The following is a 139187-nucleotide window of genomic DNA, read 5'->3' as shown; positions in this document are numbered from 1 at the left end:
AAATATGAAACCAAGCCTGTGTCACCGACAAATATGACAACCTGCTTACACAGCATGAATTGTCAATATTTAAAGTAGTTAAAAGCTTAAATTAACTATTAGTCTGAGAGTCTGTCTGAGAGTAATATTTATCCCCAGGAGAACATGAATATCTGTAGCTACTCCATGCAATAGATTAAGATATCTCAGTCTAGACTAATGTGGAGGATTGATTGACAGATTGACAGATTGACAGACTGACAGACGGACGTTAGCATCCCTTGAGACGTAATGCTAACATGGCTAGCTAAACGATACCAACACAGTTTACACATTCTAGTTTACGATTCAATGGTTCCAGTTTACTTTTCTGTTATATTTTGTATTTTGTGTTTGTTTGTCTGTTACTTTAGGATGATGGAGGTGGAAGTAGGACATCACAGCGTGCTGTTGACACGCAGCGAGGGCAAATACAGTGCTATTGGTAACCAGTGTACGCACTATGGAGCTCCTCTCAGTAAAGGTAAAAGAGGCACAAGATTGTGAACAGAGCAACAGAGCCCACCTTTATTCAATTTAATCATATTTAGTATCAAGCATATAAAGTTTACTCGCCGTATTGATACATTTCATCTGTACAGATTTTGTGTTTCAGTATTGTGTCTTGATTGGCCATTAACACTTCATGCAACATTTGGGCAAACACACTGAGAATCCTTTTTTAGGGAGATAAAACAGCTTTAATGTATAACTCTAGTACACCCACAGTTAGCGTTTCATGGTAATACATTATTTTCAATGTGTTCTGCAGTTTAACAGTTTGTCCTAAATTATTGCTTTTCTTAACACTAGCACAGAGTATGTAAATGATGTGCTTGATGTGTGTGTGTGTGTGTGTGTGTGTGTGTGTGTGTGTGTGTGTGTGTGTGTGTGTGTGTGTGTTCAGGGGTTATTTCAGGCAACACGGTGCGCTGCCCGTGGCATGGTGCCTGTTTCAACATCCAGACTGGAGATCTGGAGGAGTACCCCGGCATGGACTGTTTACCCTGCCACAAGGTAGAAACCAGACAGACAGACGTAGCTCATTAATACGTTTGCTCTCATCGTACTGTCACTTTAATTACTCTTTTTCTCCTTTAAAGGTCAACATTCGAAACAACAAAGTGTATGTGTCTGTAAACAAAAAGGTAAGTGTACAGTTCACTTCTCTGTTTCAGCTGTTTCATGTCATGGTGCTTCCTGTTTCATCAGATCATTGTGAATTTACTTTGTTCGGTGTTAGAATGAGAACACATTAAATGAGTCTGTATGTACTAATTACATAATGTTGACAGTTTGCACTTAAAGTGGATCAAGTCCTCCCTTTTAAAACCCAAATGTATTTAGTTGGATTGAAATCTTTAACATAAATATAAATGACTCATGCAAATATAGAAATTATAAGCTACTGCTGATTAGCTCTCTGCTAAAGTTGAGCTTTGTGCATCTAAGCTGGGAATGAAGCCAGCTGTGCTTTCCAGTACCCATACTATTTTACTTTTTAGTATGCCAGATTTGCTATATCACAAAACACATGGCAAATGCAGTATGGTAAAAATATAAGAGCAAGAGGGTCAAAGTTTAAGGTGCAATGTTACGACGAAGTAGTATGACCCAATTGAATGCATACTGCATGCAGCAGTACGTACTTCGTAATGGAAGCTGCATCATGTAAAAGTAAAATATATATATATATATATATATATATATATATATATATATATATATATATATATATATATATATATATATATATATATATATATATACATATATATATATATATATATATATATATATATATGTGTGTGTGTGTGTGTGTGTGTGTGTGTGTGTGTGTGTGTGTGTGTGTGTGTGTGCGTGTTTTAAAATTCATCGGAGCATTTAAGTAGATTTGAATTTATTTGCTAACTGGAACAAATGTGAAGACAAGAAGGTTCAAACAGCAGCAAATGTAAAGAAACAGAGTTTCTACTTTGTAATGATATATATTCCCTTATCAACATTCATTGTGTGAGTACTATATTTGGAATCTATTGTAGGTGACCAACAACACATATTTCACATTTTAAACCATTTTCATATGTAACTTATTATTTCTGTTGTTGTTTTCTACATGATTCAGACTCTTAAGCAGGAAAAAAGAGTAAAGCATATGGGAGCTGCTGTAGCAGGAGTTTCTCACACTGTTCTGCTGCTGGGAGGAGGTGAGGACCACACTGTATGCCTCTGTGTGTGTGTGTGTGTGTGTGTGTGTGTGTGTGTGTGTGTGTGTGTGTGTGTGTGTGTGTGTGTGTGTAATCAGTTAATTGTCAGTGATGAAAACATTTGTTGCAGCCTGTTATCAGTTATGATGCATTTACTAAGCAGAACTACTATATTAATAACATATCCTATAACATGCTGACCAGCATGTTTTTCAATTTTATTTGTATTTTTATTTCTTTATTAACTTTTCATAAGCATGAAGAACTAGAACATTGAATAAAACTGGAAAAAAAAAAAATTCAATAATATTTGTATAATGTACATGGTGAGTGCAAGTCTGGTAGATATTGTACATTGTCTATTGATATAGTGAGGTGCTTCATTGAAACTGCATCGATGAGTATGTTACTATGTATGGTGAATCTACATAAGCATGCAGTTATGTACAGGAATGTAATAAACTACTAGTTGTGCAATACGATATTAATTACTAGAAGAATAGTCATGTTTATCATTTTAATTTGTGAGTGGCCAGGAAACATAACTGGATGAACTGAAGAATAGAGATTACAAATAATATAATGAATCTCAGAGTGTGTGACAGTGTGTTAACTCTCCGTAAGCGCAGGAGCTGCGTCGCTGATCTGCGCTGAGACGCTGCGGCAGGAAAACTTTGGCGGCAGAATCCTCATGGTCACAAGAGACAACCTTTTACCTTACGACAAAACACGACTCAGCAAGGTGCTGCGGAGGAAATGAGATGATGCGTACAGCAACATTTCAGTGATGAATACGTGTGTGTTTTGTATTGACTACCATCCTCATCCTCATCGTACAGGTAATGAATGTGGAGGACGACAGCATCCTGCTCAGGAGGACGGAGTTTTTCCATCAGCACGACATCGAGGTGTGGCTCCGCAAAGAAGTGAGTTCCTTCTCCATCTCCCGACGTACAGCTGAAGTTTTGTAACATAATTCCTTCATAACTTTCTTGTGACTACAGTCTACACTTGATACTTTTGGTAATTTGAACTGTACCACACAGGCCCTGTCGGTGGACACAGACATGAAGACGGTCACATTTGACGACGGTTCAGTTCAGAGCTATGACCAGCTTCTCATCTCAACAGGCTGCAGGTACACACACACACACACACACACACACACACACACACACACACACACACACACACACACACACACAATGCAGGTGTGCATGTGTTTTATTTGAAACCAGGCTAGCCTGAGCCCCCCGGCAAATTAATCCCCAATAAATGGGTCCACTTGTTTTCTTATGGAAAATGGAACAAATACATAAAATATAGTATAATATGAGCTCAAAATATACTTCCCAGTTTTGTTGTAGTTGCCTCAAATCGCAAATATTTGTTTAGATTAGATATGATTGTATTGTATATCATTGATAGATGGATGTCAATAGATTTTTTGTTGAAACTGGTTGGTACAAACTTACTGGTTGGTACAAACTTATATCAAGGCTCATAACGGTGTGCACTCTCTCTTCACTGTGGGCTTTTCTTGAAACGCTCTTAGAAAATCCTGCTGACTGGACTCAGAAACAAAATATGTCTCTCAATCAACAATGACCAACAGCAGATGTGGGTGCAGATGTGTACCTTAAAAGAGAAGGTGGTTGTTGTTGGAGCGGCACTACGGTGCACTGCGTTGCTTATAAACAGTCATGGCCTGTCCTTCAGAGCGAAGGGTCTGGATGTCCCCGGCATGAAGCTGGACAACGTCAGGATGTTGGAGACTCCAGAGGACGCCCGGCAAATCCACACAGCCTGTCTGGGCTGCAACGTCGTCCTCGTGGGAACCTCTTTTGTCGGTACTGTGTTTGCAGTGCACAAAACACTTTTTTTTTTGTGTCGTCTGGTGATGTGTCGGTAATAGAGACAGAGTGTAACAGAGTGTAGAAAAATCCTTTTTTTCCCCAATTGACTTTCCTATTTATCACTTTCATAGATGTCCAAAACCTACAAAAGTCTGTAAAAGGTTATTGAGCCAACAATATGAAAATATACTTTTCCTTTAAATTACTTTCATTAAATCCTTAGTGTTTCTATTTTTGCATTTGAGCACACATCTCATTTCCTGTTTTCCTTGTATATGCCGATGAGATGGGTGTGTTCATGTTTTACTCAGCCAATAAATATATATATATATATATATATATATATATATATATATATATATATATATATATATATATATATATATATATATATATATATATATATATATATATATATATATATTTGTACTCCCTTGTTATAATTGAATTCAAACCACATTATTGAATGATGTATTTAGTTTTTGGGGCTCCATACACTTTGTTTCTCTACTGCACCTTCATTAACACAGAATTGTTTCAGGTATGGAAGTCGCATCTTACTTGATAGACAAAGCCTCCAGTGTCACAGTGATTGGCAGCAGTGAGCTGCCGTACCAGAACACACTGGGTCGTGAAATTGGAAAAGTCACCATGAAGGTGAGACAGAGGAAGTCCTGTATTACATCCTCAGATTCTTTTGTTCAGCTACTTGTAGTTTGAACTCTATTGTCACTGCAGATGCTGTCAGAAAATAATGTGAAATTCTACATGAATGATAACGTCACAGAGATCAAAGGCGTGGATGGCAAGGTAAAGCGGGAAGACACACATTGTGCTAATTTGTTTTATCTCTTTAAATTCAGACTCCAACATCAGCAAAAACAAAATGAAAAAAGAAAATATAAATCTCCTCGTTGTCCTTTCTTCCTCAAGGTGAAGGAGGTTGTGCTTAAAAGTGGGAAAGTTATCCCTGCAGATGTTTTGATTGTTGGTATTGGTGAGTGCAATGCAGACATTTATACACATCTCCATAGAATTTATGCATTCATGTTATGCTTTGTTGCTTTATTACTCTTGAACAGCTTTACATTCAACATTTCTGTAATGCACAATCACTTCATACAAAAAAGTGAAATGTCTTACAACCTAGAATGCCTATTATACATTGTATTAGCAGGATTTGTTAATTCAGTAACTATATTTGAGACACTGGTAAGCTTATTTTGTTACCTCTGGGCAGAGATGTCGAGCCGCTTCACCCTGTTTCAGTCTTTGTGCTGAGCTAAGACAACATATTATTTAATTTATTGGACAGATATGCAGATGTATCTGTCTTTTTTTCTGTGTATTTCTCAAAATGTTCAACTTTCACGTAAGAGTATTTTGTACTTCTCTGATGAATTTGGTGTTTCACAGCAATAAACAGCTCAACAATATTCCTACAGAACATGCCCGGTCACTTTTGTCATCTTTCTTTATTCCTCCAGGCATCAAACCAAATTCGGAGTTCCTGCGGGGCAGCAAAATACAGATGGACTCCAAAAACTTTGTGACGGTCGACAAGGTGAGCCAACAACCAGCTGTTCACCTGATTATCCAGATCTCATTCTCTGCCTTCATGCACCACACATAACACACTTACAGGACCCCAAACATAACAGTAGTGTCAACAAACATGTGCTTTCTCATGTGCACAGTATGTTGTGCACCATTAATCAGCGGCCGGTATTTACAGACACAGGAAGTCAGTCCAGAACAAATAAAAGGTGTCAAAGAAAACACTACACGAGATCTGAGTCAAAGTGATGAGGATTGGTCAGAAAAACATTGAGGTTTATAGGAACACAAAGGCTGGACCACTAAAGGAGCGCACAGACTAAAAGGAGGGTGATAACAGACATTCACACACACACACACACACACACACACACACACACACACACACACACACACACACACACACACACACACACACACACACACACACACACACACGCACACACACACACACACACGCACAAGGGCAGGAAGTAAAGTATCTGAAACAAGAGACAAACGTTATTGTATCGAAATAAAAGATTTCTAAAATGAGTGAAAACTGTAAACCCACATGACATGAGAGCAGAGTAAGACACATCTCTCTCTTGCAGTACATGCGCACCAACACCTCCAACGTGTACTGTGGGGGCGACCTGGCCAGCTTCCCCCTGACGATGGCCAAGAACCGACTGGTCAACATCGGACACTGGCAGATGGCACAAGCACATGGTAATGTCGTAACAACGTCAATGTGGTCACAACCTCCGAGACAGGTTGAGATTTAAAAGGCAATATGTTGTCTAGCTTTATTTTGAGCTCAATGTAAAAAACTTTACTTAATTGTTTTTAAGGGAGGATAGCGGCTCTGAACATGTTGGATAAGCTAACTGAACTCAGCTCAGTTCCTTTCTACTGGACCGTCCTACTGGGTAAAACCATCCGATATGCAGGTAGGCGCACACACACACACACACACACACACACACGCCAAATTGTGCCTTTTTGTTAATAAGTATGTACAGTATCATTTGAAGTTATTGATGTTTTTGTTTGTATTTTCAGATTTAAGTAAACAATTAACTCTCTAACTGCACTTTCATAGAAGAGGAACAGTGACACACTTAATGCAGAAACTATAGTCACTAAATGATGATGAATTATAGATTTGTTTACTTGTCTCCATTAAATGTAACTCATGTTTTCATGCTGCTGGTGTGCAGGCTATGGGGAGGGATACACTGACATTGTAATGAAAGGAGCATTTGAGGACAGGAAGTTCTTGGCATTGTACATCAAGTAAGTGGAGTTAAAAACAGCTGCTGTTGTTGACAAATACACATGTCATTCCAGAATGAATACATGTTCAAATATGTCATTTTGATTATGTAAAAAATGTCACCTGTAGGAATGATGAGGTCATAGCGGCCGCGAGCCTAAACTACGACCCAGCAGTGTCTGCAGTGGCTGAGAGGTTCGTAGCAGGAAAAGTCATCACGAAGAAAGAGGCTGAGTATGCAAAACCTGCTCTTCCTTATTTCCATCTTTGGATCATAACATTGTCTGATGTCTGAATTGAATCCACTTCTAGGAAATTATCATCATGTAGAGTTAAATACATCATCATAGAGCTAAATGTGAACACGCAATAGAATAAAAAATACTCTTAATTATTAAGTCTGAGGCAAGAGTAGATTTACTTGTTGACCCAATGTAATATTTTACTCTCTTTTTTAATTTGAGTACAATTTAATTTAAGACATTTACTGTGTTTAAGTGTGAATATAATATATATATATATATATATATATATATATATATATATATATATATATATATACATACACACACACACACACACACACACACACACACACACACACACATATATACATATAAAATTTGTTTTATTTATATTGAATTAATTATCTGATTTAATTGATAATGATTTAGGATAGGAATATACAAGCATTATACTTCTACCCATACCTTTTCCGTCTTTCAGGTTTTGTGTATCAAATTGTGGCTTTACTTACTTGTATTGTAATGGTTGACAGAAAAAAACACAACCAACAAACAACAAACTGTACCGTTGCCCCCAAAACAATCCGGTCTGTGACTCGAATGCAAATGTCGGCGATACATGTGAGGAATGAACTGGGGCTGATCATTGCATTAAATGATATAAATCCACGTCAAGGCATGTTCTCTCTTTTTCTTCTCCGTGACAGATCAGATGACCTGAGCTGGCTGCAAATGTCCCAGTCTAGACTTTCCTCTCATCTTCTGCTCAACACATCTTCTATACGATGTTGACATGCAGCAGAATGCCATTTGTCTGTCTCCTCGTCCCCACCTCTCTCACTGAGGACAGAGAGTTTGGAGAGGATTAAAGTGTTTGATTCAGAAGAGATGGACCTCACACAGCGAAATGTATATTTACACGGTTAAAGTATTAGATTCAAACTGTGCGTCATACACTCAGTGTTCATGCTCGGGGGACTCCACCACGCAAACAACAGATACCTCAGACAGATGCAGCTTTTGGGACTTCTTTTATAATGTTGATCTTTTTTTCTTCTTTCTATTATTTCTTCAGAATCATTGATTTAATTTCATGGCTTTTTGTCTTAAGGGATAGTTCAGTGACAGTTCAGAGACATCACAGTTAAGATGCTTCAGATGTTCTCTGCTGTTCATCTTTAAAAGGCGGTGTACAATGCCTCGGGATGCTGGAAAAACACAAGTGGCCTTAATGCCCACTGTGGCCATGTCCGTGGTCTGATCGGTGAGTCGGAGGGGGGATTATGAGAACAGAGGGGAGTGCTCAGCTCTTTGAAGCAGAGATGCTGAAATAGGCAATGGTAACAAAACACACCAACAGGGCACAATAGGCCTTCGACAAACAGCACACAAATGCAGTGTGACAAAACCTTCACAAAAGAAATGCTGCGTTTTTCTCTCTTACGCCCCTCTGTCTCTGTGCCGGTCTGTCACTGTCTTTACTTCACACCTCCATATTTACTGTGAGCTTCACTGTCCCTTCCTGTCCACAGCATACAAGGTGTATCCAGGATGCAGACTTTTCAAGGCCAGTACCGGTCATCATTTTGTACGATTTTGTATTCTGGATAATGAATTCAGAAGTTAGTAAGGGGAAAATATGTTTTCCCCAACTGAACAAATTCATTACTTAACAGACTAAGGTTATTCAGCAAATTCATGCAGAAAATAATATTAAACAACATTGATAAATGTACATTGTCACTGGTATAAATTGTCATACATATTGCTTTACGCTCTTGAAGCTAAATGTAAAATCATTGTTATCTCTCCGCTCATGTCCCTCGCAGTAGAGCACACTGACTGCCCTAGTATTCCTACAACCTCGTCTCTTGGAGTATTGTATTTACAGCAACATACTGTTAATAGCTTAAAGTATTAATGTATCCAATCAACATCTTTAAGTCTTACTTTGCACCCATACATATTGTTACAATAAGTCATATAGCATATTTTGTGTATCAGCTTTATTCTCCAAAGGATTCAAAGTGAAAGATGTTCTTTGCCTCTCGGTCTCTGTGCTCTCAGTCTTCTGGCTTTGTTATCAATGCAAAGTGAACCTTGATGCCCAGGGAGAAATAACAGGGATGTAATTGTCATTTCAACATTTTTGTATTTTGTTTGAATGTGTTCATGCATAAAAAAATCTCAGGGCACAATACTACCGTCTCTTTTTGCATTCATTAACTTATCAGTGTTGGAGCATATTTACTCAAGCGGGACGGGTGATGTTTCTGCCATCTCACACCCAGCTTTCTAAGATTTATTTGACAGGCTTTTCAAAGATTTTCCCTTTTAAAGTGTCTTTTTACGTTTTGTCAACAGTATGGAGCAACAAGACACAAATAGAATGAGAGAGGGGTAACGCCATGGCTGGATTTATGACTTTGCACCTCAGATCGCTGGTGCAGCAGGTCAACCAATGTGCTTATTTGAGCTTTAAACACATTTTATGAGATAGTGTGACAGCATGGCAGCAGTCCCATTTCAATCAGAATACACTCCACAGCCTCTCTGCTGGATAAATTGCTTTCCTACATTTTGTAGTTCTTACATTATAGGGGTGAGAAATATATCATGCCACCCTCATCCATTTCACCCTCCTCTACCTCACAGACGCAGATGTAAGGAGGGTTTAGTGATCCTGATGGGGTTTCAGACCTGAAAGATCTACTTTGAAGTGGAGTACTTTTCTGGAAGTGTTGCATGATTTAGAATCAGATGATAAACATGCAAACCCTCTATTGTCCATTGACCAGAAGCCAGGAGACCATCAGCACAAGGCTCTCACTCACTTCTTTAATTCAGTCTGTGCAGTGACGACTCCTGCTGGTCAGATTCAGTCAGAGCCGTTTCCTCTTTGCTCTCTTGAGGAACAGTCTGTCTCAAGGCAGCCTGGGTTTCCTTTAACAGAGCGTCTCTGTGTGCATTGTAACGCTGCCGCCTGTTGGCCCTGTACAGCTCCAGCCTCTTCTCCTCAGCCTGGGGGTCCTCCAGCACTCCCTCCCACCTCAGGGTCTCCCTGGCCTGGACTGTGAGCAGACCGATGTTGTTGGTTGTGTTTGTAGCTGTCAGCAGGGCTGGTGAATCCTTAGGGTGTTTTTTACTCCTCCGGCCGCTGCCAGCAAGTCGTTCCCTGTTCTTTTGACTGGATGCTCGGAGCTCGGGCAGCTGCCCTCGAGGCGGATCTGGACTCCGTGGGGGCAGCAGGGACACAGACAAGGTCTCAGGGGGCAAAGATACAGCCTGGGGTTTCTCTGTTGGGGGGGAATATAAACATGGAGGCTCATGCTCACTGCCAAACAAAGCGGAGGGTTTTACTAATGACTTCCTCTGGAGCTGGAAGGCTGATGGCTTGGTTTACACTGTGATGAGCTGTAATAAGACAGTATGGGGAAGCGACATTGGGGGCCATTTCTCTATGCTCTTATAGTTTTGTAAAATCGCAGATTTTTTCATAAGATAACACGTAAACACGTAACACGTAACATGTAAATGAAGTGCTATTTAGGATAGCAACTATAAGAGGATCATTATTTTCATTGTTGATACATCTTTTGTTTATTTGTTAATCAATCAATGAACCTCTCAGTTTGTTTAAATGTCAGAGAATAATGTAGAATGCCAAATACAGCAAACATTGTGCTTCTTTCTCTACTTCATCTGTTTGACAGCTGTAGTTTCTGGTTTTATTAAATGGAACATCGGTTATAAAATATGATGCTTCGTTACAGGTAAACTACCCAACTGTGACGAAAGTAGAATTAGCTCCACCTCCACAAAATACAACATCCATGAGCAGTAATGCGTTAACAATGTTAACGCTGTAATACAATGTCATATTGAGTGTGCCCATTTTCCTAGACAATGAGTACTTTTACTTTTGAAGGTATATATAATATCATTTGGTTGAAAATGCTTTTTATATTTCATTTTGAATGCAGGACTTTTACTTGCAATGAGAGACTCTCTCTCTCTCTCTCTCTCTCTCTCTCTCTCTCTCTCTCTCTCTCTCTCTCTCTCTCTCTGTATGTATGTATGTATATATATATATATATATATATATATATATATATATATATATATATATATACACACACACACACACACACACACACACACACACACACACACACACACACACACACAGCAGGTGAAGTACTTGTATTGAATCAATGGATTTAAATAAATGTTTACCTGTATCTCCTGTGATGGAAGCAGTTACTTTCTTCCTTTTCTTCTTCTTGTTCTTCTTTGTGTTGCCAGAGCTCCTGAGTTGTTTATCTTCCGGCATGATGGAGTCTGGACATAGAGCTGAGGATGTGAGGCTCAGCAAGTTCACCCAGTCTGAGAACGATTGTGCCGAAAGATAAACGACTACTTAGATAAATGAAAAAAAAAAAACATTAACGTGGGATATATACGCGGTAACAGTCTTTAAGAAGAGTGGGAACTTCAAAAAACAAATGTAACGCGAAGCCAATGCTGAGCACGAAGAGCTGGAAATCTTCCTTGACGCACAAGTGAAGCAGCTTTAGTCCCGCCGTATGAAATACGGTTGTAAGTTGCGCAGCAAGACTGAAGAAAGTGGACAAAAGCCGGGATGCTGTATTGCTAACTACAGCTGGTATTTCGATGTTGTTCCGGGATCTCCACGATCACGTGTCGCTGCTGGCGACGCGTCTCCATGTCAACAGGACACACCTTCTGAAAAAGGACACGCGTGTCGTGGTTGATTTTTCATTCATTTAAGATTTAGTGTTGAGAAACGGATAAAAGACAGAAAATAAAAAACACCTTAAATAACCGGATACGGCTTTACAAACTATCACAGAGGTGAACCTGACGAATTACAAAACAGGCCGATGTTTGAATATCATAGCTGCAGCTTTCTTTGAGATTTATATTATCTTAATCCAAATCGATCACTCCGTGGTGAAGCAAATGAATGATCCCGACGTGATTTGAACACGCAACCTTCTGATCTGGAGTCAGACGCGCTACCGTTGCGCCACGAGATCTTCAATTATTTGCTACGTCACACCAATCTGACAACTACTGAAAAACCAATATGGTTCATATGGTTCATATGGCACAGTTCTATGGTTCATAATGTAACTCGAAATAGCCTATATAACATTTAGCAAATGTGTAAGTTTTCCAAGTGATCACAGGGCATCACTGAGCTGCAGTAAGTCGTTGTAATAAAGTAAATATTTTCATTAATCACATGCTTAAATTAGTTGTGAACTTACATTTCTACAAAATGGTGTCCATTATGTCTTTGCCTTTTTGTAATTTGGAGTCTAAAACGTATGGCTGTGAGTTCCCCTCCCTTCTCATCCTTTGTCTCTACTATACATGTTTTTTATGTGTACTGTTTGGTGGTCTAGTTAGTGAGCTTGACCTTGGTTAGTCATCAGTAACTGGGAATACAAAAAAAGGATATTTAGGTCGTCCTCTTCTGAGACAACTCAACAGACACTGAAGCCCTCTAGTGGGCACCAATCAAACTCCATCCATCTCATCTGAACATTTCCACTGCATGCTTCCTGACGTCACAGTGACACGATATCTCGATACAAGCAAGCACACATGATCTCAGATTAAACCAGAGAAGTGTTAGAGGAGAGCTGTTGGTCTAAAACTATTTTAAGGCCTTAGATAAATGTTGGCAGTGGTCCTCCAGTCATTGATGAGTTATTTGAGTGACCTTGAACGCCACAATAATAAAGAACAAGGAAGAGCCGAGGTAATGTGGCTAATGTTAGCTATCGTTTAAAACTTATTGTTAAACTGACATTACAAAGTCAGTTCCCTGTTTACTGGTTTTACATTCCATAGTCTCACTTAATTCATATGTAAAACTGTAATAATTGATTTGATGGCCACATGGGTGCAGTAGAAACTGGCTTTAAATACAACATCGACTTAGTTGCCATCACATCCAGCAACTATATGGAGCAACTTCAGCATACATTTGGAGATATTCTTCTGGATTTATCACTACAAATTACCTTTTTTTTTGCATAGTATACTCATGTGATTTATAACATAAACATATTGATTATTGCAGTTTAAAAGAAAATGTCATGTCAAATATACCACCCTCATTTTAGAAAGTGTTGCTTAATATTGTGCTTATAATCGCCAGATATTTTTTAAAATAATATCTGTATAAAAACGTCCTCTGAAACTAATCAGTATTTGTTTAAGTGAAAGAACAGCTGAGTGCTAATGTGTGTTATGTTCAAGGAACTTAATGCTATTTGTGAAAACATGTCCGTTTAAATCACTACATGGGGTTTTCATATGTCGGCTCCAACATCCACAGCACGCACGCAGCCTGCTATTTCCCAGGGAGTTTCCATCCTATTCCTGTCCCATAGAATCCAGTCCTATCCCCCCACTAGTTCCTCAGTACAAAGTCACATGCTGCACAGCTAAGTTCATGAAGTAAAAAAATCTAAGCATTTGACGCACAATCCCTTTTAAAGTATACACAACGTAACCTTTTTAATAATTCAAAAAACTAAACTTGGTTGCTGTGTTCAGTCTGCTATTAAAACATGCACCCACCAGTGTTATGAATAGTCTCAACCTCTGAGCTCAAACAAGTCTGTCCTGCTTTTGCATTTCCACCCCTCATATCCGAGCTCTTCCAGTAAGAATTACAGGAAGAAGAAAATAAATAATGGTGCTGAGTCAGAGAGGACGCATACCATTTATCTATGCAGTAATGACAAAGTTCACAGTGATCTGCATTTAGACATAATACATGTGTTTTGTTAAAGGCCTCTTACTATACAAGTCACAGAACATCGCAAAAATGAATGTCACATGTTTCTACAAGTAAAACACATTTACACTCATTCTCACTCTTCACACAACCTTTGACCCACAATTCAATTCCCATATGTTTTGAACTATGCCCTTTGAGAGCCCCTGATGGTGGCTCCTCCATCTGGTGCAAACATTATGACACACACAGATCTTGAGTTGCAGTAGGTGCACTGGCATCAGCTTCCAAGACTGTTTTCACCAACAGCTTCTGCAAATACATTACATTACAGTTTGTTCAGAGGGAACTTTTAAAGCCTTCGAAATTGTTAATCAATCAGGGTGAATGTTGTACAGGAAGCTGGTATATGTATTTCTTATATGTTTATTACTGATCCTACATAATGCCTGTTATTATTGTGATGATAATCAATGATTCAGAATGATTTCCACCTCCACAAATGCCCGAAGAGGACATTGTGGCTGAATCAGATGGCAATGAAGGTTAAATGGAGTGAAAATGGAAGGATCGACAGTATCCACATCAGTCAGACTGACAGAAAATCAGTTGTTATAAAACAGGAAGGGGAATGAGACAGCAGGTTAGGTTTGGTCTTCTCAAGATTTGCTGCGTGAGCTCAGTGTGTCAGGTGACAGTAGAGAAGCAGCTTCTCAAACTGCAGCAACCTTAAAGCTACAGAGTGACAAGCGCAGCTTGACATGACACAGAAAAAACGGGGTTGGCCTGCCGGCCCGTGTGCGAGTGTCAACACGTCAATCTCGACCTGCTGACCGGCTGTCTTAACACAGCACTTTTTCAAACTGAAAACTTAACAGGTGTTTTGTCAGAAAACTTATCCTCAATCTATCAAATGTTGTTCTACTCAAGACCTTTTAAACACAGTTTAGTCAGAAGCAAAGTAGTATTTTTAGCTGCCCATGTAATGTCGACATCATCCAGGTTTCTGAACATGGCCAGATTCATTGGTTTCGGCACACTTGTAAAATTAATTAAACACATCAATTCATAAATATGCAACACATTGCTGACTCAGAGGGCCTCAACATAAATGAAACAGGACTCACTTTGGCTACAAAACCTTTAAAAGACTAACTACAATCTCTCTTTTACAAATGAGACATTTAGTTAATAAGTTAACAGGGATTTTGAGACTATACAGCCTTCCTTGCTCTGGTATGACCAGTAACTAAAGTGGTTAGTAAACTTAGTAGTAAAGCTAGTTAATTTGGTTGATCAGACTTAACATAAACTATGAACCATTTCTCACATTTAACCCTGAACACTGAGCTGCTAATAGTCATATTTGCATAGACCTACATGAATACTACTACAATTATAATTATTATTACTATTATTATTATCATATGAATTGGTATTATTAACAGGTTGATCTGCTGCCTACTGTGGGCTGCACGCAGCGTGGACACGTCAGATCGGTGCAGATTCTGACGCACGCTTCTCGTGGCCTCTACGTCATTACGTTGCCAGCTGATCGGAGTGGGAAGCCGGTGTGCGTCTGAGTTGGGAGTGCATGTGTGTGTGTGTGTGTGTGTGTGTGTGTGTGTGTGTGTGTGTGTGTGTGTGTGTGTGTGTGAGAGAGAGAAAGAGAGAGAGAGAGAGAGAGAGAGAGAGAGAGAGAGAGAGAGAGAGAGAGAGAGAGAGAGAGAGAGAGAGAGAGAGAGAGAGAGAGAGGAATGGGGCAGGAGTTGTGTAAAAGGGGCTGAAGTCCTGCGCTGCGTCCTCCACTGCTGCTGCGCTGCTCAGAAAGTAGGCTCTCTACCGGAGCCTTGACACGATTTAAGGTTTTATATTCGTAAAAATCCAACATCCACGTTTTCCACGACACGCCCTGGTGAAGGTCCCGGACTCCTCCGGAGCGGTGGCCGGGCAGTCTGAACTCCGCTGGACCGTCCAGATGGGTTGGCCGAGCAGGAGCGACCCAGCCGGCGGTCAAGGTGGGGCGCGTTTACTGCTGCGAGGCTGTCTGCGTGTTTCTGCTGGCTAAACGCTTCTTCCTGTCAGTCTGATTTCGCCTGTAGCGGCTTGATGACCCAGTTTGCGTTGAAACGGCAACTGGGAAACCAGTCGTTAACATTATTCAAGTAAATTTCACCACCTCAGGTCTGATTTCTGCTTCACAGCTGCAGCTTTCTGTGTGTATTTGCGTCGTCAGATCGTGGAGGATATTCAATTGGTGTTGTACGAGTTCTGGCTTAAGGCCTGTCTATGTGTCATGCCTCATATCGTCCAGGCCCACTGACACTAGTATGCATTATGGGCACCTTAGAAATGTGACCACAGCCTCCCAGCTCAATATTTAATCAACATTTAAATGATTGACCCAGTAAGGCTTTGGTAATATGCTGCATGGAGTGTCTGCACATGCTGATAACAGCTAAAAAAATGCTTCAAATGTGCTAAAAAGTCAGACATTATGTTATCAGTGCTTAAATATGTACAGATGTCTTATTACATTGTCCTCCACATAATTAATGTAGTCATATGTGAGCATGTAACAGGGAAAGGTTGTATGACAGGCTGAAGGGTGAAGTCTGCGTTCATATCGCCTAAACGTGTCAGAAAGTGTCAGCGATCAAAGCCCTTTCAAATTTGCTGAGTTCATTATAGGCCGTGGAAAAAGCCTGTGCTAAAGTAGGGGATAGGTGAAAATCAGGAAGATAACTAGTGCCGTGGCGTTCTTCAGAAATGCAGTGACACCAGCTGGTAGCTCTTTCTTCAAATGAAACAGACATACATATACAAGTATATTATGTTAGTAAGGACCAGTGAAACAGACTTTAAGCAGGTGATGTAACGAAGTATGTTGGCTGTCTTGTCCCCTGAACTCCTTTTATATAAAATGTATTTATAGCATTTTACACTTCTTTAAATCCTTTTAAAAGCGACGTGCAGTAATCTCTCTCTGAGATAATGGTCAGGAGGGGAAAGCTTACTGTCGTGTACGATGGAGCCTGTCTTACATAATTGTACAGCCAGAGTTCAGTGTGCTGATCGGAATGCGCAATAGGCTGTGTCACGAGCTGCATTTGTGCCATTGCAACCCGGAGTGTGACATAAGCCACCCTGTCGATGAGGATCACATGGCAATTACAGGGTGTCGGTTAAAAAGCGGCTCATCTTCCCTACACGTGTTGTTTGCCCCGCATCCAGGCACAAATATGCAACCTTCCCTGTGTCGTTTTATTGCCTACATTTGCAGAAGTGTAGCCGTCTTAGCCGTCTTGCTCAACTTGGGTTACACCCTTCATTCCTATTGCGTGCCTTGTCAGGGGAGGATGGGGCAAGAAGGTATGTGTTATTTAGTATTTATTTAGGGGGGGGAAGCAAGTTCTTTCAAACAAAATGGCACAGACTGCCCGAGGACAGGCTCACAGGCCTCATAGCGCACGCTACCATCTTCCAGGATGTCCTGAATTCAGAATGGCATTCAGCTGTTACTCCTAGCAAGTAACACCACCCACACCCTTTATTTGTACTAATCTCAGGGTTAAAGTCAGATAGACCTGCAAACAGCCAGCAGCGGAGCACAAGAAGAGGCTCCCCTGCACTATGATCAGTGTGTTGCCAAAGCCACCGCCCTTTCCCTGTCTTTGTCCCGATTCCCAGTCTAAAATGATCAGTCTATATTGCAGACTCCAATCTAGGGCAGTAAACGCTCTCCAACCTCCAACCACACCCACGGCAGAGGAATTTACCTGGAGTAATACATGAAAAACGTTTATTTATCAAGTTTCCATTTTCAGGGCCGGAGCAGCAGAATGCAAATCTGCAACTCTTGCCATTTCCCGTGACACTTCAGCAATTCTTCACATAATTTCTTGCGCAGTTTCAGTGCCGAAGGTCAGACAATTGATGTACCGTGTCTTGTCGCCTTATTTATGATTCCCCCCACAACAGCATGACCCTAAATATGAAAAGGTAGTCTGAGTGGGCTCGAAGCGTGGACAGAAGTTTGACTCACTCTCCATTATAACGGCCATCTTTGTTTCTATTCCAGTCTACCTGTTTGCATCTCATCTGTCTTTTATTATTCCTCTTTTTCCGTAATATTCGAGCTCTCTAGATGAATAAATCTGCTCTTGCAATTGCCACTCAGGCTCCGTGAGGTCGATAATTCCCTTGATGCATTGTGCATGGTTTGTTCACACCCTCTTCTGTGCACGCCATCATACCTGTTTCTCTCTGACATGCACATCCTGCCCGCCCTACTCCAGTGTGTCTTTCCTCTTTCTTATTCTCCCTGAAAATGCACGTCCCAGATAAGCTCAGTCTTTTGTGTATCAGACTGTGTGTTATCTCCTCTTACACCGTAGCCCCGTGTATAAAAGCCTGTCTCAAGGCCGTCCACACTGGCTGTCAATGGGCTCCGTCTGACTCCCTCGCTCGGAGAAGGCCAGAGAAAGGAAGAGAAGGAGAGAGGGAGGTAGAAAAGGCAGAAGGGAGGTGAGGTTGACGGTGGAGCCATGCCTGCCTCGTCCGGTGCAGACCAGATGTAGTCAAGTTGGTAGAGGAGACGGAGGAAGGATAGCGGGATGGAAAAGGAGTGGAAAAAGACTGTTTCAGCCCACAGCAGCCGGGTGGAATTTTTAACATACGCAGCTGGAATGTCAGGAATGCAGGACAGTCTGATCTGACCAAGAGAGAGAGAGAGAGAGAGAGAAAAGAAGAGGAAGAAGAACAGATATGGGAAAGAGTGGCATAGCAAAAGAGTCAGAGGCTCAACACTGCCCGTCATTGTGAACATAAAGATACAGAGTCACTGTTTGTGTAAGAAGGGGCACGCTATGGAACAAATAACTTATTCAGTTTGAGGTTGTGGCAGCCGTAGTCGTTAGTTATGACCGTCAGTGGTCCCGTGTGTAGCCCGAGGACTTGTACTGTATGTCCTCCTCCCTGAATTCATTCAGACCAACACATGCGGGAGTGGGTTTGCAGGGCAGGCCTGTGAGGGGAGTAGTCAGCTTTATAGTACTGATGGCTTTTTTTTTTCTTTTCTTTTTTACAATTTACAGGACATGACGTTCTATCGGTCGACATATAATGTCTCAACTTTTGGATGAATTGCCACAAAGTGTGGTTCACACAATAATATCTCCCTCAGGATGAATTGTAACAACTTTGATGATCTTTTTTAAGGTTTTTTTAAGTGTTGCCCAACACTGTACTTTGGTTTACAAGCCAATAACTACAGAACTACTGTCTTGCATTGTCATGGTGAGCATGGTAGCATGTTGACAATAGCATTGTGTAGTCTGAAGAAATGTTACACAGCAATAAAAACCCTTCCAACGGTGTGCAGATTTATCTGTATTTATTCACCCCTTTGATCCAGCACACATCCAACACTGTACATGTGTGTCTTTCTCATAACAACTTGTATGACATTAGCATTTAACTCATATCACACTGTCTAAACAGCCTCACTTTGTTTCCTTGTGGCCAACCACGGTACTCCAGAGATCTTGTTTCTTTCATTGACCAACATTGCAAATGTCTGTTTTGCAATGTTTTTAAAAGTGAGAACCGGACTCTTTGAGTGGCACTAACAGTCAAATTATTACTCTTTGATTAATTCATTGTAATATTTGTAAGACTCTTCAAACTCTTACCCTCAGCGTTAAATCGTGGGATGAGGCACCAACACGTGTGCAGTAGGTCACAAAAAGAGGAAGCAAACCAGGAAAAGACTGGACTTTACCATAATAGTGCCTTATGACCTAGTGAGCAACTGCCACAGAGCGGCTCAAAGTGTGTGGCACCGGCCAAGTTTGAGTACCGATAAACGTTGCTTGTAATTAAACAAACTTAACTATTTACAAAAGATAAGCATGAAGTGTGGAGGTCGGCTGCATCAGTATTGTAAAGAAGCAAAAATGTCAAACTAACCAAACTCTGGGGAGAGAGCAGGCCGGCTAAACACTTGATAGTAAAAGATTAATGAGCTCTTGCTTTAAAAAAAAAAAGGATGGAAAGCATGGAAGAAAAGAAGAAAGGAGTTGTAGATTTGATTGGATACGTTTGTCACTGAGTCACAAGTCAGAACAGGCCTCTGCACACTGACTCACACCGACATTTGTCATGTTATGAGGAAGATGTTGTCAGTGTTCTTTATATTGATCCCATGTATATGCCTCAATAGAAATTACTCTGGTTTTCTCAGAATGATTCCGAAGTCGAATCCAAACAAGACAAACTTCAGCAGTGTCTGTAAAATGTATATAAGTATTGTTGTCCCCCCTTACTGTGCCCAGGCTGCTGGCCGTGGGACACTCAAATACCTGAGATTATTCTGGTTCTCCTTACTGCAGGAATGTACAGCATGTGTTACTCATCGTCAACCAGATGAAGTGGAGCGTGTCTTCAATATCACAAGATTACATTCTTTGAAGGCAAGAAAAGCACAGACCTGCTTTAGCTTTTGGTGTGGTCAGATGTGTGTTTTAGCAAACGATATGAGGAAAAGTGAAGAAACAACAGGGCCATTGTAGCCCGAAATCAGTTTAAAAATACCCTCGAGGCCCTCTAAACACAACTGTAGTGTAGCACCAAGTATAGCTGATGGGATGTCATTAGTTTAACAAGTATTTGGTTTTAAACTGGCTATTTAATTATCTTTTTATATGTGAACATTTTTCACACGTTTTTCAGTCATTTTTCAGTCATTTCCAGACTAAGCAGCTAACTAGCTACTTTATCTTTATAGCGACGTGTAGCTGTTTTTCTTTTTTTCACACGTAAACTTGACTCAAACAAAGTGTGTTTTGAAGCACTTACCGGCTTCAACATGCAGAAAACAGGTGTCACGACAGGTTTTCACTTTGGGAAACACCAGAACGTTCACTCGATTAATTAGAGAGGACTCCATGAGCACCGCTTTCATGTGGAGGCCATCCACTTCTCTTCATCGCCGTCTCACTCATGCTTTTGTAACCACGGTAACTGGGATGGAGAGGGGGGGGGGGGGATATTGTGCATCATAAGAAGAGAATATCTAAGATTTTTCTCACTGCCACTGTGCAACGTGCAGAGCAGCTGATGCGTGTATCCCTTCTGGTAATCTGAGGCGTGATCTTGTGTGCATCTCTCCAGTGCTTCTTACATATCAGCTCAGTGCACCCACTTACTCACAGCTGATCGCACACTCGACCGTGGTTCGACTGCACCCACTTACTGTACGTGTGTGTGGCTGGCTGCAGGCCACCTCATACCCACGCTATACCGGAGCTGGGAGTTTAGAGGGAAAGTTAAAACAATCTCTTCTTCTCATTCTGCAGGAATACGCAAACCTGAAGCAGACAGAGGAAGGAGAAGGAGTCGCCGGTTGGGCCTTTTTAAAGCCGGCTGTCCGTCACTCCGGCCTGGTTCCAACTCTCACGCTCTCTGGCTGGCTCCCAGGGCTCCCTCACTCTTGGCCTCAAACGGCTGACACAGAGCAGTTCTTCACTGGCAAGCTTTATGTTCCCGTACACATGCTAAAGCTGCCAGCTGAAGAACTGCTCTAGTCAGCTCTGCCCCGGATGACTCGAAGAGGAAACGGATGGGGGTTGCTGAGAAGAAGACTGAGGAGGAAGTGTTTCTCACGCTCAGTCAGACCGGCCAATGTTTATCATACTGTTTGAAACAAATGTAAGGTGTAATTCATTTTAAGCAATACAGCATGTTTATTTTGTGGTCTTTTCCCTCACAACAACCTGCTTACATTTTGTTGTGATGTTTTGGTTTCTTGCAGTGAAGAACAAATCATTTTCTCGGACAATTTTGTTTTTTTGTTGTGGAAAAAGCTGCACACTATGAACAATAAAACTCATACCAGCTCTGAAGGCTCTCTTTTCCAAAGATAACAACACACACACACACACGCACACAATATATTTATGCAAAGATGTGTCACACACATCTCCTTCACCTTTAAAGTCTCTGGCGATCTCATTAAAGGTCAGCAGTAAATATAAATGTTCCTTAAATGTAAAACGTGTCCTCAGATGTGCAATAACTTCTGAAAGTGGTGTTTGTTCTCACATTAACAAGTCAGCAAGTTGACATTTAGTCCAGACTGAATGAATCATTTAGATTGTTGTTGCATTAAAGAAGTGAAACCAGAGGGAGCATGTTTCTACAGGGGGTAAATATATCACCGGCTGCTTCAATGGATTCCTTCACAAACTACCATCTGCACTCATTGGATGTGAAATAGTCTTAACTGAGTAATATCCACTGCAATGCTTCTTCTACTTGATTTATTTGGCATCAGCATCAGGTTAATTGATTAACTACATTACTGTAATATGAATTTGTGTAATAAAGGAAGCATTTTTGTTGTGATGAAAAACCAGTGCAAAGCATTTTTGGTTGAAAATAAAGATGTAATATACATCACTGCCATCAGTGTCTGATAGAGAATACATACACTGAACTTACGCTTATTCTATTAAATATATATTAAATTACAATTTGGAAAGGATTTTTGAATGGATGCTAATTTTTAAATATATATATTTTGTAATCTCACATCCCCCCATTTGAGAACGGAGTGTGTGTAGCCCTGCTTGAGCTTTGTTGGTTTGCACCGCCAAGAATGAACACCAGAAACATCAGGAAACTGAATAGATAATAGTTTGGGTATTTTGTTTACACTGACTATCAGGAAATTGTATGAACACATTTGGGAAATAATCTGAAATTTGAGTGTTGCTGTAATTTTTAAGATACATTTTCACGGTCTTGGTGTACAGAAATCACCACTAGGTGGCGTGATCATCTGTGCAAAACTAAAGGTGAGGACGCCATGGAGCAAGAACAGTGACGGAAATTAAATCAGATTATGTCCATGTGGATTAACATATTAAATATAAAGTGAGATAATTTCACTAAAATTATATTTCACTATCGCATGTATTATTGTCTGTGATTGGAAGTGGTTGAATAAGTATTAATATTCATAATAAAAGTACATCAAGTATTATCAGAAAAATTAACCATCAAAAGAATGTCCTATTGAGTTCTATATTGTATTGCATTATTTTGATTTACACACTTAACATATTTTATTGGAATATTATTACTGATGCATTAACCTGTAGCTGCTTTTTATACTGATGGGTTGTTAATCTGCAATATTGCATCAGATTTTCCAGTCGTGCAACTGCATGTTTATGTAATCGCTAGTTTGAGATATACTTTGAGGTATAATAACAATAATAATAATAATAATTTATATAGCCCTTTTCAAGATACTCAAAGACGCTTTACACTGGGGACAAGAGACAGAGACAAACAAAATACAATATTATATTATCAGTACTTATATGTATTTGAGTGTATCCTTTTATGAAACTGTATATTTCCACAACATTTAAGATAGCAATATATTATATTTGTTTTTTCATGTATTCATATTTAACACAACATATGATGGTCTGATGTTGTATTTTAAACCCAATATTTTGCCTTGACCCCAGCCTGACCAACAATCAAATGTTTGTTATATTAATGCATAAGTGATAACAATAGTAATATAATACTGTAACAGTTACTTGCATTATGAACATTTTTACTCAAGTACATTTGGAAAATATATACTTTTACTTAAGATGATGATCTAAATCCTTTCTTCACTAGTGATATTTTTCAAAAAGGTAATATGTTTGTTATTTAAAATGTTAATCTGCAAGAGATGACAAATAATATAGTGGTAAAGTAGTACACAATAGTGACGTAAAGTACAGCCTGAATTGACTCAGGTAGTTAACCAAATATCTGTGGACAAAGAAACGTTAAAGGGGCGAGATTGATTTATTGGGACACCTTCACGTTTGGATATCTTGGACAAATAACTGTAGAATCTCAGAATCAAACTTTATTTTTTAGGAGACAGGGTTGCACATGTGGACCTCGGTCGGCGTCCATGTTTTGAGAGACTTGTGGTTCATGGGGTTTACTTTATGCACTCTCCATCTCTCTCTTTCCCCGTCACACACCCTGTGCGGTGTCTTAGATGCTGATCCAGCGGATGCCCCCGCGCGCGCAAATGGAAAGCTTTTACGCACCGCGCGTGTTCACTTCAAAAGAGGTTTAATTGCAGTTTTTGCATTGTCACACGCCTCGCCTGGTGCATAAGTAGGGAACACTGGGAATGAGCTGTGGAGATGTAAGGGATGCGGTAATACCTCACTACATAATAGAGAAAGGAGGGAGAGGAGGGAGGGGGAGGGGGGGTAAAAGGCAAAGGAGTACGTCCGGACGCTGAATGCCAACTAGACGCGAGAGGGACTCAGACATCAATAACATCTCACTCATCAATACGACATTTTGATGGAGTTAGACTACTTAATTAAATAGGTTGCCGTGAAGGTATTGGGCTCTCTGAATTTATAATATTTAATCTAATGACCCCCAATGGAGAACATCTGAAGGACGACTCTTCAGCATCTCCATCCACAGGGAAGCGGCTCGGTCAGACAGACACTCGCAGACTTGGAGAGGACCTATCTTCCAGTGATGGCTATCAACACAGATGCTGCCTTTGGGAAAAGCGCGCTTGGCGAGAGGGAAGTTTCCAACCCCACCGACTTCCAGGACACCGAGAAGCTGCTGAGCACCACCACCACCGAGCCCACCGGGCAGAGCAACCTCAAACCGTCCGACTCCTTCTCCCTCAACATCAGAGGGAGCGTCCGGTCCCTGGATGCGGACCAGAATGGACACAGATCACCGATGAAGTCGGGCTCCATCGGGCAGCTGGCGACCCCACCCAAATCCTTGTCGCGTCTCAGCCTGGGCCCGCTGGCCTCCTCCGTGCCGCCCGGGTGCGTCCCGCCGAGTTACCTCTGGCTCGCCGTACTGTCCTGCTTCTGCCCCGCCGTGCCGCTCAACATCTGCGCCCTGTGGTACGCGAACGTGGTGAGTGTTACATTTATTTACAGCTTTGACCGTGTTGTTAACAACACAATGCAGACTGCTGTCATCCGCCTGTGCTTGAGTACATTCGAAATACAGTTGTGGGCTTTTCAAACACTACAGGTGTTTTGCTTCTGTTGCGTTTAAATGTGTAATTGTTGATCCCCTTCCTTTTCCTTTCCCGTTAGTCGAGGTCTGTTCTCCATACAGGAGATATTGAAGGAGCAAGGAAGTATGGGCGTTTGTCTATGCTGCTCAGCTGTCTGGCGATGATGCTGGGTGTGGCTGTCATCATCTTCATAGTGTTTACAATAGGTATGAAAGAAAGACGTCAATCAAACACACTCAAGGTGTAAATATGTGTATCTTAATGTCTCTTTTCTCTGCTTCTCAGAGACTCAGAAGTGAACTTTGCACGGAAGAGTGGTGGAGGAATGTCGTTTTGAGGATGAAAAAGCACAAAAGCGAAGAGACTCTAGTGTACAACGTATTGCTTTTTCTGCTATGGACCAAAGAAAGAAGAAAGGGAAGAAGGCGCACTCACGTCCAGTAACCACACAAACTCAGGAACAAAGGAAGGAAAATGAAGCCTGCAAACAGTTGTCGTGTTGGATCATCAGACAGCACACGCTGAGGAGAAAGTGTAACTATAGTCCAAACTAGTGGTGCCTGACACACAGACAACTGGATCGCAGTCATTTGCTTATTATTATAAAAATACATTATTAGATTAGAGGATTTCCTCTAAAGTCAGTAAAAGGAAACAACAATCAATTAAAAAAAAAACACACACACACACATAGTAAGATTTGTACGTGATGTGAGGATAAATCAATAAAGGCATCAGTGCGCCTCTAGTCTGGAATGCCGCCCCGTTTCTCTTCAAATTTGCATCAAAGTACGAACTGTATATACTTATTTCATACACCGTTTACATCAAGTTTAAAACCCCTGTACGTTTATCTGAACAACGCCCTGCTGCAGTCATAGTGTGATGTCTTGCTTTGCGTGCTACTATGATAAACTGATCGGACTCTACTGAACTGCCTGGATCTCTAAAACCTCTTTATGTTTACAATATACTGCAAGATATGAATGGGGCTGTTCTCCCTGTATGCACTGTTCTTGGCACTCTGATGTTGATGTTTATACATTTATACTGTATGACTGGTTTACTGTGCCATAGTTCTGCATGTCGGAAATAAACTTGAATGAGCATGACAAACTGGACCGTGAGCTAATCACCTTTATTGTATTGGGCACCTCCGATAAATATTAAGTATGAACGAACACATTTTATAAAGATTTTATAAAGAGTTAACATTACAAAAGGATACAACCAGCAATATACAACTCCAAAGATGAAAATGTTATCATCAATCAGAAAATATATTAAAACTCTCCATGCAAATAATTTCAATTAAGAGTTTTTGTGTGTGATATATTTTTCTTTTCAAAATAAAATCCTTTCTTAAATCTTAAAAAAAAAGAAATGTAAGGAGAGCAAATTAGAACATTAACACATTTTTTGAAGTCTTGAGATACAGTGAATATATTCTGTTCTGTTTTGAGGAAAGGATTGGTCCGTCAGCTGACCCGCGGATCAGTGGAACGTGTAGAGCAACAGGAGTATGGTGCAGACACCTATCACCCCGCCGAGGATTAAAGAGTCACGCCTCTTGCGCAAATTGATTTTCTGGATGAGACTGTTGATGGCGGGGAACCGATCTGAGGGGAGGGGAAGTGTGGTTAAGGAAAATAATTAAGATCCAAGTCGTCCTTCCCTCCATACCGTCAGCAAGAGACAGAAAGAAGCAGGGAAAATACATCAGCTGAGCTCCGAACACAACCAGAAAGAGGATTAAAAAGAGACTAATTTAGGTTTGATGTCTGCTGTCGTACTTAATGTCATGCCAGCTTCAGAGAAAAAAACTATACAAACAAAGTGATGTGAAGCGAAACGGTGGACAGATGATTAAAGGATACTGGCCAAAGTTGTCACCCGGGTTTGAATGGACTTCAACATCCCACGCTGAAATGTGACGTTCTCTTTGGTAGCTATGGCGATACTAAAGGAAGAAGAAACCACCAGGGATTAGTTGGTAGGAAAGGAGGCACAGCACTGTCTTCACAGCAGCACATTACGTTTAATGTTTCAGCTGATGAGCCGAAAGTAGGCTTGTACGACGTTGTGTTTTAATAGAGCTGAATGTGCTGCATTTGCTTGTGGTGTGTGTGTGTGTGTGTGTGTGTGTGTGTGTGTGTGTGTGTGTGTGTGTCTTTACTCTCCCCCTTGAGTGAGAGAGAGTAAAAGGAGAGAGCAGGAGAGTAAACCGGAACATAAAGCTTACCTTATTGCATGATCAATAAGACTGTCGGAGCTGTCGACGTGAAAAACAAAAGAAAAATGGAGAGAAAAGACAAAAAATGTCAGATCTTAATTAATAGAGCTGTTTACACAAAATTACATATAATTAAAATCCTTTAAAAAGTACCATAATCTAACAATCATCACTAGTCACAAATAACCTTGTCATATAATGTCAAACATACATATACATACATATATACATACATATACACATATATGTACATATATACACATACATATATGTACATATATACACATACATATATACACATACATATATATACATATATACACATACATATATATACATATATACACATACATATATATACATATATACACATGCATATATATACATATATACACATGCATATATATACATATATACACATACATATATATACATATATACACATGCATATATATACATATATACACATACATATATATACATGTATACACATGCATATATATATACATGTATACACATGCATATATATACATATATACACATGCATATATATACATATATACACATGCATATATATACATATATATATATATACATGCATATATATACATATATACACATGCATATATATATATATATATATATATATATATATATATATATACATATATATATATATATATATATATATATATATATATATATATATATATATATATATATATATATAAATAATTGTACAACAGAACACAAGGAAAGCAGCGCTTCCAGTGAAAGTGAGAATGCGATTGGTCAAATCAAACCCTCATTGAAGGAGAACCAGTTGGTCTCTGTAATACAACTGCTCTCAGACATAGAAATCTCTCGATGGCAACCCGATCCCTGTGTTATTTGTTCTCGATGCACCCAAGCAGAGCAGACACACAGAACATGCAGGGCATTTACATCAGCCGCCATTAGCTGCCGAGATAAGTGACGGACAGAAAAATGAAGTGTTCGGTCCATAGCCGAGCAGCCCATATCAGGTCAGCAACGTGCATCCTGGCCGACTCCACTGGAGACCAAAAATCAATACTGCGCTTTATACTTCCTCCTCATCTCTTCGTCCACCTCTCCCACTCTCCATCTACTGCTCCTCGGCCCTTTCTCTCTAATCTTCACAGGCGAGATGGCTTCTTGCTTTGTACCTTTTGTTCCTCTCCATTCTTCATTAAGTTACTACCTTCATATCTGAAACTACTTTCCTACTGATTAAACTTCACCAAGTGTCCTGATCCCCGGTTTTTAAACCTGGTTTATATCGGCCGACTTGACGTGACGTGGAAAGTTGCAACATTTCAAAGTTCGGTGATGCAACCGGTGACGCCTTTCATGTCACAAGCATTGTGCTTGATGTGTGCACATGTTTGTGTACTCTTCAAATTAAACACTTTGAAATTCAGTAAGTGAGGCAGAAGCACCGCGACCAGACTTCTGCTCAGCCGGCTTTGAAAACAGAAAGAGATGCATGCTGGTCCGGGAGCAACACGACGGTCTGTGCCATAGACGGATCCTTTTAAGGGGAAACACTTCTGATTTGTTGCGGCTAAGAGGCTGAACAATGAGTGATGTCATAGAGCTAGTGCTTCACTGTGCAACACATCAGGTCTGCCACTACACTCAGACGTTTGTGCTTGTGAACTTCTGACTGTTACAAAGAGAGGGTGCGTCTGGCCACCAGCAACAGAAAAGAGAACATGGTTACAATAAATGACTTTTTCTACCGCAATGCTACTGACAAAAGTATCTAATATCCATGAAGCTGAACCGCAGAACTGAATCCCACATTAAAATAAGTTGGGCCCGAGAACAAATATTCACACTTCCTGTGAATAATCTTTTCAATTAAAGGAACTTGAACTTTTAGATTGTTAACTATAAAAATTTAAGAAAAAAAAACTGAGGTGTTCTCTCCGTTACAAAATGTATCCTTCGCAAAAACACATAAACGACATATTTACTCTCCAGTTTAGACAATAGCAAAGTTCTTCTGATTTGTGATTAAATGTACAACACACACATGCATGACAATAATAAAAGCAAAGTGTTCCCTCCTTTAATCAACAAGCTCCCCTCAAAGGACCGGACACACATCTGACACCAGCGCTGAGGTAAATGTGTCAACTGCTCTCAAATCTACGATTATGTATTTTATTTTACATTTTATATTGAGGCTTTTAGACTTTGAGCTAAAAAAATAAATAAAAATCCAAGAGAAAAAAACATTTTCACTTGATTAATTTTCATGATAATTGCTGTTTTCCGTCATTTTCAGCAGGAACAATGTCGAAAGCGGCAAACACCAAGGACGTTTACATCCGCTTAAACGCCGGGAAAGTTGGTGCTGATAATGAAGTTGACATTAAGGATAAATCCTAATGTGACTACACAAGTATGTCAGGTTGTCTTGACAGATTTATTAAATCTCTTTTTCTCACATGACTATACATATATATTATAGTTTGGATGTTAAAGTACATGTTTCATGTTTGTCCTTGTGCTTCTAAAAGCATTGTTTTTTTAACTGTTTCTTCATCTCTCAGGAAGTCCAGAGTTCAAAAGACCAAGGACCACAAACAAACAAAAAACTAAAACTAAAATCCAAGATGAAGAAAATGACAAATAAAAAGCCTTCTGCTTGCCTTCAATTGTTTCACAATAAACAGTGCTGGAAAATACCATCTTTATTGGATTATTTTTGGTCAGTTTAATCGCTGATAAAAAAACGTCATAGGATCTAATAAATTATTAGGTAATATTGTGTAAAAATGTTTTTTTTAAGTATAATAATTTTAATGATGGTAAATACAGCTGTAAACATCTATGTAAGTTTATAAGAACACCTCTGGTATTTCTTAAAATGCCACCGTATTTCCACCACATTTGATTATGGTTAAGAACTCAGTATAGAGTTGAATAGGAAACCCTTATTTATCAAAGTTAGTACATATGATGCATGTAGCAATGGGGTCGGCCTGCGCCTATTTTAATGGATCAGACTTAGCTAAAATAAAGCCAATCAGAATCTAATCCGTCCTTTCCTGCTCTCCACTGCGTTTTCTCCATCTCAGCCTGCTCATGTTGCAGAGCCGTTATCTTTTAGGCAATTGAATTCTGACACTTAGGTTTGCAAAATGCTTTCTGAACGTTGACCATAATTAACATAGTTTGATGCTATCAAAGCAAATTAAAGTGGATTCTTTATGTAAACTTCTGCCAATCAAATCATGTTGTATGCAACAACAATAAAGTGTCGCATCAACCTAATGACAAAATAAAAATACAGTTTAGTCAGGCGTCACTGATTGTCACATGAAACTCATTCATTGTTATCATCCGCAGTTTAAGCTCATGAATGTAATGTTTTTGAATCCAATAGTTCGTGTTAAATAAGGAATGTCCGATTTGGTAGGTTGGACAGCTTTCAGATATATTTAATAAACATTCAAGTCAATATAAGTCAGACTCTGTATCAACATGTTAAGGACTTGGCCCAAAAAACTTAATCAGGAGATCCCTTCTCAGTTATGAGAAAGTGCTTGAGAAGTATATTATCAGCCACAAGGTAACGTGATTAACACCATGTCAAGTAAACGATAAACATAAATATATGCATGTACACAAGACTAAACACAAACACTATCGCACATTTAGTAAGACCACACTGCCCCGCAACTCTCACATGCTAGTTTGAGAACAAATGCTACACTGGTTAAAACCAAATTCAATCTAATCTGATGGTGGACAGTACATGGCGTGCACGAAGTATTCAATAAGAGGAGATTTGGGCTGTTTTTAAGTGATATGTTGTGAATAAATTGCTTACTTTCTGAGATGTTCATGTTCCTTCAGGATGAGCTCAGTCCTTCTGTTATTCACTCCAGCGCCGCTCTTGTAGGACCTGAGGAGGAAAACAGAAGAGAGAGAAACATTAAACGATGGAGAATGGATTGATAACTAGAATCCTGTCCCTGCCTTTATTTGACCGAGAGAGTAGAGCGTAGAGGGTACGACATGCACCAAGGATCCGGCTGGATTTGAACTGGGTTCACCTCCGGACATGAAAATAAATGTCTCCAACGTGACTAAGAGTCTCCAGCTATGCTAGTGGGTATGTGAGGCCGTGTTCAGGTATGGCAATGTTAACATAAAGATGTGATACAGGTACATTTACCATGTTTACCATCTTAGATTAGCATGCTAACATGTGCTGATCAGCATTTACAGCTGAGGCTGATGGGAATTTGACCAAACAATAACAATTCATCCTCAAAAAAAAATGTGTCCAGTAGTAATTGTGGCAAAATGCATTTGTTATATAAAAAAAGACCTGGCTCGATTTGGTGGAGCTTCCTAAAAACCTAAAGCAACAAATTACACTTTAAGCAGCTTTGCAATTGGGGAAGAGAAGAAATCGGCACCAAAAACAAATTTCTCGCCGGTCTTTAGTCTGAAAGGGTAATTCACTCCCTCCTATTAACTGATGCCTGGATGCTGATTATGTACTTCCTGCGTTAAGGCTTTTAAGTGATTAGCTCTGCTTAACCCACGACTCTGTCCTCCATCTCTTATTTACACCACCCCCTCCCTATTCGCACTGATCATCAATTCATCATCCATTATCTCTTCTGGCCCCTCCCTTCCTTCACTGTTCCTCCATACCTCTCATTACACTGCCAATTAAAATGACTGTAATCAATTAGTCTCTCTCTCTCTCTCCCTCTCTCTCTCTCTCTCTCCCTCTCTCCCTCTCCGTCTCCCCCTCTCTCTCTCCCTCTCTCTCTCTCTCCTTCTCTCTCTCCCTCTCTCTCTCCCTCTGTCCCTCTCTCTCTGCTGAATGAAAGCCTTGTGGTTTGATTTACTGTAGAAGGCACTTAGATATCCCCAGAGGACGAGAGATACATACACAGATAGAGAGATACAGGAGAGATAGACAAAGAGAGAGAGAGATATGGAGAGAGAGGTCGGCTAATAAGAGGAGGTGCCTCTTATTAGCCGATGAAACATGATAGAAGGAATGGAGATTATCAAAGGGTGGGGGAATTCAATAACAAACTGGACATTTCTGCCTCCTCCTGGTTCAGCATAACATAACAAAAATCCACAGAGGAGAGGAGAAGGGAAAGGGAAGGAATTGCTTCCCGTTGCTGTGTCCACGGTGGATAGACAATGTAAGTCGCTTTGGATAAAAGCGTCAGTTAAAATGACATGTAATGTAATGGAAGAAAGAAAGAAGAAAGGAATAAATGAAAGGAGATTAAAGGAAGTACTCCACCCAGTGATTTAATGTACTTTAATAAAGTGTGGAGACTTAAGAGTCAGATGAATTTAATGACTCAAAATAATTTTAAACAACTAAATTGCTTGTTACAGACCTGATTGCATTTAACTCGACAATCACTCGATATCACTGAATATCTCTGAGTGACATTCTCTGATAATAAGAGCATAGAAGCATGCAGGTTATAATGTTTATATACAAATTAAATTGAGGTTAGATGTATTAAGGCACTTACTCAATGTCTCTGTGAACAGAGCCCAGTAGATCCTCTCGCTCTCGCAGGCTGAAGAAGTTACTTTTGGTTTTGTGGAACTCGAGAGTATAGTCCTATGAGAAAAACAAAAGCCAAAAAAGGCAAAATGTATGACAATTTCACACATTTCTTCTTAAAAATAAAGAAATAACTTAAAACAACATACAGGTGGAGCGGAAACACTTTTCAGGATGAGAAAGTACTTTAAGGAATGAAGTAATTGTTTGCACCTGTAAGATGTCTCTGTGTCTCTGTAAGGTGTGCATCAATGCCGCGTTACGTGATGACGCCCCCGGAGAGTTTGTGTATTCTGCCATCTTGTCATTGACTGCAGTGAGCTGCAAAAAAAAAGATCAAATGCCAACAAGTGGCAATAAAAAGTGATATTGAAAACACTTAGTTGAATCACTTCAAAGTAAACATGAATGTATTATAATTAGTATAAACTGCAATTCTAATCTAGCTTATAAACATGTGTTTTAAGTGTTTAAGGCCGCAACAGCTGTTTGTCAAGAGAACTCTAAAACACCTGAAACTATGACTGTTAGTGACTTTTATATATATATATATATATATATATATATATATATATATATATATATATATATATACACATGTGTGTGTGTGTGTGTGTGTGTGTGTGTGTGTGTGTTGCGATATATAACTTACATTAGCCAGTAGCTGCTCCAGCTCAGTAGTCATGGCCGCAAGCATGTTGTCTTGAGACGAGCCGACAGAATCAGACCTGATTTAAGAACGAAAAGGAAAGAATGCTCAATTTATTTTGTCATTCATAATCTTTTTTTTTTTAAAAAACAGTTGTAAAGTGTACAGACTAGAGAAGCACAATAAAACAGTAAAACATGTAATTTAACAATTAATTTAATAGAAGATGATCAGTTACCGACGAACTAATCAATTGCTAATAGTAAACATAAAACTACTTAAGCATTGTGTCCCATCAGTTATTTTTTTTAAATGTCAAAACAGTGCTTTGTTAAAGACAAAACCATTTGTTTTGTAGTCAAATAGGTTCTAAATTCAACATCCGAGGTCATAAAAAGTAAGAGTTGTTGAAATGAAGAGTGGCCCGCAGACCTGATGTCTCTTGTCCGCTGGTCCCGGCTGCTGCTGCTGCTGTAGCTGGTGCAGAGCTTACTGAAGGACACCAGCTTGAGCTCAAGCTCATTTTCCAGCTGTCTGGCCTGTTTACGCAAATCTGGATGAAGATGAACATTTCAACAGAAGAACAAGCAATTAAAAGGACATAAGATAGAAGGAATTCTCTCAACACCATCAAAAACATGAGTATGAACACACACACACACACACACACACACACACACACACACACACACACACACACACACACACACACACACATTTAGATGGCAAACAGTACATGGGCTTAAATATTGTACACAGAAATAAAATTACACCATTTGGGCCAAAATGCTGGTCACTCTCACGTTGAAGTAAAAGTGTTGCATTGACTATTCTAGAAGCTACAATACAAAGGATTGAATCAGCACGTATCAGTACATTGCAGGAGGATTAACAGTTTCCCCCAATTAGAGCATGAAAGTAGAGGTCAGCAATGCTTTGTTCATGAGTTAATTGTTTGAATAATTAAAATTCAAAACAAAAAAAGACAACAGATGTAAACATCTCTGCTGGGTTAAGGATTAAGAAGTAACAACAAAACAGCGACTTGAAAGTTCACATTCAGTTAGTTTGTTTACTGTTCACACTGCTTGATGTTAGTGTGTGTACCTCCATGTAAACAGGGAGCAGAGGGACTGGACTGCCAACTGAAGTTAAACAAGCTCGGAGGAGTCGCCACACTTAAGACAGCTGTACGACTGTTAGTTACAGACAAGGAATAATAACGTTAACTCCACAAGTTCGACGTCAAACCGGCTAACACGTTAGCTGATGACGTTAATCAGCCACGAGAGCCTTTACGTTGTATCAGCGCGGATATAAAGACGGTGCCCGTCACGTGTCACGGAACATTATGAATGCTTTTAGTCTAAGTCGTTGAAGAACAACACAATATGTACACATACGGACAGTTGTTTGAAATTAGATGCTTAAACAATAAGTTACCTTCCCAATAGTTGCTGATGTTCGCCATGTTTGTTGTTGACATGTCAGCAACGGTCGTGAAGAAGAAACAACTGTCGCAAATTTTCATTTGAGCCACAGCGTCTCATGGACGTGTGAAGAAAACAGCGCCCTCTGGTGGTTTCCGACCGCAAGCGCAGTACTGAAGGAGTCAAATCGATGACTCCCTTTGATGATACCCACTCGTTATTATCCCGAGGGTTACAATGTGAAACACGATAGCAGAGGCCTAATGGGCTCATTGCTTATGATTGAAATACTCTCATTGCTGAGCGAATGGTTGTGAGTTGTTTTCCCAGAGGTAACTCCATGATTGTGATTATTCCTTTACTTGCGAAGCAGATATACCAAAATAAAACACCCCATCACAAATGTCACAGTTGTGAGAGAACATAAGTATTGTCAGTATACTCTAGTGAGACTGCGCCTGCTCTGGTGTAATGTACTGAGCAAGGATTCTCACCAAAGTGGCTTTTTACAAATATTGTGTCAATCCCATGACAGCAAGTTTTTTTTGTAATTGTTTTTTTTTGGCTCCACCATTTATTTAAATGGAAATATTGCAGATGTATTTATTGCAGATGTATTGTGCGCTCTTTCATTCTAATTTCCCCCAAATCCAGCCTGCCATATTTGATACTTTTGGAAACTTTTAGAGGTGAACTAATTAAAATCAAGTTCTGTGGATTTGGACAACCCTGACAGGTCTGTGTGGTTCAAAGAGATTTAATCTTACTCATACCTTGACTTTTTGTCCATTAGATCACCTTGTAAGTTTTTATTTCATGGGTTGATTATTCTCAATTTGAATTTTGCTGCTCAGCAGCGGTGTCAAAGTGTCAGTATATATAGAGACAAGACACAGATGTGATTGAGGTACATGTCACGCGTATTGTGAATCTCTCTTTGCTCGTTCTCTTTATTCATCATCACAGGCAGTCATGGAAATCACAGTATCAGCAAGACTTGCGATCATATTGATGTGGAAGACAATGATGATGATGACAATAATGATGATGATGCCATCAATGATGGAGATGAAAAAGAGCAACTTTTCACCGTTCTGCAGCCAACCCCAGCAGACGAGGCCTCTCTTTCACACTGATTCAGCTTTTTCTCTCATTTCATTCCTTTTTTCTGTCTTTCTTACATCATTCCTTTCCTTTGGGATGTTTCTTTAAAAAATGCAAAAGTGCTGTGAACAACTGACACCAGTATGCACCTGAAGTCCAGCCCGGGATACTGCTTTGATTAGCCAGACCGGGAGATGGAGGTTGGGAGGAGAGGATGAAGAGAAGGAGGAAATGAAGTGTAGGAGGAGGGAGAGGAGGAGATAAGAAAGTGTGATGGAAGCGTTCCCCTCTCAGTGCTGGATCCTCCTGATGGACTGAATCTGGGGAGTCTGGGAGTGGGAGCCAAACTCACGGTAACACTTGTACTCTCCTCCGCGACAGTCACACTCCATGATGTACTGGTAGCCACGGTAGCCAGGGTACTGGTAGCACACAAAGCTGTAGAAATAAGCAAGAACATGGTCATTAAACACATACATCTACATATACATCGCTAAATTAGTTATATAAGTAGGTGCTCAAAGCAGATGTGTGTGAAGCTTCACACTAAACATTGTGACGATGGACTTACGCTCCGCTCTGAATGTGCATGGATCCAACCTCGTTGTTCATCCAGCCCATGGCCTGCAGAGAGGGGTAGTCATCGCACAGCTCGAACTGACGACCGGTCATGTTCTCTTTCTCAAAGATGGTCATGCGGGACTCCTTGTGGTTCTGTATAAAGAAGGAGAAAGGAGTTTTAGCACAACTTGAGATAAGGCTTAGTCTAAAGGGAACTAAGGGCGGCCACTGGGCTGTATGTTAAACCTACAGCACAGCAGATGGGCCTGAAGGAAATCATCCTCTCAATGCGGTAGGAGTTGCTGCCACTGTAGGCCTCGAAGCGAGGGTAGTCTCCCTTCTCCAGGACAAACTGCTGGCCGCAGAAGCTAGAGTGCTCATAGCCCACCCAGCTGCGAGCAGAGAGAAAATAGGAATGTCAGAAACCAAGGAAATATAAAATCAGCATACTTTCAGAATCTGAAAATAGTTGCTCCATTTTTTTTTTTTATCAACTACGTACGCGCCACACTCGATCTTCAGGGAGCGGATGTTCTCCATGCCACACTCCATGATGTTCTGGCAGCAGGCGGTGAACTCCATACGCCTGCCCTGGAAGCACTCCTGGTCGTACACGGTGATCTGTAAAACACGAAAAGACAACAAATTAGCCCCCCAAAAAGTACATGACAATTGAAACTAGTCGTAATCATGCATTGGAATTGCTGTGCTCATGGTTAATGTAGTGTTAAACATGTATCCCAAACGCTTACCTTCCAAGGGCCCATGGGCATGGGGTTTGTCAGAGCCATTTTGTCTGTTTTTTCTGTAGTACCTGTGGGGGAAAATACAGATCGTCAGGCCTGCGGATGGAAGACAATGTAAAAAAGCAAACATAATTTACCGTCTATTACTCATCCTGGCTGCTACTTGTACTTTGCGGTTTACTGTCTCGCACATTTAACTCCCAGGTGTCTCACATGAAACTACAGTATGAGCTTACAACATCAAGCCGCCTATTTTCTTTCCTCCACTTGTTTTAAAAATGATTCCTTTTTTTGCAGTAAAGGTAATAAACAAGCTACTATGTCTTCCTAAGACTCCCTCTTATTATTAGTTGATCAAGTGCATAAGAGACCCTGACTACATCATGTCCATGGATTGGGAAACTGTATTGTATTCCTAACTGGTTTGACCTACCCAAACTGGTGAACTGTGTGTCGCAGGGTGTCACTGAACGGTCTGCCGAGATGGTGTGTGTGGGGGTATTTATACACCCATGGGTGACAACAGGGGCCGGGGGGGAGGCACGGCTGGACTCAGTCAGCACTTTGCTTTGGACTCAATTGTTGTACCCCTCTGTGTGAGCCACAGAGGGGTTAACACACAGACACACAGGGATTCATGCAAACACAAAGAGGTATACGTATACACTGCTATGTGGTAAATATGAAAGGGTGGGGAGGTTCTCCGTCAGTACGTATATATACATGTGTTTTAAGTTGTTTTTTTTGTATTCAATTGCAGTCAAAATCAAATGAAAAAAATACACTGATGTTAATGCAACAACAGTTGTCGTAAAAACTCCAAATAAGAGCATGTATTCCATTCTCATCAATCCTTAGTCAGTTAGTTAAAGTCAAGTTTTTAAATGATTAGTTATAATTACATGGATTCAACTAATCACATGCTTGATTCCATCAGGAATTTAAAAGTGTTCCGTCTTTCATGAAATACTCAAACTCGTATCTTATTTCCTCAACCTTTAGTACATCAGTGTTTGTCAATGTTTAGTTTTTGATTCTGTTTTTTATTCTATGATGTAAGCGAGTTTTTCTCAGCACCAACGACTCCGAATTAATGACTTCCAGTGTCCCTCCTCATTATTTCATGTGCAGTGTATCATCATTTTTTTGTCAAGACTCAGATCAATTGTTTGTCTCCCCCCGTTTGTTGACTAGTTCGAAAATGCTTTTCAACAGAATAGATAATCTAATTTCCTGAAACGTGAATATCAAGTTTCATGACTGCTTGAAAAAATGGATCAATGACATTAACACAGGATTTGAAACAGGAAGATGGTGGCTGTTAGGAATCTAATCAAGCTCTTTTAGGGATAATAACAAAGCAATCCATGTTGGGGGGGAAATAGGCCCAAGTTAGTTGGCAACAAAGCCAAAACTGAGTAGAGTTTGAACTAAAATGGCAGTTGTCTAAAAACCTACCTAAAACCCAAATTGATACACCCTCCCAGTGGACAGCAGCAGATGATGACATGCTGTTTGTGTCCTGTTTTCACTTTGTGGTTTAAATGTGACTTATGAATGAAAGTACTTGTTGCTGGTTTTGGAAAACCTGCCCAAAGGAAAAAAAACAACAACAATTAGCAAGGGCCACATCTCATTGGCAGGAGAGGCAGCGGGAACAAAAGGAAGATGTTGAGGTAGTTGTAATGTATGAAAGAAGTCAAACTGTTCGTAACTTGTTCTACTGCTGATTGATGCAATCCTCCCATCAAGCCAATCACACGAGCATCTCCTATCTCACTTTTGTGGGAGCTTTTTGAGAGTATGCATTACTGATTATTGCATTTATATAAACATCTGAAGTAAAAGCTGTGATTTACAGTATTTTTATTTCATCCTTTATTGTGTCATTAAAGCATAGAGCGCACAAAACAGAAGCCGGTGTACACCCTCCTCTCTCTTCTAGCTGGACAATAAACATTTAGGAGTGGCTTACTGAGGTCAGCACATTGCCCAGACTTTCTGTCTGTGTGTGTGTGTGTGTGTGTGTGTGTGTGTGTGTGTCTGTGTGTGTCTGTGTGTGTCCATATAAATATCTGATTGTGTCGACACCACAAAGGGAGAGATACATGAGGACATGTAATAATATCACAATAAGAATACCTTTGTGAACACATTCCTAATCAAAGTGGATCTGTTCAGATCAGAATGTGTCAGGATATTACGAATGTGTGCGTGTGTGCGTGTGTGTGTGTGTGTGTGTGTGTGTGTGTGTCAAATCAGTTTAACAGTCACAGTGTTGGACCATTCTTAACAGGGACAAAATCCCCATAATGTAAATCATTACATTTTAGGATCAGGACTTAGTTCAAGGTTAGGTATTAGGATAAGGTAATGATAAGAGTTACGATTAGGCTGCTGGTTATGGTAAGTCCACTGAAATTGTATCAATTTAATGTTCTCAAAAGTCATGAAAACAAGAGTGTGCGTGCGCGCGTGCGTGCGTATTTCTGCTGATGATAGCAGCAGCAGCTCAGACGTGACAAAGGGACACGCAAACTCAGCAGGCTGATGTGAAGAGCCCACAGTGACCACTGCCGACTCCCAGTGCACACAGACATCCACATAACAAAACCACAGTTTCTTCGATACATGTTTAACAGACTCTCTCTATTTCTCTGACAAACACACACACACCATTTATATTAGTAATTACAAAGAAACAAGCAAAAACGTGATAGCTGTTTGGCTTTCTCTAGCTAGCATTGGCTTTTTTCCCAGCAGGGTTTTTGTTAACTGTAGAATTGAGTGTTAAAGTTTTGGTCAGCGTATGAACGATAGCAACAATCACTTCCTGTCTTCCTTGCTCTTGGTCAAAGACACCCATCAAACTCGATACAGTGAGAAAACTCAATGTCATTTATCCTTCAGCCACACAGAGAAGGATAACAGTAAATGCACACTGCCTCTAGGGGGGAACATTTCCACGTAAACCCGGTCAATCAGTGCAGAGCCATGTAAAACATTAATGTAGCTGACTTTATTTCTTCCTGGACATAAAAATCTGCATACACTAATCATTTAGGCCAGTCTTTGGCTTAACATGGATTTTGTTGTTGCGACCGCTGTTGACTGCAGGTGCGGTGGGTTTGGCCCTGTGTGTGATGGATAGTCATGTGTGACTAGTGAGTCACGCAGAGACCTGACATGTATCAGTGAAAGAGACACAGAAATATGATTAATACCTCACACAGTTGTTTCCATTTTGCTCTCAAAAGCCAAAATACCAACATATGCCTATATGACTCTTTGTCACAGTGCAGTTCTATATTCGGTGAATGAGGCTGCAGATCTTAACACATGTTTGGGTAAACATCAGAGAGCTGGTTGCAACACAAGCAGTGATGGATAATTGACTGTTACGTTCATGAAGTAAATACAGCAATAACACACTATGAAAAACATTTACATTATTAGTACATGTCTGCCATTTGAGTGTCTCATGTCTGTGGGTGTTGCTCCTCCCCTCACTCTCCCAGTGTCTGACTCCCTGATTGCAGCCAATTTGATTCACCTGTTGCAAGCTGCACAGCTGCAACCCATCGACTTATTAATGCTGCAGTATAAACCAGCTCATCCCTCCCATTTCATAACATCGTTATCTCAACTACTGTGATCTGTGAATGACTTTTCTTGTGTTATTGTAAGCTGTACAACCTCTGTGCCTTGTGTTTGGGTCCCATCTGTACAACACAGTCCAGCATTATATTTTTAAGTTTAAAAAGATGTACACAGTAGTATTAACTGAGGCAAAATGTTTTGTTATTGGAGTAATATTATAGTCATAATAAGTAACAGTATGTACCATTTGTAATGTAATTTAATATTATTGAATATGTTTTCCTCAGAAACTTTTTATTGCCACGTGAGTTAGTACAAACGAGGAAGGTGCATCACAACACAACAACAACAACAACAACAACAACAACAACAAACAACAGCAGCAACAACAACAACAGAGAACATTTAACTATACAAGAGAAAGTATAAAATAAAATTTGGATAAACAAGTAATAAGTAAGTACAAAGTAAGTAAATAAATAAGGTGCAGTAAATATGCAGTAAATAATTAGCGATGCAATTAAAAAATGAAAAATAAAGGTAGCGATCAATAGTAATAACAATAATAAGAGTAAAGATAAAGTAAAGTGCACGGATTGAGGTTATGATTGTTGAAAGTGACAGGAGATGGGTAAAGTGGCGAGTGGCTATGAATGTGTGGAGGGATGTGCAGGGGAGAGAGGGAGAGAAGGGAGAGAAGCGAAGGTCCTGGGGGAGACAGAGTCAGTCAGTGGGGGACCCGGGCTCTGTTGATGAGCCCGACTGCTGCTGGGTAAAAACTGTTTGTGTGGCGGGAGGTCTCGGTCCTGATGGACCTTAGCCTCCTGCCAGAGGGAAGGGACTCAAAGAGTTTATGTCCGGGGTGAGAGGGGTCGGCCGCAATCTTTTCCTGCCCGCTTCAAAGTCTTGGAAGCGAACAAGTCCTGGAGGGACGGCAGATTGCAGCCAATCACCCTCTCGGCAGAGCGGATGATGCACTGCAGCCTGGCCTTGTCCTTGGCAGTGGCTGCAGCGTGCCAGACGGTGATGGAGCAGCAGAGGATGGACTCAACGATGGCGGTGTAGAAGTGCACCATCATTGTCTTTGGCAGGTTGAATTTCTTCAGCTGCCGCAGGAAGAACATCCTCTGCTGGGCCTTCTTAGTGATGGAGCTGATGTTCAGCTCCCACTTGAGGTCCTGGGTGATGAATCAACTTTCCTTGGTGTAGAATCAACTTAAAATAATTAATAATTGTTCTCTTCACTGTGCCAACAAGTGTTTTCGCGTTTTGGCGTCAGCCTTCTCCTGTTTTGGCGCACAAGAACCATTTCAGCTGGTTGCAATATACAACCTCGCCGTTGTGTGTTGCCAAATCCCCCACTGCACCTTCCACAGCAGGCATCCATGTGTTGTCAGTGGTGGTACAGATAAGTACGCCAGTTAAGTGCATCGACCCTCAACGTTTCACCTTAAACAGTTGTCTGTCCTGAACTGAGCTGCTGACTGGACGATGCGCGGACAAGGCTGTTTAAAAAATGAGTTATAGTGACTTTACCACTATTCCCTACAAACTATAATCGAAAACAGTCCGTATTCAAGTCGAATGGTAACTGAGTTTCGGAGGGACCTTAACAGAAAAAGAACCCACATTGCATACAATATAAAGCTTGCTAATCAGAGGGTTTGTCATCTGGATTGCGTGCGTTTGACGGTTGCTGGACAGATTGCGCGCAGAAGCACCAGGCGCGGAGACGCCCCCTCCCTCCTTGACAGCAACTGCCATCTGCCGCTTCTTTTTTTCCAGTTTCAAACCCAGCTGATTATTTCCCACCCACTATAGCTTCACTTGACACGGCTGAAATAGCGTCTCAGAAAACCGCTGCGCAGATAAAGAAGAAAAAAAGCAGTGGGAATCAGTCCGCTTTCCGCACATTGCGCTCAGCCAACGAGAGCCGCGGCCGCTTGCATTCGAGCAAGTCGGCGGAGGCAGACTGCAGGCTCATAAAGACGAAGCGGATTTGAATTAAGCACCGGATAACATACAGCGACTCTGCATCCTTCGGTGAAGGAGGGAGGGGAAGAGGGAGGCAACTGTGTTGTATCTTGGAAGCCCTGGGTTAGGAGAGGGGGAGGAGGAGCGGAGAATGAGCTATTCCTGTACCAGCATAGGCAGCGGCCAGGACCCATCAACCGCTAAGAAGCCTGCCGGTAATAATCCGGGCAGAGACACCGGAGGCACAGACAGCAGCAGCCCGAAGCAAACGGCGGCGATGAAAGTGAAGAAAGGCTGCAACTCGACCGACGTGGGGGTCCCGGTGACCACGGAGGAGGACCTGCTCGGCAGCACCGCGATCACTCCAGAGGATGTGCTGGGCTTGCAGAAGATCACAGAGAGTAAGTTCACTTTCGGTTATTGAGTGACACACAGAGGGACAAATGTGTTTAAATGTTCCAGCTCCTACATGAGTCATGTACCACGTCATTACCGTGTCCCCTTGTTTATGTAATCCACTTAGGCCCTATTCAAGCACATGGTAATGCATCACTGAGCCCCCTCTCTGGTAAACGTTAACCTGGCTGCAGATGCGCTTTGGAGCTCCTCTGCTGGCATCTCGGTTGCCCTGTGACCGGTCAGCGTTGCTGGAGGTTAAGTTTAGCACACGGTGGGTGAGTGGTGCTATAATACACCATGTGCAGTTGAGTACATGTGATGGAGCGGTGAAAGACTCCTCAAATGCAGAGGTCAGTTAATTTGACTCTCATTGTATGCTTTTCATTAAACAGGATGATTGTATCTAACTAGAAGGATGCACAATGGGGTGACTGAGGAGGCATCCTTCAAAGCAGCATGCATGTTTCCTTTGCATTAGTTCACTAAAGTCTGTTTTCACCTGCGAATTAAAACACACTCAGGTCTGGGTGTGTTTAGTAAACAACGTTTTATTGTTAACAAATATGCAATAACACAACACTTAATTACAGTCAAAATATAAGTTAAATTACAAAAGTATTATTATTATTTTCAGCACTAAAGTATTTGTTGTAGACAAACTGACCCATATCTGCCTATATGATTACATATCACAGGAGCTGATCGTGTGTGTTATAAAATCTGAAAAGTAGCAACTAGGAAAGTAAAGTTTAGGCTCAGTGAAACAGTCTTTACACACAACAAGAGCATCACATTGAATGATAAACAAACCAATTTTATGTACGTATATATTTTTTTCCATGTTAAAGAACTTAAAAATGACATTCATCATGTTAAAATGATAACGCTTCATGCAGTTTTTTTTATTTGTCACACGTTTAAATCTTGAACAAGCCTCTTAGAAAACACATAGTTAGCTAATAGGTGGCCAGCAGGGCATTTGACTATTTAAAGACCAGTATAATACCTTACACAACACGGTTAGATTGGCTGTAACAGCCGGAGTGTGATAATATGGATTTTTTTCAAGGCATTTAAAGTCACTTTGTACTGAGGCTTATGTAGCTTCACATAAGATACACAATACAACCACGTCTCTCTAAAAACTTCGACAGTGATGATAACGAACTCGGTTAATATTTGTCATCATTTTATCCTTTTTTTTATGTTGTGACCAGGAATGAGACCTCTGGGAACATTCTTTGGCTCAGCTTGTTCCTTGCTGAACGCCACCGTAACGTTTCTTAAATGCCCTTTAACTGCAGCTGTGTTTGATGCATGTTACACACACTGTTTTGTCTTTGTGTTTTTATCTGTCTCTCTTTGGTGATTTACATGAGTGAGTCTGTGTGTGGGGTCCAGCTACACATTGACGGCAACACCGTAACATCTCCCACACTGAACTTACTGGTCTTGCAAACTCTCACTTCTCTATCTCGCAGCATCATCGCTGGAGGCAATAAGGAGGCATGTGTGAGTCACCACAGCAACGTGAACACACGCTTGAATCACTAGGGCAACATGAAGCATCTTGCCGTGGTTGCAGCCACTGGAGCGTGCGTTTCTGTTCTCCTACACATTTCCTCCTCTACGCACCTCCTCTTCTTTCTTCTCTTCTGCTACGCTATTTAACATAGTCCTGCTGTCACTTGATGGATTGTGCAGACAAACCGCACATATGTGCACACACGCACTTGCTTGTGGCGGTTAAACAAAGCAGGAAGCAGCCTGCAGAACGCCACAGCAGCCCTTCTGTTGTTTTGGGACTCGTCTGTCTCGTTTTTTTCTTCTTCTGCTGCACATTCTCAAGTGGCTGAAATTGATTCCCTCCCGAAAGTGGGATGACACACAATTGACAACTCCGCGGAGCTCAGTTATACTTGACAACAAAACTTTGTTGTTTGGAGCACAGACATTTCACTTTGTGTCAGATACATTCTCAGAAACCGCATAAAGACTAATCATTTTCTGCTCCATCTGTCTGGTAATTAAAGCAAGCTGCTGAGATTGATGAAGGTTTTGCATAGAAGTAACCGGCTTTCTGCTCAGTTGACTGAACTGATCCAAACGTATGTTCTAAACTAAATCTTAATCTGTCGCGTCAGTGGAGCGATGCAAGAAAGACTCCCCTGCAGACACTTGTTTCTTTTAGGGAAGCGACTAACTATTTTCAGTATTCTTTTTAGATTAATAAAAAAAAATTTAAGCTGAAACAATTTATAGATTCAGTTCTCTGATGCAGCTTTTTGTGGGAATTAGATTTTTCATTCTCATGAAAGAAGCACTTTTTTAAAATGTATGATTTGCAAAGGTATTAGTTAGTTTTTGAGTTTAACTTACTGAGTATAACGCGTTATCTTTGTTGCTATGGTTATTAAGTCACGGTATATATGTTTTAACAGGTGTTATCATTACTTTTTTAGAAATGTGCTCGGTCGGTGACAACATTCACACAAACACAACTGTGTGAACTGGCCTGTGGACCTGCAGGGTCTTTGGTTGGGAAGCAAAACAGCAGAGTGCTTATCGTTGAGGATAAATTCAGTTTTACAACCAACGAGGTCGGATCTCAAATGACTCACTGAGGCCTGCAGTCCTGTCGGCGTGTACTCTGTTAGCAGTGAGCTGGAGCAGATCTGATGGAGTTAAACTCTCCGTGCCGTCAAGTTAAATGGGGTAGCAGGTAAGGAAATTGGGTCAAATTGATTTGCTTTGCAAAATAATTACGAAATATTCCAGATGGGTCATAAAATTAGAGAAGGCCCAACACACATATTGTCTACAACAGAGAATTTCAGAGACTCTGACAGGGATGAGATGTGTCGCCTCTCTAAACCTGCACCCTCTCAACCTAAGTGCAAGATGTTTTGCCAATGAAAGCTGTGGCACTTTAACCTTCTTCTTATGCAAACTAATTGAAAAGTTGTTAAGTGATTACGCTGTAGCATGTTGGACTTTTACAGTCCTTTTTGTAATTTGGCATGTTTCATTGAATAATTTTAATCTTCTTTCCCCCCAATGTTTCATTCGCTTCTCCTTACTGCTTTACGCCTGCCCCCTCCCTCCAGTGACTAGTTGGATTTGCCCTCATACAAGAAACTAAACAGGATCAGTCCATTCAAGCTGTGTTGGACCTAAGTGCCTTCCACCTCCCACTTAACTGCTCAGGCTCTTCTCATACACTGTTATACGTATACCTACGAAATATTGCACTATAAGTTGTCTTTAACCCAGTAGTAATCTTGAACCGTCGTGTCAGGAGTTGTCAGTCAGTAAAAAGTTAGATAAAATCAACTAAAACAAAATTATACTTTAACTAACTTCCATATAGCCATATAAACATTGTAAAACTTAGTTAGTGAGATCAAATATACATAAAATGCAGCCAATAAAACATGTATGTCCTGACAAAATATAGGCCAGTACTGATATAGTTCTGTTAAGCCAACGTCATTACTCCTGTGTGTGTGTGTGTGTGTGTGTGTGTGTGTGTGTGTGTGTGTGTGTGTGTGTGTGTGTGTGTTCGCACGCGCATATTGAGGCAAAATGAGAGAAAATAAGCTGCATGTGATACTCTTGAATCTGACTTGTTACTTACAGCCACTGTGAGATTATCAAGAGGGCAGGAGACAACGTGTGTGTGTGTGTGTGTGTGTGTGTGTGTGTGTGTGTGTGGTGGAGAAGCCCTAACTGAGCGTAAGGGAAGCTTATGTCTCATGTGGGATAAGAAACCTGAGAGTGGTGGATGTTAATTACTGTAATGAAGCACTTGCACGCAATGGATTTCATGCAAGGACACTAACCTCTAACTTGCTTTTTTCCCGCGAGGCTTGCTGGTACGAGGGTTCAAAACCCTGTTAAACTTGTCTAAAATTTCTCTTTTAATTATTGCCACCAGTTCGCGTAGATTGTATTTTGAAGGAGAAACAAAAACTGAGCTCTTATCAATTTCGATTGATGGACAACTGCATTTATTTATTAGACTCAAAACCCGCATCATATAAATAAAAACTGTTGTTAAAATGTGCATCCTACTTAAAGTGGAATGTTTAGTGAGACAGACTGAACTAGATCCCATTATCAGTGTCAGCTGTAATTATCACAGACACATGCATGTTTATACCATGTTGCCATATTAAAGCATGTTGCTTTTAATATGGCAACATGTACCCGCAATGTTAAACCTTCATACTGAAAGGTTTCTAAGATCTGTCCTGTCCCAGCGTTATCTGGGTGAACTGCTAAAACAAGCTTGGAAGCGTTTATTTTGGCTGAATCTAGGTCATGTGTTACAGTGTGTGTTGAACTGTGGACCTGACGAGTTTAGCCAGTGAACTGCTGAGGTCTGCCACGTCGACAGTGACGGGACAGGACTCAGCCGAGAGACAACGAAAGGAAACATGACAGAAAACATAAAAACATCCCTTGTTCAAAAAACAACAACTGTAAAAGTCACAAAGAAACATCGTTGTGTTGGTTTTCGACACCAAAAAAATCACCAGGAAACATTTTACGACAGGACATGCTCATATAAGATGTCAAAGTGAAGGCTGTAAAATATTGGAAATGGAGGTCGATGCATTCGTCTTGTGATGAGGTCACATGATGTCTGAAGTCCCTGTTGTTAAAAAAAAAAAACGTTAAAGTTTGAAGAAGTGGTTTGCTGACAAGCTTCCTGTTTTCCAGCACAGTTCAGAGTTTCTGCAACACTCACAGCTTCGACTGTTTATTCATATTTGTGTGTGAAATGAGGGCACTAGCTGTGCTAGGCTACAGTGTATATAACCTACACAAGTACATACAAACTGCTATCAGTGCCCAGCTCCTTACATATGTCGTATGTTATTTTATTTAGAATGATGTGGCTGCTGTTTGTTTGTGTGGCGGCTGTAAGAATCTTCAGGTGTTGCACTGTGGTGTATTCAGTGCCGTACTCAGAGCTGATGTGTTCAGAAGAGCCAACCTCAGCGTTCAGACAGACAGGAGCAAAGGCATCAGAGCGTCACAACGAATCAGGTCAGCTCTGTCAGGAAGGAACACTCTTTAAACTGAGTCGACAACACGCTGTGACGTTGGGTTATGTTTCTCTGCTCTACCATGATCATTGTAAATAATCCTTCAATCTAGGGGGAATTGATGTATATAATAGACAGTAATGAAGAAGCAAAAAAGTTCCAGCTTATTGGTAACAATATAAGTGAACTGTGAACACTTTCTTCCTTCAAAGTGCTGACCTACTTATCTCATTTACTTTTCACATTTAGTAATGCTGGTTAGCAGACCATTCAAGGTGCACATTATGGAAATAACTTTCCTCAACAGTGGTCTTTACACATCACATTATGTTTTTTAGAGGGAACAGCGGTTTGGTTGATTCGACAGTCGGAGCTCCTATCAGTAGTGAATGAATGATCCAGTTGTGTACATGATAGATGTACATGTCTCCACTGTTGTTGTTCTTTGTCTTTGAGCAGACACGTGTGGTCAGCAGACACAGATGTGCTCAACAGACACTGCGGACATTGTGTGTCTTTGGGACAACTGCAGATTTCCTGACTTGTTGTCACACATTCACTGACTCGGAACTGCAGTGCTCTCCTCTAAAACAACGTTATCCCAAATGTATTTATTTTCTACAATGTGAGCTGTGTGAATACTGTAGCGAGGCGAGGGAGAGGGTGATCTTCCGTGGAAATTATGGAGAGTTGTTGAAATTACACACATGCCGGCTTGCAGTGCCGTCGCATCAGGCAGGAAGCAGGAAGTGTCTGCGCTGCTGGGTAACGCTAATAAGCAGTGACACTGCCCGGTGAGGGCAGGAAGGATTAGAAGAATGAAAATAACTTGTGTGTGTGTGTTTGCCTGCATAGTCCCATTTGTGAGGAAATGGCTCCTCTAAGACAATTTTGTATTAAGATTCATGTCAATTATTTTCAGAATAATTGTTTGTTATCCTATATCTTTAAAAAAAATAAAGAAAACAAACATTTGATCGCATTCAAATTAGGTCATTTTACCATAATAGGAAATTGATTTACAATTCTGCCATTTGTGCCACTAATTCAGTCTTTGTATTGGTGTCTAATCTTTATTTATTTTTTCTTTTTCAGATTATCTTTGCAACCCGGACGAGAACATTTACAACATAGACTTCACCAGGTTCAGGATCAGAGACATGGAGTCTGCCACGGTGCTGTTTGAAATCACCAAACCTCCATCCACAGGCGAGTCACTGAGGGATTTATTTCACCTAGCCTTTCATTTCAATGACAATACTTCAGCAGTAAATGAGCAATATGAAGCAGCCTCATACATGTAGTTAGTTGTAGGCAACACACTGGTGCTTATTTCACCTCAAGAAATGCATAGCTTTTAATAGCGGACATGAACTGGAATATAGAACTGGCACTTATTCTAGTTTTCCATGTTGTTTCATGTTTTGTAAGGCAATAAAATGTCCATAACTATAAATATTTAATTAAATTATGTTTCTATTCCACGCAAACTGCTACTTAACTTAGACAAAGCAGGGGAGAAGAGGGACGTTGACCCAAACGCCGGCCGATTTGTCCGTTACCAGTTCACCCCCGCTTTTCTACGACTGCGGCAAGTTGGAGCCACGTAAGTGAGAACGTTTGTGACTCTTTATTTATAATGACGTGTCTTCCTTTGTCTGTGATTTCTCTGCCCCGCTCACCTTTTTCTGTCTGTCTTTGTCCTCTGTCTTTGTCCCTGCAGTGTTGAGTTCACGGTCGGAGACAGGCCGATAGAAAACTTCAGAATGATTGAGAGACATTATTTCAGAGAGAAGTTGCTCAAGAGTTTCGACTTTGAGTTTGGCTTCTGCATGCCCAGCAGCAAAAACACCTGTGAACATATCTATGAATTTCCACCTCTGTCTGAAGACATCAGTAAGTACACTTTGTTGATTTGAAGCATTTTTTGAGACCTAAAGATGTGATGTGAAAGTATATTTCACAAGCAACAAGAACTTAGTGGCAGCGGTGCAACAAGCTGAATGCTATCATCAGCATGCTAACAATAACTGGTAACTTGCCGATGATAAGCAGGTTCACCATGGTCACGTTTTCAATATATTGTTAGAGTGCAAACATTTGCTAATTAGCACCAATGCAAAATACGTTAAAGTATGTTTTGCATGTATTTGGTCATGAACCAGAGTACCAGACAAAGTGACACTTTAACCTGATCTGATGCTCGCGCTAAATGAAATGTGCAAGTCTTTACCCAATTTCAAGACAATAAATCACACATTTCATCCAAAACCACAAATGACAACCTCATGGTGATACTAGAGGGAAAGTCAGGGGATCAACAAGGTCAGTAGGATTGTCTGGGGATCATGAATGCCTTTACCAAACTACATGGATCCAATGAATGCTTCGGAGGATATTTCAGGCTGGAATATTTTAAAGTGGAGGACCGAGGATGGAGCTGCCACCCCTGTAGAGCTGTGCTGCTGCTAGTATAGCTTTAAAAATACAAACAAATGTTATTCTTTCTTCTCCGTTTACTCATCTCGGGACCTCCTCAAAAGTGTCTTACTGCTCTAACAGCAGTGTTGTTTTTGTGTCTGTCCTCAGTCAGAGAGATGGTGCTGCACCCGTATGAGACGCAGTCCGACAGCTTCTACTTTGTGGACAATAAGCTGGTGATGCACAACAAGGCGGACTACTCGTACAACGGCGGGACGTAAAGACAGCGCGCTGACACGAGAGACAGGTGTACGGACTGACCTAGGGGACGATTAGAGTACACTGGTGTACCAGTAGTCTCTCTCTCTTTATCTCTCTCTCTTTCTCTATCTCTTTCTCCCACTGAGAGAACGCCATCCAGAAAACGGCCACACAGATGTGACAGTTGCAAACTCTGTGTGTGTGTGTGTGTGTGTGTGTGTGTGTGTGTGTGTGTGTGTGTGTGTGTGTGTGTGTGTGTGTGTGTGTGTGTGTGTGTGTGTGTGTGTGTGTGTGTTGGCATGTATAAGTTTGGCAAAGCGTAAAAGCTACAAACACACGGTTCACAGCACAGCGGGGGGTCACTGTCACAAAGGGGTTTTGTAACAAAATAAACCAGCAGGCAAGCAACATTTTAGGAAACATCCGATGGTTTTTCGCTCTCTAGCCACGTCGTGTGAAAACTCTGTATCTTCAAATATTGATTTATTTATTTATTTTTTCAATGTACGTCAGAGTTGTTTGGAGGACTTCAGTTGTTTTTTTTCAGTTTCAGTGAGTGAGCTTTTTGGAGTGTGTGCGTTTGTGTACTTTGTATGACTGTCAGTGTGAAGCATGATTAATGGTCTGGTAAGAATATAATAACCTAAAATATCAATAATGTGGTCATTTGGTTTCTCAAGGTAAAATACATTTTTGAAGCCTGTTAGTTCATCAGACCTGTTTCCTTTGTTCTTAATTTATTTCTCGAGTTGTGTTACGTGTGTTATTCGTAGGGCGTATGTGTTTATTGTCTTTGCTCAAAGCACAACATATCTACAGAGCCAGCAAAGGGGAAACTTTTAAAGATGAGCTAATCTGAAATGACTGTAAATGTTCTTTGTCATGCGTGTGCTAGTTGTGCTTTTCAAGCCTCATGTTGCTTTGTTTAGGTCATAAAGAAGTTCAAACTTTTGTTAGGTTGCCTATTCGAGTGGAAAAAACACTTTAGAAGAAAAGAAAAATGTGCATTTTTAAATGTTGATATGTTTCAATCAGATTTATGTTGCACAACGGAAAAAAGATGAAGGGAATGTAGCAGAAATCACCCTAAAATTTCTTATATAAATCATTTTTTGTTGTTTGTTGGCAATCTAAAGCTTGTTTCTCCATCAATCCGTCCATTTGTTTTTTTCTCAAGTTTCTGCCCTTTTTTTTAGGCACATTTCATTAAGTCCCGAGTGTGTTGATCTCTTATTATTTGAGGGAATCTATCACACAGAACTTCAGTGTCTCGGGACGCCTCTAAATTGTTGTACTCAAAGTGTCCAAATTGTTTTATTTCCACCTATCTGCATATTGTCTTTGATTTGAAGCACCCAAAAGTACATTTTTGGTTTCTGTGTTTTTAGTGATTCTGCAGTAAAACCCAGCTGTCGGTTCCAGCGAGTGCAAAAGCTGCAAATCATTTAGATTCTATAAGTCAGCTCTGAAAGGAAGTGCAACCAGTTTAGATAAACTTGTATTGATGCACCTGTTGTGTCTTCAGATCAACACGAGAAAGAGGTGGAAAAGGATTCAGATTGTCATTGGATCAAAGGGATTACAATCAGAGTGACGTGGTTTTAGTCTGTGAATTGCTGATTGTCAGTTAAAGGTAAGTCACTGAGGGGAAAAAAATGACAAGATTTGACAAGAGAGTTGATCGAAGATAAAACTGACTTGAATGTTATGTCAAAAAAATAACAAGATTTATTTTTGACTGATTGTGACTCATGCACCAATTATTTTGAACTGATGTTGAGTTCTTGACTAATCAAATGTTGGTATGACTGAACAAAAGTACAAAATAAATAAAGATTTATGGGACTTTTTTGAAATATCACAGTCTTGTCTGTTTAATATTTTATGGGAATGAGAGATTTCACAATTTTGTTCACATATTATTTTCAGAATATAATAGCTCTGGTACATAAATGTGGGAATAAAACCCTGCTGGGTTTTTTTCTCTCTCCGCTACATTTTCAGGTTATTGCATTTACCTGGATTAACTATATATATTCTGTCGGCAATTTCTTATCTCAAAGTTGTCCTTTAACCAGCCTAATTATCCGTACTCATCGACCCAATGTTAGTGCCAACTTCCTGCTATTTATTTGTGCACTTTTTATTTTTGAACTTCCTCGATGCTAAAAGATGTTTTACAGCATCTCCTACACTTTATGGACAACTGGAGTTAATCTGTTGAAGGAATAGTTCAACATTTCAGGAACTACATTTTCCTACTGAGAAAAAAAGATTGAGTCCACGTGTTTGTTCATGTTCGTCCTTTCCGTGTGAAGCTAGAGTGATGAGATGGTTAACTTGGTGGTGGTTAAAAATTAGCCTACCAGCACCTTACAAGTCAATTAGTGAGTTTTAGAGGCTTTGTTGTTGTTTTTTAACACAGGACAAAGCTAGGTTAGCTTCTTCCCCTGGTTTCCTGTAGCTGTAGTTTCACATTTATGGTACAATTTTGAATTCAATACAAGTATTCTCTCTGCACAAAAACCAATGTGTTTTTCACAAAATGTCAAACTATTCCTTTAATACACTCAGATTAATGTTGTCAGTGTATTTATACATTTGAGATTATAATATCTCTCAAAGGAAAACAAATAATCCCAAAAAGTTAAATATCAAGGAAATACTTGTTCATAAAATAGTGAGCCAAATACAGTGATACAAATAAAATGTGCAACCTTAAAACAAAGGAGCGCAGTAATAAGTTAAATCGACTCATGCAAGCGTTTCAGCTCATTTTCACATTGTAAACACATCTTTGGGAATAATCATAATTTAAATATTCACACACACACAGATTACAGTGTCTGTGAGTGATAAATAGATTGAAAAAAAGATGACGTCACATTCAGGGAAATGTGTATAAGGAAGTGACCTCGGTATAGCGAAGACTTCATTGTTGTTTGTTCTGTCAATGAACTGACACAAGGAAGTACTAAACACATGTCGGTGGGAGCCCGTCTAATTATAGATCTGAGCTAATTATATAGTCTCATAGAGTCAACTCCAGATTATTAATTTATGTTCAGTTTTTTTTTTACCAAGGTCGTTTTTCATTCTGATTTCACTGGACCTTGGCTCTCTCCCCTTCGCTCTCTTTTTATAGAATTTTTTAAGATTGGAAGTTTTCAAGGGCTTTAAAAAAATAATTACGTGTCCTTCCTGTTCTCCGTGTCTCTCTTTCCGTCCTCTTCAAGGTTGGCTGTTTGTATAGTTGACCCAATAAGGTATGGTGTCCAAGTCAAATATGGTTTTTCCCCAGGTGTTGATGCCCAAATTAACTGTGAGAATCCCAATGACGTTCAGCACAAAGCCAGTTTTCACCTAAAGGAACAGACAGTGACAATCTGATCAGTATACAGTTTGAGTAGAGATCGGAAAACAGGGTGTACAGTTCTTTAAAAGTCTTGAAAGCAATTAGTTTAGTTTTCTTAAAGGGAGATGTTACATAAACTAAAATCAAAGACTTAAAACATGTTTAAGAATCTATGTCTCTGCCGCATCAATATTTCTCTACAGTCTTTGTAAAGCACACTTTTCCTCCCTCCTACCTCCACAAAGACGTTTTTTTCTAATTAATTCCTCTACGCCTCACATGAATGAGTCTTGTAACAAAGATTGTGTTTTGTGAGTATGAGTCTCACCATGTCCATGACTTTGAGTTTTCCAAAAGAAAAGGCGATGGCGTTGGGCGGTGTGGCCACAGGCAGCATGAAGGCCAGAGAGGCAGCAATGGTGCAGGGAATCATCACGTACAGCGGATGTATCTTAATAGCTACGGCCTATCAGAGAAACAGCACAGTTAAATACATAAAGAGACTGTGTGTCCACACCTGTGTTGTACATGTGGACATCTGCTTACCATTGAGGCCAGGATGGGCAGGAACAGGGTGGTGGTGGCTGTGTTGCTGGAGCACTCGGTGAACGTTGCCACCAGCATGCAGAGCAGCAACGAGATGGCGTAGGGGGGAATCTGCTGCAGGGGGGCCAGGCTATCTCCCAGCCACTTGGACAGACCAGACTCCTGTGACACAAGTTTTGCAGCAGAAATGACGAGAAATAGAGGTACAGAAACTCCTTGCGTTAAAAAAAAGCAGTAACCCAAACCATTTTTACAAAATTAGCATTCAGTTGTGGATTAGTTAATAAATCCTTTCAGCACAATACAAAGGGAACAGGAAGTCTGAAAGAGAGAGTTGGGATGTTTTAAACTGGGGTATGAAGTAGTTATCCAGAGTCAGTGTGTTATCTACACAGTAGCTGACAGTCCCCACTTTGGAGAAGTAGACATGAGTACCAGCATGGGAGCAAAGCAATGCACTGCTGTAGACAGGGGCAGCAGCAAAACATATTTTAGACACCTAGAAGAAAAGGCTCTCTTGAAAAAATCGACATCAGTTTAAGTGTACGTGATATTTAGAAAATGTCCACTGCTTCGTCATCAGACAGCCGTTACCTGAACTGAAGCTGTTTGTTTTGTTGTGTCTCTCTCTGGGGTTTTAAAGGGTTAAGATTCACCAAAGTCACACAAAGAAAGTAACTAACAAATCGAGGCAACGTCCATTATCTGTATGGGGAAATCACTGTTTTTGTCAATAAAGTCTGGTTGGCTTTGAAGAAATCATGGTTATAATGGTTTCAGTTGTCCGTCCGAGAGAGCTGTCTAAGAGCGAGGTGAAGCGCCGAAATGATTCAAAATAAAGCATACACCTGAATATTTGTCTTTCTTCTTGACAACAGTAGATTGCTTCCTTGCTGGTACTTCTGCCGGTTTTTCCAAAATAGGGGGATTTCCATTTACTGTAGATAATACACTAACTACGGATTACTTTACATAACCCCACTTCAAATAATCCATGCTATACTTTTCTGTATATTGACCTCACTGCCAGCAGCCAGAGCGAAGCCTCCTCCCAGCAGCAAGATGATGTGCCAGGGCATTCGCTCGTGGACCACCTGCCAGTTCAGCAGAGTGGGGGGAGAGTTCACCACCTTCCCTGTGAGACCCGCATGACGTGTGGACATGAAAAAGTAATTAGTTTTAAAGAGCAGTGTCATATCCGCTTGGTAATCATCATCCAGTGTTACGGTGAGCTGAAATTTAGGTCACACGGACATCATGAAGGCATTGTATGATCAGGGATTAGTGGATTTAATTGATTTTACCTTCGTCATTGTTGCCGTAGCCTCCACACTTGGGCATCTGGGAGGGGATGATGAAGAACAGCATCGACATTAAGATAGCGACGGTTCCATCGGACACAAACCTAAGGGACAACATTATTCCACATATTTTAGTTTGGTTGTGTTGTTGCCATGTTTCCTGCTCTGTTTCACTGATGTCACAGTGCACACTATGGAACTAAGCAAAGACATGTGGAAAGTATGTCCTAGTTTTACACATTAATGCTATTTGTGTTGAAGAGATCAAGGGTTTATGAGTTTCTGTATGTTTTAAAGGAAGAATAGAACATAAGAGTAAAAGGAAAGAGAGAAGTTTAAAGGATGAATCTGAAAATATTCTACATATTTCTAATTGTCTACAAGCCCGATTAAAAGACCAAAACAACAATGCGGAACAGTCCAGCCCAGACCAACCCCGCCTGTCTGTGACGCCCCAAAGCCATTTGTTCTCTTTACAAAAGACTCACAAACATCTAGCTTCATCTTCAAAAAAGGGTTAATGGCTTCATAAATCATTAGCATATTGTAGTTTTTAGTAAACTTAACTCAAACAGGAATAAATCATGTATTTTGTTGGGGACTATTTTCAGCTGTTGATTTGTTCTTGTGAATAATTACACAAGCAGTAAATTGTACGTAGGATTGACTACAGGCCCATGTCTGTTGTAATTGAGGAGTATGTGACTAAGTGCAACCGTGTTACATTTTTTAAATAGTTTTCAGACAGTAATGGAGGTGTACGGCACAGAAGAAGAATTTATATCAGACAGTGGTGGCACAGTGGTGTGTATATATATATATATATATATATATATATATATATATATATATATATATATATCACCACCAATATCACCACGCATACTGTTTAAAGTCATGAACAAAAACAAAGCGAAAGACTCACGGTCCCCCCTTATTGAAGAGCACCGTAGCCCAGCCGTCCATGAAGCCCGGCTCCCGGGTGAACCACAGCACTATCAGCAGGACAAAGATGGTGAGCACTGCCCACTCCGCAAACGGCATGCGCCCCAGCTTTTTGCACTCCTGCTTCATCACCGTGTATGCCTCCTTATCTCTGTCGCTTTTGTGGCAGCAGCCAAATGACTGCTTCATGCTGAAGAGAAAAGTACAAAGAGCAAATATGCCGCAGATTTGAAATCAAAGAAATATTTTGCGGATTTCAGTCATGTTGAACCATATTCACAATATCAACACCCCGGTGGTACTGCCTGAGGATATGAGCGGTCTTAATTGAAATCAAGTGGATGGATTTGTCCCTGAAAATATCTTGAGCTCTGTTGCTGCATCTGGTACCATAAAACTCATTCAAGCTTTAGCGTCAGCACAATGATAACATGACATGACAGATGACATAATAAAGCTGGTAAACTTCACATCCAACCCATCACAGAATTTGAAACATTAAAATGGAATTGAGCATTTCATTTTCTTCAGATGACAAAGGAAATAAATTCCATGTATTTCATCCCACTTTCTTTACTTAAAATAATAGTTTGACGTTCAGGGGTGTGTTAAACTTTGCTAGATGGGATCAGCTGTAGGTCAACAAAGTTACTGGTCCCATACCAAAAACAAATATCTGATATAAATAAGATATACAAAAATAATAAGTGTGCTTTTGTTATCTTTTGCTTCCCATTATTTTTACTAAACTAGGGCAAAGAATTTAAAACAGTGTGGCAGGTTGGGTTGATTTCACTGTATGCAATGTGCTGATTGGTACTCTGCAAAGCTTGAACTAGTTTAAGTATTTCTCTGTTAGACTTAAATACCACATTATGTAAGTAGGACCATATTTTTGGATTTGAGGTTTAAACCGTTTAAACATACTGACTGTAAAAGGCTGTAGTTGTCTTACTTAAAGCCGAGGAACGTAAACTGAAGCCAGAGAAAAGCCAACACCAGCATGAGCACCGCGTTGGGAAAAGCGAAGCCAAACCAGCTGGCAAAGTTGATGACATCATTGTTCCCAGGGAAGAGCCTTTGCACAAGATGAAAAAGACGAAGCAATGAGATGAGGGCGCCAACAGCTGGAATAATATTGTTCTGTGTTTGGTTATGCCTTACTTGTCAATTTGACCCTTAAGGATGATGTTCGGCGTCGTGCCGGTGAGCGTTGCTGTGCCTCCGATGCTGGCAGCGTAACACACACTTAGACTCATCCCTTTGGTCAGGAGCTGGTACTTTAACTCCATTGCTTTTTTCTTGGACTCCAGCAGTGACTCTGGCCTCCTCTCATGTTCAGCTGGAGCCCAAGGTATTCAGTGAATTAATGTTTTCAGAAAGATCATTGACATCTATAGCAGACATTGTTACTTACACTCTCTGTCCTCCAGCTGAACATTGGTGTCTGGCCGTTTCTCGTCCATCTTTTCCTCTTTTGTTTGACTGATCTCCATCTCAAACGCGTGGTTATCCTCGGCTGCAGCCTGGAAATCTCGCTCGTCCGCCTGAGCCTCTGTGGCCTTCAGCTGCTGCAGCACGGCCTGGGATATGGGCAGCATCATGGCTACGGTGGCCGAGTTGCTGATCCACATGGACAGGAAGGACGAGACGATCATGAAGCCCAACATTAACCTGTGTGAGAGCGTGGTGACAGGGAGTGAATCCGAGGACGTGGATCACGAGTAGAACAGTCGTGGTAGTAGTGCTAAATTCTGCGCGTCTTGTAAAATGGATGGAGCTGAGGTCTTTGATTTATTTTTGTGTATATGCCTCTACTATCCTCAGAGACACAGTATATCATAACAAGTGCTGAATGGATGATTTGTACGTTCAATTGAGCATTTCTGACATTTCTGGAATTAAAGACTATTAAGCTCCTTGGATGCACTGTTGACCCTCTACATCTTTCTTTTCGCTGTCTGCTGTACAGGTGAGCCGTATCACGTGTACTCACAGGGCCGGACGAACGCCAACCAGCAGCAAAACTTGGAGAGCGATGCGCTTATGAAGGCTCCAGTACTCCACTGCGATGGCCACCAACAAGCCACCAATGAACAACATGTTAGAGTCTTTCAGGTACTCAATACTGACCTGAAACACATTACATAAACACTAAGTTTAGCAGAAGAATCAAAAATACAAACACATGCAAAAGAAACAGAGCATGTCTTTGAACTACTGCAGTGACCTGTGAACATGCTGCCAGATACATAGCGTGTCATCCACTTTGTTTTATGAGCAATAAAGGCAAGTTTTTTACTATTTTCATGCTTCATCCGACCCTGACCTCTGACCTTTTGCAAGCCCACAAATATGAGGTCGTAGTAAGGTAAAATCAAAGATGTAGAGCTTAATATAATTACTTGATTAAAAGGTAAGAGATGGGGGGGTGAAAGTGAGGAAGACTGCATAGCAAGTCAGCTGTATTTAACTTAAATTTGTCTCATCCTTTTTCGTTTGTTCACATGAGATGTGGTATCCCATAATACAACTTTGTTCCATGTGCTGTCAAGGACGAAAAACCTGAGAAACAAACCAAACTATCAGACAACCTTCTTGTGAGAAGCTGTAGTATTCCTACAAGTATTGATTAAGTACATATAAGCTGCCGCATAATGAAGCACAGAAAGTAGCCTGAATGAGTACTGTACTTCTCCAGCCTTCATGATGCCCATCATGGGGAAGAGGACGACTGGCAGCAGGGCAGTCACAGCCAGAGGCATACACTCTGTACACCAGTACAGAGCCATGAGTATGATAACGTAACCACATCTGGCTTCCTAATCAAAGGAGAGATTTAGATGGTACAAATAAGAAACGCACATGGACAGAGTGAGACACATTTTGTAGTCAAGTTCATACAATATGTCAGCTTTCTTGTCCTTTACTCATGGAGATAACAGCAACCCTTGATGATAAAACAAACAGTTTGTTGTGCTCTTGTCTTACTAGATAACTGTTTATGGGTCCTGAGTTAATTCACACTGTTTAAACGACCCGACACAAAAGTTTCCACTGCCCACAAGAGCTCACTCAGCTCCACACATCACAAAATGTGTAAGATATGTTGATATATACACGATATGAAATGAATCACTCAATTATAAAAGTGGAACGTAAAGTTAAGTTATTATTTAAAGCCATAATGTGTTTATATGCAATTGGCGCATCTTTGAAATAATGGTGATGATATACATTTTTATTCGTAAAAAGATTTGCTTGATTTTGCCGAGTTGCTGACACATGCACTGTAATGTGTCCTGCAGTTTCAGAGATAGATTACAGTTGTAACTATCAAACAACCTAAAATATGTGTACCAACATAAAACAACAATTTCATAGGCAAATTGACAAATTAATCAACAGGTAGTATGCTACTCAAAGGATATTAAATCCTCAGGACAAATATCTAATGTAATCTTTTCCAGGTGTTGATAACGTTAATAATGAGTGAACATTTGTTTCCACTAACATTTGTTTCCACGATGTACCTCTCCGACATGTTCAGTGCATTCAAGTACACAAGTTGAAAAAAGGGGCACAGATTTGGAGCACACATCCTTTTCAACAATCAAACACGCTGCACCAGTTGTTTAAGACTCTTGTGTTTAACACCTGTCATGTTCTTTCAGTCAAAACAAACACAGATAAAAACACTCAATTGATTTCGTGAAGTTACCGCCATGCACACACACTCACCGATGTTGGGATGATGAGTGGCAGGGGAAGTAGTGCGAGCGGAGTGACAACGATGATGAGGTAGTTTCTGTGGTACCACAGCCACATCAGCCAGCGAGGCATGATTCTCATGGCGAAACTGACAAGAAGCCACCAGGAGAGGAAATGTTATCCACAATGTTGCTCAGAAGTGAAGTAGTAGTAGTAGTAAAGTGCAAGTGAAGCTAAGGAAACACACATGTGCTCCTCAGAGAACCACTGAGGTAATGAGACTAAAATGAATGGGAGAAAAACCTTTATATCTCCAACTGAAAATTAAACATTAACTCAACACTAAAGAGATCACAATCCTTGGCAGAGAGGGAGATGCGGTTATTGGGAAAGAGAAGAAGGGAACAGTAAAGGTAAAGAGAGGTGGGGGAATGAAAAGATAGCCAGACGATAGGTTTATCAACTGAAGAAAAGCCGTCTGTCAGGTGTAGCCAAAGGTCAGGTGCTCTGTGCATGTAGCCACTTAGCACGCTTTCAGAGTCAGAGGACAACAGTGATTTTACGTCTAACATAGCCTCGCTTAGCACTGGAAACAGCACAGCAAGCCTGGCACTGTAAACGGTAGCAATAGCACCACTAATGATCACTTATTAACACTTACATCGCATTTGTTTCACATAAAACCAGAGTCAAAATTACAATTTGTCCTATTACGATGGGTTGTAAACAAGTGAAATGAAAAACACCGAGCAACAACTCTGCAACTTTCTTGCTTACATGTTTGCAAACAAGCTAGTCAGTAGCTATCTCACAATGTCAAGATTATAGCATATATTTATATATGCAAGCTGTCATGAACGCTGTTATGCTCGTCTAACATATTTAATCATATTTAAATGATGGCGCTTTGAACTGGCGTCTGTCTCGGATGTCCAATTTGTTAAATGTATGTTGCTCGACTCAAGTCAATTTAAAGTAGACTTGTTTGTCTTAGCTGGAGATGAAGGTTTCTTTCACAAGTCATAGAAATAACTGAAATATCAAGTACTCATATGAGTCTGTAAACCAATAAAGAGCAACATGAGAACAACTAACCGAGTCTTAAACTATCAGTAAACATATCACTGTCGTGTTTTATGAGCTTACACAATACACGGATCACTGAGATATCTTTGTTGTTTGATTACTTATTCTTTATTTGTGAGATAAGGCCAAGGAATAGCTTCAATTAAGTCATAGAACACACTGTCATCCGTATGAAATCAAATTAAGTGATTGTGTCATATCACAAAGGCATAAATGTGACTAAATTAAATGTGGCCGCTATCTGTGAGATATCAACAGTATATTTACATAAACGTTATATTTAGGCCTCACAAGTGATTCATCACCCAATGGGAGCTTAACAGATGTTCTCTCTGATACATAATTCACAAGAAGTGACATTCACACTGCACACTGTTTAAATGCAGATTGTTATATAATGTCGCAGTATATGAGGAGAAGCTTTGGCAATCATTCTGAAAGCCAGCCTCCTATTCAGCTGACTCTTCCATTAAATGGATTTATATTTAACATTAACAAAGTTATGCCAATAAAAAAATGCATACTTAAATTGGTGTAAATGCTGAAAAGAAAAAAAGTCATGGAGATACGGTGCATATATAATCTTTGAATATTCAATCAATTAGCTCACACACAGCATGTGTTGTAGGTTGTAATGATTCATTGTTCATTTAAAATGTAATCCTCAATCTTTTTCATGAAGTATTTAAACTGTCTCCTATCTCATTAAGGTTTCCTGTTACATGTTTCATCACATGGCATCATACATAGTGGAACAATAAAGATTATCATTAGCTTAGTTTGGCACCTATGTCACATGAAATTCAGTTTTCTCCAACACTCTGTGGTGGCATCAGCCATCTTTTACGGAGTGGTCTTCTGGAGCAGCAGCATCACGGTGGCTGGCAGGAGGAGACTGGACAAACTGGTGAGGAAGGCCGGCATCATGCTGGGGTGTCCTCTGGATACTGGAGGTGTTGGGGGACAGGAGGATGATGGCTAAGCTCTCTTTCCTGATTAACCACACCTCCCATCCCGTACAGGACCCTCTGGCCGCGCTGCACAGCTCCTTCAGACACCAACTGATTCATTCCTGGTGTCTGAGGGAAAAGTACCGCAAGTCCTTTCTTTTCTGCTGCTGTCAGGCTTCACAATAAGCTGAACCACCAGTAGGCCACGAATCACTTTGAACACTTCTGAACACTTTAATTCATTCATCAATATCTAATACGTTTAGTACATTTCATTTTATTAAATAGAATATAGAATATAAAAATAATAGAAGAGCGATAAAACAGAAAACCTGCATTATAAACTGGAGATGTGGGGTTTTAAAAAGTGGACATTTAGCAGTTGGGGAGTGTGTGCAGTGTGGCCACTTGGCTGGGATGGCCGTCACAGCAGAAAGATGGTGTGGAAATCCATTATGGAAAATGTAATCTATTGAGTTGATATTACATTTCAGGATATTTTGGGTATGTTGTCCGTATTTTCCCAATTATTGTTTTTGTCTCTCTCTTGAGTTCCTCATGTTTATTGAAGTACGATAGTACGTTGTTTGACTCTCCCTTTAAAGACAATATAGCTGTCAGCTTAGGAGGTGGGTTGTACTGACAAAAGAACGCTTTTAAACTCTGCTGGTTTGCTATGCAACATTTGTTTGCACCATATTAAAATACATATGTGGATTCCGTCAATTTGAATTTAAATATAGTTTTGGTGAATAGTTTTCTAATCTTAAACTCTCAAATCTTCGTCGTCATAAAATCCAGGAGGTGGCTTTCTGTCCGACCTGCTGCAGGCTTTTCAAACAGAGCTTGCGTCAGATGCTAAGGTTATAGGCTATAAAAACAATTTTGATCACACCAGATCCCTCCTCAATAAATATCTGAACAATAATAATAATATTAAAAAAAAACACTTGAACTAATCTTTTAAATGTTATGTCTTATTAGTTGACAATTATTAAATATATGGCAGCAAACCCAACATGAAAATACTCACAAACTGACTGAAAAAGCAAAGACCAGCTGCCCAATAATCTAATTTAATATGTTTTCATTTCACTTGATGTGTGGTACAACTGGTATACAGGGCCAGAAATGCTTCAATTTGAGTGTAGAGGAAAAGTACAATACCAATGCTATTTTGCTCTTTTGCTCTTTTTCTCTTTCACCCTTTTACTCTCTGACTGAGTCTTTTAGTTTCGATGGGAAAATAGTGATATCTCAAACTTTAACACAATGGAAAGGAAGTAATATTATCACTTTAATCAGACTTGCTGATTTCACCCTCTTATTCTCTCCATTGTGCTAAATTAGATCATCAACTTCTGTGAGAATATCTTCTGTTAGTCAAATGAAAAATAAAAGGTTTAATGATTTTTCTACATACCTTATATGTGTGTTGTTTTGACTTTTAGTTATCAGGGCTTAATTTGGAGGACGACAGTGTGTTTGCTTTAGGGTTGTTTTTTACACCACAGATCAATAAGAGGAAAATAACTGCCCTGGTTACACAATGTCTGAATTCAGATACTCACTCCCTCATTCGAGCAGAAGTCACAAATACAGTATACTATATCAACTTCATGAGACAATAGCACACTTCTGTGGTGTCCAGTCTGGTTTGTAATTTTGCATTCACACTATTTTCCTTATTGAATACGTTTGAAGCTAAACAGGCCACCAATGCTAAATGTAGTCTGAGTATATGTCTTGTTTTTTTTAAATTAAATAAATAAATAAGTTGCTGATGGTGGGTGTTAAATGTGCTACATAACTGGAAACTCAATATATATATTTTGACTTGTATAATAATCATGTTCATGTTCTTAGACAGACAGGACAGAGATCAGCCGTCACAGTTTAATGATTATCACAGCTGAGTGTTGACCAATCAGGATGCCCGATGCCTGGGGGTCAACGGCTTCAAATATCTATTGATCCTCTGCACACAATGCTGCACATTGAATTGATGCACTCAAACTCATCTGACTATAGTTCACTGTTGTTCTGAATCAAAATTCCACATTTTTGGTTGTTCATAAGTATCAGATTTTGGGTGAGTAGACATGAAGCCAGCAGTGGGCCTGCTGGGCCTCGTCCTCCTACTGGACTTCACCTTTGCTGCAGAAGGTAAGTCTTCCAAATTGTCTTTTCTAATTTAACTCATGCCAAAGCTAAATGAAATGTTACAATATGTATGTGGTTACATTGTATAAATATACATTATTATCATTATATTATTAAGTTGTAAATAATGTAACATGTATTCATTACTATGACAGTAATTAATCATATATTTTCCCCTATATTTACCATGCTGTGTCTGATAAGAAAACAACATGAGGTTGTTTGCTTTACTTATTTCCAGTGAAAAGCAGCTTTTTATTCTTTGTATTTTAAGTGTTTTTAAGACACTGTATTTTACATTATGTGTTCATCAAGTTGAGTTGGGAATCACTCGACTCAAATATCTGGTATCTGTAAATAAAGTATACAACAAGCTCCACCTCGAACTGCTACATCAGTAAAATGCTATTTACCGTAACCAACACATGGATGAATTAGTTCAACATATAACAAAATATTATGAATATATATTGTAAATTTCCCCACTTCCTGACTAATAAAGGACAATATTATCAGTCAAATGTAAAGTAAATGCTTGTAATGGAGTATTTTGCTCTGCTATCAATGTACTTTTTTACTAAAGTAGAGGACTTCCTCCACCACTGTTTGTCCAAGTCTGCACTATGTCGATACATGTCATGCCATTTGAAACAAACAAACTGCATTCCCTCAGAGTCCTGTGTGGGTCGCTGTGGCTCCTTCGACCCGCAGACCAAATGCCAGTGTGACTCCTTGTGTTTGTACTATGGGAGCTGCTGCGGGGACTTTGATACCATCTGCCCTAAAAAGAGTCTGTACATCAGTAAAATACCATCTCACGGAATAAACTGTTTGCATTTCAATGAACAAAGTTTCTTGCTTTTGTAAATGAATCACTTTTTACAGAAACACCTTTGTGTGACACAACGTGCGTCATTTCTGCCCTCAGCTGCTCGTGGCGATACCTTCGAAATCGATGAAACAGAAGCACCAACGATTATCGTAGACCGAGCAACTCTCCCACCAACCTTCAACACTATCACGACTGCCTCTCCCACTTCCGTCCCAGGACCTGCTCCTTCTGCTCCTTCTGCTCCGTTTGCTCCTTCTGCTCCTTCTGCTCCTTCTGCTCCGTTTGCTCCTTCTGCTCCTTCTGCTCCTTCTGCTCCTCCTGTCGAGCCTGACGGAGAGGCCTGCAGTGGGCGACCTTTTGATGCTTTTCTGCAGCTGAAGAATGGCTCGATTTATGCTTTTAGAGGTGAGCCTTGATGTCCACAAAGGGTTCTGTCTTATAGTGTATGTTGTATTAAATCTGGACATCAGTACCCTTGACTGGACAAATCTGTGCAGACTGGACATTTCATTTGACAGTTTTACATTTTTAGCATTGATAGTTTGTAGTTTATCCTGGTTAAATGCATTGAATTGAGTCTCTTATGGCATATTATATATAAGCCTGCTTTAACTCATAGGTGAATACTTCTTTGAGTTGGATGACAAGTCCGTACTTCCTGGTTACCCAAAACTTATCCAGGATGTGTGGGGCATCTCCGGACCCATAGACGCAGCTTTTACACGCATCAACTGCCAGGGAAAGTCCTATATCTTTAAGGTAGAAACTTATACCTCTCTAGAGCCTGCAAGCAGTGAGTCTTTATATTCAACTGGAGATGTATTCTGACTACTCTTTACATGGGAAACCCAAATCAATATAATAGATATTTTTTATAGGAACAAACATTTGACTGTGAAAAAGCAAAAGAATCCTGTACGTTGTTGCTTATTCACTTTAACAATGTTTTAGTTCTCAAATCTTCATCAGCTAAAATACAAGGTGCTCACTAAGCCAAACAGAACATGTTTTTATGTGTTATCTTACCATTGGATCAGTAATGAAAATAGAAGTGCATTGTGGCAGCATCAAACCTCCCTGCTTTGTGCGATGTCTTTATGCTCCTTCAGGGAAGACAGTACTGGAGGTTTGACGGTGATGTTCTGGATGAGAACTATCCGCGGGACATTACCGTCGGCTTTGATGGTATACCAGATGATGTTGATGCCTCTTTTGCAATCCCAGCACCAAGTCACCGTGGCAAAGAGAAAGCCTACTTTTTCAAAGGTAACGTTGTTACGATGTGTGTGATGTTTCTCGGTATTCAAACGCTCCTTGACTTTGATGGCTTTTGATCATACCCAACATAACCACTGAATAAATGCGGTGCTCAACTTGCTGAGTTCAACTCTAAATGAATAGCAATATAAAGTAGCCTCACCTTTACTAGCTGCAACAATAACGTGATACTTCAATGCATGTAGATTTTGAATCTTATAATATAATATACACGATTCTAAATTGGGCAATTCTGCACAATGAGTACTTCTACTTTTGGAACTTTTAGTATACTGTGATGTTTCTACTTCCTAAAATACCTGCTCAAAGGGAAAGTACCTTGTGTCATCATTTCATACAGGTGAAATCTTAGTAACTAGGACATCCAAAACGCTTTGCCGTGGACAATAGATGTAACCATGGCAGGACCCCGAAACTGCAGCAGCAAAATGAAACTCAGGCATCACATTTATTATTTTGTGACATGTCAACATTAATCTGTTTCTCTCTTCAGGGGACAAGTATTACCAGTATAACTTCAGGCACCAGCCTTCCCATGAGGAGTGCGTCCGCATGAGCTTGACCTCCCCGTCTGTGCTGTTCACTCGATACACAGACCTCTTCTGCGATCAGACATGGGAGGACTTCTTCAACGACCTCTTTGGAAGCTCCTGTAAGGCTCTGCTGTGTTTGTGTGTTCCATTGTGTTTTTACACGTGTGTTTGTTTCCAATCATCTGGCATTTTTCATCCTTCCTCAGACGGCAGTCACCAAACAGGGCCTCGCTTTACCAGTAGGGACTGGCAGGGCGTCATGCCATCTGTAGACGCTGCCATGGTGGGACGAGTCTACCTCAGCCCAAAACCCATGCCATCTTCTCCTCCATCAGCGAGGAGGCGCAGCAGTCGGAAGAAGACCAGCAAGAAGCGTGCCCAGCGGAGAAGGCAGAGTCGCCAAACGTTCTTTGATGAATTGTGGGGCTTTGATGATTTGTGGGGTTATGACTACGGCGACTACAGCGACCTCTTTGAGGAGACCCCCACACAGGAGTACAAAAGCACCCCCGTGCAAAATGTGTATTTTTTCAAAAAAGGTATGAATACATGGAGTTATTTTTATTCCTTGGTCGGGCTTGGCTGTGTTTCAACACAAAATAATTACAGGAATGAAAAAGATTGTTATATTTGAGCTTCATCCTTTAACATTGTACTCATTTGTGTGTTTCTTATCTTTTTATGATGGCAGATAAATACTACAGAGTGGATCTGCAGACAAAACGTATGGACTCTGCTAACCCTCCTTACCCACGATCCATTGCAAAATACTGGCTGGGCTGCAAGCATGAAGAGACACCTGATGCATCAAGGGCAGAGAAGAGATAGGCCATCTGGAGAAATTCACTCTGTTTTAAACATGCTTCTTAGTAAGAAGTCTTAAGGTCATTTTAATATGACCTTATAATAGCTGCTGTTATTTTTGTTGTTTGCCTTTCATTCAGGATGAATATCTCCTCGATGTCCCCTCTATATGTAGGTGGATAGGCTAAAATAATGCATGCTTTAATAATAAACTTCAGATTTTAGTTCTAAGAGTGACTTGTTAATCTTCTTGTCCAAATGATAGTCAACACGCATATGCACGCACGCACATGCATGCACACACACACACACACACACACACACACACACCTAATGCATGCCCTGTCTCGGTATCATTACGTGCCCAACCTTACCACCGACCCTACCCCTTACCTAAACAGAATCCCTGCAATAATAAATGGTAAAAAAAACAACAATGTGCTCTCAAAAAAGATTTTTTTTTTTTTTTACAAATGGTCATATTAGTAGAAGTGATTATTCTCTGCCACAAAACTGCAGACTGGCTTCAATTGGTATATTCTTACGTAGCCTGTTTTTACTACATCTCTAAATGAATAAAAGATTGTTGGACAGTAACCTGGTGATTGTGTTTCCAGTCTGTCCAGCAGACAGTTGCTCTCTTGAAAGAGGTGCACCCTCTGCTGGACAAAAGTGAATACATGTATGATTTTATATGTACGTGTAGGCAGACCCATGTTATTTTACATCTGTCATCCTATGAAAATAATTCACTGTGGCACCATATTCTGTTGTGTTTGCATTCATACACCACTGATGCACGTATCCTGCATAAATACGTAATAGACAATATACTCTGTTAATTCCTAAAGTCTTATATTCTGTTTTGTCCTATTTTGGCTGCTAATTTAGTTTAGATGTATGGTAGAATTGTGAATTACATTATCCTGACTCCAACAGATCCTTCACTGGACAACAACAACATGAGTTGTAAAACGTTTGCAAATGTATTGCATAATCAAAAACGACTTCTGATTGGATGAGAGATGAACCACAAGTGTCGTTCTCATGACTGTAACATGGATCTCTATAGATAACCGTTTATCCCAAAACGTCCAAAAACAACAACAAACATAAAAATATACACTATCGAAAAAGAAATATTGAAAACAAAAAGGTCCCGCTGGGATTCGAACCCAGGATCTCCTGTTTACTAAACAGGCGCTTTAACCAACTAAGCCACGGGGCCGGTTCATTGGAGAGCCAATATAAGCCATTATGAATAAACACCATGTTGGTATCGAATAAATAAGTTTTATTTGTAAAGTCTCAACAATAATCTGTAAATGTGTAAATAACAATAGTTCAATTCATTTAATTAACATCATAACATATTTTCTTTCAAGCAGTCTCACTATAAATACTGTATATCTAAGTATATTTCTAACTTTACAAAACCAAAAAAAAAAAAGATTTACAGTCAACCCAAAAGATAGTCAATCATTGCCGCGGAAATATCCACATCCGATGGATTGAATTCGCCCAGCTGCTGAAAGCAGAGCTCGGACAGGATGTCCATGGATTCTTCAGTGCTGGATAAGCTCTGGTGGTCCAGCTGACTCTGGAGGCTGTCCTTGGGTCCAGGCTGTCCGACTGCAGCGCAGCGGCTACCAACAGGCTGGGGTCCCTGTGAATCTGCGAGGAAAGCCTCAAATTCCTCCGTCAATTCCCATTCACTGAGCCCACCCTGTGGGGACATATCATGGCAGTAATCAGAGAAGTCTGGGGTTTGGTAGTAGTGGTCTTGGGGGGCTCCCAGGAGACCCGGTCCATGCGGGGAGCAGCCCGTAGCTCGGTCGGCGGCGACAGGGGATGTAGGTGCGGGCAGGGTTATGGCTTGACTCACCGGTATGGTTGAGAGCCTGGTGGATTGAGGTAGACTTGGAGCAGGGTACCCTGCTGGGGACGGTGGGCAGGGAGTAGGAAGGAAAGAAGGAACCAATTGTGGGAATGATGGACTGGGAGATTGGGTGTAGGAGACTTGGTAAAAGTAGTCTGTGGAGAGTTTAGGCACCTCTTTAGTTGGTTTCTTGCTCTTAAAATAGCGTGCGCGTCGATTTTGGAACCAAACCTGTGAGAACGAAAGACATTTGGTTATTTGTATCACACGGTGATCCAAATACGCATTAGAAGTTTGAGAAGCATGTGGCGTACCTGTATTTTAGACTCCGGTAGCCCAGTAATAGATGCAAGAGACTCCTTCATTTTAATGTCCGGGTAATGTGTGGCAGAGAAGGCCCTCTCCAGCTCGCTAAGCTGAGCCTTGTTGAAAGTTGTGCGCTTCCGGCGGCTCTGAGTGTCTGAGCGCGTCCTGTGGCGAGCATCATGATGCACTGTAGGGAGAAACAAATATTTACAGTTATTTATTAGTTTTTCTGAGCTCCCAATTGAAAAAAAAACACATGCGTAACTCCATTTGGTAATACGATAATAAACTGTAGTATTGTATTAGTCCAGCAGTGGGGAAATTTACCGGGTTACAGCAAAAGGGGTAAAGTGCAAAAGACAGTACAAAAAAACTATGCATAACGACTTTTGGAAATGGTTTAAACCTATCTATGTCCATACTTTCAATCAAAATGTAAGAGAACTGATGCATTGCTTGATCTCATCCACTACAATTGGTCGACTGGGCCATGTACAAAAATATAAATAAAAATCAATCACTCACCTCTGCTGGAGTCCTGTGCGTAATGGTTGTTGTTGTTGTTGTTGCTCATGTCTGGGCATGCAGCGGGCCAGTAGTGTCCCAAGTAAAACGTGTTTATTTCGGAAACATTACAGCCAGTAAAATCCAACCCGAATGCCATTCTCTTCTGCAGCGTTCAACACAAAGTAAAAGAGGGGACGTTGCCTCATGTCTCCCCACAACACTGCCGATTAAAGGATACAAGACGGTTTTATATGGCTTGACAGACCCAGAACGCCCACCCACCCACCCCGCGCCCCCCTCCAATCCCTCTACTGCACCCCACCCTCTGGCACATCTCAGTGGATTTGCCAAGTCTTACAAACGCGTGCCTTTGATGTGTTACACACCTTTACACTGCTTCGGCTAATAGGTGTCTGTTTGATCCCCACGACCCGTTAATGCGCCTATTTGGCCGAGACAGAGCTCGTCTTATCCCGCAGGAGTGTCAGGTCACACTGAGATCATCTGTTAAATATCTGCATCTAAGTTGATTTGTAGCCTAACAACATTTCTAAATTGCCTCCCTGTTTCGTTTGTGGGTAAATGGAAGACTGAAGAAATAAGATATGTGTGCAATGTGTAGCCTCAGTCAATATTTAAACCTAAAGGTACTTCACAGGGCTCTCGTTCAGAAAACTAAAATAATACATTCGGATACATAAGGCTAATAACCTGACAGGTGAAGCAGCAATCACACTTTTCTGACACTTCAGTCTGTGGCACATCCTCTCCTCCACAGCTGCCTCCTGGTGCGCATCAGAAGAAAAACATAGCGGAAGTGTATTGAAGAAGCTGCCGGAGTGTGAGCCTTCAGTCAGCTATAATGTGTTGAGGTGACAAATCGGGTTACTTTTTCTGCTTCCTGGTCGTCTGTGTTTCCACCGATCGAGACATCAAACCACCGGATAACGCACAGTCCAATGCACAGCCAGTTCCCAGGCTAGTGCCAGACTCACAGGGTTTGGACCATTTGAAACTGAATTTAAATTTATAAACAAAAGGAGGGCTCAGAAGGTTAAAATATAAGACGGGCATGAGAATGTATTCAATTAAATTGTGCATTTAGCTTTTTTAATGTATTGGAAACAAAAAATGAACTAGAAGGACACGTCATACATTCTGTTGATTTTCTCTTGTCAGGTCATATGAAGACGCACGTGATGTAAGAAAGGATTTGGGGTCCTAACAGTCTGAAGATGAGACATTAACACGGGTGATTGCTTCACATCAGAAGTGAAGTATGCACATTCACGCCTCCTCCCACGAACAATGATACTGACGATCATAACTCAAACTACTGCTGACCATCACGTGACTTTAATTAAGGCAGCTCCCTATCGATACCAAAAATTGATGAGCTGGTGAAGCAGAGGCACGTGATGATGGAGTTTCTGTCACCCCTGACCCCCTCCGCCTGTAAATGTTTTATTCATAGGCTCGATATCTGCAGATTACCCCTACTATATACATTAGCCCTGTTTTAATTGACCAAGTTAATATAGCATACTGTTATTCCAATGTTCCACAATAGAGGCACAAAAAGAGTGAGAGGTGGAAAGAAGCCACTAGATGGCAACGTTAGACAGTTTATTAATCAATCTGAAGTAGAAGGGATATATATATATATATATATATATATATATATATATATATATATATATATATATATATATATATATATATATATATATATATATATATATATATATATATCCCTTCGAAGGAGATAACTGTATATGAACTGTCAAATATTGCCATCTAGTATAGTATATATACACTATATATAGTATATATGTATATACTATATATAGTGTGTATATATATATATATATACATGTGTATATATATATATATATATATATATATATATATACATATGTATATATATATATATATATATATATATATATATATATATATATATATATATATATATATATATATATATATATATATATATATATATATATATATATACTAGATGGCAATATTCACTTATGGGAGATTTTGGAGCAACGTGTCTCCTCCACCGCCATCAAAACTACAATTGAGGGACTATTATCAGAAGAATGCTGTCCAAACCAGAGAGAAAGAGGGAGACAAATATTAACTCATATTGGTAGCTAAATACAACAAACAGTCAACATTCATTTCTTTTATTTTTTAAAGTATTTTTCACTAGTTAAGTTCCAATGAGATTTTGTTTTGTTATACTTTCATGTTATCTCATTCTACTTAAACGTTTGGGGTCAAATATACATATTGGTTTTAGACTTCATTTATCTTTACTTCTCTCACATTTATGGAGTGACACTCTTCATCTCCCTTTGAGTTTTCAACCCTCCAAACTGAATATCCCTAACCTTACCATGAAAAAAGAACTCACAATACACAAACTGTGCTTCTCTCTGTGTCTGAACGCTTCACCTGCCGCACTCAGGTGTGCATGCAGAGAAATGCTGGTCTCCGTGTCCACACTCCTCTCTAAGAAATCAGGCTTGACACTCAAGTGTGAATGACGCTGTGGTCTCCTCTCCCTCACCTCCATCCTCGCTCCATCCATCACAATACACAAACACCATTCTGCAGCCCGCTGTTTGATGTGGAAACTACGTCCACATTTCCTGTCAACCTGAGAGATTTTTGTGTCTAATCCGTGTGCTGCATGGCTGAGTGAGATGGTTACTCCTTGTATTGGGTCCTGCGCTGAAAAAAAGTTTCACGTGATCTGAGAAATAGAAGCTGAGTGTGATTCCAGCTTTGCTGGCGATAAGAGAGTATCAAAATGCGAAGGGAAGGGAGGGAACACAGGATACAAGAATTCGGAATAAAATGAACCCATATCTCGGCTCAGGAGGAATGCTGAGGACACAGACATTTTCCTTCAGCAGCATTTACAGCTCTGTGATCTAACATGTCAATGAGATTTAAGCTTTGTATCAAAGTACAGCCAGCAGGAGGGTAGAACGCTGTGGGTTTAGGCTGGATCATTCCTTGTTTACTCAAACAAAACATTGACATATGATGTTGTCTCATTTAAAACTATGAACCATGAAGACTAAGTCCATTACAGCAGTAGCCAATGTTTGGATAGTCGGTGGTGAAGATATAAACTTAATATGGAAGAGGAAGGTTCAAATAAACATTTTACAGACATTGAACCCCTTTATAAATACAATAACATGGAAAGCCTGGAAGGAGTCTTCTTTTTATTCACATTAAGTTTGTCCGGACTGAAAACATGCATACTCAAACAGATCTGACTCTGAATAAGATCTGTTTAGGCTAATCTTTGTGTTTGGATGTATGCTTTCCTGTTGACATATGTCGCAAAGAATTACAGGCTAAAATTTAAAAGTAAACAAATGAAATCTTGTGGACTCAGGTTTTATTTTGGATTTTAGCATTGTTTCTTAGGGACAGGAGAGATGACATTGTCCCTGACGGAACAAGAGCAAATATCCTTATTCCAGGATCTCCAGGAAAATCACATTACAATATGGCCTGTAAGCCTTTTATTAGTACACATACATTGCTGATGGGCTTTTCTGACTGTATTTAAATTTACTCAAGGCACTTTACATGGTAAAAACAAACAATAGAAGCAATAACAATGTATAAAAGAGAGATGGGACAAGAACAATGAGAAAAAATAACAACTTCAATAGCCTAAAAGCAGATTGAAATACATTATTTTTAAGTGCTGTTTTGAGTCGTGAGTGACAGAGGATGTCTGAGGTGATGGGAGAGAGGTGGCAGCACTGGAGATGGAGGCCCATCCCCCCAGGTATGATATTTAACAGTGTATTGTTGCCAGTTGTATTAGCAATCAATATGGCTCTTCAAATTGGGATAAGAATATTTCATCATTATAAAACTTTAAAAAAAAGTATATTCCTTTATTAATTCCACAATGGGGAAATTATTCTCTACATTTTATCCATCCGTAGTAATTAATAAGCAGTGTGCTGCTGTAAAGTTCAGCGTGTATTAAACTCGACCGTTAAGACAAAAGTGAATTATTCTGTGCATTACTTACACAACTTCCTACACAACGTCCAAAAAGTAATTACTTCGTATGTACTGTGTCATATTTATGAGATGCTAAGTTATAATATAAAATAATTAGTTGTGATTATGAGATGCTAAGTTATACTATGAGATAATAAGTCATATTTATGACAAGCATGAAAAATATAAATTTCTTCATAAAACTGTATTTTTTAAATTTGTATTTCCCTGATTTGAATGATCTTGTTGTCTATATGTAGTTAATAAAATATGCTTTAATAATTGTCCAAAACTATAACACTAGAATAATGAATGTGCTTATGCAATTGGACATTTAGTGGAAAAATTTGCGAATATAAGTGTCAATTATTAATTTAACTCTTTTATTAAAATAAATTCCTTCAACTATTTTCAAATTGAACATTACAAGAATATAATATTAAACTGAACAAAACAAACTGTATGGCACTGGACACTTAATGAATCCAACAATAATACATTTATTATTAAAGGTAAATGTGTAACATTGCCAGACTAGTCTAGTCAGCATGGATGGCAAAAAACTTGTATCTCTAGAACGTATAAAACTTGGCTAGACTAGTCAATCTGGATGGAAACTAATTATCTTACAGCACTGGTTACTGAACTGATATGGAAATAAACAATTTTGCAGTTGCCATAAAGTGATTAATGTAACATGAACTGCTACTGCTCACATATACAGCTGCAGAGTGCTGCATACGCATAACTGAAAGCACTTGCACCTCCCAGGGCAACATTTCTTACAGGAACACTTGGCCAGTTCCTGACACTGGCTGCGATGGGGGTTATCGTCGACCAGCCTACTGCCATTTCTCTCCTTTCTGTGTCTACTCCCAATCAGCAGGACTCATCTTCTCTTGTAACACAACAATGAGTGCTTTCACCTTTAAATAGAAAGATCTCTGGCACTCTGTGTCTGCTCATGATGTCTGCTGATGGTTGTGGCATCTTAACCGGACATAGTTTCATATTCAGCTACAAGACAACCCAGAGGTCCAGCTCCATCGTGCTACATGGTCTTCTGTTCATCCAATTGCTCCTCCATCTCATTTGATAACTGCATTTTTTTGCTCATGGGCTTGGTTAATCTCCTTGGCCACTTCTGGATGTTGATGCTCCAGAGACACGAAAAAAAAGTTTTACGTGATCGTAAAACGTTAATACATCATATCTCAAAGGTGAATGTGAATCCATCGTCCATAGTTGACATTGTTTGTAAAGAAGTAAGAAACTAGTTCTGAAAGAGTTCCACGATACAAGTTGAAGTTTTCTTCTCTGAATAAGCGGGTCAGAGTGAAAATGGTGAGCTCCATGTCCAGCACCAGACTCCAGAACTTGAACTGTGGACTCGCACGCTTCCGTTATTCACACCAGTCTGCCAAGATAGTATTCAATATATCAATCTCAGAAGAACAGTGGTCAAGGAATGCTTCCTTCATTAGTTGGTACAGGCTGTGATCTGATGGGCATTTATTGTCCTGGTAACACTTGATACAGACAGAAAGGACTCTGCAAAAGGTGTCTCACAATCCTTGGAATGACTGTGCCCTTTTGCTTCTTCTTTATACTTTGAAAAGCAGTTGAACTGCAGGAGCTGCGAGATAGAAAGGTCTGACTTTGCTCCTCCATGTTAGAATTGGGACTTGATGTCTGCACCATGTGCTATCGTGCAAAAAAAAAAATGGAGAAGAGATGGTGGCACAGCTTGTTCCAGGTCTACATTGAGAAATGTGTTGCTGAAATTGGACTTGTGATGAAGCATGTCCTGTCTGCCAATTGCAGTAATTTTTGCCAGATGAATTGCATCACCATGCTACTGCCATTTTTTTTTTGTCAGAACGCTAATAAAGTAGCATATTTAGCTCCAGGGTACTCAGAAACATAGGAATAGACACCAAGATCATTCAAATCGGGGACACAAACCTGGACTTGACAGTTTTTTTAAGAAAACACATTTTTGAAGACTCAATTGGTGGCCACCTTGAAAAATAACCGCCGTCTTGTGTTTTTGAATGATCAATCGGGCAGATTTGACCAAATACCTCTGGAGAACAACTCCAAATGTCATGCTTGTATCCAAATTTGCACAATTCTTAATTAAACATGATTTGATCTGTCCCACTAAATGGCCCTAAACTCTAAACACAAAATACATACATACAAGTATGCCTGGCTGCAGCTGGTGGTAATGCCATTACTGTTGCAGCCATTTTTGCAAATATAAGTACTCGACATGTATGCTAACTGGCTGAAAGTAAAAACGTCAAACTCATCGTGTCGTTCGAGGAAAACGCAGCTTCAGGATTGATCCTCTGGGGACAACACATGTCTGTGCTGAACATCCCGCACGGACCTGCACTTGACACGAGGCCAACACCATGTGCCGTAAACGCAGCTCCTGGGTCCTGCCCCTGTGTGGGTGTGACCTAACGGGGAAGAGAGGTTGTGTGTTGCTGTTGTCATTCTTCCGGCGTCTCCGCTGCTGGCTGCCCCTCCATCAACAGCGGAATCCAACGACGTATTGACCGCGACTCGACTTCATCAGGTAGGAGTTAAAAACAACACAGTGCGCTGTGTTTTCGCTCGCTTTAGTTTCGCGATCTAACAGCGGACAGACGGCGAAACGAGCGGACAACTGCAGCTATTTATTTGTAAGGAGAAACAACCCTTGAGGCTATACAATCCAATCCACCCGTGTAACTTAGTGAAATGCGGAGCAGTCCAGGTTTAACGATATTAAGGTCCTTTATCAAGTCGCTGCGGGGGGATCGACCGGATGTGATCCTTACTGTTTGTTTGCATAAGCACATACAACTCCCACAACTGCACGTTCAACTCTGACCGAGTGGACTGGTTGTAGTCCTCATGGAGGTTTCCTGTTACAATCCTATTATCACACTTTCTCTGCTTCCTATTGACAAAGAAAGAGCAGCACAGACGAAGGAGAGACATTTAAACTGCATCATTGCAGATTAGAGTTAAGCGTTTATTAGGTGAACTGGTTTCTTTAAACAGTTTTTTTTATTAAACAGTATTATAGGTTAGCCTACTTTTGCAATGCTGGAAGAAGTATTCAGATTGTAGGAATACTCCAATGCCAGTAAAAGCCCTGAATTCTATGACATTGTAATGAAATATAGAAATGAAGAAAGAGGTTTAATGCATTATTGTTTTTGATTAAAGCTGAAACCGTTAATCTATTGACAAAAATCTTTTTCTGTTATCAATTCATTCCTTTTGGGTTCATTTTAAGAAACAAAAAAGTACTGAAGTACTTAAGTACTGAAGACTCTGGTTATCACCAATTAATGTCCTGTTTTTTTAGTCTAGTAAACTGGAGAGTTTATGTTTTGGAGTGTTTATCTTGTGAATTTCTGTGGAAAATAATCAACAGTAAAGTACCGTGTTTTGTGTATTTTGAAAAAAAAACAAAAAAAAAACATGTCATGCGATGGCCTGTAGCCATCGCATGACATGTTGGACAGTTGTAGTGCACAGTGTATTACATCAACGTCTAAAACAATTGTGAATCTTTCTTTTCCCCAGGATGTCCCGGGAGCAGCAGGCGGTGGCTCGTGCCAGGAAAGCCTTTGAAACAGGCAGGTCCAAATGCTTAGAGCACCGGATCCGCCAGCTGAAGAACCTGCAGCGGTTATTCACTGAGAAACAGAGTGTGATTTCAGAGGCCGTCAAGAAAGACCTCAATAAGGTGAATAGTCAGAGGATTTTCCTCGCGTCCTAAAATAATCAGAACCTGGTCGCCAACAAGCTTGAGAGTCTGACAATCGAACAATCTTTAATCTAACAATCAGTTCAGAGTCTGTTGGCTCAGACCTTTGTGTTTAGATTGTGCTAATTAGTCATTTCAGTACTGTTTAGAGTGTCTATTACACGTGTTCATGGTTTAACTACACGGCACAAGGGGTTTCGGCGTCAGGTCTGGAATACAACAAAGAAGTCCTTGACTTAGTTTCACTTTGTACCTGATGTTCACACAGTTCTTCAACCTTCATCAAGGCAGAGAAAGGCATTCAATGTCTGACATTAAAATTGATTAGAAAATATCAACTAGACCAACAGAATTATATTAATAAAACAAATTGTACAATATTTTAAGGAACTCAGAATTATCACCCAAAACCCCAAAAGTAGTAACAGTTGTAAAAATAAAAAAAAAAGAATTAAAGATACAATTATTAATGAAGCAGAACATAGATTAGAAAACAAGTTAAGATCTCCACAAAAGAAGGGATTAAAGTGGTTCCAATTGTAATACCTTTTTAGTTATAAAGACAGGCTTCATGAAAACATACATTGAAAAAAATCCAACATCAGCCATGAGCAAGATCAACGTTATTATCTCCACAGAGCGAGGTGGGGACCCAGCTGTACGAGACTCTGGGCCTGGAGGGGGAGATCAGCCTGGCCATCAAGAAGCTGAAAGAGTGGGCGGCCCCTCGGCCAGTGGAGAAGAACCTGATGACCGTGTCGGACACCGTCTACGTCCGGCCGGAGCCGCTGGGAGTGGTGCTCATTATCGGGGCCTGGAACTACCCCTGGGCCGTCACCATCCAGCCGCTGATAGGAGCCATCGCAGCTGGTACGGCAGCATGCTGTGTGTGTATGTGTGTGTGTGTGGCAGGGGTGGAGGGGGGGGGGGGGGGCAGTGTCTGGGTGTGGGTGTGTCTGCATGTGTGTGATGTAACCAGGGCAGCGTTCACATTTCTACCAGATTCCATTATCACGCCCCCTGTAATGAACCTTGACAAAGGCTATGTCTAATCTCAGTCCCCATTAGTTGGAAACACTGACGCAAGATTTGTGTCCACTTTTAACGCTCCAGCAATTTCAAAATGACACAAAATAGCACACAGGATCACAATGTGGAGTTTATTGAGGAACCCACGGCTCAACATAAGCAGCAGCCACCAGCCAAATGCTGGTATAAGTACTTTTGCTCCAATCACCAATGCTAATAAACAAGGCTAATACTTTGAGTGGCTGGTAAAATTTGAACAGTCACAAGCCTTTTGGCCTGTTGACAAAAAGTCCTGGTCAGTTTCTTTGTCGTGTGATCATAACCACTAGTTCCTGTTTAATCCTGCATATTTTCTCTCTCTCTCTCTCTCTCTCTCTCTCTCTCTCTCTCTCTCTCTCTCTCTCTCTCTCTCTCTCTCTCTCTCTCTCCTCTCTCTCTCTCTCTCTCTCTCTCTCTCTTCATTTATGATTATCGGGTCAAAGACCACTCTCCACTGCAGTCGTGAAAAAGTTACAGGATTAGCAGTAGATTCTGAATATAAAGTGTGTATCCTTTACGCCTGTATTTAACACACATGCAGGTGATCGTGTGTCCATGTTGTTGTCCACGTCTTCCTTCACATGTGAACATACATGGCTCAACTTTGTGCTTTGAGCCTACCAGGGATGGCTCAAGGGACGAGGCTGGAGTCTGAGTGAATAACAATTCAGCTCCAAGATAATAAGTGAACTCATGTATGATTGATTTCTCTCTCAGAGCCTTCTCTTAAAAGGCCACTCTAGCCTGAGTGTTTTGGCTTGACTGTCATCACTTTGTGATGCAAACCTCAGTGTGGAGGGTTTTCATGTGACTATTTAGCATGACACTGCAGTATTTGAACAGTCTTTTGTCTTGGTCCTCATATGCTTGAGTCTTTTGTTTGTAACTTCTCCCCAGTGATAGTTTTACATGTTAGTGCTATGAGAGCGGCTGCAGCCTAACGGCTCATTTGTGTTTCATTTGAATAGAGCCTTTTTAGAATAAAGTCATTGATGGCTAAAGCATTTCAATGAACGGAGTGTTGTAAGCAGTATGTGCTTGCACAGCATGGACTTTATCCTTCGCTCCAGCTTTATCAGATGCTTCTCTGATCGTCATATCTGCCAAGCAAGTCTTTCCCCTGTATTTATTGCACAATACAGATAATCAACTTAAACGTTGAGTTCAAAGGCATGTCAACACCTGCACCAGACAAAAGTGACTCAGATTGAACAAATATGAAGGTTTTAAATATAGGCTATTATATATAATAACCGTTGACACATACATAGTTACGGATTGAGAAAATGTGAGCACTGTCTTCATGTCATCACCAACTGACAGTGAGGTACATCAGAGGTTGCATAAATAAAATGTAGCTTCTTCAAGACTGTAGAGATGTAGAGATGACAAGAAGAAACAGGGGAGGAAAAAGTAGACGCTGATAAAGTTGGCTATTTGTGGCATATTTTTTATAACAAACAGACAATGAAAGCAGATAGCCGTAAACTACTGTGTATTTTATGTTGTTAGTGGTGGTACATTGTTCATCCATACACAATTAACCCTGATATACACACTGCTGATATGTGTTTGTATCACATGTTAAATATAACATGCGTTACATGTAACACATGTTGTTCAGCAACACATGGCAAATAGACTGTAGCTGGGGAATAAAGTAAAAAAATATTTCCTTCAGGATCTGATACGAACCAACAACTGTAAATATTGACTCCAAATTAAAAATAAATGGTTTGTAACTACGGGTTGTGTAATTATGTTGCTGTTTGCTATGTGTGTTCACCTTGCCAACTTGGCATGTGATATTTTCAGTGATCAACTTGTTTTTGCTTCCTCCAAGGGGCCAAATAAATGAAGTTATATCAGGATTAAATGAAGATACAGTGGAATAAAGACTTGGGCAACAGGGGGGTAACAATTAGGAATTTTAATGAAAATGAGAAATAAATTATACTTTTAAGAGTGGGCCATGTGTTTCCATCTTGTGATATCTGCTGCTTCTGTCATTTCCCTGTCCAGGTAATGCAGCTGTAGTCAAGCCCTCCGAGGTCTGTGTACACACTGCAAAGGTCATGGAGGACCTGCTGCCGCTGTACATCGACAAAGTAAGGACAACATGATATGAAAGTGAAACATACATGTAAGCATAATGCAGACTTAATTGACACCAACAAATTGAATATAATATACATGATGAGATCAAGAAAAAGGTACTTCCTCAAGCAGTATTTCCTCTTTGAACGAAAAAAAAATGTTTGGGCCGTGTTTATAGTACATGTTACAAGTCTTTTTTTTTGCTGCCTCCATTGTCCTCTGATACAGTCAACAGGCAAACAATGTTCACCTTTAGGACATAATATGCATGCACAGCCTCATAACAGGTAAAGTGAAAGTATTTGCTTGCCTCTTTTATTGTCAAAATCCAGCAACCAGATTTATTTAAATCTCTCTCGCTTTTAAATCTCTACTATTTATTTAGTAAACTGAGCAATCCAAAGACACAGAACATGTTGCTTTAGGCACTGTGTGCCGAAGTGTGATAACCGAATGTGTGTTTCTACCTTGTGTGTCAGGAGCTTTACCCTGTAGTAAGCGGGGGCGTGCCAGAGACCCAGGAGCTGCTGCGTCAGAGGTTTGATCACATCTTCTACACCGGCAACAGCATGGTGGGAAAACTGATCATGGAGGCTGCTGCCAAACACCTGACGCCTGTCACCCTGGAGCTGGGCGGCAAGAGCCCCTGCTACATAGACAAGAACTGTGACCTCAGCATCGCCTGCAGGTCAGGATGGTGATCAAACATGGTTTGGCTTAGCGGTTCTTTTTCCATCCAGTCCCTCTTTTACTGTGGCTGATCTTTAGATTCTCCTGTTAACTCTTCCACTACTGTGTAGGCGTGTTGCCTGGGGGAAGTACACCAACTGTGGTCAGACCTGCATCGCCCCAGATTACATCTTGTGTGAACCCAGCATCCAGGACCGGGTCATCGAAGAGGTCAAAAAGAGCATAAAGGTACTGAAGACCTGAATATACACAAACCTGTAATGTCAGAAAGTCCTAAATAAAAAACCTAAGTATACCACAAAACAATCAATAACTTTGGCGGGTATTTCTTCAGTTCAATCAGTCTTCTTTGCCCCGACGTAACAACACTCGTTGAGTAGTAATGATGTTGTTTCCTCTGGCAGGAGTTCTACACCGACAACCCAAAGACCTGTCCTGACTACGGACGCATTATTAACCAGCGCCACTTCAAGAGAATCATGAACATGTTGGAAGACAGTACCATCGCTGCAGGAGGAGAAAACGACGAGTCTGAGTCGTACATAGGTAGTCCTACTGACAGCCACCAACTCTCCTCATAAAAATCAATTAGGAGGTTTTCATTCAGGCAATTACAGAGATGCAAGTGATGAGGAACCAACTATGGAAAACATGCATGTAAAGCTGTGTTTCTGTGTTGTGTTCAGCCCCCACTGTTCTGCGGGACGTGAAGCCAGAGGCGAATGTGATGCAGGAGGAGATATTTGGTCCTCTGCTTCCCATCTTGTCGGTCAATGGCTTGGACGAGGCCATCAAGTTTATCAACAAAGGAGAGAAACCTCTGGCCCTCTATGTCTTCTCATCAGATAACACGGTATCTAACAACAGACATTGTTGCACACATGCAGACACAAAGTAGTTGACAGATGTCTACAGTGTGTAGTAACACAGTTATGAGCATCACATGAATTCTCTCTCCTCAGGTGATAAAGAGAATGACGGACGAGACCTCCAGTGGAGGACTGCTGGCCAACGACTGTCTTGTGCACTATTCTGTCAGCTCGCTGCCTTTCGGAGGAGTGGGTGAGTTCTAACGGCGACAACTCTTTGTTGACATGGTACTAAAATAATAGTTCACTTAGTGTCTCTTTTGCTTTTTGACTTGTTGAGTCACGGAGCTGTCCACTCACTCAGTACGAGCTGTGTAGGTCATGCAGAGGGTCATAACGCTGCCCTCTAGTGTGACATTGTGGAAGAATACGGCCATTAGGTCACAAATATACCTGAGCACTTTTCTGTGGACATACTAATGCTTAAAAATACCCTATCCAATTTGATTTAAGGTTACACAGCCCAATAAATATAAACCATGGATACAGTGCATCATTGAGGATGTTTTAGACCGATTTCATACCTTTCAGACATTAATGAAAACCAATGGATGTGTGATAGCTATGAAAAAAAAAAAAAAAGTTATTGGAAATTGTTGGAGATTATTAATCTATCACAGTAAACATATTCGGTTCAGAATCAGGTTTTCATAAACAAATACTTTGAGTTTGTGTTGCGGAGCACAATGATCAAAATAAACTAATTAAGTTCAAATAAATTACAAAATATACATTTGCAGTTCAAATATGTGATATATATATATATATATATATATATATATATATATATATATATATATATATATATATATATATATATATTGTGTAATGAATAGCTGTACAGTGTTTGAATTGAAGAGAAATTAGATCATGTGCAACATTTGGGTTCAGTTACCATCATGTAGTTATCCAACTGTTTTTAAATCTCTTTCTTATTGGGTGTGTTCATGAAAAGCCAATGTAGTACTTTAGAGATTTTAGAGTTGATGGTTTAATGAACCTGAATAATAACTATTTATAAATCTATAAAACAAGAAACAATCAGATTTGATCATTCTTTTCACATTATCAATTTCAACTTATTTTAGCGTTTTAGGGTTGTATTTTGTCCACGCAGCTTAAATATTGAATCCCACATCAGCATATATTTTTTTGTATTGATTTACAGCCATGAAACCAGACTCCAATGTGTCCACATAGTCAACTGTCTCTCTCTGTTTTCCTGGACAGGAAACAGTGGCATGGGCTGCTACCACGGGAAGTTCAGCTTTGACCAGCTGAGCCACCTGCGTAGTTGTCTCATCAAGCAGCTGAAAATGGAGGGTGTGAACAGCATGCGCTACCCGCCTCACACGCTCAAGAAACTGGGCTGGGCACGCTTCTTCATCCTGAACAACGTGGACCTGGGCTGGCTCGGGCGCAGGGCGCTCTTAGCCGTCCTGGCTGTGGTGGCTGCTGTTGTGCTGCAGGTGAGTCACAGAGGGGACAAACAGATACAAACGTTTTCACATTGTGTGTCATGAGGAGCTGAAAGAAAAAACACTCACCACACTGATCGCTGTTCACGCACCAACTTTAAGATGTTTTTAAGAGTATTGAGTAAGAAGTTGCAAAGAACTAGGAAGATTGAGATGCCAGTCATCAGCTGTGTGTGTAGTTTGCAGATGCCAAGAGGTTTAATTTTAGTTTCAAAATGTCCACATTCATGGTACTTGTACTTTACTTGAGTATTTAAATTTTATGCAATTCTTTACTTCTATATTCAACCACATGTCAAAGGGAAATATTGTACTTTTTGGCGTCATTGCATTTGTCTGCCAGCTTTAGTTTCCTTTCAAATTATGATATTTTGTAAACTTACAGTCCAGTTAAAATCACATGTCTCCAAATTTGGTAATTATGCTTTCTGGTAAACTGAGTGATGAAGTGTACATTCATGTGTTGAGAAAAATCTTCTCCTTAAGATAAATAAACTTTAGAAAAAAGAAGAAAAAAAAGGCTTAGCCAACAGGTCACAGCTTCTACCTTTGAGATGCTCGACGGTGAAGTATTGGACTACAAGAAATGTGATAAAATGATGAAAAATATGTGTTTTCTCTCTCCCCAGAATTATGTCCTTTAAAGACATCCCGCTGCTTCACAGCCAACACGTGTCTGTTGAAAGAAAAGCACAGAATGAAGGTCACATCATTTCAACAAGGAGTATCTGCTCAGGACCGACATGATATGAGAAATGTTTAGAGGGGAAGTCTTAATTTTCTATTTCAATAACTGTGTCAAAAGTTTCAATGTAGCAAGAATCTTATTATAATGAAGGTAATTATTTATGTATGGCTCTTAAATTTGTGTTCAGCATTAGATCACATGTACATAAAAAAAACTTTTTCAATACACATAACACTGTGATTTTACTATTAACAATTATTTAAGTTGAAGTAACAAAATGTGTTACTCTACACACTGATATGCACAAAATTGCAGCATTTTATAACAATCAAATGCTGAATGAAGGGCTGAAACAAATGAAGTTAGTTGCAATTTCTGCATAATTAATGTTTGTATTGTGTAGGAGAAACCTAGAGTTCACTTTGTGTCTATTCCATTTCAATGATGGTTCAGCTATTAATTAACTGGACATGATTTAGATATGTTACATGCCTGTAACAAATGTAAGAAACTGTGTCTAGACATTTTAAGGAATGTGTAATTAATATTTAAATATACACATACATATATAGATGTATTTCTATATTGGATTATTATTCAATAAAACATATTTCTCCATGTATTTGTGATTTGATTTTAATTCATTATTTCATGTGTAGAGCCATTCCAGTACAGAATCATAATGCATTTGTGCTGTTTTTTCTGAATACTAAGATATTTATTTGGGTAATTCTGGAAAAAAGAAAAGAAAATCTGCATTTCTTTTTGGCAATATTCCCATGTTGTACAACCATATGCTTCTACTCCACTACATGTTGGAAGCCAATAATGTACTTTTTACTGCACTAGTTTGTAGTAGTTGCAGTATATTGAAATTAGTCGCCTCTTTACCCACGGCAACATTAAAATGATGTGAGTGACACAATTGCCTGATTGTGTCTTGAGTCCCAATGTAGACAAGCCTAAATTAATTTCAAATGCATCATCTTATATTTGCCGGTACAACTGATCCTGACCTTCAGAAACACTTCAATGTCCAGCAGATCAAAATGGGCTTTATATCTGGAGAATTGTAACTTTCTGATGTGCAAAGTTGACAAACCAAGTCACTTAAAGCCACAAGTCTCCCAAAGCCTCAAACCCATACGGCAGGGGGCCGGATGAATGTTTGGCATGTGTTGCTCTGGTGCTACTAACCTTTTCATTTAGGTGCACCAACACATACTTTAGGTGCACACACAATCTTTCACTGTGCATTTTGCACTGCAACAAGGCAGGGGTAGACCTTTGATCGCATGATAGGCTCTTTAAACCCCATCTCTTTTTTTTTTACATTAAGGTAGTTCTACTATTCCTGTAACGACACTCTCTCCATATAATTTACAGCTGTATGCTTTGTCCGCAGAAGTGGTTGCACAGAAAGAAACACCAACATTTGGTGGCCAGAAATACAACTGCAACACAGTTTTCTGTCGTAGTGTACTTATAAAGAAGGCAGACTTAATATTTGATTTTTCCACCAGGTGTCCATCTTTCCACGATCAGACACCTGACAACTTTCTCAGAGTCTCTCTCTCTCTCTCTCTCTCTCTCTCTCTCTCTCTCTCTCTCTCCTGACTGTCGCCCTCCCACCTTTAAATAAGGCGATGAAGCTCAGAGTGGGTATGTGTAGGCAGCTGAAGTTAGTCTTTGGGGTCTTTTCTGGTCTCCGTGCTGATCATGGATTTTTCTGTCTACCTCTCAACTCTGCTTTCCCTCCTCGCGCAGTGCACAGGTAGGACACACACGCACACACACAGACACATTTAGACAGTTATTGCATATTGCTATGCTTAAGTTCAGTTTACACCCCATTCTTATAATTTGAGAGCATTATTTCAGCACAACATTAAAAATATTATGTTGCTGATTGCAGCTTCTTATAATATACTAAAGATATGTGAATGTGGCTTGAAATACTTCATATGACACCAAAAACCTTTAGCTACAACTACTACATTTCTGCAGCACAACGGTATTCCTCTTTGCTTTGTGATGTATAGAACATCATAAAAAAACAAAAAAACAGAGAAATTTCTTTTAGCTGGAGGTGACGTAATTTATTGCCTTGTTTTGTCAAAGTCAACCATCCAAAACATAAAATGTACTATAGTATAATACCATTAAAAAACAGCAAAATTCCTCCTTAAAAATACAGATAAAAAACAAAGATTAATCAATTATCAAAACGGTTGCTTCCTAAATCTATGTTTTTTGTAATTTCATGAACTAATATTTGCTGCTCTTATTTCAATAAGACATTGCTTCGTTTAAAAGGAGGCTCTAACATTAGCAACAATATACTAGTCACACCAGACCAAGTAAAGCATACTGAATTGATATTAACCCTTTCTATTATGAGTTCCACTTATCTATTGTAAGAGGAACAATGTGTTATTTCTTCTTTCAAAATGTACATTGTGTAGTTTTAAAATGCAAAAAAAGTTAGAAATTTCGAATTAAATAAATGGCTCCAGGATCCTGGTTTATTAGAAATATCTTGTAATTATAAGGGAATAAATGACACCTGGTGTTTTTACAGTGGGTTGTCTCAGGTTTGACTTTTCTGTGCTGCTCAGCTTGGTGCATGTGAGCCAGGTGGAGCAAAGCCAAACTCCACCTGTGCATTGTTCTCAGTTGGTGAGAACTGTAGTCCCCTTTCAGAGAATGGCATTGTGGGAGCTTTGGCGGGGTTAATCTGTGTTCCTATATTAGATAAATGGTTCTCTATAGCGCCTTTCATTCCCACCGCTGAGTCGGACACCGGAGTTTCATTCACACAACACACACAATACACAACACCCGCACAAGACTAAATGACTTCACCAGCACCTGTGCGGCGGACATGTTTAATGCAGCGGTGCAGCGAGGGAGTTGGAGAAAGCTTTTCTGAGCCAGCGAGCCAATCAGTGTAATCACAATCACTTCTGCACAACACACAACCACTCGCTTGTCTGAAGAATACAAATTTGTCTGTATCTTCTTGTTTACAACACACTGTTGTTGGCTCTCGACATGATCATTGGAAACAATAAAATAAACAGCTTCTCTCAATTTAGTTTCTACTGTGATCATTGGTTTAACAGCTTTATTTGTCACAGCCGCAAGACTTCCTGTCTTTATCATATACAGGAAAGCTTATGTCTCGTTTTTACACTTTATAGTCTGAGTTCAGCCTAAAGTCTATTCAACTCTTATTGGCTAGTGGTATTGACTTCTTCTTCACTTATAACAGTGAAGAACAAAAAAAATATACAAGCAAGTACAGTACATGTACCAAGATGCAAATATTACACTTTATTTTAAACAGTTTTTCTCTAATGTTCTTCTTCCAAACCTCTGCAATAAAAAATGTCAAATGCATTCAACTTTTAGGATTACAGTTTTCTTTATATTTGATGGTTTGCAGCATTTCTGAGTGCACATTAAAATCTTCTGCTCTCACTGTTCTCAATCTCGTTCAAAGTTAAGACACTTGCATTTCTGTTCTTTCAACCCATTGACTGTTTTAAATTTGCAAAGGTACAAAATGTTTGACTGCCAATAGCATATTATTTTCTTCTTAGAAAGTGAGTTTAAAAAAAAAAGGGGGTTGGGGGGACATTTTGCAAACACAAATCACGTAGAGGTCACATTTAGAGGTCACTGCCTGTGGGGACGTCACCATATTCATACTGAGGTTGTATTTGTCTTAAGCATTTCTATCAAAGGTGTCTGGTGTCTGATTTTGTTGACCATGTGAACAGTTCTGAGAACACTTTTTTGAACAAGCGTGTGCTGTTTTCTTGCTAAAACACAACAAAACAATAAAGGAAAAATGTATCTTATATTTATATAATTTAATGAATTTCCCACCAATGCATGTCATACATAAATACTATTTTGTGTATTTTAGCCTAATGTCAAATACAGCAGCTTTCTAACTAGGCTGGATAAGTCAGTGTTCATTAAGCATTGTGTTTAGATGTTCAAGGGCAACGTAATTTTTTTAGTGTTTATATAACCTCCAGTTAAAGTGCATTGAGCTCAGCACCTATACCAACTGCTGAGGACGTCCCTGGTGTGTCCTGTGACTGTTAATCTATCATTGCTGACTATTTTGTCATGGTTTATTCATATAAGTGCTATTAGAGAATTGATGTTGAACTAATGAACACGAAAGGCACCTGAAGGACAGGTTAAGTAATGTGAGAATTAATAATTATCTTGGCTGTGTGTGTGTGTGTGTGTGTGTGTGTGTGTGTGTGTGTGTGTGTGTGTGTGTGTGTATGTGTGTGTGTGTGTGCGTGTGCGTGTGTGTTTGTGTGTGTGTTGACCTGCTCTGACTTCTCAAAGTTCAGGTGCAGAGCACAAACACATTAGTTCCAAACCAGTAAGATTGCTGACTGAGAACAAAAACACTGTGTCTAATGGAGTGTGAAAATGAGAAGAATTAATACTGAGAAGAATTTATACTCATAAAAGCTGTGTTGTTTGGCACAAGGGAGTATTCTTTAGGTCTGTGTCTGAACTGCTGTGCTTTCTCTCCAGCTCAGTGGTGTTACCAGAGCCAGTACTCATGTGACGACACATGCAGAGGTAAGACGCAAATGCAAAGACCACCACATATTTTAAGGGACAAATTGTAAGAACACACTTGACGAATCAATAACAAGTTTGAGATCTGTCAAAGCATCTGCTGGATGCAGTTGATGGAGACCAAAAACAGAGCTAAAAAGGGCCAGTCTGGTGGACAGATAAACAAGCCCATTAAATTAATTACTTGAAAACATATCAGTGTTTTGTTCAACTTGTTCTCTGCTGCCGCGCAAGTGGACAACATTTTTCTTCTTCTACTGGATCAATAAAGCATTTCAGTTTTGTCTCCTGAATGTCCACTTCTATCAAAAACCTATTTCTCATGCCCAGGCAGAGATTACCTAGTTTCCCTCTTAGAAGCTTCTAAAACATGTTATCATGCGGTTTAAATTCAAATAGTCCTTATCGATCACGTCCTCAATATTTTATTCATAGTTTTGCACCAAAACAATTAGCTGAGAACCACTAAAAACTATATAATGTTCATTCGCAATGTTATTAGCTGTACTACCAATCTATTCCCAACAGAGAGGTGAACTGACAGCTGTTATTGTGTCTTATGGAGCGTTAAAGATGCCATGTGTCAGAATAACTTTATATGTGCATCCCTGACTGACCTGTTCTTTCAGGAGAAAAAAGATCAGCATCAGTCAGTAAAGCCCAAAATGTGATGTTGTTCCTGCTGCTGTTTGAATTGTTTAGATCCAATCCACTGGGCAGCTCAGTTTCCTAGCTGTGGTGGGTTACGCCAATCGCCAATTAACATCGTCACCAGCAAAGTGCACGTCAACAGCGCCCTGCCACCCTTCAACTTCATCGGCCACACCGACACAATCAACATTACAGTGGAAAACAAAGGACACTCTGGTAATTAAGAGCCCGCTTTGTTATTCTTGTACCCTCCAGACATTTACCAGATGTTGAACACCTCTGGTTTTGTGGATATTCTGTTGAATTTGAATGTTGTATACTATTTCCTGCAGCTCACTTTGCTCTACCGCAGTCGGTCCGACTGACAGGAGGAGCTCTGCCTGGTCACTACAGAGCTGCCCAATTTCACTTCCACTGGGGAGGTAATGGGAGACCGGGATCAGAGCACACTATTGACGGAGAGAGGTACCCCATGGAGGTACGTCACACAAAGGCCACAATAGCTGCTTTACAAATAAAAAACATCATTTAGACAAGACAAGGTCAATAGAGTGCTGCAGGGATGATGTTTTTTTGTAGCCCAACTCAGAAGTTAGCATTGCACTGGTTCCCTTGACATAAAGGTAATCAGATTTTTCCATTGCAATTTGAATTATTGCAGGAAATAAACTCTATGGCAAACACACATTCAGCATACTAAGAAGATTCATTCGACAATAGAATCTTCCCAAATGAAGAAATAACTTATGTTCGGCACTTAATGTTTTTAGTATCTCATCAGGTTCTGAAACACTTTGTTGCCAAGTATGATTGCACATACAAGGCATTTGACTTGGTTGGTGCGTCCCAATAAAACACAGCTACAGTAGTACATAGACATGCAGATTGCAGCCAATCACCTTCTCAGCAGAGCAAATGATACGCTGCAGTCGGCCCTTGCCCTCAGCGGCGGCTGGAAGGTAGATGGTGATGGATTTAGCCGAGCTTGTTATAAAAACACCTTTTTAAGAAATGTAGCCTATAAATTTACAAATGAGATAACTATGGACATATTTTTTAAATAGACCTTTTTTAATTATTAACTTTGATCTGAAAAATTGCAACCACACAATTCTTGAAGCCTAAAATCCGAGGGAAGTTCATGTCTAGCCGCGTTGTGTGTCACACAGTGAGCTGTCGTATGAAACGCCCTCCACTTATGCTGTAACTCTTTTGCTGTTTTGGGCTTCCAGCTGCATATAGTCCACATCAAGGAGCCGTACGGCTCTCTGGCAGAGGCAGAACACGACATGGCGGGTATAGCTCTGCTGGCCTTCCTGTTTGAGGTGATGCACTAATATCTATTCCTCTTGATGACGCTGCGTTCTTAATACAAACAGAAAAGGACCGTTGAGGCTTGTGTCATAATGCTGGTGGTGTCGTCCTCACAGGAAACATCAGATGATCATCCCCCTTTGAATGCAATAATAGCCGCTTTGGGCCGAGTGCAAAACAACGGTAACAGTTTAGTCACTAAGAACATAACTAACTTTCTTCTTTTTTTTTTTTTTACAGTAAAAGAGCCTTTAGTCTTTTATTGTGATCCATTGTTTGACCTTTGAACATTTAAGGTAACCTTGACTTTTCTTGCAAACACTTCTCCACCTGTCTTTCTGTGTTAAGGCAGCAGCACAGTGATCCCTAACTTTCAACTCAGTGACATTATCCCACCGGCGAAGGACCTGCACAGTTACTACCGCTATGTGGGCTCCATGACAACTCCAGGATGTGAACAGGCAGTTGCCTGGACGGTGTTTCACAGGAGCCTGCCCATCAGCAGTCGACAGGTGAGCAACGATACTGTAGATAGAAGGCTTGGCGTCTACACACCGGTGACAAACTAATGCTCCCGGTTGGATTACCTCAAATCTCTGAACCTACAAACTGTCTTTTGATATAAAATACAGATCCACGGGACTATATGGCACCAGCCTGTGGTTGTCAAATAAATACATTTTAAAAACTCAACAGAAATCATGATTAATATTTTTAGTTTGTGTTAAATTGCCCTTTTCAAATAAGACGCGTCTCTTATAATTGCTTTAATTTTACAATTAAATTAAATTACAATAAGTTCAACTTTGGAAAAGTAAATGCTGAAAGTCAAAAGGATCTGTGCCTGGAAAAGTAATCTTTAAGTCACAGAACAACACATCAATGTCCCATTTTTGCAGTGTAAAAATACGTTACACTGCAACTTCTGACTAAAAAATGTTAAATCTGTTTTTCTCTTTACTCCAGCTGGATGTAATAGTTCAGCAGTGTCGATTCTGGACAGGACAGCCTATGACTGACATCTTCAGACCCACGCAGCCTCTAGATGGCAGAGTTGTGTACCGGTCCAAGGCCAGCGTAGCTCTGATGAGCTCGACCCAGCTTTGGCTCTGTGTTTTCTCAGTTGTGCTCGGGACAATGTGTCTGCTTCACTGATCCAGCACATGAAAACACGTGATGGAAACGACAAACGCTAGTGTATAGATAAAGGCAACTTTTACCTGTGTGATATGTCACCTGCATTAGCAAATGAATTACAGCTAAGTTATTGTGCAAAGTGAAAGTAAACTGTCAACCTCTGGATAACACTGTGTTTAGTCTTTACCTCAGTTAGGCCTCACATTTGACTTACTTTTATTGCCATTAGTCAATATGTTATCGTTAGATAGAAGTGTGATGAATAAAAGTGTAGAATTAGGGATTTTCAGTAAGTTAGTTTTTTTTTCCTTTGAGAGTTACAAGTTCTGGGACTTTGTCATTTACTGCCATTTTTTCTGAACTTGACAGTGTCTATGTTCTTTTCACTGTCAGACAATTTAACGTAGCAGGTTAGACAAGGAAGGCATTTCAATTATACTGTACACTTTTGTGTTTGAAAAAAACAAAAGAGTTATGAATGTACATAAATACCTGTAAGTCTCAGCCAGCGTAACAACTCCTGCTCATGATATGACTTTTGTTAAGTGCCTAATGCAATGCTTTGTATATAATAAACATGTATTAAATGAATACTGGGGAGAAATGTACTGCCAGATTAAACCACCAAATTGCTATGAACCCTTGAAGGAATTCTCTGGGAATGTTTCGATTGGAGTTTCTACACCAATCTTCATTAGAGTCTGACGCTGATCACGGAGTGTTTCTGTTTCTAAATATATATCCCATAGAACTCAATTTGCTTAGCTTCACCAAAAACATGCATTGTGTGGCGCTCATCAACAGGTGAGTTTTATTACATTAAGCAACTGTATTTGACAGTGATGGTAGGTTATTGTTAAATTGACTGTACACCTATTTTTGCTGTTCTAGCTGTAACTGGGCAGAAACATCTCATTAACCCCTTCATGACATTAAGCAGCAGCATCGTGAGTCTGTGTGGGTGTTAACAACTGATTTCCACCACACAAACATCCGAGGTAATTCATCTGTTTCAATGGCTCAACCTGTAAAACACTGTTAGCTTGAGTAAAATGTATTTATTGTCGGGTCCTTTGTGACACTTATGATCAGTCCATGAACAATTGAAACGTTCCCTGGTTACAGACATACCAACTGACACATTATATGGAGAGGAGACTATTGAAAGGCAACATGGTTTTCAAGTCATAAATAAGTCCCTTTGACCTCAATATGACATTTCCTAGTAATCTAAATTGTGGCAGTAAACCCGATTCAAAATAATAAAGTAAAATTAGGTCCAGGTCACTGTGTCCGCTTCTGAAGCCAGTTCCTCAGGTGTTCTACCTGTGCAGCAACGCTACTCTTGGCTGTGCCTCCGGGGGCGCTGTACTGCTCCACACTGCTCCTGTAGTCCCACACTGAGGAGACGTCACTTCCAAACAGAGGGCTGAGAAAGAAGAGAAAGAGAGAGCAAATTGAGAACATCTAAATGGCTAAAATCCAAACAATCCTGTTCCATTAAACAAGTGGTTTTATTCAGTCTGGTTTGTGTGAGTGAGAAGAAGAAGAAGAAGAAGAAGAAGAAGAAGAAGAAGAAGAAGAAGAAGAAGAAGAAGAAGAAGAAAAGTCACCTAACAGCACTTAGGTCGCCCACAGTGAGTTGATTCAGGGCGATATTTTTGGATTCAGCTGCAAACACAGCTTTACCGGAAATACCATGAGCCTCTCTGAACGGCACCTGCAACACAGAATAACACACGATTACACAACGACACATAAATTCATGTAAAATCACATAAAGTATTTGTTCTATTGTCTTGATTATAGTTATCCAACAAATAAAGCAGTCATTCATTTATTGTCTGTGGTTCTTGTGAAACGGAGTCACCAGAAATGCCTTGATATAGCTAGGAATTGTTTCTCAGAATTTGCATGAAGACATGATAAATGCAATGATTAATCAACAAATCAAATTTATAGTTGTGTTCCTATCTGATTTAATACTAATAACTTTTCTAAAATATTCTTGCAATTTGCATTTAGATGGAAGTAAAGCTAAACACCACTCACCCCCTTCCTCACAAGGTAGTAGGCCAGGTCAGTAGCCAACATGTCCGAACTGAGAGCGGCTTCCATCACACTCTGGTTAATCTAAAACATCAAAGAAAACAGAATCATTGTTATTTTGTCTTTTGAAAAAGGAAAATCACCTGTTGTCAGCTGACAATCTATTGGAATCAAAATCTGTATGAATACAACAATGCTGCTTTGTACAGGAGGAACATTGCAAGGCTATCAAAGCAAGATCAGAACCTATTTTGTGCAGTGCTGTGAAATTAATGAATCTGGGATGTTGTAAATATCACCTTCTTTTTACATGCATGCCCTCTGAAAATGGAACAACAAACAGTAACAGGTCCTGAACACTTTTTTCTTGGGTGTAACAATAAAGAAAGAGTTCAAGGTTTTTATATAAAGTAAAAGCAACCAAGTTGTTCAAAACAACGAACACCGTCTTAAGTGTCTGACCTTGAGAGTTGACATGACTCCAGTTGTCACCTGCAGCACAGCGTGAACCGTATCATAGCAGTCAAACATGGCCTCCTTGTCCTCCTGGTGAAGAAGGACAGCATGAAAAGTTAGAGAAGAAATATCCCGAGAATTCTTCCAATAAAGTGTAAGCACACAAAGACACACTTTCATACCTGCAGGTCTTTGTTGTAAGTGCTGGGCAGGCCCTTCAGTGTCATCATGAACCCTGCACACTGAAAGACAGAAAGTCAAAGGTTTGACAAGAAAGCTTTGATTTGGCAAAAAATAACATTAGCTTGAAGTCACATGAAGGTGCTGATCTTACAGACCAAAGCTTGTAGCTGATGGTGGACAGATTGAAGTCTGAAGTCAATGCACCTTGACACAATAATCCTTTTATAAAATCAGTAAAAAAAAATTAAAAAAGGATTTTTTTCAGCATAGAAAGAAGCAATATTGTTGCATCAGGAAGCAACTCCTTTTATGGAAAATGTGGTCTTTACTTACACTAATTGCAGTGATCACATGTTTGCAGAAATTATACGAAAATATCACCATTACATTTTATTTTAAAAAAAGGTTCCATTGCAGCATCATTCATTTTGTCCACATTATGAGGTTTTTGTTTTTTACGCCATCGAATCAAAACCAGCAGTAGCTGTGAGCTCTGCAGAGACGACATAACTGGCAGGGAGGGCCCTTCTGTAAACAGACAATTTCACAAAAGTGTATCTTTAGTCGGATGACTTACGTTGCCAAAGACTCGTCCTGCTTTACTCCTGATCAGCTCCAGACTGTCAGCATTCTTCTTCTGGGGCATCAGACTGCTGCCTGTGCTACATACACAACAAGTACAGTGAGTGAATATGAGGTAGAAGCAAATTACAACTGCACAATAAATGACAGGACTTAATGAAAGTACAGCTGAGCAGTAACACCAGCTCCATCCATCCATCCATCCATTATCCGCCTCTAAGCCAGGGTTGGGTCGCGGTGGCAGCAAGCCCGGCAGGCCGACCCGGGCTTCCCTCTCACTCGCAACACTTTCCAGCTCATTCTGGTGGACCCTGAGGCGTTTCCAGGCGTGCCAGGAAATATAATCCCTCCAGCGCGCCCTGGGTCTTCCTGGGGGCCTACTACTGTTCCAAAGGAACACCAGCTTTAAAGAGTTTAAATAAACTTTGCAAGGTCAGATTAAAAGTGGACAACTTCAGTGACAGCAATGATTTAATATTTTCATTTCACTTTGATAGTATGTAACATGAGGGTTTAACAGCAGTTCAATATAATTTATTTCTGCTAAAATGATCAGATGTACACATTCATCATGTGCAATAATCAATGTTTGACAGAAATCACTCACCATTATAATTCACCCAGACAAATAAACATTATATATTAATGAATGGCTTTTATGCACATGGAGATGTAAATAACCACAAAATAATGATTTAATCAAAGCGTGTGCAGCCTTAAGAACATGTACAAAGTGTAAATTAGGACCACGTAATAAAACACAAACTGACCTGTAAGCATCAGAGAGCGAGACGAAGGAGAACTCTTTAGTGCTGTACAGCATCAGGTCCTCGGCCATCTTACTGAGATGGGTCAAACACAACGAAGCCCAGAACAAGAACTCCGCTAAAGAAACACACATGCAAACATGAGGTCACTTAGGAAAGACAGAAAAAGGCAATTTCCTTTTGATGGATAAGAGAGCTGACACTCATGTATGGTTTACATACCCACAAAGTCCCGTTGGCCTGTGGCATCCATGCTGTTAACACTGATGCCATCAAACTCCAACTCTACCGATAAGGAAAATTAAGTTGTTTCAGGTTTTTTTTTAATAGACATGTCATTAATAAACAAGACATAAAAGCCAGCTGCCACATGAGTCCACGTTTGAGAGCAGAGAAATAATCTGGTAGTATTTCAGACAAGTAGCCTGACCTTTCCGCAGCAGCTCCCTGTCGATGTCGAATGGTGTTCCAGCGATGGCTCCACTGAACACAACAAGAACCATTCTCATTAACTGGTCCTCTGCGAGGGTGAAAATCTGTGTCAGATAGTTAGTGTGTGTTCACGGCGTACCTGCCGAGAGGTAAAACATTAACTCTTTTCTTGATCTCTAGAAGTCGGTCAACATCTCTGCTCAGAGCAACAGCATGACTGAGGGTTGGATCAACCCGCATGCCGGGAAACAAACACACGAGACCAATATGAACAATCCATTGTCTAATATAAAAATATAACGTGTAAGATTCACTTAATTTAAAGTCACCTGAGAATCCAGTGGCTCCATCTGATTGGCTGAGCTCTCTGCATGTGGGTGTAACCAGGAAACAGGACGTCAATTTCTCTGAGGTTCAGAAAGAGGATTAATGGCATCTTTAAAAAAAAGCACAGTTACAAGTGTTTGTTGGCGTGTCCCAGTATGTATCCGTCTTACGCTGCTGCCCGCTCCACCATGGTGGACATCAGCTGTAGGGCGTTGTCTGCCAGGGTTGAGATGGCATCTCTCAGCCACAACCTCATGTCAGTCACGACCTGGTGAACACACACAGCACAGTGAGCGTCTCACTTCATCAGGTACTACAGCGACTCCAAATAATATTTCCAGTTTTAATATTATAAAGACAAACCTGGTCATTTCTGCTCCGGCCAGTGTGCAGCTTCCCTGCAGGAGCACTTATCAGCTCCTGAAACAAGGAAAAACAAGCAGTGAAAGGACTACAACATCAGTCATCAGTCATCACCCAACAGTACAACAGTTATACTGCTACAGTTATAGCTCCTAACTAAAAGTATAAAAATTCTAAAATTGTCCTGGTTGATCATTCTTGTGATGTGATGTTAGCGCTTAAAGAAAAAACTGGCGTTTCTATTTGTATTCTTTTTTAACATCCCATGAAATGAGCAAAAGCAAGTAGCTGAATGACGGTGAACATTAACATCTTAAATAAGAAAATAAGAGCTTTACCGCAGCTCTGAACAAAAAATGACCTCAGTTGCAATTTAATAGACGTATACTGTAATTAGCCGACTGAAAAATACAAGAACATAATGTCTGCGTCCTTATTGAGTATGAGGACTCATACGTAGAACTGTCCCTTGTCACAAAACACTATACAGTATGTAGCAAACCCTTAACTGTCATACATTTCTTATATAAAATCCAATTTGACTCATTTAATGACAAACAAACAAGCTCTACCTCACCTTCAGTCTGCGCTCATTGGCAGTATGAATGTCCTCATCTTCAGGTTTGATCACAAAAACACCTTTAGACCACTCTACAGAAATCTGGAGGATAAAACATAGTACTTTTAAATAGTAATAGCACACGTATGGACCCCCTAAATTCTAGGCAGCATTCACTACTTGTCACTAATTGTAGAGCAAATCATCAGCATCGTGTTATGTGTTGTTGTATTGTATTGGTTGCCTAATGTCACTTGCATTGCCAAAGCAAAACACCAGGATAGAGGGCACCCTGAACCCTGACCCGACTGTGTGAGTGAAAGAATTACTGAAGCCGTTTGGCAGCTGACATCCATCACATGACGATAGTATTGTTCAGCACCAACTCAACATAATACAGAGAGGAATTCAACCCAATTGCACATTTTCAGCTGTCATCCGTTAGCCTACATCTACACTAACTGGCCGACAATGGCACGCATACCCACAATGCAGCAGTAGTCTATTTTCTTGCATGTGATATGTGATCAGAAAGTTCATAATCATTCAGCCTCATCATTTGCAGCGAACGCCAAGTGGCAGCTTGCAATATATGATGAACTTCCTTCAGTGTGTGTGTGTGTGTGTGTGTGTGTGTGTGTGTGTGTGTGTGTGTGTCTTTTTAAGTGAGAGAGTTCACCTGTTGCAGCCCTTGTAAAATCTGGTTCATCTCATCCGTGGTGACCAGCTTTGCCTTCTCCAGAGCCTTCACATAAGCCTTGCTCCCTCGGACGTCAGCATCCCACATCCTCTTGTCATAAGCGATGGACGCGTTGAACTTCTCCATCATGGGATCGGTGTCTCCAAGGAAGCGACCTCCCCAAAGTTTACTTCCCTTACGAGCAGAAGGGACACAAATAACGTGAGCACACTGCTACATGAATCAGATTCAACACATTTGGCAGCAGACACAATACAGTATGACACGTCAGCTCCGCGTATTTATCGGCATTAATGGAGAAGAGTGAGCCCAGTGTGACAGCTGGTTTAGCCTGCGCCTTTAGCGTTCAGCTGGGTGCTAAAACAACAACACACGCAGGCCCGGAGGGCAAGGTCCCTCCAGCTAAACGTTAACATTACCTCTGTGTTGGCCATGTTTGTCGCCTACGGGTATCTGTAGCGGATCTGCCCGGTGAAATATTTCGGCTGAGGGAAACGTTTGAATACCAGCGGACACAACACACAACGCTGCCGCGGCTGTTTACGTCAGGATGCGCGAGCGTGGCACGCAGCGCGCGCCGTGTGTATATCGCTTTAAAAGACGTGACGTCACCGAAGACGTCTACGCTCCTCAGTCTTGCGCTCTCGGTGTGTTGAAAGCTGTCCACAGGCTCGTTATCTGGTCTGGTGTACTGTCTTTAGGGGGTCAGTCGTTCCCAATTAGGAGAGAGGTACAGTCAGATTCAGACCAAAAGTGTTTCACATCATATGTACATTCCCATTTACAACTACTCTTACTACTTGTACACATTGGACTCAAAGGTCAAGTAAAAAAAATATAAAAGGTTAATGATAAATAATAGAATTTTGTTCAGAGATCATTATCAATGAACAGGTATGGATGTCAACTTTCGACCAGGAGGGAGAAGTTGCCTGTTTTTGCAAGTTTGGTCAAACTGGCCTTTATTCTGAGCGTTTCTAATTGAATATCACAGAGACGTCTCTGTAATATAAACTGAGGGTATGCGGGTTTTTTTTGTCTGTGTGGGTCTATCCTAAACTGTGTATGCAATGTATGGGACACAGGGTGTTTGTTGATAATGAGTGGTGTGCTTCTCGCTTCTCTGGATAAAACGTTGGGACAAAGCGGTGCCCTCCTGTAGGCGCTTTCTCGCCACAAAATATCTCACCAAATAGATGGCGTCAAAACAAGCCGCGGCCTCAGATTGGCAGAAATTATTCTACCTGAAGACATGGAGAGGCGCAAGAGGATACGTCTTGTGGGATAGCATCGGGTGCGGTAAGTAAACAAGCGCAACCCAACTCCGAGAGAACTTGAGGAGGCGGTAATGCACCAATAAGATAGATGCCAACCACCGTTAAACCACAAGAAGAAGAAGAGCGACATTGAGCTCGGCCCCTTTATTTTTCCCGGCTTCCGCATCACCATCCAATCACAGCTTTAAGATTTGGAGCTTTCGCTTCATTCCGCAGACTTCCGCCGAAGAGACAACACGTCCAAACCGACTGCTTGCTTACATCACTTTTTGGTAAATTTAATCAATACATATTGTAATATGATCATACTTGTTCTTAATAGTCTACGTTTTCGGTCAATTTAAGATAAACATTCTTTGAACTCTATATTTTAACAGAATATTAAAGTGTAACGTTCCCTGTTTTTCTTTTAATTGTGAGACGGTTAGATGTGACTATACAGAGAGAATATGAATAGGATAAATGTAGAAAAAACGAAACGAATGTAACAGGCGTCTTCTGACTACATTGTTTAACGTATCTTATGTTGTCCCCAAGTCAGCGGGGAAGTTTTTCCTATAACCAGTGTACAACAAGTGGCTACTATAGTCATATGTGTGTAACAAGTTTAGCTTTAAATATAATTATCTGATTGAATCAACTATGTTTTAACTTACTCACATTGGCGTACAGTAATGACAAAATGCTTAATTTGTGGTATTACTGGCCACGCAGTCGGATTGACGGACTCGTTTTGATTTTTAGTTCACCTGCGTTTTCCATACGCCAGACCAGCAGGTGGCGCAACGACCATTTAAGAGTCGACCTGCACGCCGACGTTCACCGATATCTCCCTTCAGGAATTCACTTCCATCTGCGTGTCCTGATACTCCGTCAGACGGGTTTTATAAATGCTCATATTTGTGGACCTCTTCAGCCAAACGTTCTTCAACGGGAACTATTGTTCGTGTTTCTGCTATGGCTTTTAAAAACAGCGGTATTATGCTATGAAACCGGAAATGCGAGACCCAGAAAGGATGTGGTTAGCGGACCAATCACAGCCTTCTGGGCTGCGTACGGCTCGCGTCGCTTTGACTGATAGTCAGAAATTTGGGGTGACGCACGCAAAATGGCCGATTTGACCACGCAAGATCGGCCATGCGTGTCTTGCGTGCTTGCGTCTCTGCGTAAAACCCGAGTATGAATCAGCCTTAAATAGTTTTAATATGAGTTGCTATATAAATATGTGATAGGACATCTTGCCAATTTAATTTGTACAAAATCAGCTTTTACTATTTTGTTATCTAATATTCTTTTTGGCATATGTATTGTCATTAATTTGGTTTAAGATGATACTTTCTTGATTTTAATATGATGCACAATAGCTTCCCTTTTGGTTTCTTAAGTTTCATTTTTGTATCACATAGTATCAATTATGTGTGGTTGTGGAGGAAAGTCAGACAGAGGACACGCTCAGGAATGTGGCGCACTAAAGAGAGAATTGCTTGAGTTTAATGCCTGAGGACTGTTGTTTATGCAGACAGGGTTCGGTTTAACCAACACATAGCAGATGGCGAGAGTGATATGGAAGAACAGAACGAGGTCTTGTCCAATAACGGGGCTGAAATAGGTGCTGACCAAATGGAGGGGGGCCTGACAGTGCTGACATTCCGAAATAAGCAGATCTCTTTGTAACTTGCACCAGCAATTCGGCTATTTTATGTTGACGGACCTCATAGCAGAGGGATCTCTCCTAAAGAAGGCCCAACTTGAAAATTGAGCAAGAAATAGGTGCACAAACATCGTAGACTTAATACAAAGGCGTAATGCCACAACCAAACATTGAAAAGACTAATGGCCATCTTCCATTTGCTTTTCTTGCAGGTAAGATATTACATCAACTTATTTTCTTGCCAGAAAATGGAACCTCCCCAAGATCAGCCTCTGACGACTTCAAATAATGGACAAATGGGTGAAGTTGTCGAGGTAATTCTCCTGAGTCTATGCTGAGTAACATGGATACGACAAATGTATCTCTTTTAAAGAAAATCAAAGAAAAATAAACGTCATGGCAAAAGTTTTACACATGCATTCTGTAATGCTTTGTTATTATTGATGACATTTTATATCTGTTATCTCAAGGAAGAAACAAGCAACCAGAATGGGGAAAGTAGGCATCCTCCTGATTTACAAACTGTTGCAGAGGTTTGTCATATTTTTTTCTTCTTCGTCTGTGTTGGATAACATACACAGAGGCTTATTTTTCTTGACTATCATTTTAATCTAACTTTTGTGGCACATCTTGTCAGCCCTGTATTAAACAGGAGAACTCAGGGTGTACACCGGCTCTCGCCCAAAGTCAGGACGCATCGGCTGCAGTCCCTCGCGACGCTCTTCATAAATGGGTACAGCTAATGGATGGATGCTTTAAAAGTGTTGCTATAACATAATAGAACATTTGTTTCTATAATTGAATTAAAATATATGTAATGGTCTTTCATTCCTAGGAAGAGGAGCCACATGAAACCCATTCTTTCAACTGGGTCTGGAATGGCAAATCCACATTAATTACCTGTAATAAAGCAAGAACTGTTGAGAGCTTGCTGAAGACTAGTTCACAGTTCAAAAAAATTGCACACAACAAAAACAAAGAGCTTGTTATTGTCAGAGATGGCAAAGCTATCAGTTCACACTTTCCATGCAGCTTAATCAAAAATGAACGGCTGACAATCAACTACATTAAAGCTGTTAATGAGCCGAAGCAATCGGTTAGTAATTCTGATCATCGCCAAAGAAAGAGACCATCTAGTGAGCTTGTGACGTTTACGTTACTGGGAATGGGAGGTGAAAATGTAATGAAAATCATGAGAAACCCAGCACTAAAAAGGGACATCACTGTTTATGCATACAAAGGGGAAAACGTGAAGCATGCTCTGAAAAGAGATGGACATTTACAGCCCATCCTATTCAAAAAGAACTGTGCACTTTCCAAACCGAACACGGACGTAACCATTGAAATGTCCAATCTCGTTGATGATCTTGATGGTGAAACTTTCAAGATCATACTGCTCAATAGGTCCAGTCCACCAGACAGTCAGCCTGGCAGTTTGGATGATGCTTACACAACGCCAAATGAATCTCAGATCTCTGATTTAGAAGGAAGCCAAGATCCTCCACAGCAGTCTAGCACAACTGAGTCAGTGAATGTTGACACACCAAAAAAGACAGCAGGGCGAGTTGCTAGGGAGGCACCCAATTTTCCTGTACGTGAAATACCTAGTTCACAAAAGATGCGGAGTCGCCTAGTTTTGCAATTTAAAGATTTTCTGAAGGTAAAAAAAAATCAAGCATCTGGGCTTTCTCCTATGAAGCATCTCAGTGTGGAGTTCGGAAAGAACACTAAGACATGCCTGGAAATGAAAACAATGAAGAAACTTGGGGAGCTCGGTAATTCTGTTTGCCAAGTGAGAGTAAATGGGAGACCAGAAGGAACTGGCTTCCTCCTATTTGACAAGTTTGTCCTCACAAATGGCCACGTACTTAAAAACATTTTTGATATGAGTACAGGGCAGCTTCATCAGACAGTCACAGTCCATTTCTCTTATGAAAGTGTAGGCCAGGTGGATTCAGGAGTGGAAGTGGAAGATGTTGCTGGATTTGAATACTGTTGTGATGTGTCAGGACACATGCATGACTGGGCTTTGTTGAGGATCAGTGCTGTTCAGAATTTGCCTGATGTTCTCTTAAAACACTTCGGATTCCTTCCCAAAAGTGGCGGAATTTGCATTATTGGGCATCCTGATGGTAATGTGAAAAGGGTAGATCCATGCTTCATAGTTCCAACTGAAACCCGCGACCAGGTTCTCGAAAAGCATCGCCGTAAAAATCCACATGGTGTTCTGCCGCATGACCATGAATACATTTTAGATCAAGAATCCATTGATTTTGTTACTGACCGTTTCTTTGATGATGTGAAAAAAGATGAACAGAACAGACAGGCTCTAACTTACAAGTCTTGTTTTTATTGTGGCTCATCTGGCTCTCCTGTCTTTGATGAGCACTGCAATGTTGTTGCAATGCATTCAGGCGGATATGCCTACCGCAATGTAAGGGGTGAACGCCACAGTGTCATAGAGTTCGGCTATCCTTTGTCCATCATTATTGAGCGCATCATTCTCCAAATAGTAGAAGGAAGAAGGTTTGATGTGTTGAAGGAATACCTGGCTTGCCCTTATAGACATCACCAAAACATGAGGGCTAATGTAAAGAAACTGGTTGAGAGTAGAAATTTGCACGCATTTATCAATGAAGCAAAACAGCAGGTCACAGATGTGAGTTTGAAGACGTTCTTTGAATTCTTGTCTCAGGGAGAGGTTCCTGTCCCAATAGACATTGATTGAGTGTACACAGATACAAAGCTGACAAGATGCAGTGCGAGCAGCTTCAACAGTGAGGTACCAGGTCAATGATCAGGGTACTTTTGTGGTTCAGCACTTAAGTAGTATAGGGATTAAAATGTATTCTATTCATTGTAACTATAATCAGTTCAGAATCAGAAACTTTTTTATTGCCACGTGAGTAGGTACAAATGAGGAATTTGTCCTGGCGGAAGGTGCATCACAGCAACAACGACAACAACAGCAACAGAGAACATTTAACTATACAAAGAAAGTATAAGATCAAATTTGGATAAACAAGTAATAAGTACAATGTAAGTAAATAAGTAAGGTGCAGTAAATAATTAGCAATGCAATTAAAAAAAAAGATAAAGGTAGCGATCAATAATAATAACAATAATAAGAGTAAAGGTGAAGTAAAGTGCACAAAATGAGGTTATGGTTGTTGAAAGTGACAGGTGATGGGTAAAGTGAAGAAGGAGAGAAGGGAAGGTCCTGGGGGAGACAGAGTCAGTCAGTGGGGGACCCGGGCTCTGTTGATGAGCCCGACTGCTGCTGGGTAAAAACTGTTTGTGTGACGGGAGGTCTTGGTCCTGATGGACCTCAGCCTCCTGCCAGAGGGAAGGGATTCAAAGTTCTCTTACCCCAAAGGTTTTGGGGTAAGAGAACTATGGTTTCTCCATAATTAATTTTACTCACATGTTTGGATCTCTATGTTTTTGTCTATGCTGTATTTTGTATAGTTTTTGGTTGGCAATTGCTAAATCTCTGTTCTGGGAATAATTTTTGTGAATTTTCATACTGCGCTTGTTCATAGTGAATGTGACTGTACCGTCTACTATTGCTATGTTAGATTTGAAAACCTGATTGTAATGTCTTATCGGCCGATATCTTATCACAGATATATCGGTTTTGGTTTGTATGTCATTGCACAAGTAACATAAAGTTGCAGCACAGACCCTTACTGATGCAGTACATCAGTAAGGGTCTTTGTCATTATCCTTATCAGAAATGTTGGTTTTGTTTAGTGTTGCATATCCATATCTATTTCCATGCTGCTGTGTCAGCTAATATTAAAATGGTTTTATAAACAGTATGTTATTGGATATTGTAATTTTCTGTGTGTATACCACTGTCTTGGGAATGTTTCTCTTGAACGTGAGAATTTAAACTTCTCACCGAGTTAAATTATGACATTAAAAAAATCTGTCTTAATAAATGAATAGGGATTATTTTTCAATATTCAATAAAGTGATTACTTTCATGTTTGGATTTTGATTTTGCTTTTATGTATCCTTTCTCTCTTCTAGAGTATTAATGTGTGAATATGAAGTCAAAGGGTCAAATTCTGAGTTCAACTAACTGAAAATCTGTTACCTTGAATGTATCTGATTTCGATAATGTCTTAATTTGATTTATAATAAGGGTATTGTTACATAACAATGTGCAGTGAGTTGTGAATGAATATCACACCCTGGTTTGCTGTCTTTCATTGTTTGGTTTTATACACAAAAGATTATAATAATAGTAACTTTATTTATACAGCACCTTTTAAAAACAAAGTTTACAAAGTGCTCTACAGAGACGCAAAGCATAGTCATACATAACGTCAATACTAGTAAACAAAAAAGGACGATACCACAAAGGCAATGAATACAACAAAACCAAACAAATAACCAAAAAGAGCAAATGGAATAGAAAACAAATAAATAAAATAAACAAACAAGAGAACAAAATAGCTGCATAAAAGGACAACACCACTTAAAAGCAATTCTATAAAAAAAAAGATGTATATTAAATACATTTGAATTGGTGTTAGATACATTCCGTCTCTCTTCCTCTTAGTTTGTGCTGCTCTTCAGTGAGAAGCATCGAACATGAGGGGGAGATATTTTGCAACGCTCAAGCCAGGGCGGAACCTTTGACACGTTTCACAGTTTATACACGGGAACCTTTGCGACGGACCGAAGCTAAGTGCCTGGCGAAATGGAAGTGTAAGGATTTTCTTATTAATTTTAAACTTTGAATATTGTACAGTCTGTTTGTTATTTGGCTGCTCGTTGTTTTGTTTTGTTATGGTTAAAGATAATAAGGTACGTCGTTGTTACGTTATGATACGTAATTGTAGCAATTTCCGGTTGATTTATTTATCGAGCTGTGGGACACAAGACACATTTCAGTACCCCTGAATTGTATTTGTCTTAAAAAATATATTAAAACAATAGCGATCTACTCTGAGAGGGAATAAGCCAGTTAAAATTAAAACATTAGTACACACAGATCCAACAACACTGGATCAGCCGATGTACAGCGAGGTTTTGTGTTGGTGTAGTTGTACATACATAATGTATATAGTTATGTACTCAATGTAGCCTACTTAAACTATTATTTGACAAATAGCTACAAGCTGACACAATTTTTTTAATCTGAATATAATAGACAAGCTTTAAGAGCAGTGCTGAAAAACAATTAATTATTGTTGGTTTCTCAAACGTGAGGGATTACAGATTTTTCTTGTGCGTTTCATGTTGTTATCCTCCTAGTACTACATTGTTTCCAAATGTAGCCAACTAGATAAATAGATCTAAATATTGTTTTACATAATTTAAAACAGGAAATTGTCTACCCTTCTTTTGCTTGTCTAAATTACAACTTCCTGTGAATTTTACTCAAAGCATAAATACTATGATCATGTTTATTTAACTAAAATGATCTAATTGTAAATCATTTATCTTCATTCAGTAAAGGTCACTGTGAGATCTATTCAAAAGATCGATTTTAGATTATTTGGTGTCATATACAGTTTGCATAGTCAAGATTTAATTTATGCTTAATCATGACTTCTTTTCTTCTTTTCAGGAAAAACGCAAATGCTGCAATGCTCAGTAACTATGAGGTAATGTGTTGTGTCTCATTGTTTAACATGAAATATTTTTGTTGCATCCAATCAAGAGATGAGGATAATTAAGTGTGGCCTCAGGTTTGTCTGTCTGTTTCTCAGGTGTTCAAACTCCTGACAGACCTGAAGGTACAGAGGAAGGACAGCGGAAAGAACAAGCACAGTGCCGGGCAACAGAACCTCAATACCATCATGTATGAGGTAAACGCACATCCTCTTTCTCTCTCTTCACTGACTTGTTTTAAACTGTTTCAATAGTGTGACCACAGTTTCCTCCTTCTCCATTTCCACACAGACACTGAAATACCTTTCAAAGACGCCCAGCAGCAGACAGAGTCCAGAGATCGTCAGAGAGTTCCTGACCACCATGATGCCTCACAAACTCACAAAGTCAGTGAGATCAAAGGCATATATATATATATATGTATGTATATCTGTGTGTGTGTGTGTGTGTGTGTGTGTGTGTGTGTGTGTGTGTGTGTGTGTGTGTGTGTGTGTACAGTGGTATGAAAAAGTTTGGGCAACCCTGATCATTTTCAAGATTTTCCTTTTGTATCATTGGTTGTTCGGAACAGCAATTTCAATTAAATATATCATATAGCAGACAAACACAGTGATATTTAAGAAGCGAAATGAAGTTCATAGGATTTACAGAAAGTGTGCAATATTTACTTAAACAAAAGTAGGCAGGTGCATCAATTTGGGCACCCTTGTTGTTTTATTGATTTGAATACCTTTAGCACTAATTATTGGAACACAAAATGTGTTTGGTAAGCTGATTGACCCTTGACCTACATCCACAGGTGAAGCCCATCATAAGAAAGGGTATTTAAGGTGGCCAGTTGCACGTTGTTCTACTCTTTGCATCTGCTCTGAAGACTGGCAACATGGGAGCCTCAAAACAACTGTCAGATGACCTGAAAACAAAGATTGTTCAACATCTTGGTTTAGGGGAAGGATACAAAAAGCTAGCTCAGAGATTTCTGCTGTCAGTTTCCACTGTGAGGAACATAGTGAGGAAATGGAAGACCACAGGCACAGTTCCAGTCAAGGCCCGTAGTGGCAGGCCAAGAAAAATCTCAGATAAGCAGAGGCGAAGGATGGTGAGAACAGTCAAACTCAACCCACAGACCAGCTCCAAAGACCTACAACATGGTCTTGCTGCAGATGGTGTCACTGTGCATCGTTCAACTATTCAGCGCACTTTGCACAAGGAGATGCTGTATTGGAGAGTAAAGCGGCATAAGCCTTTTCTGCGCCCATGCCACAAAAAGAGTCGCTTAAGGTATGCTAAAGCACATTTGAAGAAGCCAGCTTCATTTTGAAATAAGCTGCTGTGGACTGATGAAACTAAAATTGAGTTATTTGGACATAACAAGGGGCGGTATGCATGGCGGAAGAACAACACAGCGTTCCAAGGAAAACACTTGCTACCCACAGTAACATTTTGTGGTGGTTCCATCATGCTGTGGGGCTGTGGAGCCAGTTCAGGTACTGGCAATCTTGTTAAAGTTGGAGGACGCATGGATTCCAGTCAGTATCAGCAGATTGTTGCGAACAATGTTCAAGAATCAGCGACAAAGTTGAAGTTGCGCCGGGGCGGGATACTTCAACAAGACAACGACCCTAAACACTGCTCAAATTCTACCCGAGTATTCTTACAGAGGAACAAGTACAACGTTCTGGAATGGCCATCTCAGTCCCCACACCTGAAAATCGTTGAAAATCTGTGGTCCGTTTGAAAGCGGGATGTCCACGCTCGGAAACCATCAAACCTGACTGAACTGGAGATGTTTTGTAAAGAAGAATCGTCAAAAATACCTTCAACCAGAATCCAGACCCTCATTGGAAGCTATAGGAAGCGTTTAGAGGCTGTTATTTCTGCAATAGGAGGATCTACTAAATATTGATGTAATTTTTCTGTAATTTATGCACCTGCCTACTTTTATTTAAGTAATTATTGCACACTTTCTGTAAATCCTATAAACTTCATTTCACTTCTTAAATATCACTGTGTTTCTCTGCTATATGATATATTTAATTGAAATTGCTGTTCCGAACAACCAATGATACATAAAGGAAAAACTTGAAAATGATCACGGGTGCCCAAACTTTTTCATACCACTGTATGTATTTATGTGTTCTCATTCTTGTTCTTTTTATTTGGAATTTATAGATTACTTAAGATGTATACAGTATTTTTAAGATAAACAAATATAATGTATAATATAATGTATGTATGTGCTGTTCCTGTATATTCACTGTTGTTTTTTCCTCATCAGGGCAGAAAAACTGCAGCTGTTGAACCACCGGCCACAGACGGCAGTGGAAATTCAGCTTGTGAGTGTTTTACTTAATTGTGCCAATTATTATTATTACACATTACCATACCTCTCCATCTATTATTCATCTTTATCTCTTTTTCCTTACTAGTGTATATTTTCACCATTCTTTTACACAATTATTACGGTAAAAATGAGCCAGTGTGTCATATGCTAAATGTTGCTGAAAGGATTATTATTGTGATGTTCTACTTTTAATGTTACATATAGCAGTCTGAGAGAAATAATGTGCTGACATTAAATTATATTAACATTTTCTAAAAGACACCCAAAATACTAAAGCTGGCCCGGAATTTTGAATAAGATGACGACTGACAAACCGCTGAAGAAAATATGTGTTATTAATGGAGTTGGAGGTGAGATTGATTTGGTGGCTGCAGATAACGGGATTGACACAGTTAAGGCTTGGCAGGTTAATATGTATAGCATGTTAATAAATAAGGTAAAGGAAAAGGAAACCATTTGTAACAATTGCCATTTTTCTGTTTGTGTTCAGATGGTGGAGGAGAGTGAGGAGAGGTTGTCAGAGGAGCAGATCGAGGAGCTCATCCACATGGTTGCAGACGTGCTACCTGGTGACCCAGAGGAGGAGAACGCAGCTCCAGCAGATGCAGAGCTTGATGAAGCCGTTGAACAGTCATGACACAGTGAGAGGCCAGACGCCACTGGAGAACTGGAGCGAAGGCTAAAATGACCAGAGACCTGGACTGCTTGCTTTAACCTAAGCCGTTTGAACTGAGCAACATGCTGACAGAAGAAATTCACAATGACGACCATATAATTACCTCAATACCTTGGAAATGACTCATTAAATACATTAATAAATGGCAGGAGATTGTTTCTGATTTGCATTTAGGTGTATACATACAAATCATACACAGCTTCCTTAAGTACAGGTTTTTGAACATCAAAGTGTAGATGTCTTGTTTTGCATCCAACTGGTCTGATTTGTATTTCACATCAGAGGATGTTTCTGCAGAGACAGTCTGCTATTAGCCTGATTATATTTTGGGCTTCTGACTCAGTTAGTCGTCTACTGTGAAGCATAGAAATAAAGGTTTTAGCTGCTCTATGATTTCCCAAGCTGTTTTATAAATCGGTCATGCAGTTAAACTTTGGTAGAGCACAAACATCAGGTCAGACAGTACTATTAGAGCGGCTATGTAATAAAAAAGAGAGCAGAAGGTATGGACCAAGAGGTGATTGTTGTCACTTAACAAGGGTAGAGATGCAATCATGTTTTAAATGTGCTGATGGATGAACCAAATGTAGCATAACAGCTGAGATGTGTCTGCCTTTCTTCCGCCACTTAAAAATGACATGTTCAGCATGCAGGCCAGTTGACACCAAAACATGCGCTTGAAGGACATCTCAATGTTGATGTACATAGAAGGGCATATACACAGGGACCCTTTATTCTCATGTGGTGCAACATGACAGACTGTAAAGAGCTGAAGCAGAGGGGGGATGTGCTAGTTAGACTTCTGTACATATCTGTTTTGCGCTTCCTGTTAGTGTGTCACATCAGTTTCCTGTGCTCACTAAGCACCTTACTGAGGCAAGATGCAAAGATAAAGGGTAAGTCTGGACTACTTTGTACCAGCACATCCAGGAGACCTATGTGACCCTGGCCATTAGTTGAACTTAGTTAGAAGTGAACAGATATCAGGGACACATCTATGATGTCCAAGACTTTTAATGGTTGGCAACTTTCAAATGATCCAAGCAAGCAATTGTTCAGGGACCCACAAATCTCAAAGCTATCTACTGAGTGTTGACTTGTCAGTCTATCCAACAAAATCACATGAATCAAGCTAAGAGCTTTTATTATAATTTGATATAGATAGATCATTCTGAAAATAAATAAAATACCTGTTGTTGACACAAGGGTAAAGTCAGCCATTTATTTTCTTAAAAATATTTTATTACACACCTTTTATCAGTTCAATACCCATTAATGTGCACATATTTAATTGATTATTGATGCATCTTATTGCTTATTCATGAATTTCTGAAGTTATGTTATGTTTTATTTATTGACATTTGACTGGCTTGCCTACTAATAAGTCACATTTGATTATCCACAGAGCACGCACGAAGATCCATGGCACACTAAGAGTTACCAAAAGCTGGTGTACAAATGAAAAGGTGGGTAAAGTATACGAGGCAGATTTAACCTCAACTAAATCCCACACTGTGATTCGATTCCCCCTGTGGCCTTTTACCGAGAGCACACGAATCGATGAAGTAAAGTCATTTTAGCCTCAGGAACGAAGGGGGGGAAAAAAACCTGGGTTTGTCAATGCGGCGGAATTGCCCTTTAACGCCTGAACCAATAGGATCGTCCCAAGCAGATGCGTTGTAGACGTTCTGAGTAGTCAGAACGTCCGCGGGCCAATCAGAGCTCAGCAACCTCTGCCCGGCTGTGCTCGTGCTCACTGGATCTTTTTCCCCTCTCTCGCAGCGGTAGATACAGCTCGACTTCTCGCGGAGCAAAGTTACATTGTGAACCATCAGCAAACCGTTGTGTGATGCGTGGAACAGCTCTGTGACCTCCGCCGATATAACCCAGCGTGTCTCTCGGGGGCTGCTGGTTCCAGCTTTTTGGATTAAGGTTCGTGTTTTTTTTTTTTTTCCCCCTTCGGATTTCGTCAGTTTCACAGACGCTGGTGAGTGAACACCATTTTATTCTTGGTTCTGGTGTACTTACGCCGAGTATAGGCTTCCCCGAGCCCGCTGAATGAGTCTCAGTGGAGCGGGTGGAACAGCGGACTGCTATGGCGAGCTGGAGGTGGCCGCTGGTCTGTCACGCCGTGTTTGACTGATAGCAGGTCGTTCACCTGGTGGCTGCTGCCTCGGGTGCATTTTTTTGCAGACAAGACGCATCATCAAGTCAGGCCAGATGTTCGTGGATGCTGGGCCTTCAACTGGCAGCCGTTGAATAATCCTATTTCTGTCATAGCTTGATTTGATCTAAATATATATGCACCTGGGTCAGCACATACTTTATGCAACGCGGTAAAAACGCTGCACATTTTTCATGTTGCTGCAGTTGAATATGTACCCTTTTTAGGATATTTATTTAGTTGTTGCCACTGAGAGGGAGCTGTCATTGCAACATTAACAGAGCAAGAATTGCATTTACAAAAGAGCAATATTTCAGAAAACATTTAATGAAGGGCATTCAAGGTAACATATCCAACAAGGGGCAACCTCCCGACAGCAATGCGTTAAGCAGAGAAGGGAACATGTATAAGTTGCTCTCCCTCTCAGACTTTCCCTTTAGCAGGAAGTCGGTGTCATTGCTCCCTCCTGTGAGGAACAAAGAGGCTTTAGATGTCCTCCATATGGGCAAAAAAAGGGGGACCATAGTCCTTGATGATGAAGCAGCTGGACTGATGTGTACATGTTTAAGGATATTCAATTAATCTCACATTTTTCCACTGAGCGGAAACTGTCATTACAGTTTCCCCTCAATAGCAGAAAAAAAACTAAAACCTACAACAACAACTTATAAGTCCTAAATTCACTGTTGGGCATCCAAGGGAACGGCTCTAAGAAATGCACAGGCTCTTGACATGAGTGCAGGTTAAATGTCAGAGATGTTCTCTCTGTTAGACCTTTCCTTTGGCAGGAAGTATGTGCTGGCTTTGGCTCTCCTGACAACCCCATGCTTAAAGATGTCAGTTTTCTTTCCAGCCGATGACTATGATGACGGATCATTGTTTTCTGCTTCTGGACTTGGTTTGTTGCCTTGTCCTTGATCACATTCAGCGAACATATTGGACTTTTCAAGGTCAATCCCTTGAGGAGCTGTGCACTCCCTGTCTTTGCAGAAACCTCCAGTCCAGGCGTTTTGTTTTTGTTTTCCCAGGTTCCAAATGCTTGTCTTTGATACTTCTGCTCTAATACAAAGGTGGTGAAAAGAAGGAAAATAAAATGTAGACATAAATTCTACAGGAACACATCTCACTATAAAAAGCATCTCTCATTGTTGAACACTGGCCCCAACTCGGCCTTTAAGAAATTGTGAAGGTCATTAATGCTATTTTATAGACCAAATAACTGATTCAATTAATCAATAACAAAAATAGTTGTTAGCTTTGAAAAAAATACACTTTCTTTTGTAATTTGAGGGAACTGGCCCTTTAAATCTGTTCAGAGGAAAAAAGCAGTAAGACTTGTCTTAAACCACTGGCCTAATTCTCTGCAAAACTCCAAGTGGCTTAATCTCTGCATGGAAATGCATTAGAATTGCATGTAAAGCTTGTGGATACCACTGGACTTAGCATGGCTTAAGGCAGCACCTAAGTATCCCAGCCAGGCAGTGGTGTCCTCAATTTTCAGCTGTTTTTTTTCTCCCCTTTTTACGCCGTGATCATCAGACTGAATTTTTACAGGCAAGCTACTCCAGCACAGCAGAGAGAGGAGTTCCCAACGTGGCATCCAGATGTTAGGCCTCTTGCACGTTTAATCTGAGCGAGACCGAAACCAAAATTAAATGAAGAAAGGGAGGCGTAGTCCATATTTGCTTCTGTAAGAAGTATAACTGCTGTGAATTAGCTTCAAAGTTGCAGTGTTGCTTTAAAAGTAATCCAAACACTGCAGTGAATTCAGTGTTTAGAGAAAAAGTCACTATAGTGTGCTTATAAGAGGAATCGGATGCTGTCTTGCGTTGCTGAATCTGCTCGCAGGCATATTGCAGAAGTGAAATGGGGAAGTTGCCAGATGACTCTCTTGGTCAATAGTAATATGATCTAAAACAAATTGCTTTGAGGTTCACTATGGCAGAAACTGTCAGTGAGAATAAAAACATGGGGAAGCTGTAATTAGTGTATTCAGATACACCGCCTGGGAGTGTGTCTGCGTTGCATGCCACGGTTAACTTTGATATGGCTTAACGGTCAGTGGCTCCCCAGAGAAAAGATGCAAAATAGCTGCCTTGAGAAGCAAAAATTGGATACATTTCCACCCCTTTGCAAGTCAGTACAAGTGTTCTTGGCAAAATAACACAGACACCACCACCACTACCACACCCTGCTTGCTTATAATAGCTCCCTCGTGCAGGGCAGTGGCTATAATGTTTGAAGTTACTCACTTATTGAAAATGTGTTACTTGGCAACTTGTGAAATCACGCATCCCATACTGCAGTACTATCCTGTTCAAACGGAAGCATTCTGTATTTGGTAGGAAGCAACTGATTCTGGCGCAGTTCTTGACTTGAAGTGCTATTCTCATGTTTTAGGAGCGATGGATAAGAGACTTGGCTGGCAGCGGAGCGCAGCAGACCTTGAGCCTGCTCTCGGACAACAGGGCTGAGTAGCTGTAGAGGTGTGAGGAGTTTCCCGAGGACACTCCAACCTCCTGGCCTTCCTCAGCATCCTCTCAGCTGTTCATCCTCATCATCCAGGCTTCCAGTGTGCAACTAAATCTGGAACTGAGCTGAAATTTAAGCGGTCGCTGCATTCACATCTGATTCCGGCCTCCTCCTCTGGCGGCCGTGAAAATAGTTTTATGTCCCCCTGAATCTGGACCATGAGGAACACCAGATCGAGCCTGCTCATGGGCTGCATGCTCCTCTGCGCCGCCTCCCTGATCTACCTTGGCATGAGCGGGATAGATTGCCCTCCAAAAAGCCATCGGTACCGGTGGATGGAGCTCAACATGGGCTCAGCCAATCAGAGCTCATCCCTGAATGAACATTTCCCTGAAGACACGCCTCTCATCTTCATCGGAGGCTTTCCTAGGAGCGGCACCACACTTATGCGCGTCATGCTGGATGCCCACAATGCTGTTCGGTGCGGGGAAGAGACCCGAGTGATTCCCCGCCTCTTGGCCATGCGCGCCACCTGGAGCCGCTCGGTGAAGGAGAGGATACGACTGGATGAGGCCGGCGTCACTGACCAGGTGTTGGACTCAGCCGTGCGAGCGTTCCTGTTAGAGGTGAGCTGGTCAATGCCTCTGCCTCTTTTAATCTACATGTTTGTGTGTGGAAAGAATGTTTCAGCTTTTGCCTGATGTGTTTGCATGCACAGGGTTATTGAAAGCTGTTGCAAATATTTAAATGTAGATAATAAGCAGAATATGCAGACATTTTCTCATTATTAGTTGTTATTTCATTGATTTATCATTGAATTATACTTGTCTCTAGTTTGTCTGGTGCTCATCTCTGTCATTGTAAATTACAGATATATTTAGGAATGGCTTGCATGTAGTAGCTGTGGGATTCCTTGTTGTAACATTTCCTCCATGTGTTTCAGGTGATAGTCGGCCACGGGGAGCCTGCACCCCGCCTTTGCAACAAGGACCCGTTCGCCCTGAAGTCTCTCTCATATCTGTCACACATCTTCCCGAAAGCCAAATTTGTGCTTATGCTACGAGACGGGCGGGCAACCGTCCACTCCATGATATCGCGCAAGGTATGCTGTGTTTCTTTCTCTATCAGGGATGTGATCAGATGAACTTCCTCACAGGCTCATGTTACCAAACAGCCACTTGACACAATACATTTTTCATTCTGTTTTGCTCTCCGTCGTGATCGGCCTCTTTATCTTATCGCATTGCCTCCATTTACAGGTGACCATCTCCGGCTTTGACCTGACCAGCTACAGGGACTGCCTGACTAAGTGGAGCAGCGCGGTGGAGACCATGTTCAGCCAGTGCCAGGCCGCTGGGGAGTCCAGATGTCTGCCCGTCCGCTACGAGCGGCTCGTCCTCCACGCAGAGGATGAAATGAGGAAGTTGCTTCACTTCCTGGAGCTGCAGTGGGACCCATCAGTGCTGCACCACGAAGAGCTGATTGGAAAGGCTGGTGGCGTGTCTCTTTCCAAGTAAGTGTGTGTGCGTGTGCGAGTGCGTGTATGTGTCTCAACTCTAGTGTTATCTGACAACGCAGATAGTTTCAGTTACATGTGCCGAGGTTCTCCAGATATCCAGGGTGTTGAAGTCAATGTAAGTGTTGCATGTACACAGGTCTCCGTCTGTCTTTGTGTTTTTATTCGGCTTTATGATTCCTCCTGTGAATTCCCACCTGACTGACTTTGAGGTATATTTCAGGATTACAGGTGTAATTTCTGCTAAAAGGCAGCTCACTCTTCTCTCTCTGTCTGTCTGTCAACTCAACACGTTCCTGAGCTGCTGCTCAGGTTTTGCTTACACCTGTGCTGCTTGTTCAGTTCATGACCAAATGTTAGATAACATCATATATAAGTTATCTACTTTTAGCGAAGTATATTTTTGTAAATATAAAGATTAAGATTAAACACTTTCCATTGATTTATATGTTGGTCAGTGTTTTCATAATACTATCTTCTTGCCATTGGTCTTGTGTTATTTGACAGGATGTGGATGAAAGACACAAGTCATTTAAAGCCATAGAGATCGATCAAGAGGAAAATCTATTTTTACTCGCCCTATCTACTTGTGGGGTCAGAGTGCAGTCAGTGGAATCGCATGACAACTACGTTGTTATTTTATACTCTTTTATTTAGTAAACGGTCATAGTAGACTGAGAAGCATTTTAATTGATTGATTATCTGAATATGTTAATAATTGTTTTTTTTTTTTAATGATTTTACTAGTTGATTAATGGACTAAGTGTTTCACCATGTCTATGTTGTACCTTCATGTTAAATTTGCTAGCTATCCTTAAAAATACTTTCAATTACCTGATTTAAACAGGGGCATATAGCCAGGAAATTAGTATTAAGATTACTTTTGAGAACCTAAAAAAAGCTCTCTAAATGCTGCATCAAATCGGTCTCCACTACGCCACATAGATCATGGTATTGGAAAACACAACATTTCACATATTTAATGCCTAAAACCTTTCAAGATGCATCTTAAGTATCCATACAAACACAATGTGCAAGAGTTCATTAGAGACTGTAAACTCTACCTTGTTTCATTAAACCAAATCCCAGAAATATCACAGAGAACATAGAACAGTGACCTGCACCTGCAAGGTCCGTCATAAGTGATTATTTAAGTACATTATGGGTTTTTTTCCTCCTCTGAATTGAAATGCATCTCAAAGCTAGAGCTAGATATGAACACACAAGTCATCTATTTGAATCCACTGATCCACCAGGAAGCACGAGTTCAGCCAGAGGTTTCATCTTTAGCAGCCTAACATTTTGAGGTCTTGTAAAGCTGTCAATCAGTCGAGTTAAGTTTTTCTCATTTCTTATTTGTCGTGATTCAAATAGAGCATCTCTTCGCAGGGCAGAAGCCTCAGGGATTTGGTGGGAATTTGGCTGCTTCAAACCGAAGAAAAAAACCTGGCGTATATTTAAAGGAATGAGTCCACAATCTGAGAGAATTAGCACCCTTACTTTGATTAGTTATGCAACGTTTGGTGCAATATTAGTCACACAAATGTTTTATAACCTCCTCAGAAATGTTAATTTTCACAAAATGTGGCATGTTGTGGTTCTGAATCATGTGTGTCCAAGCTTGCGGACACATTTACTTATTTAGGGTGGACAGGTTGATAAGTATGGAAGATTTAGACAAAAATAATTGATTGAAACATGATTTTCTTTTTCCATTTTTATAATTAATATTCATGAACATGCTTTTTATGGACACAGTGATTGCATACATAACAATGAAATACAGCTGTATAACAATATGTATTAGGTTTCACTTAAATTGTTTGAATTGTTTTCATTTTCTTCTCTTCAGTGACTGATTACAAGTCACATAATTAGTTTAGAACATTTCCTCCTCCATATGAAACTCTGAGCGTTACGCTGGAACACACAACACATGAACTAAAGGTGTGTTTGTGTGCAGGGTGGAGCGCTCCACGGACCAGGTGATAAAGCCGGTGAACACAGATGCCCTCTCCAAGTGGGTCGGTCACATTCCCTCTGACGTGATAAGCGACATGGCTGAAATCGCCCCCATGCTGGCTCGCCTGGGCTACGACCCCCACGCCAACCCTCCTGACTACAGTAGACCGGAGCCCATGGTGTCTCTCTTCAACTACTCACAGGTGGGGTTAAAAAACTGATCTGAGGAAGAACAGAATCACAAGTCATTGTTTTTTGAAGAAAAATTAAATAAGTTATTGAATCCGACTTGTGATGAAACTTCATCTTAAATTCAATCTAATTTAGCTTGATTAATGACTTAAAAATGAATAATTTTTTTTTTAATGAATAATTATTATTGATTGAACAACTATGTGGTTTGGCACTACAGATTTTCACATAACCATGTTTTTTTGCATGTTGACCCTTTTGAAAAATTAGGACACTAGCCACACTCGCTCTAAATATACATAAAGCTAGTGTTGCAGATGTATGCTTCTTTTAATTCTATTTTGAAATCGGTATGAAATCAAAAATAGCTGAAACTGATGACGCCTAAAGATACTTTAATATTAATATTACCACTAACAAGATTGCCAAATATGTATGGTACTGAAAAGAAAGAAGACTTTTCTTCAACTTCACAATATCCAAGGGAAACACCAGCAGCTTAGTTTGTGCACACATTGCATGTCTGTCGCTGCACTAACCCTGGAGCGTAGTACGTCAGCCCTTAATAACCAACTATAGAGCCAGCTTTAATCACTACCCTAATAGCAACAACAACATTATTTCCCACTAACTCCTGGTGGACTCCGATCTTGCAGATCATCTTGACATAGAAAAGTGTTGTTTCTGCAATAGTATTGCTCTGAATTCCATGTACGGCACCTTTTTGTATTTTTCAAATGGTCAATATGAATCAAAGCGCCACAGCTGGAGGATGCAGTGTTGATATGTGATTTACAAGCATACATCCTCTTCTTTTTCTCTTTCAGCTTTGATAATTCCAGTCATACTAGAACGTTGTGTCTTTGCTTTCCGCAGAATTTGAAATCCCCAGAGACTCCACACCCTAGTTAAACGAAAGTGTTTTGGCTTCGGTGCTCCACGATATTGATGCACCTTAAAGACAGACCTCCAGCTCAGCAGTAATAACACCTCACAGGAAAATTCGGAAATGTGTCCCATGTGTATTTTTGGATTGTTCGTAAGACTAATGTGCAGTGTTAGTGTCTGAACACTGTAGAGCGACTCATCAAGTGTTTTATATCTCATTTGGACTACCTGCTCGACAGGTGAACCGACAGTATTATGCTGCACTTTGACTGCCTCTCCCCTCCTACCTGAAAGTATTTCTATATGTCTGTAAAATTGTATGATTCAGCACAAATGTGACTTGAGACTAATATTTCACTTACTGAGATTTCAGTCAATGTCCATGAAGCATAATGACTGTATATTTTTAAAGATGTATTTTTATTTTCTTAATAAATTATTTTGGTGTTGACCATTTATTCAGGATTCTAAAGTTGTTTGTTCTGAATTGAGGGTTTTTTATTGTTGTATATTGTTAGTCATGAATAAAAACAGTCTAAATGTCTCTTTATGTGTCTAATGACATCTACGTGTTTTGTTCCCTTATTATCGGGGACCCCCCCCCCCCCCTTCCTCACTCATAGTGCATTTTTGACAGACAGCTGAGCCTTGCCGCCCTCTCGCAAACACATTTTTGACATACAGTTTAACATAAACGCTCACACTTTCTTATTTGATGGATCAGTAGAAATAATGTCCAAAGTTACATGTGGTCAGACTTGTTTTGACTTTAATGTGACATTTTAAACGTGCAATAGAGTGGGCTGCTTAGTGATCAAGAGAAACATATGATCATTGAGCTAAAGTGACCTCTGCCCTCTATGTTGCATATTGAGCCACGAGCACCAGAGCCGGCCGCTGTACCTGCTGGTCTCTGGATGTGAACATGGCATGCACTGTGTTTGGTTCCTCTGTTGGTGGGTGGGGAGTGCGATGCCACACACCCCTTCTGCTTGGCAGCGTATGGTGAACTTGGGTCAGAGGGGCTTCTGAGCTGCACCTGATCATGTACAGGAGACACCTGGAGAACTGAGAGACACACACAAGCAGAGGAGGTTGATGCAGCATAATGAATATGCTGCAGAATCAGAAATTGCATTCAGATGTCCGAGCAAAAAGCTGGGAAATGTTTCCTCCCCAGCTACATGAGGTGGGATGAAATCACAGAGGATAGTTGTTGGCAAAATGTGCCGGGCAAGGCCAGGATATGTGAAAAGAGGATGTGAGCCAATGCTGAATTGCCAGCTGGGCAAAGCAAGTAAATTAATTAATTCTAGCCTGGTTTCAGAATTCTGAATCTCAGCCCACATCTTCAGCAATACAAATAGGTCTGACGTTGTGCCCAGTGATGGCTGTTTCTATAGCTGGAGAAACAATTAACCTATCAGAGCTTTGTGGGCACAACAAAAGCTTCATAGCTACACTTGTGAACAATAAGTGTGAGATTTAAGCCTGGTTGTTCCAAGTCGACTAAAAATATACCTTTTTTTGATCATCATGAAAGATGCTACAGCTTTCAGTGACTGAACATGATTGTTGAAGGACACATTTGTCACTTGCTGCTGATTGGTTTGAGCAAATTAAAGCAAATTTAGTGTTTACAGTTCAGAGTTTGCTGCATTTCAAAATCAAATACTATGGTTCAGTAAACCAGCTTTGATGAAACAGAATTTGAAGTTAAAAAACGTTTTACTGTATGAACAAATCTTTTATTGATAAGGCCTCACACATGTTTTGCACTTAGTTTTGTTTTGTTTGGAGTGGATTAAAGCAAATGTCATTTAGAGGACGGCGGATGACTTTACAGTGAATAGTTGGTACCTGGTCGTTGAGCAGCACATAAATAACAGGGTTGAGGACGGTGCTGGTCTTTGCCAGCAGTGACGGGATTAAACTGGCGGCGGGCGGCACCACGCCGGGCTGTCCAAAGGAGGCGAGCATCGCCACCACACCGTAAGGCATCCAGCACAATAGGTAGCCTGTCACCATGGAGACCACTATTAGTAGGACACGGGCTTCCCTCCGCTCAGCTGAAGACCGATTGATCCTGGTGACCTGGACAAACAAATCGACGCTTTCACAAACACTGGTAGACGCACAAAGACGTCACGTATTATTGAGGGGTCAAAGGTCATTCCCCAAGCTGCTCACCTGTTTGGCCACCGCTCGCACAGCCAGCAAGATCCTCCCATAGCAGAAGAACATAAGCAGCAGCGGCAACAGCAGGCAGAAGACGAACAAACAGCAAATGTAGGAGCGAGCTGCGGCCGAGCGCTGGTGCCACTGAATGGAGCAGATGGTGCCGGGACCCTCCGGCCCGTAGCTGCTCCACAACACACAACATATGCTCTGATTTCTTCTGCTGTATGTTTAACATTATTGATTTCTGTGTTGGGATGGGTTTATTATCTCTGTTTGGAACGGAGAAATGGAATGGACTTATTTTCTTTTATTCATTTGTTCATGTTCATACTTGTATGTGTTAGTTGGGGCTTGGAAAAGGAAGGCAGACACCTCCCCAACATGCTCGAGATAAGGTTCCTCAAATAAACAAGCATTGTACTTTCTTATTGTTTCAGGACATTACTAATTATCATTTGCCCGGTAAAACAAATGTCATATTAACTCAATAAGTCACATTTTTAATGACCAAAACGTGTGTTTTTTTAAAAGTTTTTTTCTACAATAACTACTTTCTATACTCACTTTTAATTTAAGTGACTAAACCAAGACTGTCCTTGTAGTTTTAGCAGCATCAGCCTGAATAAGAGAATGATTGATCTAATAATGAGTGAAATGATAGGTTAATACAGGGGCAGTATACAGACCTGCTCCAGCCCAGCAGCGGTGGCAGGGTCCAGACCAGCGAGTAGAGCCAGGAGGCCACTACAGCGATCCTGGCCCGGCGGTACTGAGAGGGCTCCGAGCCTAAGTGGGTTCTGCCTAGCACTGCAGAGTACCGCTCCAAGGACAGCAGAGAGAGAGACACCAGAGATACAATACCTGAGAGAGAGACACACACATTCATTCAGTATAGGACAAAGAGTTTGACCCAACTGGGACAATCATCTCTCCATTTATTAGTATACTTTACTACGTTTATCTGCAGTTGGAATTAAATTTGCAGATTCCAATTTGGCATCCGAAACATATTCGAGCTATACAATTGGATTATACTATAGATTAAACTATACCTAAAGTATTAAAAATATCTGTAATTTAAATGCTGCTAACAAGTTAGTCATTATTGACAATATCATAACCCATATATTGTCTATTTTTACAGAATGATTATACTCTTAGTATTTTCTCATGGACATTTCACATACATTTCATATGCTGGTTATATTTACAGAATTTTGCAACATTAAGGTGCATGCATATAATGCATTAACATTATAATAGCTTATTTTTCTGAAATTGGTTATTTTGCTTTTTCCTTCGGTTTTTTGAAGCCACATTATGTTTTTCAAGGAGTTTCACATCTTCTCAATAACTCACCGAAAAACGCGTTGGAGAAACCGTACCACCGGCACCCGTAGGACCCGGTCAGCCACCTTCCGCGCACGCTGGCCGCGAAGCTGAGGGGAGTCCCGAAGATGCAGACGAGCATGTCACTGGCGCTGATGTTGATCAGCAGCACGTTCACCGGACTCACCAGCCCGGGGAAGCGCGAGAACACCATGAGCACGAGGAAGTTACCGAGGAAGCCCAGGACCAGGATGAAGCCCAGAGCCACGGTCGCCGCGGTGAGCCCCGCCCGGCCCAGCGCGGCGGCCGCGGGATCCGACCCGTAGCCGTGCCCGGCGCTGAGGTTGTTGCTCTGCTGCAGGAGGACCACCATGGCCAGCTGGCAGAGGGACTTAAACCAGAGACACAGGGGCGCGTCTTGGAAGAGGAAAATTAAACGTTCGAGATTGAGGATTGTTTTTAACCTGCTAATTCAGAGGCGGGAAAACAACAACACTATTCAGCCTATTGACCAATACAGGACTTTCATATTTTAAAATATAAAGTGGAAAAAAAAACCTTTCTGAAAAATTATCTTTTTTGAGAATACAAACCAAACATTGTTGTTTTCTCGCCGAATGCTATTTGTTAAGGATACCTAATACATGATTTAAAAAAAAAGACAAAAAGGAAAAATACACAAAGTACACTTTTCCTGGATCATTTTGCAGATGCAGGAGGTTTTACAGTTTGGCCATCGATATGCATGAGTTGCTCCATCTTTGCACCACACACAGTGTTCAATTATCTAAACGATTTTTCACCTGTTTTACTTTTTTAGTAAAGCTATTTTAATAGTATAAATCAATTACAACCCCTTAATGAAAAGGAAAAACTTACATTTAGTGAACACAGTTTTGAGACTAAAATATGCATGACATTTTTTTTTAAATAGATTAAAAACCAGAACCTAAACAGTTTAAACATGCCTAAATCACAATTAATACAGTTTCAACAAAATAGAAAGTGAAAAACATATCCAAACCTTCAATAAGATCACAGACACTGCCACAAAGAAAGAATGAAAGTAAACAATCAAACAGAGATGGCCACAATGACGTTTTCCTGCATGAAGATGACCATCACTCTGACACATGTCTTTATTCTGTTCCATTATTCTACTTTATTCTAGACCAGATGGGGACCTATATAACTGAGCCAACATATCAATAATACAAGCTGCGGTTGACTCAGAAGATGAGCCAAGAACACACTGAGGCTGGCAGCATTAACCGATGAGACGCTGACACAATCACAAGGCAAGAACAACTTTCAATCATTCGTATACTTTTAAAGCAAACTAAGATTACACGAGTAAGTTGTAGAAACACAACTTTGAATTCTGCAATATAGGCCTATATATTTTTCAAATCTGGTGCTTTTGACCCCGTTCATTTTTGTTTCTTATAACTTTTAAGAAAAGATTTGCCGAAATATTATTTACCTCAGCCCCTAACTTAATAGTATATACAAAAAACTTCTAACATGGTAATTAACACATTTGACTCTAAAACTTCACATGAATTGATTGAGTTAGCTGTTTTTATGTAATCTTATCTATAACCAAGCAAGATGTGAGCGTTTGCCAATCTTCATATTACTTGTTACTTTTCACACAATAATATCTACCTTCATCCGTGCAAACGCACACGCACACTCACGCACACTCACACACATTTTCATTGAAACGAGCCAGACGTGGGTCATGTTGATCCTCTTGCAACACTTTCTTCATTTTGTATAAGCCTACTTGAAAAAACACAGTTTGTTTTGTGATGTATTAGAAACGTATGCACTAATTGAGCTAATTAATAATGTACTTTATATATTTTCACAAATGAGGACAAGATATATTGATATTAAATTATTAATAAAGAATTCCAAGGAGGCAATTGTAACAGTGATTGGGGGCGATTATAACACTAACAAAATAAGAAATTATATCATAATAGCCCACTGTATTCAAGTAATTCAAATAATTCAAGTCATATTAATAAATATCAGACTTACTGTCAATATAAAACACATATTCTTTTTCACCAAAAAGTAAGGTTATTGATGAACTGTGACAGAACAAACTTTTGTGTGTAATAATACATTAAATCATCATGAGCAGTGCATTAGTTTATACTGTTCAGTTTTAAACTTAACAGATATTTTGTATTTTGTGTAACAGACAGTCCTGTTAGCCCCGAAGAGTGAGGAATAAGTCAGATTGTACAGTGTAAAAATACTCCAAATGGCCCATTTTAGAATAATATGTTTGACATAAACCATTATCACTCTTGGCCAAATAGATCCATGTTTAACGTAGCCTCATATGGGGTTTCCAGTGTGATCATTTCATTCAAATAAATACGATGCATGCATAATTATATAAAATCTCACATTTTTTACTCAAGATCTTAATAAAATAGCCTACTTATATTTTTAAGCCCATCCTCCTACTAAAATGTCAAACTACTGCAAGGTCTGTAAGCACACTTTGATGTTATATTTAACTTTTGCCACTGGAGAGCGGTATTTTCTTACTGTGTGAAATACATACTTGTCTGCAACTTTTTATTTATTTAATCAAAACCAAACATTTTTATTTTATGAATAACACATTCATGATAACACAATTGTGATTTAAAATCAGCAGCTGTTAGTCAAATGTGACTTAAATGTCAGTTCTGTAACTATCATTGAGGGAAAAATAAGTTGACATTTTATCATTCTAAAGTTACACATTGTGTGTTTTAAAGTAAATAGACCAATGTTTTTAGACACAATAACCTAAAACGTGTCATTTTTCAGCAGAGCCTCAAGAAGATAAGTCAACAAAGATTGTATCATCTCCGTTGCCTCATAGTTCCTGCATACATATATGAAATATATTATATATATGAATGATACATATAAAATAAGATATGTGTGAAACATACAGTATATGAAACATATCGTACATACATATGAAACAAATACATATGGAACATATAAGACACATGATACAGATGATACATGTGAAACATATGATACATATGAAACATGATACATATACATAGGATACATTATGATACATAAACATATAATACATTATGGTACATAAACATATGATACATTATGATACATAAACATATGAGACATAAACATATGATACATGAACACATGATACATTAACATATAATGCATTACGATACATAAACATAAGATACATAAACATATGATACATTATGATACATAAACATATGATACTTTATGATACATAAACATATGATACTTTATGATACATAAACATATGATACTTTATGATACATAAACATATGAAACAGTCTGTGAGCGAGGGACCATCTCGACGCTCCCGTGACGTAGACAGCGAACGACGTTTCCGTAGCAACTGGGGGCGAACCGTTAACCGCAGCGGCCGCTGTACTACGGGAGCTAATAGAGGAGTAGGGGGGTTTGTCGTCGGTAACCGGACACCTCATCTGTCTTGCGGGGCCTAGAGGCACGGGGGCGACGCATTTATCGAGGCGGCGAGCCCGCAGTTCCGTGCGGAGATGCTGAATATGTGGAAAGTCCGAGAGCTGGTGGACAAAGCGTGAGTACGGAGGAGCAGGCGGAGCCGTCTGCACGAGTTAAACCGCTAAGTGGCTGCTATGCTAACCGGCTAACGTTAGTCAGGCAGCATCAGCAACGGATACAGGCCGTGACGTCACGGCGATAGCTCCTCAGCTGTTTGCCCCGACTAGCTGTAGCTGCCAATCTTCAACCCTGTGGCATAAATATAGACGTGCGCTTTGCGATGGCTTGTCCTACTTTACATTTCCATCACGTGTTTACTAAACGTGGGGGGAAAAGAGACAACATTGCACACCGTCGATTCGTTTGTTTACGACCTACAACAAAGCTAACCAGTTCGCTAATTCCGCTAGCATCGCGCATCCCATGTCGGCTCTATGTAGTGTTTGTGTTGGTGCCGCTGCAGAATCACGCCCTGTGTCGACCCTGCGATGCCTGCAACCTCCACCATGCGTCCACCTGACATTATTCCCCGAGTAGACAGCGAAGCAATCAGAAAAGGCAAAAATAATTACGGATAGTACATTCCCTGCCAATTAGCGACCAACGATGTCTCGACCGAAGCCCATGGCCCATGACAGCTCAGGCAACAAAGCTGGTTGGAGAAACATCATACTTTTTGTAGAGGACGCTGGTGTTGCAGCCTTTTCTACTTCGTGTTGTTTATCTGAGCACTGAACTATGCGTGATTCTTTGTGATAGTGTACACAGTGTGCAGGGTATAGTCATTATACTGTAACAGGAGGAGGGGGAGAACAACAGCAGCCTGTCCTGTTTGTTACAAGAGGCGTACTGAGTACATGTATATATCTCTGTTGAGTAAACCAAAATCTACACCAAATTAGAAGATGCCCAGATGATTTTAGTTTGTTTACATAAGAAGACTATGTACACCAGTGTAAGTAATGGGTCGTTATATTTAATAACCAAGTAAACAACTTTTGATGAGGATGGTGTCACTATCCAGAGGACTAGGTTTGTGGGAGATACAATACAATCAGATTTAAGTTGCTTGACAAAAGCAAGCTGTCATCATATGTTTCATAGAGTAACCAGGATCCGAATCATTGACGAAGTATATGTACACAAAGAAGGAAGTTGGCTGTTTTTTTGCAGCTCTCTGCCTACTTGAAAGAATGAAATAGACTGGACCAAGGTAAAACATACATATTCTAAAGTTGTAATGATTATAGTGTCATTAATAATGTTGGTTCAATTCAAACTAATCTCAAAGGAACTTACTATAGAGTCATTATGTTGACTGATGAAAGAACACCCTCATCTCATAAAAACAGTGCCCTTACAGCCGAACTGTTATTGGTCCGTCTGCTGTCACACATAAACTTTTTCGATACTTCTCCTAAACACTGATTCTCATCTCTTCCAGTCAGTTTATTCTGGGATTGACATCATACCTCAATTTCATCAATACAGCATTGACTTAATTTGAATTTGCAATAATATTGTTTTTCCTTTTTTCTTCAGCAAATTACCCGTGAGCTTCCTTAAAGTTGATTGTTTCTATTGTTTTTATCTATACTCTAGCTTCTGCCAGTCTTGGACTAATATTGATAATAGTGCAAAATATGGCTGGCCAATACTTTAAAATTGTAATTTTTATCTTTCAATGGAATCATATACACAATCATGTTGTTTAAATTAATACTAACAAGCACATAGTAACTTAAATTTTGCAGAAAATATTATCAATGTGTACTAAAGTTCTTAATTTAATAATAAAATACTTAATATTATTTATAATAGACTTCACCATGCGGTTATTACATTTAGACTATTTGTTTATTCAGTTACTAGAAATGCATTTGGGTACAACACCACCACTAATTACAACCTCAGTAATAAATATACCATGTAGGTAAATCAACCCTTTGTTGAGTTTGTGTCTGCTAAAATTGATCATTATAAGCTTTGCAAAAGCATAGATTGTTTAGGTGTAATAAAGTGGCCAGGGAGTTAATTTTTTTAACACAAAACATGTCAGCTAGTTACCATCCCATTAAGTTACAGTGTTGCAGTTTTTCAGTTATCTTGATCTTGTACTATGTTTTGTATATGAGGTGCATAACTACAATGTGAAGGTTTCATCTCCCTTTGGGTTGTTAATGTGCACTTGCATTTTGATAATAATCGCGCAAACAAGGTTAATTGCAGGCTACTATTGGATACATACTGTGTGCAAACATGTTGCCCAATGACAAGCAGGGCACAGCATGCCAAAAATATCTTTTCATTTTAGGGATGCTGATGCTCTCATTTTTTTCTAAGCATTTCTTTATTTGCCACATTTACATTTTCATTCCTTTCTGTTTGTCTGCGAACAGTTTGAGACCCTACAATCTTTACAGTCCCCGGTTGGTTCTGCTCTTTAAACGACCCATTATATTGTAAATGTGATATGGACGAAAGAGTAAGTAGATAAAAAGGAAAGTTGCATTAAGGAAAGATGAGTGAGAAGACTGAAGAAAAGAAATAAGACAAGTGAATATACTCGACAGAAGTACACGGATGGTGAGCTCAACAGAGCTTTAGATGGAGTAATAGACACCAGCTCCCATCGGCTGTTGTTTGTGCCTGGCTGGGCATGATGAATACACTCTATTATTGATCTACTTCAATAGAGCGTGCAGCCGTTGCCTTGCTTTTCCTGCAGATTAAGAGTCAAGATATTATGGTGTTCTTGCTGTCTGTGTCTGTCTGTGCTGTCAATAACACAGTCGATGGCAGCTCCTGTACTGAAGATGCCTCTTATGTTATTTTGCTGGGAGGGTGGTTGAGCTCAGAGGTGAACGAGACAGAGAGGAAAGATGCTGTGGAATGACAGAGAAATGATGGGAGCGTGAGATTGGCAGACGCGAGGAGCATAAAATAAAGGGAAAATGGCAGTTTGAGGAGGGAGGTCAGGGCAGAGAGAGATACGTTTCACGTTGCAGTGCTTTGGCTGTGTTTTTTTGCCAGGCGTCTGTAGAGCAAACCACACCCATCAAAAGATGCAACATGCACACAGGAACACAAACAGCAGCTCGTGAGCCCACAAAACAAAGTGTACAGGAGGCAGACATTGCGGATGGGGAGTGTTGGCTGTGTTTACCTGGCTGATTTACTCACACGTGTATGTCTGCATGCCTGACATTTTGAAATGCAGCGGTCGAGACAGGCTTTTAGGAAGCAGTCATTTATAATTCAGTGAGCTGAGATTCACCTGGTCTTACTTGATTTTACTATGTATTATGACACCTGCATGAATGTAGCTATTTGTTGTAATAATTCTGTTTTACAAAGTTATTGTCAGCTTTAGTATGTGTGTGTGCGCTGCATGAGTGAGGTGTTGCCATTCGTATCAGTAGGGAAACATCTACGTTGTGTGTAGAGTGTCAAAGTTAGACATGATGATGATGCTCTGCTAACCAGAGGGATTGTTTGTCATTTGAGAGTCACCCTCATTAAATTTGTGTGTGTTCTACTCTGTAAATATATCACTGTGTGGGCTTTTGATTGTCTGTGTTTCGGTCTGCCTGACCTCTGGAAATGGGTTAAGTGCTGTGTGAAGGGAATCAGCACAGAACATTTGCTGATAACCAGCATGGCTGACTAATCGAAAGACTGACAATAAAAAGCTCTGCGTTCACATTAAGTCAACAGAATGACAAGAAAGTAAAGCCACATGGTGTCATTTTTATATAATTAAAATACTGATGGTGCTACAGATATTTAATTGTAGTAATGATGAAAAAATAAATGTTTGTGTCAACAGCACCAATGTGGTGATGAACTACTCGGAGATTGAGTCCAAGGTGAGAGAGGCCACCAATGATGACCCCTGGGGACCCTCCGGTCAACTAATGGGAGAAATAGCCAAGTATGTGTAACGCGTACACAGTTTTAGTATGTGCATGCGAAAACATGTAAATTACCAATAAGGTAAGAGGTAAACTGTGTTGTTTTATGAGACACAACTGCACACGAATTGTTTATTCAGAAGAAGAAAATAGTTATAATCAGAAGACGAGTAATGCTCCGGTCACTTCACCTGATTATACGTTGGATTACCTATATGGGTTTTCCCCGCACAATATAATTTTTTACTGTGTGTTTGTGTAGATCTACTTTTATGTATGAGCAGTTCCCAGAGGTGATGAACATGTTGTGGACCAGGATGCTTAAGGATAACAAGAAAAACTGGAGACGCGTCTACAAGGTATGGTCACACTGGTAGGCAGGTTGTTTGGCATAAATAAGCTGAGTTTAAGACAAGGGACGGTAAGTGGAGCACAAAAGACTGTAAATTCTTATTACGTAAGATAATTCCTCCCTGAGTGGTTCTGGTTACATCCCCTGCATATCATCACATCTCTGACTAGCTCTCTCTATCCCCCTCTTCCAGGCTTTACTGCTGCTGGCCTACCTGATCAGGAATGGGTCTGAAAGAGTCGTCACCAGTGCCAGAGAACACATCTACGACCTGCGATCTCTAGAAAACTACCACTTAATTGGTGAGTCTTTAAATACATATTAGCTAGCTAGCGCTTTCTCTTTCTATTCTTTCATTTTAAATTAATTGTGTGCAAATTACACGCTGTCAGAAACATCACTGAATAACCAAAGTAGAATGGTTCATCCTCTGAGGAGAATAAATACAGTGTGTATAGTAAAACTTCCATCTGTCCATTTGATTTTGACCTGGTGATGGTTCACCAATCAACCATTATGATTGAGCCTCTCTGAACAATTAAAATCTCTGCAAATTTCATGGATTATCTGACATTTAATTCAGACAGACAGACACCTTGCCTTTACACAGTGGGTGACACTGACTAGATGGAAGGTCAGAATGTCACAGTTTCTGTCTCCAACAAATGTCAGTCTGGCCAGTAGTCCTCCTGTTTTACTTTTCTGTGTGTCTGTGTGGTTGTCTGTCCAGATGAGAATGGTAAGGATCAGGGCATCAATGTGCGTCAGAAGGTGAAGGAGATGGTGGAGTTTATCCAGGACGATGACAGACTGAGAGATGAGAGGAAGAAAGCCAAGAAGAACAAAGATAAATACATTGGAGTCTCCTCTAACAGTATGGATGGAGGAGGATGTGGAGGAGTCGGAGGAGGAAGAGGAGGTGGGGGAGGAGGAGGGGGAGAAGGAGAAGGAGGTGGTGGTGGTAGTGGTGGAGGAGGAGGAGGAGGAGGAAGAGGAGGAGGAGGAGGAGGAGCCGGCAGTGGAGGAGGAGGATTAGGAGGCGGTGGCGTTAAGACCCGTAAGTAATTCACTACATCTTCTTTGACAGCTCAACTGAGATGTGGATTAAATTGCTAATAATAACTTATCCTATCCAAACCCAGCAGAATTTAAATTAATTAGACGAAGGATAACATATAAATTCCAGGAATAACAAGGAATTTTAATATCGTTATTGATTAGTTGATTAATCACTTGTATAATCAAGTTTAGAAATGTCGAAAAAAAAAGGGCCCAAATATGTCTTCAAATATCAGAAACACAGAACAGCAACTTTGTATGTTTGGTGTGTGAGGATATTATTTAAATTGATCATTTGAAACACTTATAAATCAAAAATGCAAAACATTTTTTTTGGTCCAACTTTTTAAAATGAGTTGATACGGTGTGTTCGGAGTGACATTTTGTAGACCAAACAATTTATCAGAAATTATAATTATTTATTGGCAGCTCTAATCTTATTGTTGGTTTAGTGTCTTATATTTTGTTATAAGTTCTTTCTCTCTTTGTCCTTGTTTGTGTTCTTACTTCCAGCAAATGAGTTGGATCGAAGTAAGTGGGATGAGGACTGGGATAAGAGCAGAGGAGTCTTCCCCTTCAGCGAGAAGCTCGGAGAGATCAGTGACAAGATAGGCAGCACTATCGACGACACAATTAACAAGTTCAGGAAAAAGGAACGAGATGACTCGCCCGACAGAATAAGGTAAACGCACGATGTCCTCCTGCACAATTATACACATCATCTGAATGAATGCTTGTTTTAAATTGGTCTACGGGTGTATACTGAAGTAACTCCATGCTTACTTGGTTGGAAACAGAGGTGTTATCGCACAAATCAAAAGAATGCACCTACCTGTTGCACGTCAGAGGGCTCATGTGTTTAAATTATTTAATCCTTTTGTCTCTTGGATCATCCATTACGTAAACAAACACACAGACACATATTAATTGCCTCGCAACAAAAGCTGCTTCTTCATTGTGTCTGGTTGCCACAGTGATAATGAGGAGGACAGAGCATCAAGAAACGGCAGGCAGGAAACCCTTGAGTTCAAAGATGAGGAGGAAACCGTCACGACAAAGAGCATCCAAATCACACAAGCAACAGAAACCACCACCACCACCACGCGGAAACGCAGCGGAGCGACGAGCGGCAAGGCGTTGGACCTGGGTGCTGCAGCCCACTACACTGGAGACCAAGAGGAGAAGGTACTCACAAACACTCGCTTTTCCAAATCAAGTTGGATATCTTTTCAAGAGTACACATTGAATCCCCGTGTCTTTTTATTTTTATCTTTAGTCATCAGCCAGGCAGTCTTCCAGTAGCGGTCTAGCTGACCTGCTTGTGATTGACCCTTTATCCAATCAGAGCACTGCAACAGGTAGTTACACACCTTTACACACACACAAATGTATGGAAAAAATGAAGACCAAGAAGGTGTTTTTTAAAATCTGGCTGGTTTTGTGCTACTCTTTGTTGGACAAGAGTTTGTGAATACATACATGTGTGTGTCCTTTCATCCAGGTGGCACTTCAGACCTCATTGGTGGCTTTGCTGACTTCTCCTCTCCTGCAGCCTCTGCCAGTCTCCCAGCTTCTACTGGTAAACCTGTTTTGCCACTCTCAGCTCTTTCTGTGGTAATCTGGAGGTGCTTTCAGACTTGTACTCTGGTTAATGTAGTTCGGACCAAGAGAGGAAACTATACATTGTTTAATCTTAGTGTTTGCTCTTTTTTATTTTAATTTCATATCACAAACACACCGTACCATAGTCTGTGTGAACCAAGACCCTCCTTTTGTAGCAGTTGTTGTTTCACACCAGGGTTCCAATGATTATACTAACCAGGATATTTGCTCCTCTCCCACCACTTTTTGAAATTGCAATGAATCTTATTATTCTGCCGTTTTATCATTTTTATTTTTCTACTTGCCATACTTGAAAGCTCACTCAATTTTGCAAGCATGTCAGGCCCAGTGAAAATAGACATATGATATAGACGTCATATTTGTGTAAAAGAAAATGTCTCTCTAGCACCCCCTAGAAGTTGGACCAGGGACACCCCTCACCCGCTTGAAAAAATTCATACATGTCCATCTCCACACAGTCTACAAAGAAGCCAGACACATAAAGTCCGCCTACTAAAACTTTCATTCCGTTTAGGAGATAACGACCAATTATCCTCTTAGTTTGCGTGTCTTGTTTTTCAATACTACAATTTCAGAATATGTGCACAATGCACCCCTTAACATGCAATAAATCAGTCGTGCAATTTAAACACATGGGCGCTACAGTAATTCGGCCAATTTGGGATTTTTGTAATTTTTTGCCTTTTATTTGCATTTTTACTATTGCTAACTCCTTCTACAATATTAATGCGATCGACTTCAATTGTGTTCAAGGATGATCTCAAGATCCTTATGAGCCTAGGTTGTGAAACAAAACTTTAACGGCCTTGACGTGGGGTCGACCACAAGACGCACCCATTTTATGCGGTTCGCTATGTGAGAGAAAGCTATTGTAACAATGCAACCGCCACAATATCGTCGTTTTTTTATATACTTAATGCTCATGAGTTATCAGGCCTGGACCGGGACAAAAATTTGGCCCTGGACTTTTTGGTCCAGACTGGCCCACCATAATCCACGTGCAGATACTGTGCCAACTTGGTCCGTTAATGTACTTTACATATAATCACACAAGCCCTTAATAAAACTACTATACTGAATAATATCAATTATATAATCAATGGGTGGGCTTGGGGTCTCTGGTGAGAGAGATGATGTATTGGGCTCAAACCTGGACGTGAAAAGTAGAGAAATAGTATTAGGAATTACGGAATATGTTTGAAAACCCCTAATACGTATGCAGCCTCACTTTCACTGGCCGACGCAGGGCTCTCAAGTGCCCCCTTCCTCCCTCCTCCAGTGAGGAGCCACTCATCAGGCAATCAAAAAAAAAAAGAAATGGCTACAGCCAATCAAAAAAACGTATCTTTTGTATGTGTTGTATCCGGGTAAGACGTAGTGACAGGCGGGACTGGAGCCGTCCGGCAGCTCGTATTTGTCGTCGTCACCATCGTCTCTCTCTCTCTCTCTACTGCCTCTACCAAACATGTTTATTATATTTCTGCTCTTAGCAGCGTCAGTATTGACTACTGGGCCTTTCATACGGCCACTGGGCCGCTGTGTTCACATCGAACGCGGCACGAATATTTGCGTCGCGTTTACCATGTCAGTTTACTCGCTTAACAATGCGTCTTTATGTACAAAAAAAAAAGAAAAAAAATCAGCCACTGCCGTGCTGGCCCATTACTGACCGGCCTCACCGGGAAAACTCCCGGTACTCCCTATGGCCAATCCGCCCCTGTGAGTTATACCCAAAATGTTTCCTACTAAAATATGACTATTTTCCATCTCGCTAAACCAAACTGGTTAAGTGTGAAAATCCATCATGAAAAAAAGCCATGTAGTTATTTCGAATTTTTGGGGGTTTGGATTTGTAGAATATGAGTATAAATGAAGGTCACAGTTGGACAGTTCTGTCAAAATCCAAGATGAATGTTCCAATCACATATAAACATGTCACAACTCTTTTGTGGACAGCTGCTGCACCATCCAATGGAAATGGAGAATTTGGGGATTGGAATGCTTTCTCAGCCAATACACCAGTTTCGTCGCGCTCTGGTCCCTCCCAGCCCATCACTGACCTTTTTGGCAGTGTCCAGTCAACCACAGCCAAAGTCTCTAATACTGCCCCACCTTCTACCGAGCTCTTTGACCTGATGGGTGGAGTAAACCATCAACTAACCAATCCACATACAACACTTAGTGCCTCTCAGAGCATGACTTTCTCTCTGGGAGGTGCAACACCAGGAGCCTCTGTTGCAATGCCAACCATGCCTCTTTCTCGCTCTCAACAGGTAAGTACAGTATATTTCACAGGGAGAACTTGTTTGTCTTAAACTGTATGAAAATCTGAAAATGTTAAAGAGAATGAATTCCACTGAAAGAATATCCCAGAAACTTCCACTGTGTTCCACCATTTGAAAGAAAATGTGAAAAGTAATGAAACATTTAGCAATTCTGCAAACTTAATCAAAGATGTATGTCAGCACACCCTTAAAGAATGTTTTTTATTAAAATGTTCAATGTATATAGAGGTTAGAAGCCATTTTTAAACTGGTAATTGCTTTCTATTTTTGCTTTTGGGCTCTTAGCGGTATGTTTGTTTTTCTTGTGTATGTCAGGAAAAACTATATTCTTTGTGTAAAATATGTTTTTTAATTTATTTTAGAGCTTGGGAGGCATGACATCTCAGCAGCCCATAGGACAGCAGCAGAAGGTTGGTGTTGGAGGTCCAGGATCATTAGGGTCAACCTGGTCTGACCCCTCCGTCAACATCAGTCTGGACTTCCTATCAGCAAGCCTCAACCCCACTAAGACACCGCCCACACTCAACAATATCATCCAGCAACAAGGTATTGTCTTCTACACTGATTCATTTTCTATATACAGTATATATAAATTGTTTTTAAAACATTTAAAAGGTGGTCAATCCATATCCTGCTGCGTATCTCGTAAACATTTGAAATATACATTGTTTAGATCAGACTGGTCAGTGTAACTCTCTGAACAACCCAAGTGGTTGAACAGAGTGGATTAACTCCTCCCTGACCATATGTGTCTGTGCAGGAGTACCTCCAGTTAACCTGTTGACCCAGAGCTTCGGCGGACTGAACCTTAGCTCTCCGCCCCACGTTACACCCAGCAGACCACCAGCCAATCCCATGATGGCAAGCAACACAATGACGATGGGCATGCCTGTTTCCTTGGCATCAAGTATGCCCCCTTCAATGACCACAGGAACCATGGGGATGGGGGGAATTCCTGTAAACCAAGGCATGATGGGAATGAACATAAGCATGAATATGGGCATGGCCACTCCAGTGATGATGGGTGGTATGGCTGGCATGGGAGTGCCAGGATTGGGGGTGGGCCTAGCACACTCCATCACCCCAGCCGTGGTTCCACCCAAACAGGATGCTTTCGCTAACTTTGGCAGCTTTGGGAAATGAAGGAGTACAAATGTGTGTGAGTGTGCATGTCTGACATTTTGAGAGTGTGAACCAGAGGACTGCTGTACTTGAAGACAACCTTGCATGTTTCTCTGTCTGCTTCTGCTGTCTTTGGTGAGCTGGCACCAGTGATCCCAGTCTGTTGACATGATCTCGGAGGTAGAGGAGTGCCTACTGCGGCCCTTGACACATTTGATGTTGAACTTATGCCACACAGAGCAGGGAAGAACAGGGAAGCTGTCAACCCACATCCGCGAGTCATTACTTTCTTGTAAGGAAAAGCTCCTCATCTTTAGCAGCTTTTTATATATGAACTACAGTATGTCCTCCTTCACACAAAAAATCACTGCAAAAAAGTTTTTTTCCCCTGTAAATGTACAAAAAATCAATCGGTTGGATTTACTCCAATAAAAATGCCACTGCTTTCTTAATTATACATTTTGGCCTGAGATATTATGTTTTAAATAATTTCAACCAAACTTAATCGTAAAATGTAAGCCATTGCATTATTGCCATGTTCTACTTTCTTCACTCTTTGTGCAAACAGTATAACAGTTACAAAATGTTGCTGGTGCATACTGAATCCATACTCTGGTCTTCCAGCAGAGGGCAGAATGGGTCTATGCCTTGGGATAACACTGTCTGGTGTATTTATTCTTGAGACATGTTGGGGAGGATGAATTGCGTATTACATGCTCTTCCTCCCCATTCCTCTTTTTATAAGGACTGAAGCAGTTCACAGTAACTCAATGTAAAGTAGGACACCCCCAGTTGTATTGATGTTTAAAAGACAATATGAGTAAAACCTTGAACTGCTCAGAACAAATGTCCCTAAAATACTGCTGGGCTCTTTATAGTATAATAATCAGTTCATTAAAAGTGACAATTTTCCTCTACTTTCCATTTTGAA

General features: G+C 40.3%; 16 protein-coding genes, 1 long non-coding RNA gene and 2 other non-coding genes across 26 annotated transcripts in view; 11 read left to right on the top strand and 8 right to left on the bottom strand.

Moving 5' to 3' along the window:
• The window catches only part of aifm5 (apoptosis inducing factor mitochondria associated 5), a 9799-nt gene extending 565 nt beyond the window's left edge, over window positions 1-9234 (top strand). The window contains exons 3-19 of one of the 3 annotated variants that reach the window (XM_068600468.1): window positions 393-502; window positions 926-1035; window positions 1122-1166; window positions 2144-2225; window positions 2855-2967; window positions 3065-3151; window positions 3272-3363; window positions 3945-4075; window positions 4623-4738; window positions 4820-4891; window positions 5015-5078; window positions 5569-5645; window positions 6232-6349; window positions 6472-6570; window positions 6841-6916; window positions 7026-7130; window positions 7849-9234. In XM_068600468.1, coding sequence (XP_068456569.1) covers window positions 393-502; window positions 926-1035; window positions 1122-1166; window positions 2144-2225; window positions 2855-2967; window positions 3065-3151; window positions 3272-3363; window positions 3945-4075; window positions 4623-4738; window positions 4820-4891; window positions 5015-5078; window positions 5569-5645; window positions 6232-6349; window positions 6472-6570; window positions 6841-6916; window positions 7026-7130; window positions 7849-7933 — 1582 coding nt within the window. In that variant the 3' untranslated portion in view covers window positions 7934-9234. Of the gene's footprint in view, window positions 1-392; window positions 503-925; window positions 1036-1121; window positions 1167-2143; window positions 2226-2854; window positions 2968-3064; window positions 3152-3271; window positions 3364-3944; window positions 4076-4622; window positions 4739-4819; window positions 4892-5014; window positions 5079-5568; window positions 5646-6206; window positions 6350-6471; window positions 6571-6840; window positions 6917-7025; window positions 7297-7848 lie in introns of those variants that run through there. The other 2 variants (XM_068600467.1, XR_011079979.1) reach the window with 2 other exon arrangements.
• Window positions 9146-11834, bottom strand: liat1 (ligand of ATE1). 2 transcript variants are annotated; one of them, XM_068600471.1, is made up of 3 exons: window positions 11378-11834; window positions 9976-10437; window positions 9146-9240 (listed from the first exon to the last, which is right to left on the bottom strand). In XM_068600471.1, the coding sequence occupies exons 1-2, from the start codon at window positions 11472-11474 to the stop codon at window positions 9980-9982; spliced, it is 555 nt and encodes a 184-aa protein (XP_068456572.1). In that variant the 5' UTR covers window positions 11475-11834; the 3' UTR covers window positions 9146-9240; window positions 9976-9979. The 2 variants fall into 2 exon arrangements, with proteins under 2 accessions (XP_068456572.1, XP_068456571.1); XM_068600470.1 differs by lacking the exon at window positions 9146-9240 and having other exon boundaries at window positions 9966-10437.
• Window positions 11835-12129: 295 nt separating this feature from the next.
• Window positions 12130-12201, bottom strand: trnaw-cca (transfer RNA tryptophan (anticodon CCA)). Its single transcript has one exon. It is a non-coding gene; the product is annotated as a tRNA-Trp (tRNA).
• Window positions 12202-15690: 3489 nt separating this feature from the next.
• LOC137802979 (uncharacterized) lies at window positions 15691-21817 on the top strand. Its single transcript, XR_011080010.1, has 2 exons — window positions 15691-15937; window positions 21278-21817. It is a non-coding gene; the product is annotated as an uncharacterized lncRNA (long non-coding RNA).
• A 2414-nt stretch (window positions 21818-24231) lies between these two features.
• LOC137803099 (trafficking regulator of GLUT4 1-like) lies at window positions 24232-26198 on the top strand. 2 transcript variants are annotated; one of them, XM_068601369.1, is made up of 3 exons: window positions 24232-24902; window positions 25088-25214; window positions 25294-26198. In XM_068601369.1, exons 1-3 carry the CDS (start codon window positions 24501-24503, stop codon window positions 25305-25307), a joined length of 543 nt encoding a protein of 180 aa, XP_068457470.1. In that variant the 5' UTR covers window positions 24232-24500; the 3' UTR covers window positions 25308-26198. The 2 variants fall into 2 exon arrangements, with proteins under 2 accessions (XP_068457470.1, XP_068457469.1); XM_068601368.1 differs by lacking the exon at window positions 25294-26198 and having other exon boundaries at window positions 25088-25255.
• On the bottom strand, window positions 26136-34984 carry LOC137803098 (Golgi SNAP receptor complex member 1-like). The gene is made up of 9 exons (XM_068601367.1): window positions 34924-34984; window positions 33913-34033; window positions 33484-33559; window positions 33045-33152; window positions 32797-32888; window positions 31107-31181; window positions 27251-27280; window positions 26886-26968; window positions 26136-26627 (listed from the first exon to the last, which is right to left on the bottom strand). Exons 1-9 carry the CDS (start codon window positions 34964-34966, stop codon window positions 26503-26505), a joined length of 753 nt encoding a protein of 250 aa, XP_068457468.1. The 5' UTR covers window positions 34967-34984; the 3' UTR covers window positions 26136-26502.
• A 1320-nt stretch (window positions 34985-36304) lies between these two features.
• LOC137802728 (beta-crystallin A1-like) lies at window positions 36305-37783 on the bottom strand. The gene is made up of 6 exons (XM_068600804.1): window positions 37755-37783; window positions 37328-37389; window positions 37078-37196; window positions 36826-36967; window positions 36586-36728; window positions 36305-36452 (listed from the first exon to the last, which is right to left on the bottom strand). The coding sequence occupies exons 2-6, from the start codon at window positions 37364-37366 to the stop codon at window positions 36305-36307; spliced, it is 591 nt and encodes a 196-aa protein (XP_068456905.1). The 5' UTR covers window positions 37367-37389; window positions 37755-37783.
• Window positions 37784-42675: 4892 nt separating this feature from the next.
• unc119a2 (unc-119 lipid binding chaperone a2) lies at window positions 42676-52866 on the top strand. Its single transcript, XM_068600464.1, has 5 exons — window positions 42676-43296; window positions 49444-49557; window positions 49855-49954; window positions 50072-50244; window positions 50938-52866. The coding sequence occupies exons 1-5, from the start codon at window positions 43047-43049 to the stop codon at window positions 51048-51050; spliced, it is 750 nt and encodes a 249-aa protein (XP_068456565.1). The 5' UTR covers window positions 42676-43046; the 3' UTR covers window positions 51051-52866.
• A 1395-nt stretch (window positions 52867-54261) lies between these two features.
• slc13a2 (solute carrier family 13 member 2) lies at window positions 54262-61020 on the bottom strand. Its single transcript, XM_068600523.1, has 12 exons — window positions 60919-61020; window positions 59871-59999; window positions 59174-59310; window positions 58595-58851; window positions 58342-58519; window positions 58133-58255; window positions 57158-57367; window positions 56236-56336; window positions 55951-56066; window positions 54932-55093; window positions 54714-54851; window positions 54262-54393 (listed from the first exon to the last, which is right to left on the bottom strand). Exons 1-12 carry the CDS (start codon window positions 61018-61020, stop codon window positions 54262-54264), a joined length of 1785 nt encoding a protein of 594 aa, XP_068456624.1.
• A 4006-nt stretch (window positions 61021-65026) lies between these two features.
• On the top strand, window positions 65027-68558 carry vtnb (vitronectin b). The gene is made up of 8 exons (XM_068601188.1): window positions 65027-65090; window positions 65761-65877; window positions 66016-66324; window positions 66539-66678; window positions 67029-67185; window positions 67691-67849; window positions 67937-68269; window positions 68422-68558. The coding sequence occupies exons 1-8, from the start codon at window positions 65027-65029 to the stop codon at window positions 68556-68558; spliced, it is 1416 nt and encodes a 471-aa protein (XP_068457289.1).
• Window positions 68559-69688: 1130 nt separating this feature from the next.
• Window positions 69689-69762, bottom strand: trnat-agu (transfer RNA threonine (anticodon AGU)). The gene has a single exon. It is a non-coding gene; the product is annotated as a tRNA-Thr (tRNA).
• Window positions 69763-77755: 7993 nt separating this feature from the next.
• On the top strand, window positions 77756-86520 carry aldh3a2b (aldehyde dehydrogenase 3 family, member A2b). Its single transcript, XM_068601256.1, has 11 exons — window positions 77756-77863; window positions 78865-79027; window positions 79687-79918; window positions 82139-82224; window positions 82693-82901; window positions 83014-83131; window positions 83308-83449; window positions 83590-83756; window positions 83866-83965; window positions 85003-85241; window positions 85880-86520. The coding sequence occupies exons 2-11, from the start codon at window positions 78866-78868 to the stop codon at window positions 85892-85894; spliced, it is 1470 nt and encodes a 489-aa protein (XP_068457357.1). The 5' UTR covers window positions 77756-77863; window position 78865; the 3' UTR covers window positions 85895-86520.
• A 1137-nt stretch (window positions 86521-87657) lies between these two features.
• On the top strand, window positions 87658-93675 carry ca4c (carbonic anhydrase IV c). The gene is made up of 8 exons (XM_068601320.1): window positions 87658-87712; window positions 90508-90555; window positions 91258-91422; window positions 91539-91684; window positions 92439-92531; window positions 92637-92703; window positions 92869-93032; window positions 93487-93675. The coding sequence occupies exons 1-8, from the start codon at window positions 87658-87660 to the stop codon at window positions 93673-93675; spliced, it is 927 nt and encodes a 308-aa protein (XP_068457421.1).
• A 1025-nt stretch (window positions 93676-94700) lies between these two features.
• On the bottom strand, window positions 94701-100618 carry asl (argininosuccinate lyase). Its single transcript, XM_068601319.1, has 16 exons — window positions 100495-100618; window positions 100055-100249; window positions 99394-99477; window positions 98817-98873; window positions 98624-98721; window positions 98456-98533; window positions 98266-98343; window positions 98125-98177; window positions 97917-97979; window positions 97698-97812; window positions 96923-97007; window positions 96345-96404; window positions 96169-96252; window positions 95710-95790; window positions 95271-95377; window positions 94701-95086 (listed from the first exon to the last, which is right to left on the bottom strand). The coding sequence occupies exons 1-16, from the start codon at window positions 100507-100509 to the stop codon at window positions 94942-94944; spliced, it is 1398 nt and encodes a 465-aa protein (XP_068457420.1). The 5' UTR covers window positions 100510-100618; the 3' UTR covers window positions 94701-94941.
• Window positions 100619-101547: 929 nt separating this feature from the next.
• Window positions 101548-105905, top strand: LOC137803049 (serine protease FAM111A-like). Of its 2 annotated transcripts, none has more exons than XM_068601303.1 (5): window positions 101548-101624; window positions 103216-103317; window positions 103474-103536; window positions 103641-103736; window positions 103839-105905. In XM_068601303.1, exons 2-5 carry the CDS (start codon window positions 103252-103254, stop codon window positions 105729-105731), a joined length of 2118 nt encoding a protein of 705 aa, XP_068457404.1. In that variant the 5' UTR covers window positions 101548-101624; window positions 103216-103251; the 3' UTR covers window positions 105732-105905. The 2 variants fall into 2 exon arrangements, with proteins under 2 accessions (XP_068457404.1, XP_068457405.1); XM_068601304.1 differs by lacking the exon at window positions 101548-101624 and adding an exon at window positions 102179-102233.
• Window positions 105906-107656: 1751 nt separating this feature from the next.
• Window positions 107657-111809, top strand: crcp (calcitonin gene-related peptide-receptor component protein). Of its 2 annotated transcripts, none has more exons than XM_068601305.1 (6): window positions 107657-107722; window positions 108588-108624; window positions 108730-108828; window positions 108923-109017; window positions 110910-110967; window positions 111466-111809. In XM_068601305.1, exons 1-6 carry the CDS (start codon window positions 107715-107717, stop codon window positions 111610-111612), a joined length of 444 nt encoding a protein of 147 aa, XP_068457406.1. In that variant the 5' UTR covers window positions 107657-107714; the 3' UTR covers window positions 111613-111809. The 2 variants fall into 2 exon arrangements, with proteins under 2 accessions (XP_068457406.1, XP_068457407.1); XM_068601306.1 differs by lacking the exon at window positions 107657-107722 and adding an exon at window positions 107752-107821.
• Window positions 111810-113443: 1634 nt separating this feature from the next.
• LOC137802169 (protein-tyrosine sulfotransferase 1-like) lies at window positions 113444-121670 on the top strand. Of its 2 annotated transcripts, none has more exons than XM_068599803.1 (6): window positions 113444-113638; window positions 116216-116913; window positions 117231-117389; window positions 117547-117800; window positions 119767-119968; window positions 120785-121670. In XM_068599803.1, the coding sequence occupies exons 2-6, from the start codon at window positions 116506-116508 to the stop codon at window positions 120788-120790; spliced, it is 1029 nt and encodes a 342-aa protein (XP_068455904.1). In that variant the 5' UTR covers window positions 113444-113638; window positions 116216-116505; the 3' UTR covers window positions 120791-121670. The 2 variants fall into 2 exon arrangements, with proteins under 2 accessions (XP_068455904.1, XP_068455903.1); XM_068599802.1 differs by having other exon boundaries at window positions 120834-121664.
• A 33-nt stretch (window positions 121671-121703) lies between these two features.
• Window positions 121704-124786, bottom strand: LOC137802171 (pinopsin-like). Its single transcript, XM_068599805.1, has 5 exons — window positions 124386-124786; window positions 123713-123887; window positions 123036-123207; window positions 122706-122939; window positions 121704-121913 (listed from the first exon to the last, which is right to left on the bottom strand). The coding sequence occupies exons 1-5, from the start codon at window positions 124726-124728 to the stop codon at window positions 121704-121706; spliced, it is 1134 nt and encodes a 377-aa protein (XP_068455906.1). The 5' UTR covers window positions 124729-124786.
• Window positions 124787-127779: 2993 nt separating this feature from the next.
• LOC137802170 (clathrin interactor 1-like) lies at window positions 127780-138713 on the top strand. The gene is made up of 12 exons (XM_068599804.1): window positions 127780-127977; window positions 131731-131835; window positions 132078-132174; window positions 132361-132469; window positions 132898-133086; window positions 133740-133908; window positions 134201-134411; window positions 134503-134584; window positions 134728-134805; window positions 136806-137122; window positions 137497-137680; window positions 137895-138713. Exons 1-12 carry the CDS (start codon window positions 127937-127939, stop codon window positions 138275-138277), a joined length of 1965 nt encoding a protein of 654 aa, XP_068455905.1. The 5' UTR covers window positions 127780-127936; the 3' UTR covers window positions 138278-138713.
• Window positions 138714-139187: the final 474 nt, after the last annotated feature.

The sequence above is a fragment of the Clinocottus analis genome, unplaced genomic scaffold (genome assembly GCF_023055335.1).
Source record: "Clinocottus analis isolate CAN_PGR_092001 unplaced genomic scaffold, fCliAna1.0.p SCAF_5, whole genome shotgun sequence".
Taxonomy (NCBI): Eukaryota; Metazoa; Chordata; class Actinopteri; order Perciformes; family Cottidae; genus Clinocottus; species Clinocottus analis.
The sequence above is the reverse complement of the archived record's forward strand: the minus strand, read 5'-3'. Positions and strand labels throughout refer to the sequence as shown.

Bases quoted from the DNA above. Each gene is read 5' to 3' on its own strand.
- LOC137802170 (XM_068599804.1), top strand. From the start codon at position 127,937: ATGCTGAATATGTGGAAAGTCCGAGAGCTGGTGGACAAAGC. The intron at 134,412-134,502 runs GTACTCACAAAC...TTTTATCTTTAG, and splicing joins CTGGAGACCAAGAGGAGAAG to TCATCAGCCAGGCAGTCTTC. The intron at 137,123-137,496 runs GTAAGTACAGTA...AATTTATTTTAG, and splicing joins CTCTTTCTCGCTCTCAACAG to AGCTTGGGAGGCATGACATC.
- slc13a2 (XM_068600523.1), bottom strand. From the start codon at position 61,020: ATGCCTCGCTGGCTGATGTGGCTGTGGTACCACAGAAACTACCTCATC. The intron at 60,000-60,918 runs GTGAGTGTGTGT...TCCTTTGATTAG, and splicing joins CACTCATCATCCCAACATCG to GAAGCCAGATGTGGTTACGT. The intron at 54,394-54,713 runs GTGAGACTCATA...CTGTTCCTTTAG, and splicing joins AACTCAAAGTCATGGACATG to GTGAAAACTGGCTTTGTGCT.
- LOC137803099 (XM_068601368.1), top strand. From the start codon at position 24,501: ATGGCTATCAACACAGATGCTGCCTTTGGGAAAAGCGCGCTTGGCGAG. The intron at 24,903-25,087 runs GTGAGTGTTACA...CTTTCCCGTTAG, and splicing joins CCCTGTGGTACGCGAACGTG to TCGAGGTCTGTTCTCCATAC.
- aldh3a2b (XM_068601256.1), top strand. From the start codon at position 78,866: ATGTCCCGGGAGCAGCAGGCGGTGGCTCGTGCCAGGAAAGCCTTTGAA. The intron at 83,757-83,865 runs GTATCTAACAAC...CTCTCTCCTCAG, and splicing joins TCTTCTCATCAGATAACACG to GTGATAAAGAGAATGACGGA. The intron at 83,966-85,002 runs GTGAGTTCTAAC...TTTCCTGGACAG, and splicing joins GCTGCCTTTCGGAGGAGTGG to GAAACAGTGGCATGGGCTGC.
- LOC137802171 (XM_068599805.1), bottom strand. From the start codon at position 124,728: ATGGTGGTCCTCCTGCAGCAGAGCAACAACCTCAGCGCCGGGCACGGC. The intron at 123,208-123,712 runs GTCTGTATACTG...GTTGTGGAGCAG, and splicing joins CCGCTGCTGGGCTGGAGCAG to CTACGGGCCGGAGGGTCCCG. The intron at 121,914-122,705 runs GTACCAACTATT...TGTGTCTCTCAG, and splicing joins ATGTGCTGCTCAACGACCAG to TTCTCCAGGTGTCTCCTGTA.
- liat1 (XM_068600471.1), bottom strand. From the start codon at position 11,474: ATGCCGGAAGATAAACAACTCAGGAGCTCTGGCAACACAAAGAAGAAC. The intron at 10,438-11,377 runs GTAAACATTTAT...CCCCCCCAACAG, and splicing joins TTCCATCACAGGAGATACAG to AGAAACCCCAGGCTGTATCT.
- LOC137803049 (XM_068601303.1), top strand. From the start codon at position 103,252: ATGGAACCTCCCCAAGATCAGCCTCTGACGACTTCAAATAATGGACAA. The intron at 103,318-103,473 runs GTAATTCTCCTG...TGTTATCTCAAG, and splicing joins AAATGGGTGAAGTTGTCGAG to GAAGAAACAAGCAACCAGAA. The intron at 103,537-103,640 runs GTTTGTCATATT...ACATCTTGTCAG, and splicing joins ATTTACAAACTGTTGCAGAG to CCCTGTATTAAACAGGAGAA.
- ca4c (XM_068601320.1), top strand. From the start codon at position 87,658: ATGGATTTTTCTGTCTACCTCTCAACTCTGCTTTCCCTCCTCGCGCAG. The intron at 91,423-91,538 runs GTAATTAAGAGC...TATTTCCTGCAG, and splicing joins GGAAAACAAAGGACACTCTG to CTCACTTTGCTCTACCGCAG. The intron at 91,685-92,438 runs GTACGTCACACA...TTGGGCTTCCAG, and splicing joins GAGAGAGGTACCCCATGGAG to CTGCATATAGTCCACATCAA.
- unc119a2 (XM_068600464.1), top strand. From the start codon at position 43,047: ATGAGCTATTCCTGTACCAGCATAGGCAGCGGCCAGGACCCATCAACC. The intron at 49,558-49,854 runs GCGAGTCACTGA...TACTTAACTTAG, and splicing joins CACCAAACCTCCATCCACAG to ACAAAGCAGGGGAGAAGAGG. The intron at 49,955-50,071 runs GTAAGTGAGAAC...TTGTCCCTGCAG, and splicing joins CTGCGGCAAGTTGGAGCCAC to TGTTGAGTTCACGGTCGGAG.
- LOC137802169 (XM_068599802.1), top strand. From the start codon at position 116,506: ATGAGGAACACCAGATCGAGCCTGCTCATGGGCTGCATGCTCCTCTGC. The intron at 116,914-117,230 runs GTGAGCTGGTCA...CATGTGTTTCAG, and splicing joins TGCGAGCGTTCCTGTTAGAG to GTGATAGTCGGCCACGGGGA. The intron at 117,801-119,766 runs GTAAGTGTGTGT...GTTTGTGTGCAG, and splicing joins GGTGGCGTGTCTCTTTCCAA to GGTGGAGCGCTCCACGGACC.
- LOC137802728 (XM_068600804.1), bottom strand. From the start codon at position 37,366: ATGGCTCTGACAAACCCCATGCCCATGGGCCCTTGGAAG. The intron at 37,197-37,327 runs GTAAGCGTTTGG...CGTGTTTTACAG, and splicing joins TGCCCATGGGCCCTTGGAAG to ATCACCGTGTACGACCAGGA. The intron at 36,968-37,077 runs GTACGTAGTTGA...CTCTGCTCGCAG, and splicing joins CTGAAGATCGAGTGTGGCGC to CTGGGTGGGCTATGAGCACT.
- LOC137803098 (XM_068601367.1), bottom strand. From the start codon at position 34,966: ATGTCAACAACAAACATGGCGAACATCAGCAACTATTGGGAAG. The intron at 33,153-33,483 runs GTAAGTTATATA...TTTTTTTTGCAG, and splicing joins TGGAGCAGCTACTGGCTAAT to CTCACTGCAGTCAATGACAA. The intron at 26,628-26,885 runs GTATCCTTTAAT...CCCTCCCCTCAG, and splicing joins CCGGGTGACAACTTTGGCCA to ATCGGTTCCCCGCCATCAAC.
- vtnb (XM_068601188.1), top strand. From the start codon at position 65,027: ATGAAGCCAGCAGTGGGCCTGCTGGGCCTCGTCCTCCTACTGGACTTC. The intron at 65,091-65,760 runs GTAAGTCTTCCA...GCATTCCCTCAG, and splicing joins CTTCACCTTTGCTGCAGAAG to AGTCCTGTGTGGGTCGCTGT. The intron at 67,186-67,690 runs GTAACGTTGTTA...TTCTCTCTTCAG, and splicing joins GAAAGCCTACTTTTTCAAAG to GGGACAAGTATTACCAGTAT.
- crcp (XM_068601305.1), top strand. The intron at 108,829-108,922 runs GTAAACGCACAT...ATTTCCACACAG, and splicing joins TCAATACCATCATGTATGAG to ACACTGAAATACCTTTCAAA. The intron at 109,018-110,909 runs GTCAGTGAGATC...TTTCCTCATCAG, and splicing joins ATGCCTCACAAACTCACAAA to GGCAGAAAAACTGCAGCTGT.
- asl (XM_068601319.1), bottom strand. The intron at 98,874-99,393 runs GTGAGGTAGAGC...TCCTTGTTTCAG, and splicing joins CCAATGAGCGCAGACTGAAG to GAGCTGATAAGTGCTCCTGC. The intron at 98,178-98,265 runs GTACGCCGTGAA...TGTTGTGTTCAG, and splicing joins AATGTTTTACCTCTCGGCAG to TGGAGCCATCGCTGGAACAC.